The sequence below is a fragment of the Oncorhynchus kisutch genome, linkage group LG16, assembly GCF_002021735.2.
Source record: "Oncorhynchus kisutch isolate 150728-3 linkage group LG16, Okis_V2, whole genome shotgun sequence".
NCBI classification, from domain to species: Eukaryota; Metazoa; Chordata; class Actinopteri; order Salmoniformes; family Salmonidae; genus Oncorhynchus; species Oncorhynchus kisutch.
The window spans coordinates 15,589,636-15,733,814 of NC_034189.2; the positions used below are offsets into that span (position 1 = coordinate 15,589,636).

The 144,179-nt window shown below is 42.5% G+C and overlaps 3 protein-coding genes and 3 long non-coding RNA genes across 8 annotated transcripts; 4 read left to right on the forward strand and 2 right to left on the reverse strand.

Annotated features, from left to right (window-relative positions):
• The first annotated feature begins 19,198 nt into the window (after nucleotides 1-19,198).
• On the forward strand, nucleotides 19,199-20,667 carry LOC116354042 (uncharacterized). The gene is made up of 3 exons (XR_004203485.1): nucleotides 19,199-19,287; nucleotides 19,892-20,025; nucleotides 20,596-20,667. It is a non-coding gene; the product is annotated as an uncharacterized LOC116354042 (long non-coding RNA).
• A 7,472-nt stretch (nucleotides 20,668-28,139) lies between these two features.
• On the reverse strand, nucleotides 28,140-32,624 carry LOC109906354 (putative ferric-chelate reductase 1). The gene is made up of 7 exons (XM_020504028.2): nucleotides 32,462-32,624; nucleotides 31,028-31,296; nucleotides 30,574-30,765; nucleotides 30,334-30,429; nucleotides 29,843-29,984; nucleotides 29,499-29,663; nucleotides 28,140-29,191 (listed from the first exon to the last, which is right to left on the reverse strand). The coding sequence occupies exons 2-7, from the start codon at nucleotides 31,292-31,294 to the stop codon at nucleotides 29,148-29,150; spliced, it is 906 nt and encodes a 301-aa protein (XP_020359617.1). The 5' UTR covers nucleotides 31,295-31,296; nucleotides 32,462-32,624; the 3' UTR covers nucleotides 28,140-29,147.
• A 19,120-nt stretch (nucleotides 32,625-51,744) lies between these two features.
• LOC116354046 (uncharacterized) lies at nucleotides 51,745-52,057 on the forward strand. Its single transcript, XR_004203490.1, has 2 exons — nucleotides 51,745-51,786; nucleotides 51,892-52,057. It is a non-coding gene; the product is annotated as an uncharacterized LOC116354046 (long non-coding RNA).
• A 2,430-nt stretch (nucleotides 52,058-54,487) lies between these two features.
• LOC109906356 (uncharacterized) lies at nucleotides 54,488-65,245 on the forward strand. 3 transcript variants are annotated; one of them, XM_020504030.2, is made up of 5 exons: nucleotides 54,488-54,591; nucleotides 55,648-55,733; nucleotides 58,809-58,934; nucleotides 63,018-63,134; nucleotides 63,988-65,245. In XM_020504030.2, the coding sequence occupies exons 3-5, from the start codon at nucleotides 58,889-58,891 to the stop codon at nucleotides 64,716-64,718; spliced, it is 894 nt and encodes a 297-aa protein (XP_020359619.1). In that variant the 5' UTR covers nucleotides 54,488-54,591; nucleotides 55,648-55,733; nucleotides 58,809-58,888; the 3' UTR covers nucleotides 64,719-65,245. The 3 variants fall into 3 exon arrangements, with proteins under 3 accessions (XP_020359619.1, XP_020359620.1, XP_031648888.1); XM_020504031.2 differs by having other exon boundaries at nucleotides 54,501-54,591; nucleotides 55,648-55,795; XM_031793028.1 differs by having other exon boundaries at nucleotides 54,504-54,591; nucleotides 55,648-55,780; nucleotides 58,807-58,934.
• Nucleotides 65,246-77,062: 11,817 nt separating this feature from the next.
• LOC116354044 (uncharacterized) lies at nucleotides 77,063-80,598 on the forward strand. The gene is made up of 2 exons (XR_004203488.1): nucleotides 77,063-78,160; nucleotides 78,410-80,598. It is a non-coding gene; the product is annotated as an uncharacterized LOC116354044 (long non-coding RNA).
• A 17,498-nt stretch (nucleotides 80,599-98,096) lies between these two features.
• ndrg2 (NDRG family member 2) lies at nucleotides 98,097-133,415 on the reverse strand. Its single transcript, XM_020504014.2, has 16 exons — nucleotides 132,907-133,415; nucleotides 112,781-112,874; nucleotides 110,468-110,509; nucleotides 110,142-110,247; nucleotides 109,777-109,897; nucleotides 109,619-109,681; nucleotides 109,306-109,366; nucleotides 107,341-107,427; nucleotides 106,206-106,262; nucleotides 104,505-104,608; nucleotides 103,961-103,999; nucleotides 102,679-102,730; nucleotides 102,525-102,572; nucleotides 101,911-101,946; nucleotides 101,749-101,800; nucleotides 98,097-101,382 (listed from the first exon to the last, which is right to left on the reverse strand). Exons 2-16 carry the CDS (start codon nucleotides 112,853-112,855, stop codon nucleotides 101,219-101,221), a joined length of 1,107 nt encoding a protein of 368 aa, XP_020359603.2. The 5' UTR covers nucleotides 112,856-112,874; nucleotides 132,907-133,415; the 3' UTR covers nucleotides 98,097-101,218.
• Between the last annotated feature and the right edge of the window lie 10,764 nt (nucleotides 133,416-144,179).

Below are 144,179 nucleotides of genomic sequence, written 5' to 3' on the forward strand. Positions count from 1 at the left end.
CTCTGATCTGGCGGACTCACTAAACAGAGAACATCCCTGGTCATCCCTACTGCCTCTGATCTGGCGGACTCACTAAACAGAGAACATCCCTGGTCATCCCTACTGCCTCTGATCTGGAGGACCACTTAAACAGAGAACATCCCTGGTCATCCCTACTGCCTCTGATCTGGAGGACCACTTAAACAGAGAACATCCCTGGTCATCCCTACTGCCTCTGATCTGGAGGACTCACTAAACAGAGAACATCCCTGGTCATCTACTGCCTCTGATCTGGAGGACTCACTAAACAGAGAACATCCCTGGTCATCCCTACTGCCTCTGATCTGGAGGACTCACTAAACAGAGAACATCCCTGGTCATCCCTACTGCCTCTGATCTGGAGGACTCACTAAACAGAGAACATCCCTGGTCATCCCTACTGCCTCTGATCTGGAGGACCACTTAAACAGAGAACATCCCTGGTCATCCCTACTGCCTCTGATCTGGAGGACCACTTAAACAGAGAACATTCCTGGTCATCCCTACTGCCTCTGATCTGGAGGACCACTTAAACAGCGAACATTCCTGGTCCTCCCTACTGCCTCTGATCTGGCGGACTCACTAAACAGAGAACATTCCTGGTCATCCCCACTGCCTCTGATCTGGAGGACTCACTAAACAGAGAACATCCCTGGTCATCCCTACTGCCTCTGATCTGGAGGACTCACTAAACAGAGAACATTCCTGGTCATCCCTACTGCCTCTGATCTGGAGGACTCACTAAACAGAGAACATTCCTGGTCATCCCTACTGCCTCTGATCTGGAGGACTCACTAAACAGAGAACATTCCTGGTCATCCCTACTGCCTCTGATCTGGTGGACTCACTAAACAGAGAACATCCCTGGTCATCCCTACTGCCTCTGATCTGGAGGACTCACTAAACAGAGAACATTCCTGGTCCTCCCTACTGCCTCTGATCTGGCGGACTCACTAAACAGAGAACATTCCTGGTCATCCCTACTGCCTCTGATCTGGAGGACTCACTAAACAGAGAACATCCCTGGTCATCCCTACTGCCTCTGATCTGGAGGACTCACTAAACAGAGAACATCCCTGGTCATCCCTACTGCCTCTGATCTGGCGGACTCACTAAACAGAGAACATTCCTGGTCATCCCTACTGCCTCTGATCTGGAGGACCACTTAAACAGAGAACATTCCTGGTCCTCCCCACTGCCTCTGATCTGGCGGACTCACTAAACAGAGAACATTCCTGGTCATCCCCACTGCCTCTGATCTGGAGGACTCACTAAACAGAGAACATCCCTGGTCATCCCTACTGCCTCTGATCTGGAGGACTCACTAAACAGAGAACATTCCTGGTCATCCCTACTGCCTCTGATCTGGAGGACTCACTAAACAGAGAACATTCCTGGTCATCCCTACTGCCTCTGATCTGGAGGACTCACTAAACAGAGAACATCCCTGGTCATCCCTACTGCATCTGATCTGGCAGACTCACTAAACAGAGAACATTCCTGGTCATCCCTACTGCCTCTGATCTGGCGGACCACTTAAACAGAGAACATTCCTGGTCCTCCCTACTGCCTCTGATCTGGAGGACCACTTAAACAGAGAACATTCCTGGTCCTCCCTACTGCCTCTGATCTGGAGGACTCACTAAACAGAGAACATCCCTGGTCATCCCTACTGCCTCTGATCTGGAGGACCACTTAAACAGAGAACATCCCTGGTCATCCCTACTGCCTCTGATCTGGAGGACCACTTAAACAGAGAACATTCCTGGTCCTCCCTACTGCCTCTGATCTGGAGGACCACTTAAACAGAGAACATTCCTGGTCCTCCCTACTGCCTCTGATCTGGAGGACTCACTAAACAGAGAACATCCCTGGTCATCCCTACTGCCTCTGATCTGGAGGACCACTTAAACAGAGAACATCCCTGGTCATCCCTACTGCCTCTGATCTGGAGGACCACTTAAACAGAGAACATCCCTGGTCCTCCCTACTGCCTCTGATCTGGCGGACTCACTAAACAGAGAACATCCCTGGTCATCCCTACTGCCTCTGATCTGGCGGACTCACTAAACAGAGAACATCCCTGGTCATCCCTACTGCCTCTGATCTGGAGGACCACTTAAACAGAGAACATCCCTGGTCATCCCTACTGCCTCTGATCTGGAGGACCACTTAAACAGAGAACATCCCTGGTCATCCCTACTGCCTCTGATCTGGAGGACTCACTAAACAGAGAACATCCCTGGTCATCTACTGCCTCTGATCTGGAGGACTCACTAAACAGAGAACATCCCTGGTCATCCCTACTGCCTCTGATCTGGAGGACTCACTAAACAGAGAACATCCCTGGTCATCCCTACTGCCTCTGATCTGGAGGACTCACTAAACAGAGAACATCCCTGGTCATCCCTACTGCCTCTGATCTGGAGGACCACTTAAACAGAGAACATCCCTGGTCATCCCTACTGCCTCTGATCTGGAGGACCACTTAAACAGAGAACATTCCTGGTCATCCCTACTGCCTCTGATCTGGAGGACCACTTAAACAGCGAACATTCCTGGTCCTCCCTACTGCCTCTGATCTGGCGGACTCACTAAACAGAGAACATTCCTGGTCATCCCCACTGCCTCTGATCTGGAGGACTCACTAAACAGAGAACATCCCTGGTCATCCCTACTGCCTCTGATCTGGAGGACTCACTAAACAGAGAACATTCCTGGTCATCCCTACTGCCTCTGATCTGGAGGACTCACTAAACAGAGAACATTCCTGGTCATCCCTACTGCCTCTGATCTGGAGGACTCACTAAACAGAGAACATTCCTGGTCATCCCTACTGCCTCTGATCTGGTGGACTCACTAAACAGAGAACATCCCTGGTCATCCCTACTGCCTCTGATCTGGAGGACTCACTAAACAGAGAACATTCCTGGTCCTCCCTACTGCCTCTGATCTGGCGGACTCACTAAACAGAGAACATTCCTGGTCATCCCTACTGCCTCTGATCTGGAGGACTCACTAAACAGAGAACATCCCTGGTCATCCCTACTGCCTCTGATCTGGAGGACTCACTAAACAGAGAACATCCCTGGTCATCCCTACTGCCTCTGATCTGGCGGACTCACTAAACAGAGAACATTCCTGGTCATCCCTACTGCCTCTGATCTGGAGGACCACTTAAACAGAGAACATTCCTGGTCCTCCCCACTGCCTCTGATCTGGCGGACTCACTAAACAGAGAACATTCCTGGTCATCCCCACTGCCTCTGATCTGGAGGACTCACTAAACAGAGAACATCCCTGGTCATCCCTACTGCCTCTGATCTGGAGGACTCACTAAACAGAGAACATTCCTGGTCATCCCTACTGCCTCTGATCTGGAGGACTCACTAAACAGAGAACATTCCTGGTCATCCCTACTGCCTCTGATCTGGAGGACTCACTAAACAGAGAACATCCCTGGTCATCCCTACTGCCTCTGATCTGGCAGACTCACTAAACAGAGAACATCCCTAGTCATCCCTACTGCCTCTGATCTGGCAGACTCACTAAACAGAGAACATTCCTGGTCATCCCTACTGCCTCTGATCTGGCGGACTCACTAAACAGAGAACATCCCTGGTCCTCCCTACTGCCTCTGATCTGGAGGACTCACTAAACAGAGAACATCCCTGGTCATCCCTACTGCCTCTGATCTGGAGGACCACTTAAACAGAGAACATCCCTGGTCCTCCCTACTGCCTCTGATCTGGAGGACTCACTAAACAGAGAACATCCCTGGTCATCCCTACTGCCTCTGATCTGGAGGACCACTTAAACAGAGAACATCCCTGGTCATCCCTACTGCCTCTGATCTGGAGGACCACTTAAACAGAGAACATCCCTGGTCATCCCTACTGCCTCTGATCTGGAGGACTCACTAAACAGAGACAATCCCTGGTCCTCCCTACTGCCTCTGATCTGGAGGACCACTTAAACAGAGAACATCCCTGGTCCTCCCTACTGCCTCTGATCTGGAGGACTCACTAAACAGAGAACATTCCTGGTCATCCCTACTGCCTCTGATCTGGAGGACTCACTAAACAGAGACAATCCCTGGTCCTCCCTACTGCCTCTGATCTGGAGGACTCACTAAACAGAGAACATCCCTGGTCATCCCTACTGCCTCTGATCTGGAGGACCACTTAAACAGAGAACATCCCTGGTCATCCCTACTGCCTCTGATCTGGAGGACCACTTAAACAGAGAACATCCCTGGTCATCCCTACTGCCTCTGATCTGGAGGACTCACTAAACAGAGAACATCCCTGGTCCTCCCTACTGCCTCTGATCTGGCGGACTCACTAAAACAGAGAACATCCCTGGTCATCCCTACTGCCTCTGATCTGGAGGACCACTTAAACAGAGAACATCCCTGGTCATCCCTACTGCCTCTGATCTGGAGGACCACTTAAACAGAGAACATCCCTGGTCATCCCTACTGCCTCTGATCTGGAGGACCACTTAAACAGAGAACATCCCTGGTCCTCCCTACTGCCTCTGATCTGGAGGACCACTTAAACAGAGAACATCCCTGGTCATCCCTACTGCCTCTGATCTGGAGGACCACTTAAACAGAGAACATCCCTGGTCATCCCTACTGCCTCTGATCTGGAGGACCACTTAAACAGAGAACATCCCTGGTCATCCCTACTGCCTCTGATCTGGAGGACCACTTAAACAGAGAACATTCCTGGTCATCCCTACTGCCTCTGATCTGGAGGACTCACTAAACAGAGTACATCCCTGGTCATCCCTACTGCCTCTGATCTGGAGGACTCACTAAACAGAGAACATCCCTGGTCATCCCTACTGCCTCTGATCTGGAGGACCACTTAAACAGAGAACATCCCTGGTCATCCCTACTGCCTCTGATCTGGAGGACCACTTAAACAGAGAACATCCCTGGTCATCCCTACTGCCTCTGATCTGGAGGACCACTTAAACAGAGAACATCCCTGGTCATCCCTACTGCCTCTGATCTGGAGGACCACTTAAACAGAGAACATCCCTGGTCATCCCTACTGCCTCTGATCTGGAGGACCACTTAAACAGAGAACATCCCTGGTCATCCCTACTGCCTCTGATCTGGAGGACCACTTAAACAGAGAACATCCCTGGTCATCCCTACTGCCTCTGATCTGGAGGACCACTTAAACAGAGAACATCCCTGGTCATCCCTACTGCCTCTGATCTGGAGGACTCACTAAACAGAGAACATCCCTGGTCATCTACTGCCTCTGATCTGGAGGACTCACTAAACAGAGAACATCCCTGGTCATCCCTACTGCCTCTGATCTGGAGGACTCACTAAACAGAGAACATCCCTGGTCATCCCTACTGCCTCTGATCTGGAGGACTCACTAAACAGAGAACATCCCTGGTCATCCCTACTGCCTCTGATCTGGAGGACTCACTAAACAGAGAACATCCCTGGTCATCCCTACTGCCTCTGATCTGGAGGACTCACTAAACAGAGAACATCCCTGGTCATCCCTACTGCCTCTGATCTGGAGGACTCACTAAACAGAGAACATTCCTGGTCATCCCTACTGCCTCTGATCTGGAGGACTCACTAAACAGAGAACATCCCTGGTCATCCCTACTGCCTCTGATCTGGAGGACTCACTAAACAGAGAACATCCCTGGTCATCCCTACTGCCTCTGATCTGGAGGACTCACTAAACAGAGAACATCCCTGGTCATCCCTACTGCCTCTGATCTGGAGGACTCACTAAACAGAGAACATCCCTGGTCATCCCTACTGCCTCTGATCTGGAGGACCACTTAAACAGAGAACATCCCTGGTCATCCCTACTGCCTCTGATCTGGCGGACCACTTAAACAGAGAACATTCCTGGTCCTCCCTACTGCCTCTGATCTGGAGGACCACTTAAACAGAGAACATTCCTGGTCCTCCCTACTGCCTCTGATCTGGAGGACTCACTAAACAGAGAACATCCCTGGTCATCCCTACTGCCTCTGATCTGGAGGACCACTTAAACAGAGAACATCCCTGGTCATCCCTACTGCCTCTGATCTGGAGGACCACTTAAACAGAGAACATTCCTGGTCCTCCCTACTGCCTCTGATCTGGAGGACCACTTAAACAGAGAACATTCCTGGTCCTCCCTACTGCCTCTGATCTGGAGGACTCACTAAACAGAGAACATCCCTGGTCATCCCTACTGCCTCTGATCTGGAGGACCACTTAAACAGAGAACATCCCTGGTCATCCCTACTGCCTCTGATCTGGAGGACCACTTAAACAGAGAACATCCCTGGTCCTCCCTACTGCCTCTGATCTGGCGGACTCACTAAACAGAGAACATCCCTGGTCATCCCTACTGCCTCTGATCTGGCGGACTCACTAAACAGAGAACATCCCTGGTCATCCCTACTGCCTCTGATCTGGAGGACCACTTAAACAGAGAACATCCCTGGTCATCCCTACTGCCTCTGATCTGGAGGACCACTTAAACAGAGAACATCCCTGGTCATCCCTACTGCCTCTGATCTGGAGGACTCACTAAACAGAGAACATCCCTGGTCATCTACTGCCTCTGATCTGGAGGACTCACTAAACAGAGAACATCCCTGGTCATCCCTACTGCCTCTGATCTGGAGGACTCACTAAACAGAGAACATCCCTGGTCATCCCTACTGCCTCTGATCTGGAGGACTCACTAAACAGAGAACATCCCTGGTCATCCCTACTGCCTCTGATCTGGAGGACTCACTAAACAGAGAACATCCCTGGTCATCCCTACTGCCTCTGATCTGGAGGACTCACTAAACAGAGAACATCCCTGGTCATCCCTACTGCCTCTGATCTGGAGGACTCACTAAACAGAGAACATCCCTGGTCATCCCTACTGCCTCTGATCTGGAGGACTCACTAAACAGAGAACATCCCTGGTCATCCCTACTGCCTCTGATCTGGAGGAGTCACTAAACAGAGAACATCCCTGGTCATCCCTAATGCCTCTGATCTGGAGGACTCACTAAACAGAGAACATCCCTGGTCATCCCTACTGCCTCTGATCTGGAGGACTCACTAAACAGAGAACATCCCTGGTCATCCCTACTGCCTCTGATCTGGAGGACTCCCTAAACAGAGAACATCCCTGGTCATCCCTACTGCCTCTGATCTGGAGGACTCACTAAACAGAGAACATCCCTGGTCATCCCTACTGCCTCTGATCTGGAGGACTCACTAAACAGAGAACATCCCTGGTCATCCCTACTGCCTCTGATCTGGAGGACCACTTAAACAGAGAACATCCCTGGTCATCCCTACTGCCTCTGATCTGGCGGACCACTTAAACAGAGAACATTCCTGGTCCTCCCTACTGCCTCTGATCTGGAGGACCACTTAAACAGAGAACATTCCTGGTCCTCCCTACTGCCTCTGATCTGGAGGACTCACTAAACAGAGAACATCCCTGGTCATCCCTACTGCCTCTGATCTGGAGGACCACTTAAACAGAGAACATCCCTGGTCATCCCTACTGCCTCTGATCTGGAGGACCACTTAAACAGAGAACATCCCTGGTCCTCCCTACTGCCTCTGATCTGGCGGACTCACTAAACAGAGAACATCCCTGGTCATCCCTACTGCCTCTGATCTGGAGGACCACTTAAACAGAGAACATCCCTGGTCATCCCTACTGCATCTGATCTGGAGGACCACTTAAACAGAGAACATCCCTGGTCATCCCTACTGCATCTGATCTGGAGGACTCACTAAACAGAGAACATCCCTGGTCATCCCTACTGCCTCTGATCTGGCAGACTCACTAAACAGAGAACATCCCTGGTCATCCCTACTGCCTCTGATCTGGAGGACCACTTAAACAGAGAACATTCCTGGTCATCCCTACTGCCTCTGATCTGGAGGACCACTTAAACAGAGAACATTCCTGGTCATCCCTACTGCCTCTGATCTGGAGGACCACTTAAACAGAGAACATCCCTGGTCATCCCTACTGCCTCTGATCTGGAGGACCACTTAAACAGAGAACATTCCTGGTCATCCCTACTGCCTCTGATCTGGCGGACTCACTAAACAGAGAACATCCCTGGTCGTCCCTACTGCCTCTGATCTGGAGGACCACTTAAACAGAGAACATCCCTGGTCGTCCCTACTGCCTCTGATCTGGAGGACCACTTAAACAGAGAACATTCCTGGTCGTCCCTACTGCCTCTGATCTGGAGGACTCACTAAACAGAGAACATCCCTGGTCGTCCCTACTGCCTCTGATCTGGAGGACCACTTAAACAGAGAACATTCCTGGTCATCCCTACTGCCTCTGATCTGGAGGACCACTTAAACAGAGAACATCCCTGGTCATCCCTACTGCCTCTGATCTGGAGGACCACTTAAACAGAGAACATTCCTGGTCATCCCTACTGCCTCTGATCTGGCGGACTCACTAAACAGAGAACATCCCTGGTCGTCCCTACTGCCTCTGATCTGGAGGACCACTTAAACAGAGAACATCCCTGGTCGTCCCTACTGCCTCTGATCTGGAGGACCACTTAAACAGAGAACATTCCTGGTCGTCCCTACTGCCTCTGATCTGGAGGACTCACTAAACAGAGAACATCCCTGGTCATCCCTACTGCCTCTGATCTGGAGGACTCACTAAACAGAGAACATCCCTGGTCATCCCTACTGCCTCTGATCTGGAGGACTCCCTAAACAGAGAACATCCCTGGTCATCCCTACTGCCTCTGATCTGGAGGACTCACTAAACAGAGAACATCCCTGGTCATCCCTACTGCCTCTGATCTGGAGGACTCACTAAACAGAGAACATCCCTGGTCATCCCTACTGCCTCTGATCTGGAGGACCACTTAAACAGAGAACATCCCTGGTCATCCCTACTGCCTCTGATCTGGCGGACCACTTAAACAGAGAACATTCCTGGTCCTCCCTACTGCCTCTGATCTGGAGGACCACTTAAACAGAGAACATTCCTGGTCCTCCCTACTGCCTCTGATCTGGAGGACTCACTAAACAGAGAACATCCCTGGTCATCCCTACTGCCTCTGATCTGGAGGACCACTTAAACAGAGAACATCCCTGGTCATCCCTACTGCCTCTGATCTGGAGGACCACTTAAACAGAGAACATCCCTGGTCCTCCCTACTGCCTCTGATCTGGCGGACTCACTAAACAGAGAACATCCCTGGTCATCCCTACTGCCTCTGATCTGGAGGACCACTTAAACAGAGAACATCCCTGGTCATCCCTACTGCATCTGATCTGGAGGACCACTTAAACAGAGAACATCCCTGGTCATCCCTACTGCATCTGATCTGGAGGACTCACTAAACAGAGAACATCCCTGGTCATCCCTACTGCCTCTGATCTGGCAGACTCACTAAACAGAGAACATCCCTGGTCATCCCTACTGCCTCTGATCTGGAGGACCACTTAAACAGAGAACATTCCTGGTCATCCCTACTGCCTCTGATCTGGAGGACCACTTAAACAGAGAACATTCCTGGTCATCCCTACTGCCTCTGATCTGGAGGACCACTTAAACAGAGAACATCCCTGGTCATCCCTACTGCCTCTGATCTGGAGGACCACTTAAACAGAGAACATTCCTGGTCATCCCTACTGCCTCTGATCTGGCGGACTCACTAAACAGAGAACATCCCTGGTCGTCCCTACTGCCTCTGATCTGGAGGACCACTTAAACAGAGAACATCCCTGGTCGTCCCTACTGCCTCTGATCTGGAGGACCACTTAAACAGAGAACATTCCTGGTCGTCCCTACTGCCTCTGATCTGGAGGACTCACTAAACAGAGAACATCCCTGGTCGTCCCTACTGCCTCTGATCTGGAGGACCACTTAAACAGAGAACATTCCTGGTCATCCCTACTGCCTCTGATCTGGAGGACCACTTAAACAGAGAACATCCCTGGTCATCCCTACTGCCTCTGATCTGGAGGACCACTTAAACAGAGAACATTCCTGGTCATCCCTACTGCCTCTGATCTGGCGGACTCACTAAACAGAGAACATCCCTGGTCGTCCCTACTGCCTCTGATCTGGAGGACCACTTAAACAGAGAACATCCCTGGTCGTCCCTACTGCCTCTGATCTGGAGGACCACTTAAACAGAGAACATTCCTGGTCGTCCCTACTGCCTCTGATCTGGAGGACTCACTAAACAGAGAACATCCCTGGTCGTCCCTACTGCCTCTGATCTGGAGGACCACTTAAACAGAGAACATCCCTGGTCATCCCTACTGCCTCTGATCTGGAGGACCACTTAAACAGAGAACATCCCTGGTCATCCCTACTGCCTCTGATCTGGAGGACCACTTAAACAGAGAACATCCCTGGTCATCCCTACTGCCTCTGATCTGGAGGACCACTTAAACAGAGAACATCCCTGGTCATCCCTACTGCCTCTGATCTGGCGGACTCACTAAACAGAGAACATTCCTGGTCATCCCCACTGCCTCTGATCTGGAGGACTCACTAAACAGAGAACATCCCTGGTCATCCCTACTGCCTCTGATCTGGAGGACTCACTAAACAGAGAACATTCCTGGTCATCCCTACTGCCTCTGATCTGGAGGACTCACTAAACAGAGAACATTCCTGGTCATCCCTACTGCCTCTGATCTGGAGGACTCACTAAACAGAGAACATTCCTGGTCATCCCTACTGCCTCTGATCTGGTGGACTCACTAAACAGAGAACATCCCTGGTCATCCCTACTGCCTCTGATCTGGCGGACCACTTAAACAGAGAACATCCCTGGTCATCCCTACTGCCACTGATCTGGCAGACTCACTAAACAGAGAACATCCCTGGTCATCCCTACTGCCTCTGATCTGGAGGACTCACTAAACAGAGAACATCCCTGGTCATCCCTACTGCCTCTGATCTGGAGGACTCACTAAACAGAGAACATCCCTGGTCATCCCTACTGCCTCTGATCTGGAGGACTCACTAAACAGAGAACATCCCTGGTCATCCCTACTGCCTCTGATCTGGCGGACTCACTAAACAGAGAACATTCCTGGTCATCCCTACTGCCTCTGATCTGGCGGACTCACTAAACAGAGAACATCCCTGGTCATCCCTACTGCCTCTGATCTGGCGGACTCACTAAACAGAGAACATCCCTAGTCATCCCTACTGCCTCTGATCTGGCAGACTCACTAAACAGAGAACATTCCTGGTCATCCCTACTGCCTCTGATCTGGTGGACTCACTAAACAGAGAACATCCCTGGTCATCCCTACTGCCTCTGATCTGGCGGACCACTTAAACAGAGAACATCCCTGGTCATCCCTACTGCCTCTGATCTGGCGGACTCACTAAACAGAGAACATCCCTGGTCATCCCTACTGCCTCTGATCTGGCGGACTCACTAAACAGAGAACATCCCTGGTCATCCCTACTGCCTCTGATCTGGAGGACTCACTAAACAGAGAACATTCCTGGTCATCCCTACTGCCTCTGATCTGGCGGACTCACTAAACAGAGAACATTCCTGGTCATCCCTACTGCCTCTGATCTGGCGGACTCACTAAACAGAGAACATTCCTGGTCATCCCTACTGCCTCTGATCTGGCAGACCACTTAAACACAAATGTTTAGTTCGTACATAACGTCTGAGTGTTGGAGTGTGCGCGTGTCTATCCATAAAGAAAAAAAAAATGTGCCATCTGGTTTAATATAAGGAATTTTAAATGATTTATAGTTTTATTTTTGATACCTAAGTATATTTTAGCAAATATATTCATTTTTGATAGTTATGTATATTTCAAAACAAATACTTTTAGACTTTTACTCAATTTGTATTTTACTGGGTGACTTTCTATTAACTTCTTAGTGATCCCTTGGCACGCCAATCTCGTTAACGGGATTGATTTGACAACACCCAGTGAAATAGGAGCGGGCCAAATTCAAAACCACAAATACTCATAATAATAATTAATAAATCATGCAAGTGTTATACATCGGATTAAAGATGAACTTCTTGTTAATCCAACCACAGTGTCAAATTTCAAAAAGGCTTTACGGCAAAAGCAAACCATGCTATTATCTGAGGACAGCACCCCATCAAACAAACACATGAAAATCACATTTCAACCCGCCAGGCGCGACACAAAAGTCAGAAATAACGATATAATTCATGCCTTTCCTTTGAAGATCTTCTGTTGGCACTGCAATATGTCCATTAAACATCACAAATGGTCCTTTTGTTTGATAAATTCTGTCATTATATCCCCAAAATGTCCATTTATTTGGCGCATTTCATTGAGAAAATACACCGGTTCCAACTCGCGCAACATGACTACAAAGTATCTAATAAGTTACATGTAAACTTGATCCAAACATTTCAAACAACTCTCCTAATCCAACTTTAGCTGTTTTAAACGTAAATAATCAATCAAATTTAAGAGGGAATAAACTGTGTTCAATACCGGACTAAAATAATGTGGAGCAAGCTTTCAGGTCGCACGCCCCATCCACAACAGTACACTAAACTCGACCCTCGTTCTGAACAGCCCTAATTCTTCATTACTCAAAAGAAAAACATCAACCAATTTCAAAAGACTGTTGACATCTAATGGAAGCGATAGGAAGTGCAAGCAAGTGCCTTAGAAATCTAGATCTACATTGAAAAATTCATTGAAAAGAGAGTGACCTCAAAAAAAATATCCTGGTTGGTTTGTTCTCAGGGCTTTGCCTGCCAAATAAGTTCTGTTATACTCACAGACATAATTTTAACAGATTTAGAAACTTTAGAGTGTTTCCTTTCCAAATCTATCCATATTCTAGCTTCTGGGCCTGAGTAGCAGGCAGTTTACTTTGGGCACACTTTTCATTCGGACATGAAAATAGTGCCCCATAGCCTTAAGAATTAAGGTATTTGATATTTGGTATTTAATTAGGATCCTCATTAGCTGTTGCAAAAGCACCAGCTGCTCATCCTGGGGTCCACACAAAACATGAAACATGACATATTACAAAACATTAATACACAAGAACAGCTCAAGGACAGAACTACAACAATCAACCTCTCTAGGGGGTGTGGGAAATTGCACAGCGCCAAATTCAAAAACGGAAATACTCAAAGTAAAAATTCAAAAAGCATACAAGTGTTATACATCGGCTTAAATATTAACTTGTTAATCCAACCGTTGTGTCAGATTTCAAAAAGTCTTTACAGTGAAAGCATACCATGCGATTATCTGAGAGCAGCGCCCAGCACACAAAACATTACAAGCAGTTACCAGCCAAGCAGTTACCAGTAGAGCAGTTACCAGTAGAGGAGTAACAAAAGCAATAGCGATAGCGATAAAATGAATCACTTACCTTTGATGATCTTCATATGGTTGCACTCACAAGACTCCCAGTTACCCAATAAATGTTTGTTTTGTTCGATAAAGTCCCTCTTTATATCCAAAAACCTAAGTTTTGTGGGCACGTTTTGTTCAGTAATCCAATGGCTCCATGGCGGTCACAAAAGTCATAATAAACAATAATATTTCAACCGGACAATAGCTTATTCAATAGAAAAGAAAAACAAGGAAGGTGCGCTCTCAGTCATGCGCAGTAAACAGCTCTGGGACACTTCAGGGTCCACTCATTCAGAGTGGTCTTACTCTCTCATTTTTCATTATACAAGGCTGAAACAATTTCTAAAGACTGTTGACTGTCACGCCCTGGTCAAAGTATTTTGTGTTTATCTTCATTTATTTGGTCAGGCCAGGGTGTGGCATGGGTTTTTGTATGTGGTGTGTATGTATTGGGATTGTAGCTTAGTGGGGTGTTCTAGTTAAGTCTATGTCTGAAGTGGTTCTCAATCAGAGGCAGGTGTTTATCGTTGTCTCTGATTGGGAACCATAATTAGGCAGCCATATTCTTTGAGTGTTTCGTGGGTGATTGTCCTTAGTGTCCTTGTTCCTGTCTCTGTGTTAGTTTACACAAGTATAGGCTGTTTCGGTTTTGGTTACGTTCATTACGTTCTTTGTTTTTTTAGTGTTTATAATTGATTCGTGTTTAAAGTTTGTTTATTAAACATGGATCAAAATCTACACGCTGCATTTTGGTCCGACTCTCCATCACCACAAGAGAACCGTTACAGAATCACCCACCACAACTGGACCAAGCAGCGTGTCAACAGGCAGGAGCAGCCCAAAGAGGAGATGCGTAATAAGGATTTCTGGACATGGGAGGTAATCCTCGACGGGAGAGGACCCTGGGCTAAACCAGGGGAGTGCAGCCGCCCCAAGGTGCAGCAGGAGAAGAGGAAACAGGAGCAGCCCAAAGAGGAGTACAGTATGGACTATACTTCTTGGGAGGAGATAGACAGGTGGGCGGTCGACCCAGGGAGAGTGCCGGTGCCCGCCTGGGATTCGATGGAGCAGTGCGCGGAAGGTTATCGGAGAATGGAGTTGGCGAAGCAAGCACGGCGGCGCGGACGGAAGCCCGAGAGTCATCCCCAAAAATGTCTTGGGGGGGGGGGGGGGCTCACAGGGAGTATGGCTACGCCAGGTAGGAGACCTGCGCAAACTCCCTGTGCTTACCGGGGGGCTAGAGAGACCGGGCAGGCACCGTGTTATGCAGTGGTGCGCACGGTGTCCCCAGTGCGGGTGCATAGCCCGGTGCGGTATATTCTAGCTCCGCGTATCGGCCGGGCTAGAGTGGGCATCGAGCCAGGTAAGGTTGGGCAGGCTCGGTGCTCAAGAGCTCCAGTGCGCCTGCACGGTCCGGTCTATCCAGTACCACCTCCACACACCAGCCCTCCGGTGGCAGCTCCCCGCACCAGGCTTCCTGTGCGTGTCCTCGGTCCGGAGCCTTTCTCCTCTCCTGCACTGCCGGAGTCTCCCGCATGTTCAGCGCAGCCAGAGCCTTCCTCCTCTACAGCGCTGCTGGAGTCTCCTGCCTGTTCAGCGCAGCCAGAGCTACCAGCCTGCATGGAGCAGCCAGAGCTGCCAGCCTGCATGGAGCAGCCAGAGCTGCCAGCCTGCATGAAGCAGCCAGAGCTGCCAGCCTGCATGGAGCAGCCAGAGATGCCAGTCTGCATGAAGCAGCCAGAGATGTCAGTCTGCATGAAGCAGCCAGAGCTGCCAGCCTATATGGAGCAGCCAGAGCTGTCAGTCTGCATGGAGCAGCCAGAGCTGTCAGTCTGCATGGAGCAGCCAGAGCTGTCAGTCTGCATGGAGCAGCCAGAGCTGTCAGTCTGCAAGGAGCGGCCAGTCTGCAAGGAGCTGCCAGTCTGCAAGGAGCTTCCAGTCTGCATGAAGCTGCCAGTCTGTAAGGAGCTGCCAGTCTGTAAGGAGCTGCCAGTCTGCACGGAGCTGCCAGTCTGTAAGGAGCTGCCAGTCTGTAAGGAGCTGCCAGTCTGCAAGGAGCTGCCAGTCTGCACGGAACCGCCAGAGCTGCTAGTCTGTAAGAAGCCGCCAGAGCTGTCAGCCTATATGGAGCAGCCAGAGCCGCCAGTCAGTGTGGAGCAGCCAGAGCTGCCAGTCAGCATGGAGCAGCCAGATCCGTCAGTCTGCCAGGATCCGCCAGTCAGCCAGACTCTTCCAGATCTGCCAGTCAGCCAGACTCTTCCAGATCCGCCAGTCAACCAGACTCTTCCAGATCCGCCAGTCAACCAGACTCTTCCAGATCCGCCAGTCAACCAGACTCTTCCAGATCTGCCAGTCAACCAGACTCTTCCAGATCCGCCAGTCAACCAGACTCTTCCAGATCCGCCAGTCAACCAGACTCTTCCAGATCCGCCAGTCAACCAGACTCTTCCAGATCCGCCAGTCAACCAGACTCTTCCAGATCCGCCAGAACTGCCAGTCAGCCAGGATCTGCCAGTCAGCCAGGATCCGCCAGTCAGCCAGGATCCGCCAGTCAGCCAGGATCCACCAGTCAGCCAGGATCTGCCAGCCAGCCAGGATCTGGTAGATCCATCAACCTGCCTGAGCTTCCTCTCACTCCTGAGCTTCCCCTCAGTCCCGAGCTGCCTCAGTCCAGAGCTGCCCCTCAGTCCCGATCTGCTCCTCAGTCCAGTGGGGTTCTGGGTGAGGACTACTAGGCCATGGTCGGCGGTGAGGGTGGACTATCCAAGGACGCGAGGAGAGGGGACTAAGACATTGATTGAGTGGGGTCCACGTCCCGCGCCGGAGCCGCCACCATGGACAGAAGCCCACCCGGACCCTCCCTATTGTTTTGAAGTGCGTTCGGGAGTCCGCATCTTAGGGGGTCGGGGTTCTGTCACGCTCTGGTCTTAGTATTTTGTGTTTATATATTTATTTGGTCAGGCCAGGGTGTGACATGGGTTTATTTTGTGTTGTGTTTATTTATGGGGGGTTTTGGGATGTGGCTTAGTGGGGTTGTCTAGGAGAGTCTATGGCTGCCTGAGGCGGTTCTCAATCAGAGTCAGGTGATTCTCGTTGTCTCTGATTGGGAACCATATTTAGGTAGCCCGGGTTTCACTGTGTGTTTGTGGGTGATTGTTCCTGTCTCTGTGTTTGTTGTCACAAGATAGGCTGTATAGGTTTTCACGTTCCGTTTGTTGTTTTGTATATTTTAGTAATTTCATGTTTGTTCATTTTCATTAAAGAACATGAGTAACCACCACGCTGCATTTTGGTCCGCTTCTCTTTCAACGGAAGAAAGCCGTTACATTGACATCTAGCGGAAGCCATGGGTAGTGCAATCTGAGTCCTAAATCATTGGATAATGTAAAGGCAGTTAATGGAAAACTACAAACATAAAAAAATCCCACTTCTTGGATGGATTTTTCTCATGTTTTCAGCCTGCCATATCAGTTATGTTATACTCACAGACATTATTTTAACAGTTTGATCAACTTTTAGAGTGTTTTCTATCTATTATATACATATCCTAGCTTCTGGGCCTGAGTAACAGGCAGTTTACTTTGGGCACGCTTTTCATCCGGAGGTGACAATAGTGCCCCCTACCCTAGTGAGGTTAAAATAAATATATTAAAATTAGAAAGGCACACGTAGCCTACATACTAATATATACACACAAACTATTTAGGTCAAATAGGGGAGAGGAGTTTTTTGAAACCAGGTTTGCTGTTCAATCAATCAATCAATCAATCAAACATATTTTTAAAGCCCTTTTATATCAGCAGATGTCACAAGGTGCTATAGAGAAACCCAGCCTAAAAACCCAAACAGCATAAATCATGATGAGGAAACATTTCATTAGAGCTTTCTTGTTGTGGGTTTTACAAATGTGTTACATGATTTGTCACTGCCGTGTCAACAGAGACTTGACGTCAAAGGGAATCTATGTGTCAGCGTCCTATCATTTAGTTGCTTACTTGGTTCTTCTATTAGATAAAAATGTAAAACCAACCAGACTTGACTCAGAGTCAGACTGGAATTCTTCCTGTGTAAGGCATGTCAAAAGTAAATAAAACTATATTTGGAAACAATGCAGCTTTTATTGCTTCATAGTGCAGGACCTACATTAAGATCCATATATAATACCTTCCTGTAGGACCTCCTTTGTTAATTATATGTCTTCAACAGCTACATGAAACATTTTGCAAGATAAACAACAATCTACTGTGATATTTTAACATGAACATTTATTGTCATGTCACAGCTATGGAACCTTGCCAAAGAGCACTCAAAAACATGTCAAAGTGTGTGTGTGTGTGTGTGTGTGTGTGTGTGTGTGTGTGTGTGTGTGTGTGTGTTATTCGGTCACAAGGAAGTAGATGAAGACAGGTATTTATTTTTGTTACCATGACGTGGGACCTGATATATATGGTGTCTGTTTGCCAAGCTCTGATTCACACTCGGTTGTATATCACGTCCTCGAAACAGTTCAATTCAACACTCGTCTAGCTGAAGTTAAATCAACCCGATAAGCCATATTTGAATTAACTACTTTCACTACTAACGATTTAACAGGCCTATGTTAATAACACTAACAAATAATTGTCAGTAACTAGTGAATGGAGGGAAGTGTTGCAGGAGAAAATGTTAGGATGATGATTTACTGGGAAAGATGGGTTGATCTGTGACTGTCTGAAGGTTGGAATTAATGTGTTGGAATAAATACATAGACACATGAACAGTATAAATGTTTGAGCTCCTCCAATCAGGGGTGAGTGTGAGGATGGGATTACTGTGTGTTTTGTGTTTAGTTATTAATGTTTTGTGTTTTGGTTTCACGTTGTGAGAGGTGTGTGCTGGTCGTGGTGGTTATGGTATCAGGAATCAAGGTAAGACCCAAGTGCAGATGGTGTTAAGTAACAATGCTTATCATAACACTGGGACAGGCAAACGACAGGTCAAGGAAGGCAGGGGTCGATAATCCAGAGCAGGAGCAAGGTACAGGACGGCAGGCAGGCTCAGGGTCAGGGACAGGCAGAGAGGTCAGGCGGGCAGGTACAGGGTCAGGACAGGCAAAGGTCAAAAACCAGGAGGACGCAAAAAAAGAGAGGCTGGGAAAAGACAGGAGCTGACAGGACAAACGCTGGTAAACTTGAACAAAAAGACGAACTGGAAAAGACAGACAGAAAACACAGGTATAAATACACAGTGGATAATGGGGAAGACGAGCAACACCTAGAGGGGGTGGAGACAAGCACAAGACAGGTGAAACTGATCAGGGCGTGACATCTGGGTGCGCTCGCTTCCATACCAGCCTGGGCATCAGGCAGGGCTTGGTCCTTCCCGCCCTGGAAAATCCCTTTAGGCAGGGGGCTTCGCCATGCTGGCATCCCACTGACCAGAGCACCCACTGACCAGAGCACCCACTTTGTAATGTATGTTTGTTGTTTTAATAGCAATAATAATAATTGTCCTCAGTAACGATAGAAATGAGGGTTTAAGACGTCATCCTAGAGATAGATAATAAATAGACTAATACATTATTTGGCACCAAACTATTCACCTGAATACTTGTGTTTTTTTGGATTAAGTTCTATTGAACAAGACTGGATATTTGTTTCAATATCTTCTAACATGGAGGCTCATGTATGCTCTTCTATACAGAGAAATGGTGGGGTTTCTCTGCGTTCTCCTCTCTCTGATTGCTTTACAAGTGGAGGGTTTCAGTGGGGGAGGATCTTCCATTGCTTCTCAGTGTTGCTCAATGCTATCTGGTAATAGTTTTCATGGCAGCACAGGGCAGAGCTCTTCCTCACCATACACTGTCACTGTCAACCAAACCACCTACCAGCCAGGAGACACCATCCAAGGTGAGTCACCGAGATGGTTGAAACACACTATTGGGCTTACCCAATACATACCGTATTGGCTCAGATGAAGGAACGGAGTGGGAACAGTAATCTGTCTGGACATTTCTAATACACAACCCATTTTATCCCTTGAGGCCCCAGCAATTTTTTACACATTTTGTGAGAAAATTTAAATAAACATTTTAACAGGGCTTATTGTGTTACTTTTTGTTGTTACTTATTTTTAGTCTACCTGGTAAATATTTTCTTCTTCTTGAACTGCACTGTTGGTTAAGGGCTTGTAAGTAAGCGTGTCACAGTAAAGTCTACACTTGTATTCGGCGCATGTTACAAATAAAGTTGGATTTGATTTGAGATAGACCATTTACCAGAATTGCCCTTTGGCAATCCGTCCCTACTCATGCATGAACTTTTCACATAGCATATTTCAGCACAGTTAACGTGACAATATAAGATTGATAAGAGGCAGGGAATCATGACTTAGTCCAAGGACATGTCGTCCAGCGTTTTTAGCACTCAATTTCTCTTTCTTTCTCCTTCTCTCTCCCTTTTTCAATTTATCTCCATTTCACTCACTCCCTTTCTACCTCTCTTTCTTTCTCAGTGACTCTGTCAGGAACCTTCACCTATAAAGGGTTTCTTCTGGAGGCCCATGAGGAAGGACAGAACAAGGCTGTGGGAACGTTCTCTCTCGGCAGTGGAACTGGGATCGTTCTTGTGCCTTGCAATGGGATCGCAGTGAGTTACAGTTAGGGTTGTAAAATTCCTGAAACTTTCCCAGTTGGAGGATTCCTGCCCTGATCCTACCCTCCTGAATCTGGAGATCCTCCAACTGAGATTTCTGGAAAACATGGGACATTTTGGCAGAGTTTCTGGAATTTTGTAACCCTAGTTGCAATACAGCACAGGACATTCTGTCCATATTCTTCACTGTTACCAATTTACCCACTGATTTATTGGATTATATTGACTCATCAATATGTCAAATGAAACTGATTTGAGCCCAATAATAGGAGAGATTTTACTGGTCCGGCTACACAGTGCTGAAAAGTAGGGTTGCAAAAATTCCAGTAACTCCCCAAAATTCCAAGGTTTTCCAGAAATCTAGTTGGTGGATTCCAGATTTACTGCTTAAAACCTGGGCATTTTGGGCAAGTTACAGTTTTTTTCCAACCTTAAACAAGAGTTTGTTACCTTTACGTACTATAGCTAGAACCACCAATAAGCATTGATCAGTGTCTTACCTGCCATCAATGTACCAAGATCATTATCCTCTATTGATTGACTTACCGGTTGTTTTATTGTTAGGCCTCTGGGGTGAGTCAAAGCAACAATCAACCTAGATCATCAGTAACAGTCACCTGGACAGCACCATCATTGAGTAACATCGTAGTCAAGTGAGTCTCTACTAGAGTTGAACAATTACAGTAACTTTCCCCAAATTCCCAGGTTCTCCAGAAATCCTGGTTGGAAGTTACTGGCATTTGGCAACCAAAGTCTCTGCTAAAACCATCACAAACACGACACAGTTCTTTTATACATGATTTTTCTGTAGGACATGTATATCTACTGTATATCTATTTGTAGTATAAAAACATTTTGGTGCATGATCCAACGGCACAGACAACTAGTTTTAAACTAGTTTTACCCAGTGATAAGCCTCTAAATGTTTGCTCTGGGTTGCAAAATTCCAGAAACTTTCCCAAAACTCCCAGGTTTTCCAGAAATGGATGATCTGCAGAATCAGGACGAATGAGCACTGGGAATCCTACAACCATGGGATTTTACAACTACTACTACAACAACTACGGATCCTAATACAACAACTACTGCTCCTATAACAACTACTGCTCCGACTACCACAACTACTGCTCCTACTACAACAACTACAGTTCCTACTACAACAACTACAGCTCCTACTACAACAACTACAGCTCCTACTACAACAACTACAGCTCCTACTACAACAACTACAGCTCCTACTACAACAACTACAGCTCCTACTACAACAACTACAGCTCCTACTACAACAACTACAGCTCCTACTACAACAACTACAGCTCCTACTACAACAACTACAGTTCCTACTACAACTACAGCTCCTACTACAACAACTACAGCTCCTACTACAACAACTACAGCTCCTACTACAACAACTACAGTTCCTACTACAACAACTACAGCTCTTAATACAACAACTACTGTTCCTATTACAACAACTCCTGCTCCTACAACAACTACTGCTGATACTACGTCAACTCCTGCTCCTACAACAACTACTGCTGATACTACGTCAACTCCTGCTCCTACAACAACTACTGCTCCTACAACAACTACTGCTGATACTACGTCAACTCCTGCTCCTACAACAACTACTGCTCCTACAACAACTCCTGCTCCTACAACAACTACTGCTCCTACAACAACTACTGCTGATACTACGTCAACTCCTGCTCCTACAACAACTACTGCTCCTACAACAACTACTGCTGATACTATGACAACTACTGCTCCTACAACAACTACCGCAACAACAACTACTCCTGATACTACGTCAACTCCTGCTCCTACAACAACTACCGCTCCCACAACAACTACTGCTGATACTACAACAACTACAGCTCCTAATACAACAACTACTGCTCCTACTACATCAACTGCTCCTACTAAAGCAACCACAGCTCCAAATACAACAACCACAGCTTCAAAACAACTACAGCTCCTAATACAACAACTACTGCTCCTACTACAACAACTGCTCCTACTACAACAACTGCTCCTACTACAGCAACCACAGCTCCGAATACAACAACCACAGTTTCAAAACAACTACAGCTCCTAATACAACAACTACAGTTACTAATACAACAACTACAGCTTCTACTACAACAACCACATCTCCTAATACAGCAACACTTGCTGTTACTACAACAACTACAGCTCCTAATACAACAACCACATCTCCTAATACAACAACAATTGCTATTACTACAACAACTACAGCTCCTAATACAACAACCACAGATCCTACTACAACTACAGCTCCTACTACAACAACCACAGCTCCTAATACAATAACCACAGCTCTAACTACAACAACTACAGCTCCTACTATGACAACTACAGCTCCTACTACAACAACTACAGCTCCTACTAAGGAAACCACAGCTTCTACTACAACAAATTCTGCTCCTACTACAACAACTACAGATTCTAATTCAACAACTACAGCACCTAATATAACAACTACAGCTCCTAATACAACAACTACTGCTCCTACAACTCCAACTCCTTCTACAACAACTTCTGCTCTTCCTTCAACAACTACAGCTCCTAATACAACTACCTCTCCTACTACAACAACTACTGCTTCTACTACAGCAACTGTTCCTACTACAACAACAACTGCTCCTACTATAACATCTACAGCTCCTTCTACAACAACTACTGCTCCTACTATAACAGCAGCTGTCTCAAATACAACTGCTACTCCTCTACAACATCAAATTGTGAACCTATCCCAAACAGCTCTGAACAGCACTACTATGCCTCCAACTGCTACATCTGCTACTCCTAGTCCTACTACTATGATTCCTAATACGTCCACACCTGAATCTACTACTACAATTCCTCTTGGACTCAAAGTAATGTCCTCAGACACAAGTATAAATACATAATACTTGTACTATTTTAACTTAATTCAGCATGCAGTGTTGAGTGTAGTGCTAATTCCAGATTGACTGGTGTGGTCTCTTGTAATTCAACAGTCAATTTTCACAGCGGTTTTTAAACCTGATCATCATGATCCATTAAAGCAAATATAACAAAGTACTTAATACAAATATAGACATCATATTCTCTTTCTACAGACATGCATACAACATTGTGTAAGGTAACATTAAGTCTAAAACTTTTAATTACCCACAATCCTCTAACGTCACGTGACAAGTTATTGAGACAAACTTTCTGAAAATGAAATAGCTTTAAAAACCTATCCGATGTCAAGTCCCCTAAATAGGGGACTAGTAGCAGTTGTGGACCTGTTCCGAAAGCCACTTTTGTGAGCACAGTGCTCTGAACAATGACATGTCATGCTAACTTTGTTCTGCTCACTGATTGGACACTGTATGGTGAGCTGTATGAAAGAAGATTGACTCAATCTCTTATGATGCAACTAAGTTGCAAGCAATTTTTGGGGTACGTGACACACAGAGAAACACCGATGTAACATTGGTGCAAGCAACATACATTTAGTCCAGGTTGCTTCATGTGACATCGGCTTTATGCTCAGTGAAACAGCTGAGTCTCACTATTCAGTTGCTGCTGCCTGCGAGAAGGTGAGATGGAGAGTTTGCAATCGGAAACCTTAGAGGCGAACTGTCACATTTTCTGGCCTATCCAGAAAAAGGATCGATTTCCTCTGGCTACGAGCATCGGAGCCCCACTTGCGATCAGGCATATAAAAGGGTGGAGACTAGAGAATACAGCAATATCGATCTCAGATTTACTGTTCTCAACACGAAATAGTTTCATTTCGTAGAAATTAAACAAGACCACTTTGTCATTGGCACACAGGGACGAAAATGTTGTGCTTAAAGGCAAGGTTGTAACAAGCTGGCATGCATTTGTATCGGGACTCTGTGTCACTGAGGACGCAGGACAGAATATTCTGTCATCAGTAGTATAAAATGGTGCCAATGTTGCACTGTCACTAAGTAATATTTTTTTGTTGACAGTTATAAGCAAGGTGAAATGAATTAATAAGTTGTTTAGAATTTGATTGCTACTATATTTAGAGAACATTTACATTATTTCAAGCCCGATTCACCCACTTTTGTTGAATAGGAAAATGATTGAATATGATATTTATTATTTTTGTCACGTTCTGACCCTAGTTCCTTTGTTTTGTCTTTGTTTTAGTATGGTCAGGGCGTGAGTTTGGGTAGGCAGACTATGTTCTTTTTTCTATGATTTGGGATTTCTGTGTTTGTCCTGGAATGGTTCTCAATCAGAGGCAGCTGTCAATCGTTGTCCCTGATTGAGAACCATACTTAGGTAGCCTGTTTTCACCTTTGAGTTGTGGTGATTCATTTCTGTTCAGTGTTTTTTGTATTCACCGGTCAGGACTGTTTCGTTTCGTTCTCGTTATTTTGTTTTGTGTTCATGATAATAAATCATCAATATGGACACTTACCACGCTGGGCATTGGTCCTCCCCTTCTTCCACCAACAATGGCCGTTACAATTTTCATATTACTTGTACTATGTAATTGTATGAACAATTACAATTAAAAGTATAAACACCATGGGACCACGCAGTCTTCATACCGCTTAGGATCAAGACGCGTTCTGTCTCCTAGAGATGAACCTACTTTGGTGCAAAAAGTGCAAATCAATCCCAGAACAACAGCAAAGGACCATGTGAAGATGCTGGAGGAAATGGGTACAAAAGTATCTATATCCACAGTAAATCGAGTCCTACATCAACATAACCTGAAAGGCCGCTCAGCAAGGAAGAAGCCACTGCTCTAAAACCGCCGTAAAAAAGCCTGCACATGGGGACAAAGATGACATAATGACCATCGTTATTTTTGGAGGAATAAGGGGACGGCTTGCAAGCCGAAGAAAACCATCCCAACCCGTGAAGCACAGGGGTGGCAGCATCATGTTGTGGGGGTGCTTTGATGCAGGAGGGCCTGGTGCACTTCACAAAATAGATGGAATCATGAGGAAAGGAAAATGATGTGGATATATTGAAACATCTCAAGACATTAGTCAGGAAGTTAAAGCTTGGTCACAAATGAGTCTTCCAAATGGACAGTGAGCCCAAGCATACATCCAAAGTTGTGGCAAAATGGCTTAATTAAGGACAACAAAGTCAAGGTATTGGAGTGGCCATCTGAAAGCCCTGACCTCAATCCTATAGAAAATGTGTGGGCAGAACTGAAAAAGCTTGTGCAAGCAAGGAGGCCTACAAACCTGACTCAGTTACACCAGCTCTGTCAGGAGGAATGGGCCAAAATTCACCCAACTTATTGTGAGAAGCTTGTGGAAGGCTACCCGAAACGTTTGACCCAAGTTAAACAATTTAAAGTCAATGCTACCAAATACTAATTGAGTGTAGGTAAACTTCTGACCCACTGGGAATGTGATGAAATAAATAAAAGCTATTATAAATCACTCGATTTTTCTGACATTTCACATTCTTAAAATAAAGTGGTGATCCTAACTGACTGAAGACAGGGAATTTTTACTAGGATTAAATGTCAGGAATTGTGAAAAACTGAGTTTAATGTATTTGGCTAAGGTGTATGTAATCTTCCAACTTCATCTGTATATTTGTTGAAGTGCCTGTTTTCCACACAGTGTTTGAGACAAAGAAAGCACCTATCTGAACCTAAGGGCTGCGATGTTAGAGATAACTCCATGAACTGCACCTACATCTCTGTCACAACCAGCCCACCTTACATAGTGGAGATTAGTGCACCTGCAGAGACACTTAAGGGGTACCTGGGGAAATACTAACTCAACACAACACATCCAGTTTTACTTATTTAATTTTATTCGAAGGACAGCAATGAAGTGGTAAAGTTTAAGCAAGTATGTTTAGGGATTGGTTAAATAAAGGCAAGTAATTACAATTTGTTAAGGTGAGGATGGGATTCAAACCAGTGACCTTGTGTATGGCAACCCATATCAACCTTTTATAATCAGATACTTAGACATTACAGGAACCTCTCCATTCATCACCAAAACATACTTCATTAATTACGACAACAAAATCTGATGAACCTGCTGATGTTAAACATTGTTGATATTTTTTCAGTCCAATGAGTCAATGATTGTGTATGAAAATGGAACATTTACAGTTCAATACGCCTTGTACAATGGATCTGCATTTATCAACAAAACACAAGAAAGTTTAAGTCTCTAGTGATATTACCAATTACCGATACAATGGATTCATTCTCCTCCGGAGCAACAGACAGTCCTGTTTCAACTTCCATTATTTAATAGTTTGATTATTTCATACTTTTCTTTCAGCTGGAGGTAACGGACAAAGAACTTGCTTATGATCCTTATATAAAAATACTCCAATTGAACTTCATCATCCCTGATCAGTGCGTCTTCTTAAATAAATGCTTTTAGTTCTACGATAAAATTCTATTTAAAATGTACATTTGCTGACTATGATAACACAACTGTTTTTGCATAATGCAAGAGTGCTCGTACACAAGCGTGCACATACGCACGCACGCACGCACACACACACACACACACACACACTCGGGTGAATTGTCAGGACATTTTAGTCCTTCCATTGTAGTCTTGGCAAGGTAGGAAAAGATGAATGCCCACACACTCACACACATAAACACGCACACACATACACACGCACACACACACAGAGACACCTAAGAAAGAGGAAGTGTACTGTGACTGAAAGATTGTGGATTTTTCCAAAACGTGTTTCCTTGTTCTTCTCCTGCAGGTGATCTTGGCTCTCCCTCCATCACACTTTTGACAGGCCTCTCCAGTCAGGTTTCCTCAAGCTGTAGGAAACCCCTTTTTCACGGTGAGTGAAGTCGACTTTTGTTCATTTTTCACTTACTGTGGTCATTGTACACTGTGGTCATTGTACACTGTGGTCATTGTGCAGTGTGGTCATTGTGGACTGTGGTCATTGTGGACTGTGGTCATCGTGGACTGTGGTCATTGTGGACTGTGGTCATTGTGGACTGTGGTCATTGTGGACTGTGGTCATCGTGGACTGTGGTCATTGTGGACTGTGGTCATTGTGGACTGTGGTCATTGTGGACTATGGTCATTGTGCAGTGTGGTCATTATACACTGGTCACTGTACACTGTGGTCCTTGTGCAGTGTGGTCATTATACACTGTGGTCATTGTGCAGTGTGGTCATTGTGGACTGTGGTCATTGTGGACTGTGGTCATTGTGGACTGTGGTCATTGTACACTGTGATCATTGTGGACTGTGGTCATTGTACGGTGTGGTAATTGTACACTGGTCATTGTGGACTGTGGTCATTGTAGACTGTGGCCATTGTACACTGTGTATATTGTGGACTGTGGTCATTGTACATGATGGGTATTGAACACGGGTCTTTGTACACAGTGGTCATTGTGCTCTGTGGTCATTGTGGACTGTGGTCAATGTGGACTGTGGTTATTGTACACTGTAGTCATTGTGGATTGTGGTCATTGTGGACTGTGGTCATTGTGCTCTGTGGTTATTGTACACTATAGTCATTGTGGACTGTGGTTATTGTACACTGTAGTCATTGTGGACTGTGGTCATTGTGCTCTGTGGTTATTGTACACTATGGTCATTGTAAACTGTGGTCATTGTGGACTTGGGGTTGGACAGGTCCACTGCTTTATTACTGAGCAGGACAAAATTTGGATGACCCAGTATTCCTGAGGGAGGAGAACAATGAGAGAGAAAGAGTTGAAGACGGACCCCTATATGCTGTTTCCGAGGTCAGTTTAGCATTTCCTCCAGTAATTGTTAAGGTGAGGATTGGGGTAGGGGGAGCTGATCCTAGATCTGTACCTAAAGGGTTACATTAAATGATAGCCATTTAGCAGACTTTGTTATACGGAACTCGATTTAAGTGCCTTGCCTAATCGAGGACACATCAGATTCTTCATCTTGTCGGATCAGGGATTCAAACCAGCAACCTTTTTAGTTACTGGCACAACGCTCTTTACCGCTTGGCTACCTGCGGCCCTAGTTGAGCCGTGTCAGATTTTGCATGTATGTTAAAAGTTTTCGGTTTTTAGTGTCAATAGATTCAATAAAAATATGCCCATGAAAGATAATAAAACATGATTGTATTGCAAATATTTAATTTAAAAGGGTAGTCAGGTAGAACAGTTCACCATCTAGTGGCTTCATAGTGTACACACACACACACACAAATTGGTCTTCTGATCAGCTATGAAAAATAACTGATGTTATTGTTCATAAGACCAAATATTGGAAAAAGTATAAACTTGTCTGCCTGTCTAAATGCAGCCTTTATGACTTAATCTACGGCCCACTGGGCAGTTCTCTGGTTGAACCAACGTTTCCATGTTATTTCAATTAAATGCCTTTGAACCGATGTGGAACGCAGTAGATGTTGAATTGACGTCTGTCCCAAGCGTGGGTATGTGTGTGGACTCTCATCACTAGACAAATTTTACACAAAGTCACTCTCACTCACACACATCCACTAAGAAACACAGACAAACGTAAGTCTTCCTTCATAACAGGACATCAGCAAATACAGAATTATAAAATGACTTCCTCTGTCACAAATAAATTAGTTACATGTAGGGGATGACATGGGGGTATACAGTACAGATATGGGGGATCTGTTTCTACACCCAGTTATTTCTTAAAGGGACAGTTCATCTTCATCTCCAGCAATACTCCAACATCAACATATATTAAAATGGCGGCTTCTATGTTTTGTAGTCAACAAGATAGAAGTTAAGTGTTGATGTTGGGAACGTTGCTGGAGATGATGAATGAATTTGAATGAACGGTATTGTCTATCAACACAAAATGTTAGTACTTGGCCTTTAATCACTGGGTTCATTCTGTTGGTTAATGTCTTACTACCCACAACTAGGTGTTTTATTGAGTATGTGGAAAAACATGATTGCATATAACTTCAGATGGTCCTTTGTTCTGTTACCAGATTGAGTCCAGAATTGCACCCTATTCCCTACATAGTGAAGGTACAGTAGTATTTAGGGAATAGGGTGCCATTTAGGGATGCACCCTGGCCAAGGTGAGAAAGGGAAGGAGACAGGATTCCTGATTGCATGGTGCTTCACCTTCAGACCTGCATTACAGCATCATCATACCTAGTACACCTAGCAGGATCAGAAGAGCTATGGAGGCGAGAGAGAAGTAGTAGAGAAACAGAGAGAGAGAGAGAGGGGAAATTATATAGCCTTTCATATTGGTTGTCTACTCTAGGTAATACGGGATTATATTAGTTACTACGGTAACACTTTATAATAACTTCCATGAATTACGTTATGAATAGTCATATACATGCGTAATAAATAATTATTCATTTATTCATCATTTGCTTTCAATGCTTAAGTGAATAATGAAACATTCTTTATAAATAGTTGAATACCTAATCATGTTACTATTACAAAGTGTTAGTGGCGCTTCTTATGTGGTTATTACCTTGAGACAGGGTGTGCTGCAGGCCAAAGGCGTGGCTGGAGGTGGTGGAGGGAGCAGCAGTAGTGGTGGTGATGATGTTCAAAGAGTTGGTCACAGCATTTTGGGGGTTGGACAGGTCCACTGCTTTACTACTGAGCAGGACAACATTTGGACGACCCAGTATTCCTGAGGGAGGAGAACAACGAGAGAGAAAGAGTTGAAGACGGACCCCTATATGCTGTTCCGAGGTCAGTTTAGCATTTCCTCCAGTAGTTGTTAAGGTGAGGATTGGGGTAGGGGGAGCTGATCCTAGATCTGTACCTAAGGGAAACTTCACCAGGAGCGTGTATGGATGAGTGCCTCACCGTTAATAAAGGATCCATTGAAGATGGAGAGGTAGAAGCTGGTGTCGATGCTCCGGGTGGCCGTAGCGTTGGGGACAGTAGCAGAGAAGGTGCACTGGATGGTCTGACCGTTGACTGAGCCCTTCACAGAGTTCACAGGCAGCTACCCAACACAACGGTTTTACCACAATTACCATTAGTCAAATGTCAGTAGGCCTACAGTGTAGTATTAGTCAGGTACCCTGTTACTCTCCCAGACACTGTCCAAAATGGCACCCAAGTGTATATGCAGGGAATAAGAGTCAGAATTGAGGTCATATCCAACATCTATGACCACCAAGAATATATGGAATTCATATGGAATACTCATACTTTTGTTCTCTATCTTGTCTACCTCAACTCACTGATTGAATATAGTGAACTTCCTGAATTTGCCTGGAATCAAACCACACCCTGAAAATTATTCCAGAAAGTCACAAATGAAACACTGTGTTCTGATTGGTCCAACTCACTGTGTTGGTGGTCAGATTTCCTTTGTCGAGGAGAGCGGTGAAGAAATTCACGTTGCCGTTGTTGTTGGCGCACACATAGATGGTGGCGTTACCATCCTGTAGAGGAGAGAGAGGATGAATTCAAATAAATAATCCTTTAAAAAGTATTCATTTTAGCCATTTCTTCCCAATGTCAATAACCCAACACCAACTCCCTTGTTTTGTAAAAAGTATAGTAATTCTGAAGGCAGTTTTCCATACCAGTGTGGAGTTTGTGGACAAGCCTACAGCGATGTAGCCACTGGACACTCCTCGTAGCTGGAAGGAGAAAGTCTGTCCCGAGGACTGCTGGGTGGAGACGAAGAAACAGGACCCAGCCACGGCCGGATCACAGTTTTCCGGCTGAGCAGCACAGAGCTGAGTCTTTCCACATTCTGTCATTGAGATGTTTACCTGTGTATGAAGAGTTCATCATTAGTTGCTGTCATTTCTTTGGAAATAGTGTAGCATATGAGTGCAAATGAAACTCCCAAACCGGCACTTTTGCTAAATCTGCTTACAGTTTCCATGGCAGTGTGTGAAGTTTATCAGAGAGAGAGAGAGAGAGAGAGAGATAATTCGTTGAAAGGAAAAACTGAGAGATTGAGAAGAAATGTGTGCTTCCTTTTTCTAGACTCTGGGAGACCGAGTGAGACATATAGTTTAGGCAACTCACCGTGAGAGCTGTGATGATAGTGTTGACAACAGGTACCACAGCCGTCGGAGACATTGTTGTGTTGGGTGCCATGGTACCATTGATTGTGATGTTGACGCCCGGGGAATGTGTTGTGCTAAGGTTCGTTGTTATGTTGGGTCCTGTAGTAGTAACATTAGCTGCCATAGTGACGTTCGGGGCCACTGTGGAGTTCTGGGTCTGGGCTCCCATCACCATGTACGCCATTACCATGACGACTGCGAACATCAGTCTGCTGCTATTGTCCATTCCTGATAGAGTAATGGAGATCCAGATGGTTAGGATGTACTCCTACTACTACTAATAATGTATTTGTTAAAGATCAATACAATTCAATATTTACAAATGTAATCATCAACAGTCAGATGCATTGCACTATCATGCTTATACTTCATATACATGCTCGCACATGTTGTCGATGATACAAGCTTATTTCAAAAGCTTTGAGTTGTATCAATGGGAATAGGAAACTATCGTACCAGCGTGAATAAATAGATTTAAAATACCTGTGAATAAACATAGGCCTAATATTATTGTGGTAATTGGTCATTCATTCATGGTGGTGTACTAGACAGCAAAACATTGCATAGTGAATGGGTAACACTGTTGAATTAAAATAGACCAGAATTGTTTTATTTACAATATTAATTGGCAGTGGTGTAAAGTACTTAAATACTACAACTAGTTTAAAGTACTAATTAAGTAATTTTGCGGGGAATCTGTACTTTACTATTTATATTTTTCACAACTTTTACTTCACTAGCCTAAATTACTAAATAAAATGTTATTTTTACTCCATACATTTTCCCTGACACCCAAAAATAAATGTTGAATGCTTAGCAGGACATGAAAATGATCCAATTCACGCACTTATCAAGAGAACATTCTTTGTCGTCCCTACTGCCTCTGATCTGGCCGACTCACAAAACACAAATGCTTCGTATGTAAATTATGTCTGAGTGTACCCCTGGCTATCCACAAATAAATGTAAAAAACAAGACAATTTTACCATCTGGTTTGCTTAAAATAATGAATTTGAAATGATTTGTTTTACTTTTGACATCTAAGTATATTTTTGTAAATACATACTTAAGTATATTTAAAACCAAATACTTTTAGACTTTTACTGTGACTTTTCTATTAAGGTATCTTTACTTTTAGTCAAATATGTCAATTGGGTACTTTTTCCACCACTGTTAATTAGTAGATCCCTTAATTAAATTAGACAAAAACCAACGTCCGTATTCCAAATAGTGTTGGCTAACCATTAATCAAGCCAATAGCTGAAAATAATAGCCATTATGTCATTGTTGAAAATGCCATCATGCAGTGAAACGTAAAAAAAAAAACGTTAAAAACAAATACATCGAGTTTTTTTATATGGTCATCATCAGATAAAAGAGATGGAAACGTTACCTGTAATTTCGTGACTTGAAGGTTTCTTGAAGGAAAATAGCGTCGTGGTTCTCCTTGAACAAGTTGTCCTTAGCGTGACTGCAAGGTGAGCCGGAGGAGATGCTCTCAACAAGTGTCTTTGTGTCGATGTCACAGCTGAGCTCTCTCTCGCTATTTAAAACAGCACTCGCGAGGGGAGGGACAACATATGGAGAAACCTGCTTTTTTGGGGGGGGGGGGGGGTTCATAATAGCATGCAGGTACGTGTGACACGTACCTAGGCTCCCGGGGGAGGGGTGAACTGGCGGCGACACTCAATGGAAAGAATGATGTTTTTAAGCTTACTCCTGACCTCCGACAATAGATTGTGTCCAGTCATTGCTGCCTTTTCCCAAAGACCCATCTTCCTGGCTCCAATTGCTTCCATTCACTTATATCTGTATTAAATATGCTGGCGACTACAGGCAATACTATTTGCAAAATATAATTTAGGACTAAATATAATCCACATTTAAAGTCAAACGACATTTAATCATTTTCTCTTGACTTATTCTGTGATTCTTCCCGGGGTCATAACATGGCGTCATTCACACCTGTCCAACTCAAGTAACACGTGATTCTTTCTCTGTTTGTTTGATCTAGCTGAGTTGAGCCTCACACAGTGGATGAGGGCAGGCAGTGTTTTGAATTCAATCTTGATCTTAGATACGAGTTTTGATGAATAAAAAAAATGACATACTAGCTATAGTTAAAATTGAAAAATGTTTCTGGAGATGACAGAAGTTTAAGATATGGATGTCCTATTTTCATTAACAAGCCAGATATAGAAAGTGCAATATTATGAACCAAGTAGTGTGTGTATTATGAAATGCTAAATATTTGTAAAATGGATATTATATAATTATTCTATACTGTCATGGATTATATTGCCCCACCCTGGTGTTGTAAGGGAATGGGAGTGTTGATTCACTCATTTGAGAATCAGATGGGAGTGAAAGTGAGTGGCTGTTGTAATGGAGAGAAGGTGAAGTTGTCAGGACATAGCCATTAACAACGACAGGTCACTGTTACAGACAATGGAGCCGATAACTGCAATGGGATTGATTGTCAGTAACACACACACGCACAGAACTAGTTTTTAAAGGGACAGTGCACATTAATAGTAATTTCTATAAAAGTGCTTGTTTTAGTCAGATGGCTAATTTTCAACTGCAGTCCATGGGCAGATTAGTAAACACATTTAAATGACAATACAGACAATGAGCACATGCATACATACATGCTTACAAACAAACTAATGTTCACACAGATATGTTATGACTTTTAATCTGCTGTTGTGACATTAGTTGTGTTACGTGTACAGGCTCCCAAAAATACTGATGCGTATATAGACATACCATAGTGTAAACGAACTCACCACAGACCATGCACATCAACACAGACAAACAACACACACACACATGACTACTTCCTGATTAAGTAGTGTGTTATTGGACGTGATAGATAAAGCGTAATGGTATGATGTGTGTAATAGTATGACTGATAATGCGTGACGGTTCTCTCATACCATCACACTTTATCAGTCATACCGTCACGCATTATCAGTCATACCATCACACTTTATCAGTCATACTATCATACACCGTCAGACCATCACAGTTTATCAATCATTGACACTGATAAAGTGTGATGGTATGACTGATAAAGTGTGATGGTAAGTCTGATAAAGTGTGATGGTATGACTGATAAAGTGTGATGGTATGACTGATAAAGTGTGATGGTAAGTCTGATAAAGTGTGATGGTATGATGGTGTGTAATAGTATGACTGATAATGCGTGACGGTATGACTGATAAAGTGTGATAGTATGACTGATAAAGTGTAATGGAATGAGTGTTTGATAGTATAACTCATAAAGTGTGATGGTTTGAGTGATAAAGTGTGATGGTATGAGTGATAAAGTGTGATGGTATAACTCATAAAGTGTGATGGTTTGACGTTGTGTGATAGTATGACTGATAAAGTGTGATGGTAAGTCTGATAAAGTGTGATGGTATGATGGTGTGTAATAGTATGACTGATAATGCGTGACGGTATAACTCATAAAGTGTGATGGAATGAGTGATAAAGTGTGATGGTATAACTCATAAAGTGTGATAGTATGACTGATAAAGTGTAATGGAATGAGTGTTTGATAGTATAACTCATAAAGTGTAATGGAATGAGTGATAAAGTGTGATGGTATAACTCATAAAGTGTGATAGTATGACTGATAAAGTGTAATGGAATGAGTGTTTGATAGTATAACTCATAAAGTGTGATGGTTTGAGTGATAAAGTGTGATGGTATGAGTGATAAAGTGTGATGGTATAACTCATAAAGTGTGATGGTTTGACGTTGTGTGATAGTATGACTGATAAAGTGTGATGGTATGAGAGAGCTGTGAGGTAATGGTTATGAATTAAGCAGATAGGAATAGGGAGAGGAAATAAGGTTAGATCAGAAGTCAAATAGGGAGTGAAGTACTGCGTAATAACAGTCCATACAACAAGAACCCAAGGCCTAGTTCAGATACATTCCTGAGAGGGTTGGGTTTGTTCAATCAATGTGGTGGAACACACATTCCCCTCTCCTCTCTTCTTCCCCTTCTCTCCCCTCCCCTCCTCCTCTTCTCACTTACACAATTACATACAGATTGACGATGGAAGACGTGAAGGAATAAATCATTCAGGGCTGCAATAAACTTGGACACTGTGGAACGTTGGCAGATTTATATGACTCACACACACACCTGAAGTCTCATGATCTTGAAATGTATTGGCGAACGTGCACGCACAAACGTGCACGCACACAGAAACACACACGCCTTGGTTTTAAGTCACAGGTATGAGACTGCTGACGGTTAAAGATGCCACACCTGATTTTCTCTGCCAGTATCTGGATCCTGTCTGGCTGGTTCAGGTACTCTGGCACTACTTTACTACTTAATAGGAAGACGACACCAAACTCACCTGCTGTTCTTACCTGACAGACCACACCCACTGTTACATTTCCCAAGGCCCTAACTTTCTATTGACACTGAAGACCTAAACTTTGACGAGACATGGCTAAAACACTGCTGCCTCTGCTTTTGCCTCTGTCTCAGAAAACAACTTCTCCATCCTTGTAGAAGGAAAGCTTTCAACTAAAGAGGTTTCTGGTGACATTTTACAAAAAGACGAGATACTGTCAGCATAGCAGCATATTATGTCAACAACCATTTACATGTTTGTATATAAGGGGAAAGCCCTCATGCTCATCATATTGAGAAACTATCACGGATCGCCTATAGATTGTGTCCCAAATGGCACCGTATCCCATTACAGTGAGAGAAATGATGATGATAAAAAGATTGTGGGGGCTGTTTTATTAAACTTCAGTGCGGCAAGTCGGTTAGGGCGTCTTCTTTGTGCACGACACAAGTAATTTCCAGACAGATTATTTCACTTATAACTCACTGTATCACTATTCCAGTGGGTCAGAAGTTTACATACACTAAGTTGACTGTGACTTTAAACAGCTTGGAAAATTCAAGAAAATTATGTCATGGCTTTAGAAGCTTCTGATAGGCCAGTTGACATCATTTGAGTCAATTGGAGGTGTACCTGTGGATGTATTTAAAGGCCTAACTTCAAACTCAGTGCCTCTTTGCTTGACATCATTGGAAAATCAAATGAAATCAGTCAAGACCTCAGAAAAAAAATCGTAGACATCCACAAGTCTGGTTCATCCTTGGGAGCAGTTTCCAAATGCCTGAAGTTACCACGTTCATCTGTACAAACAATAGTACGCAAGTATAAACACCATGTAACGATTCTCGTTGGTGAAGGGAGAGGAGGACCAAAATACAGCGTCGTAAGTGTTCGTCATATTTTAATTGAAAAAACTGGACACTACACAAAATAACAACGAAGACAAAGCGAAACAGTTCTGCCAGGTGAACAGACACTAAACAGAAATTAAACACCCACAACCAAAATGGGGAAAACAGACTACCTAAGTATGATTCTCAATCAGAGACAACGAACGACACCTGCCTCTGATTGAGAACCATACTAGGCCAAACACATAGAAATATAACAACATAGAAAAAAGAAACTAGACTACCCACCCCATCTCACGCCCTGACCAACCTAACACAAAGACATAAAAAAGGAGGTCAGAATGTGACACACCATGGAACCAGGCAGCTGTCATACCGCTCAGGAAGGACACGCGTTGTTCTGTCTCCTAGAGATGAACGCAATTTGGTGTGAAAAGTGCAAATCAATCCCAGAACAACAGCAAAGGACCTTGTGAAGATGCTGGAGGAAACGGGTACAAAAGTATCTATATCCACAGTAAAACGAGTCCTACATCAACATAACCTGAAAGGCCGCTCAGCAAGGAAGAATCCACTGCTCTAAAACCGCCGTAAAAAAGCCAGACTACGGTTTGCAACTGCACATGGGGACAATGATCGTAGTTTTTGGAGAAGTGTCCTCTGGTCTGATGAAACAAAAATAGAACTGTTTGGACATAATGACCATTGTAATATTTGGAGGAAAAAGGGGGAGACTTGCAAGCTGAAGAACACCATCCCAACCGTGAAGCACGGGGGTGGCAGCATCATGTTTTGGGGGTGCTTTGCTGCAGGAGGGACTGGTGCACTTCACGAAATAGATGGCATCATGAGGAAAGGAAAATTATGTGGATATATGGAGGCAACGTCTCAAGACATCAGTCAGGAAGTTAAAGCTTGTTCGCAAATGGGTCTTCCAAATGGACAATGACCCCACGCATACTTCCAATGTATTTGAGTGGCCATCACAAAGCCCTGAACTCAATCCTATAGAAAATTTGTGGGCAAAACTTTTTTTTCTTCTATTGTGTTAATGACTGTATGTTTGTTTATTCCATGTGTAACTCTGTGTTGTTGTTTGTGTCACACTGCTTTGCTTTATCTTGGCCAAGTCGCAGTTGTAAATGAGAACTTGTTCTCAACTGGCCTACCTGGTTAAATAAAGGTGAAATAAATAAACAGGTATGCTGACAGGCAGGATAGAGCTTTGGCATTTCTTGGTGTGTTCATATAGTTTCTGTACAGGTCTGAATTAATTCATGTAATTCTTGGCCATCCAGCTTGGGTGGACCCAAAACTATTACAAGATTATTGTAAAAAAAAAAACGATGTAATAAACCAGTGTGTGTATGCCATAAGTTGGATATACTTTAGCCTGGTTCTTAACCGACTGCTGGATCACAAGTATTTCGTAAGAGTTGTTCAAAGCACAAACAGATCCGGCCACCAGGCTAAGGTGGATAGTAGTTGAGACAGAGGTGCTGGGTGTTTAGATCTTCTGATGCCCCACACAAATACTGTCCCACCGGTTCAGCAACATGACAGGGTCCTTAACAATGAATCAAGTTTCACCACAACAATTAAAGGTGACCTAGTCCTCTCTCTCTCTCTCTCTCGCTCCCTCTCTCTCCCCTTCTCTTTCTCTCTCTCTCGCTCCCTCTCTCTCCCCTTCTCTCTCTCTCTCTCTCTCGCTCCCTCTCTCTCTCCCTCTCTCCCCTTCTCTCTCTCTCTCTCTCTCTCTCTCTCTCTCTCTCTCGCTCCCTCTCTCTCCGCTTCTCTCTCTCTCTCTCTCGCTCCCTCTCTCCGCTTCTCTCTCTCTCTCTCTCGCTCCCTCTCTCCGCTTCTCTCTCTCTCTCTCTCTCTCTCTCTCTCTCTCTCTCTCTCTCTCTCTCTCTCGCTCCCTCTCTCTCTCCCCTTCTCTCTTAATTTCAATGTTAATTTTCTGACGAAAGTCCCACAGGCCCAAGTACACAGACACACACACACAACGTCAGCTTGTACATGTAAATGTCAAACTAAAATAATACATATTGACTCTCTCTCTTCAAGGAAGAGGAGTGTGCATTCCATTTGTTTAAACAGAATGGCAGCCTGAGGTGGTTTAACTCTGTCTAGCTGTTTGGAATGGGTGTAATTTTGATCCGAAACACCGTTTATTTTTCTCCAATCTCTTTGGTGCTATTTTCACAAGTATGTGGTGAATGTTCAAAACTCTAAGTACAAAACTCTAAACTGATAACTCTAGTAATGCTCTTATGTTCATAATCTTTGACTGTGCATTCATTGGGGTTTCACACATCTTTCACCCCTGGGTCATTCATGCAAAATCAACGTTTTCTGTGAAACACCATTCGAACGTTTCATTTAGTCACCAATACATCAGGCAATTATAGGCTCACCAGTTGTCATTTTAACTAACCATTAAATCCAATAGCAAAGGATACAAGATGCAATTGCCTAAACAGTTCGTGTTGAAGTGCTGAATAGAACGAATAGTAGATGGTAAATAATAATTTACCCTCTGAATGGCACAGATATACAACCCATGCCTCACTTGTCTCAAGGCTTAAAAATCCTTCTTTAACCCGTCTCCTTCATTTACAATGATTGAAGTGGATTTAACAAGTGACATCAATAAGGGATCATAGCTTTCACCTGGATTCACCTGGTCAGGCTATGTCTTGGAAAGAGCAGGTGTTCTTAAGGTTTTGTACCCTCAGCGTATATTCCAGAATGTAAATCTATGTGGATGTCATCGTCAATTTGCAACATTTCATTCTAATGTTTTCAAGCATCACTCTCAATAAGGAAGCAGCACCACCAGTTAGTTACAGTATCAACCTTATTCACCAAGACCTGTCCCCATCTCACCTGAACAGTACTCCATCTCACATATTTGCTCATCTATCACTCCAGAGTAAATTCCTCTCACTGCTCTATGATAACTATTACAAAGGCATACAGTGCCTTGCGAAAGTATTCGGCCCCCTTGAACTTTGCGACCTTTTGCCACATTTCAGGCTTCAAACATAAAAATATAAAGCTGTATTTTTTTGTGAAGAATCAACAAGTGGAACACAATCATGAAGTGGAACGACATTTATTGGATATTTCAAACTTTTTTAACAAATCAAAAACTGAAAAATTGGGCGTGCAAAATTATTCAGCCCCCTTAAGTTAATACTTTGTAGCGCCACCTTTTGCTGCGATTACAGCTGTAAGTCGCTTGGGGTATGTCTCTATCAGTTTTGCACATCGAGAGACTGACATTTTTCCCCATTCCTCCTTGCAAAACAGCTCGAGCTCAGTGAGGTTGGATGGAGAGCATTTGTGAACAGCAGTTTTCAGTTCTTTCCACAGATTCTCGATTGGATTCAGGTCTGGACTTTGACTTGGCCATTCTAACACCTGGACATGTTTATTTTTGAACCATTCCATTGTAGATTTTGCTTTATGTTTTGGATCATTGTCTTGTTGGAAGACAAATCTCCGTCCCAGTCTCAGGTCTTTTGCAGACTCCATCAGGTTTTCTTCCAGAATGGTCCTGTATTTGGCTCCATCCATCTTCCCATCAATTTTAACCATCTTCCCTGTCCCTGCTGAAGAAAAGCAGGCCCAAATCATGATGCTGCCACCACCATGTTTGACAGTGGGGATGGTGTGGTCAGGGTGATGAGCTGTGTTGCTTTTACGCCAAACATAACGTTTTGCATTGTTGCCAAAAAGTTCAATTTTGGTTTCATCTGACCAGAGCACCTTCTTCCACATGTTTGGTGTGTCTCCCAGGTGGCTTGTGGCAAACTTTAAACGACACTTTTTATGGATATCTTTAAGAAATGGCTTTCTTCTTGCCACTCTTCCATAAAGGCCAGATTTGTGCAATATACGACTGATTGTTGTCTTATGGACAGAGTCTCCCACCTCAGCTGTAGATCTCTGCAGTTCATCCAGAGTGATCATGGGCCTCTTGGCTGCATCTCTGATCAGTCTTCTCCTTGTATGAGCTGAAAGTTTAGAAGGACGGCCAGGTCTTGGTAGATTTGCAGTGGTCTGATACTCCTTCCATTTCAATATTATCGCTTGCACAGTGCTCCTTGGGATGTTTAAATCTTGGGAAATCTTTTTGTATCCAAATCCAGCTTTAAACTTCTTCACAACAGTATCTCGGACCTGCCTGGTGTGTTCCTTGTTCTTCATGATGCTCTCTGCTCTTTTAACGGACCTCTGAGACTATCACAGTGCAGGTGCATTTATACAGAGACTTGATTACACACAAGTGGATTGTATTTATCATCATTAGTCATTTAGGTCAACATTGGATCATTCAGAGATCCTCACTGAACTTCTGGAGAGAGTTTGCTGCACTGAAAGTAAAGGGGCTGAATAATTTTGCACGCCCAATTTTTCAGTTTTTGATTTGTTAAAAAAAGTTTGAAATATCCAATAAATGTCGTTCCACTTCATGATTGTGTCCCACTTGTTGTTGATTCTTCACAAAAAAATACAGTTTTATATTTTTATGTTTGAAGCCTGAAATGTGGCAAAAGGTCGCAAAGTTCAAGGGGGCCGAATACTTTCGCAAGGCACTGTATTTGTCATTCCATCGTCTCTTCCTCTGTCAGTTAATTTTTTTGTCTGACAGGCCTCTGATAGTTTCTCGTATTATCGATACAACGATTAGCCTCTGACGTGCCAACGACAAATGGTAATTACACCCTAGATTCTGTTGACAGTGAGCTTGTTGACGAGGTGACAGTTTGTGTTTGTTTGCGTCATTCTGATCATTCTGGTACCACCACTTCTTTCCTATATCAGTCTGTCTGCCTGTCTGACTTCTACATGTAATTAACTGTATTCCTGAGATCTACTCGTGGGTTCTTAAGTAAGGCTGTGCACCAGTGGTGTAGTGGAGGGTATACGCCACAGTGTCTCCTGACCCCTCCTGTCTCAGCCTCCAGTATTTATGCTGCAGTAGTTTATGTGTCGGGGGGCTGGGGTCAGTTTGTTATATCTGGAGTACTTCTCCTGTCCTATTCGGTGTCCTGTGTGAATCTAAGTGTGCGTTCTCTAATTCTCTCCTTCTCTCTTTCTTTCTCTCTCTCGGAGGACCTGAGCCCTAGGACCATGCCCCAGGACTACCTGACATGATGACTCCTTGCTGTCCCCAGTCCACCTGGCCATGCTGCTGTTCCAGTTTCAACTGACCTGAGCCCTAGGACCATGCCCCAGGACTACCTGACATGATGACTCCTTGCTGTCCCCAGTCTACCTGGCCATGCTGCTGCTCCAGTTTCAACTTCCACCTGACTGTGCTGCTGCTCTAGTTTCAACTGTTCTGCCTTATTATTATTCGACCATGCTGGTCATTTATGAACATTGAACATCTTGACCATGTTCTGTTATAATCTCCACCCGGCACAGCCAGAAGAGGACTGGCCACCCCACATAGCCTGGTTCCTCTCTAGGTTTCTTCCTAGGTATTGGCCTTTCTAGGGAGTTTTTCCTAGCCACCGTGCTTCTCCACCTGCATTGCTTGCTGTTTGGGGTTTTAGGCTGGGTTTCTGTACAGCACTTTGAGATATCAGCTGATGTACGAAGGGCTATATAAATAAATTTGATTTGATTTGATTTACGCAGGTTTACGCTGGGCAGACCCACTTATTTTTCAGTGGCTCTGCTGTACACCCACTTCTTCATCCCCACGATGCGTATGAAAGTAGTAGAGGTATACGCCATATATATTAATAAGGCTGATGGAACAGATCAGAATGTTTAGCTTAAAATGTTGAAAAGCTATTTCTTTACAAAATATTAACAATATGCCTTCCCCGCCCCAGTTTCAATAAAAAGCTAAAGGATGGGGCTGGAGAAATGTAACCACTCTCAAATTCATTCACAGAGCTTTGGATCTAAGGACTGACCATCGATGACATCAAAATGATAGTACTAACCATGTTTTGAAGCTATATAGTGTTTGTTTGCATTTACTTTGTTTCAAAATCATTGGAGTAAAACAAGCTTATATTTTGTGTTCTGATGTGGTATGGCAGCTGAACTAAGCTCATGAAGCATTTATAAGATCTATTCGTCAAGTATTAAATGGGTAATAATATATTTAAAAGTCAAAAAATGGATGTAGCAACTGCTGATTGCCCCTTTAATGTCAATCCCTGTATTGGTGCCTTTTTTATCCATCTTTGCCATGACATGCGTACTGTGTCTACTGTATGTATAGGCTATGCAAATGTATGCATCAAAATGATTGGAAACACCTTTCAATGTTTAATGAGATTAGAGAACACCCATTGGGAGGAATCTTAGGCCATTCCTCCATACAGAATCTTTCCAGATCCTTGATATCCTTCATATGTGCCTATGGACTGCCCTCTTCAATTCAAAATACAGGTTTTCAATGGGGTTCAAGTCCCGAGACTGAGATGGCCATTGCAAAATGTAGATTTTGTGGTCAATTAACAATTTCTTTGTGGATTTTGATGTATGCTTGGGGTTATAATCCTGATGTAAGATCCACTTGCGGCCAAGTTTCAGCCTCCTGGCAGAGGCAACAGATCCACCACCACATTTTACAGTAGGTATGTGGTACTTTTCTGCTTATGCATCCTTATTTCAACACCAAACCTTCCACTAGTGGGCGTGGCCAAAGTGCTCTATTTTCATGTCATCCAACAAATGTAAACACCTGAAGTTTACTAAACGACATTGGCACTTGGATTGGAACCGGTGCTCTGGTCAGATGACATGAACATAGAGCTCTGGGTGGCAAGTTTATTGTTCACATGCTTTCATTCAACCTCAACAAATAGAAGTGATATGAAAGGGATAGGAGATACAGTATTGTCATTGGCTCTGATGATGTAGGTTACATATTTGTTTCAGAAATGTGTAAGATATATAATGAACCAAAATATAAACACAATATGCAATCATTTTAAAGTTTTTACTGAGATACAGTTTATATAAGGAAATCAGTCAATTGAAATATTTTCATTAGGCACTAATCTATGGATTTCAAATGACTGGGAATACAGATACTCATCTGTTGGTCACAGATACCGTAAAAAGAAGTACGGGCGGGAAGCAGAAAACCAGTCAGTCAGTATCTGGTATGACCGCTATTCGCCTCATGCGGCGCAACACATCTCCTTCCCATAGAGTTGGTCAGGCTATTGACGGTGGTATGTGGAATGCTGTCCCTCTCTTCAATGGCTCTGTGAAGTTGCTGGATATTGGTGAGAACTGGAACATGCTGTGGTACATGTTGATCCAGAGCATTCCGTTTAGGTTTTTGTTCAGTTCTGTAACTTCCTTGACAAGTTACAGTAATGTCTTATTCCTTTATTCATTTTTGTACATTTACATTATCCTGTACCTTTTGTTTCATCTCTCATTTGATCAAAAAAGAGTTTATACTACTGCAAATAAGTAATAACTAATTGAACCTCTGTCTTCTGTCTTCTTCTGTTTGGCTGAGAGTGTCAGGTTATCTTTACATTTACAGGTGATTTACAGTTAACATTTCATTGGTTGTAGCTTCAGTGCTGTTTCTATCTCATGGCACCAGAATCATGTGGTAAACAATCACCGCCCAAGGAAAGTCATGTGATTTCCAACTCTCATGACATCATCATCCCAGAAATGTTTTTGTCAATTAAACCAATTTCTGTCAAACCTGCTCCACCTGTAAGTTAGGTTTACCCTTCAGCTCTGAGTATGAGTTAATCATTGGCACTGACCCAAGATGATGATGTTAAGGTGTGCCCTGCAAAGCAGGAATTGAGGGTTGTTAAAAGTTCTCTTTATTTAGATTTGGAGCAGGGGGCCTATATGTGTTTTATGTGTCCAGGCTGACTATATAGGATATATTAGGACATATTCTGTACACGTTTATCCTCTAGTGCAGTGCTCTCTAACCGTTCCTGGAGAGCTGTCATCCTATAGGTTTTCAATCCAACCCAAGTTGAAACTAAACCAGTTCTGCTTCTCAACCGTCCAATTATTAGAATCGGGTGTGCTAGATTACTGTTGTAGTGAAAAACCTACAGGATGACAGCTTTCCAGGAACAGGGTTGGAGAGCCCTGCCTTAATGTAACATAGTAAACTGGTTGTTAAACAAAATATAATATACACAGAGTATACCAAACACTAGGAACACATCCCCTTTTGCCCTCAGAACAGCCTCAATGTGTCAGGACATGGACACTTCAAGGCTCTTGATACACATGGGAAACTGTTGAGCATGAAGTACCCAGCAGCGTTGCACTTCTTGACACAAACCACTGTGCCTGGCACCTCCTACCATACCCCGTTCAAAAGCACTTCAATCTTTTGTCTTGCCCATTCACCCTCTTTATGGCACACATACACAACCCATGCCTCACTTGTCTCAAGGCTTAAAAATCCTTCTTTAACCCGTCTCCTCCCCTTCATTTACAATGATTGGAGTGGATTTAACAAGTGACATCAATAAGGGATCATAGCTTTCACCTGGTCAGTCTTTGTCTTGGAAAGAGCAGGTGTTCTTAAGGTTTTGTACCCTCAGCGTATATTCCAGAATGTAAATCTATGTGGATGTCATCGTCAATTTGCAACATTTCGTTCTAATGTTTTCAAGCATCACTCTCAATAAGGAAGCAGCACCACCAGTTAGTTACAGTATCAACCTTATTCACCAAGACCTGTCCCCATCTCACCTGAACAGTACTCCATCTCACATATTTGCTCATCTATCACTCCAGAGTAAATTCCTCTCACTGCTCTATGATAACTATTACAAAGGCATATTTGTCATTCCATCGTCTTTTCCTCTGTCAGTTTATTTTTTTGTCTGACAGGCCTCTGATAGTTTCTCGTATTATCGATACAACGATTAGCCTCTGACGTGCCAACGACAAATGGTAATTACACCCTAGATTCTGTTGACAGTGAGCTTGTTGACGAGGTGACAGTTTGTGTTTGTTTGCGTCATTCTGATCATTCTGGTACCAAATCAAATCAAATCAAATCAAATTTATTTATATAGCCCTTCGTACATCAGCTGATATCTCAAAGTGCTGTACAGAAACCCAGCCTAAAACCCCAAACAGCAAGCAATGCAGGTGTAGAAGCACGGTGGCTAGGAAAAACTCCCTAGAAAGGCCAATACCTAGGAAGAAACCTAGAGAGGAACCAGGCTATGTGGGGTGGCCAGTCCTCTTCTGGCAGTGCCGGGTGGAGATTATAACAGAACATGGCCAAGATGTTCAAATGTTCATAAATGACCAGCATGGTCGAATAATAATAAGGCAGAACAGTTGAAACTGGAGCAGCAGCACAGTCAGGTGGAAGTTGAAACTGGAGCAGCAACATGGCCAGGTGGACTGGGGACAGCAAGGAGTCATCATGTCAGGTAGTCCTGGGGCATGGTCCTAGGGCTCAGGTCAGTTGAAACTGGAACAGCAGCATGGCCAGGTGGACTGGGGACAGCAAGGAGTCATCATGTCAGGTAGTCCTGGGGCATGGTCCTAGGGCTCAGGTCCTCCGAGAGAGAGAAAGAAAGAGAGAAGGAGAGAATTAGAGAACGCACACTTAGATTCACACAGGACACCGAATAGGACAGGAGAAGTACTCCAGATATAACAAACTGACCCCAGCCCCCCGACACATAAACTACTGCAGCATAAATACTGGAGGCTGACCACCACTTCTTTCCTATATCAGTCTGTCTGCCTGTCTGACTTCTACATGTAATTAACTGTATTCCTGAGATCTACTCGTGGGTTCTTAAGTAAGGCTGTGCACCAGTGGTGTAGTGGAGGGTATACGCAGGTTTACGCTGGGCAGACCCACTTATTTTTCAGTGGCTCTGCTGTACACCCACTTCTTCATCCCCACGATGCGTATGAAAGTAGTGGAGGTATACGCCATATATATTAATAAGGCTGATGGAACAGATCAGAATGTTTAGCTTAAAATGTTGAAAAGCTATTTCTTTACAAAATATTAACAATATGCCTTCCCCGCCCCAGTTTCAATAAAAAGCTAAAGGATGGGGCTGGAGAAATGTAACCACTCTCAAATTCATTCACAGAGCTTTGGATCTAAGGACTGACCATCGATGACATCAAAATGATAGTACTAACCATGTTTTGAAGCTATATAGTGTTTGTTTGCATTTACTTTGTTTAATATCATTGGAGTAAAACAAGCTTATATTTAGTGTTCTGATGTGGTATGGCAGCTGAACTAAGCTCATGAAGCATTTATAAGATCTATTCGTCAAGTATTAAATGGGTAATAATATATTTAAAAGTCAAAAAATTGATGTAGCAACTGCTGATTGCCCCTTTAATGTCAATCCCTGTATTGGTGCCTTTTTTATCCATCTTTGCCATGACATGCGTACTGTGTCTACTGTATGTATAGGCTATGCAAATGTATGCATCAAAATGATTGGAAACACCTTTCAATGTTTAATGAGATTAGAGAACACCCATTGGGAGGAATCTTAGGCCATTCCTCCATACAGAATCTTTCCAGATCCTTGATATCCTTCATATGTGCCTATGGACTGCCCTCTTCAATTCAAAATACAGGTTTTCAATGGGGTTCAAGTCCCGAGACTGAGATGGCCATTGCAAAATGTAGATTTTGTGGTCAATTAACAATTTCTTTGTGGATTTTGATGTATTCTTGGGGTTATAATCCTGATGTAAGATCCACTTGCGGCCAAGTTTCAGCCTCCTAGCAGAGGGAACAGATCCACCACCACATTTTACAGTAGGTATGGGGTACTTTTCTGCTTATGCATCCTTATTTCAACACCAAACCTTCCACTAGTGGGCGTGGCCAAAGTGCTCTATTTTCATGTCATCCAACAAATGTAAACACCTGAAGTTTACTAAACGACATTGGCACTTGGATTGGAACCGGTGCTCTGGTCAGATGACATGAACATAGAGCTCTGGGTGGCAAGTTTATTGTTCACATGCTTTCATTCAACCTCAACAAATAGAAGTGATATGAAAGGGATAGGAGATACAGTATTGTCATTGGCTCTGATGATGTAGGTTAAATATTTGTTTCAGAAATGTGTAAGATATATAATGTAAACAGTCAAGCGATAGGGGTGGAGAAATGCAGCCACTCACAGACATTCATGGCCACAGACCGACCATCCACTGGACCAAATATAAAAAGTTTACAATGCTTTAAAATAAAAAATGAATTATAATCATTTTATGTAGGTGTGAACAAATGTTTTAAATTTTTATTAAAAAACTGCTCACATTTTAGTCTCTGAACGGAAAAGATGAACAAGGCAGGTCACAATCAGTAAGCACATCAACCTTAATGCCCCCCCCCCCCAGGTTCCCACGTGAATTTAATTGAACATTTTCTAGTTTCAGAGATCACAACACATCTCTCACCCAATATTTATAAAATGGGGGAGCTGCCATCTTCCAGTTCTGTAGTATTAGCCATCTAGCTAAAAGAGTTGTATAAGCAACAGTGTCCAACTGGATTCTTGACAGGGGGGTACCTATGGGCAGTCCTCCAAAAAGGGCTGTAAGGGGAGACAGATCTATAACAGTGTCATATATATCAGAGAAACATTTAAATATTCATTCCCAGAAACCTGACAGTTTATGACAGCCCCAAAACATATGCAACAGTGTGGCTGGTTCCATTGTACATCTGACACAGGTAGGATCAAAATCTGAGAATATTCTTCCAAGTTTGGCCCCAGACCAATGGATACGGTGAACCACCTTGAATTGAATGAGGCTGTGTCTAGTGCTAAAAGAGGACGAGTGCACCCTGTGCAGCACAGATTCCCAGGTGTCTTCCCCAAGTTCCTCCCCCAATTTCTTTTCCCATCGAGTCTTTAAAGGCACCAAAGAAGGGTTCTGTAAGTCATGGATTAATGCATATACATCTGAAATTGCACCCCTAGGAAGCTTGTTCAGCTCCAAGATGTTCTCTATAGCTGTATTTGCAGGCCTATGGGGAAATACAGGTGTGTTAGCTTTGACAAAGTTCCTAGTCTGGAGATAGCAGAAAAAGTGGGATTGGGGGAGGCTGAACTTTTCCTGTAGCTGAGCAAAAGAGGCAAATGTATCAAAGAATAATTGGGCTAGTGAGGAGATGCCTAGCGAGTGCCAGATGCCTAAAGCCCCATCATTCAAAGATGGAGGAAATAAAATGTTCTGATTGATTGGGCCTGATAGAGAAAAGCCTCGGAGGCTAAAGGCTAAACGGAATTGATTCCAAATTTTAAGAGACTGCTTTACAATTGGGTTGACACACCTTTTGCCTAGGGACACTGGGAGAGACGAGCACAACACAGAAGAAAGTGCAGCAGGTTTACACGATTCAGACTCCATCTGGACCCAGAGTGGTCTAGGGCCAGTAGGATCAGTCTGCAGCCAGTACAGAAGGGCTCTGAAATTTGCAGCCCTGTAGTATGTCGGAAAATTTTGTAGAGCTAAACCCCCCAATGACTTAGGCTTCTGTAAATGTTTTCTACCAATCCGTGGTACCTTGCCATCCCAAATAAAATGCATGAATGTTTGATCCAGTGAAATAAAAAAAGATTTTGGAATAGAAATGGGTAAACATTGAAATAAATATAAAAATTTGGGCAACACACTCATTTTAATGACATTAATCCTTCCGATAAGAGAAAGAGATAGCGAATTCCAAAAAGTAAAAGATTGTTTCAAACTGTCTGCTAGAGCAAAAAGGTTTCCTTGTCACTTTAACTCCCAAGTATGTGAATTGATCCCAGACAATCCTAAACTGAGAACTTGTAAAAGAGCACTTTAAAGCAGCCCTGTTTACAGGAAAAAGCTCACTCTTGCCTCAATTCTGTCACGGTTTACCTCTGTTGAAGGAAAGGCGGACCAAAACACGGCGTGGTTTGTGTTCATCTTGATATTTAATTAAAGAAAGTACTGAACACTGAATACAAAAACAATAAACAAATAACAACTGTGAAGCTAAATGAGAACTGTGATGACACAATCAATCAACATAGACAATCACACACAAACAGTGCAACCCAGGCTACCTAAGTATGATTCTCAATCAGAGACAACTAATGACACCTGCCTCTGATTGAGAAACATACAAATCCCCAAATCATAGAAAAACAAACATAGACTGCCCACCCAACTCACGCCCTGACCATACTAAATAAATACAAAACAAAGGAAATAAAGGTCAGAACGTGACAAATTCAGCTTGTACAATGAGATTGATCCAAACTTTTTAAGAACAGATAAGGCACGTGGTAATGAGGTATCAGAGTTAGAGGTAAACAAAAGGAGGTTGTCAGCATATAGCGAGACTTTCTGTTCTAAACCCGTCCTGATTATTCCATGAATGGCATCATTAGAGCGTAGTGCAATGGCGAGAGGCTCAATTGACAAAGCAAACAACAAGGGGGAGAGTGGACAACCCTGTCTAGATCCGCGGTGCTAGGGAAAAAGAGGACAAGTTGTTAGTCCATACAGGAGCCATGTGGGAAAAAGAAATAATTTTTATCCACGCAATGAATTTGGGGCCAAAGCCAAATCTATAAAGGGCAGCTGTAAGGTAATCCCACTCAACGCGGTCAAACGCTTTTTCCTCATCAAGTGAGACCACCACCTCCGGGTCCTCCAACGCTGGGGAGTACAGTATATTCATAAGGCGCCTAACATTGAAAAACAAATGCCTATTTCTCACAAAGCCAGTCTGGTCAGAGTGTATTACTTGGTGCAGCGAGCCTTCCATACGGATGGCTAAAAGTTTTGCTAGGATTTTGTAATCACAGTTTAAAAGCAAGATTGGGCGATAGGATCCACATTCCAGGGGGTCTTTGTTTTTCTTTAATAGAAAACGTCCTGTAAAATTCGGTTGGAAAACCACCCGGAATCTGTGATTTACCACTTTTCATTGCTGTTGCAATCTCCTCAGGTGTAAATTCTTGTAGACAGTCATGGGAGTCTGTATCAATTGAAGGCATATTCAAGCCATTAAAGAAGGAATCAATCAGCAAAGGGTCTTGAGGGGATTCAGAGGTTTATAGCGCAGAGTAAAATTGTTTGAATTGATAATTGATCTCTTTATGTATAACTGTGGTGGCACCAGACGGGGTCCTTATTTGTGGGATTAAACGTGAGGCCTCAGATTTATGGATCTGATGTGCAAGGAGTTTACTGGCCTTGTCGCCTTGTTCATACACTCTGTACCGAGCTCGCAAGAGTAACTGTTCAGCTTGCCTGGTAGAAAGCTCATCAAATTCAGATTGGAGTAGTTGGCGCTCTTTATGCAGATCAGAGGAAGGATCCGTAGCATACTTCTCATCCAATGTGGCTATGGACTCGCTCAGGTACCGAAGTCGCTGAGAGCGAACTCTGTTTTGGTTGGCTGTATAAGAAATAATTTGGCCACGTAGGTATGCTTTGAGAGACTCCCATATGGTAGAGTAGGACATACCTGGTGTTGAATTAGTTTCTAGGAATAAGGTGATTTCAGAAGAAAAGAAATTGACAAACTCCTTATCTGAGAGTAAAATGGGGTTAAGACGCCATTGATAACACATAGGAGGTCGCTGGGGAAACTCTAGTTCAAGCACTAATAGTGAATGGTCAGAAATAACAATACTCTCGTAAGTTCACCGCTGAAGGTTAGGAAGAAGTTTTTTGTCCAAAAATAAGTAATCAATCCGGGAGTACAGTGCCTTGCGAAAGTATTCGGCCCCCTTGAACTTTGCGACCTTTTGCCACATTTCAGGCTTCAAACATAAAAATATAAAACTGTATTTTTTTGTGAAGAATCAACAACAAGTGGGACACAATCATGAAGTGGAACGACATTTATTGGATATTTCAAACTTTTTTAACAAATCAAAAACTGAAAAATTGGGCGTGCAAAATTATTCAGCCCCCTTAAGTTAATACTTTGTAGCGCCACCTTTTGCTGCGATTACAGCTGTAAGTCGCTTGGGGTATGTCTCTATCAGTTTTGCACATCGAGAGACTGACATTTTTAAAGTAATTTTCTAGATTTTCTGGATTTTTGTTTTAGATTACGTCTCTCACAGTTGAAGTATACCTATGATAAACAATTACAGACCTCTACATGCTTTGTAAGTAGGAAAACCTGCAAAATCGGCAGTGTATCAAATGCTTGTTCTCCCCACTGTATGTATGTGTATATACGCTGTGGGAATGTATATATGTATGTGTCACGAATCCCGCTTCCTGAGTCTGTGTTTGCCTGTGTTTCTGTCCTGGAGTGTGTTTCCGGTGTCCTGGAACGCACCCTGTCTGGTTGCCGGGCGAATTAGCTTGTTGGGAGATCGATGTTCACCCGCACCTGTATCCCATCAGTAATCTGCACACCTGTCCTGATCATCACCTCTCCCCTTCAAAAGCTCTGACCTGACATCCATTCCCTGCTGGATCGTTAGCCATGAACAGTATGTTGTGCCCACGAACCAGCCTCCAGTTTATAGAGTTTGTTTGGTTTATTGTTTTGTACGTCTTGCTTGCCTTTAACTTACCGCCGTTTGTTTTGTCTACAGCCATTCACCCGGAACCCATACCCCATCCCTGTCTGCTCGTCGCCAGTGTGTTATCCATTGGATCTGCATCTCCACTCCCATCAACCCACCTCCGCTGCCCGCTCCTCCACCCGGAACTATCTACCTCCACGTTCTCATTGATTAATAAATACTCACCATCTTTATACTCACCTTGTCCTGGTCTGCTTCTGGGTCCAATTCTGGTAATCCATGACATGAATGTATATTATTTTACTGCTCTAGGGATGTAATTATTGTTTGGATAACCTTATTTCAGTCAAATCAAAATGTATTTGTTTATATTTTACTTTATGTATTGATTTTTATCTTTTAATCTTTCATTTTTTCACTCTTTATGTGATGTGCAATGCAGAGAACGCCGGAAGAAGCGTTCTCATTTAATTACCATAGTAAATGATTGTAATGTTTGTTTGTCAATTAATCCCATAAGGGATGAGTTGCCAATTGGGGATTTGACACAAATCTCTCTTCATTCAAAGGCTCAATCATGGACACTCTTACTGACAGTTGTGGCTGCTTTGCACAATGTATTGTTGTCTCTACCTTGTCCTTTGTGCTGTTTGTGACCAATAATATTTGTACCCTGTTTTGTGCTGGTACCATGTTGTGCTGCTGCCATGTTGCGTTGCTGCCATGCTATGTTGTCTTAGGTCTCTCTTTATGTTGTGTTGTCTCTCTTGTCATGTGTGTTTTGTCCTATATTTTTTATCTCAGCCCCCGTCCCCGCAGGAGGCCTTTTGCCTTTTGGTAGGCCATCATTGTAAATAAGAATGCGTTCTTAACTGACTTGCCTAGTTAAATAAAGGTTCAATAAAATAACAAAAATCTCCTCCGTATCCTGACAGAGAAAGAAATGCAACTCTAAACACAAGTCAAGGAAGTTTGATCTTCTTGTAATAAAAGTTGACGTTCTTCTCGTATTCAACTGAAATCATGTTTTCAAGAGATTTAGAATTATTCAACAGTTTAACGATTTGTTATTTGACACAAAATGTCTTTAACAATTAAATGTCATCACCTGGCATGCAAACAGTGAAATTAGTTTTGATGTTAATATGGTTGTCTTGATATCCAGTAAGGTATTTTATGCACTAAAATAAATTAGGTATTCTTCTGAACATGCTTGTTACTAAATTACACTGAACAAAAATATAAACATAACATGTAAAGTGTTTGTCCCATGTTTCATGATCGCAGAAATGTTCCATACACACAATTGTATTTCTCTCAGATTTGGTGCACACATTTGTTTAAATCCCTGTTGAGCATTTAGTGCCATTAGTGAGTATTTCTCCTTTGCTAATATAATCCATCCACCTGACAGGTGTGGCATATCAAGAAGATGGTTTAACATGAACATTACACAGGTGCACCTTGCGCTGGGGATAATTAAAGGCCACTAAAATGTGCAGTTTCATCACACAACACAATGCCACAGATGTCTTAAGTTTTGAGGGAGCGTGTAATTGGCATGCTGACTGCAGGAATCTCCACCAGAGCGGTTGCCAGAGAATGTAATGTTAATTCCATCATCTCTAGCACCAAACCAGTGTGAAAACAACACATTTATATGATCAGTGGATAAAAAGATGAGAAGAAAGGTCATAAAAAAATGTTTCTCTGTGATATCACAGGGTAGGATTAAAAGTTAAAAACAGTGGTTTTCAAAACCGGTCATGATTCTAGCCCAGTGGAGGGTATTTTCTTGATCCCCACGTCACTGTGAATCTCATAGTGTTTGAACATCAATGCTTTTGAAATGCTTGGACTTTTGAACTAAGAACTGCGACAAAAAAAAGTAGAAATGCACCTTTTTCAAAACTGTTGACACTGGTATTGTGCTGGAGATAATGGAAATGCGGTTGTCCTTTAAAGAGGACGGCCTTTAAAAAGCAATGAATCCCTTTGAAAACAGCCTATGTGGCATCGATATGATTCTGAAAAAGTTATTTGAGTTTCATAAAATTGACTACAAAGTGTAAATAGAATAATTTTGTATATAAAGTCAGTCTGGTCTAAAACAGTGTTTGGAACATCCATGCGTCACAACGGCTAAATGAAGTTTGGGTTTTGATTACTGCAGTGATCACTATCCAACAGTATTGACAGTGTGACAGACCTGCTCAGCAGCTCTGACTGTTGACATAAGACAACACGTCACACATGTTTTACTTTAGAAACACTGCACCAAACACCTTAATTAGATTTCAAATTGCACAACTAAAACATTCTTGAGTTATCTTAGATTCCTTCTGGGGATTTTGAGGATTTTAACTAAGATAGGTAGAGAGTTAGCTAGTTAGTTCAATTAGGTATTAAATTACAGGTGATCACAAGTCCACAATGTACTGTGGTTTGTTCAAATAGCACCACAGGTTCCACACCAGAATATATATATATTTATAGATAGATAGAGAGAGAGAGAGAGAGAGAGAGAGACGGACGGACGGAGGTAAGTACACACTCACACAAAAATTTTAAACCAGGAGAAAACATTTGAGATATTGACATAGTGCTGCCACTCTGTGGTGTTATGTGGTACTGCAGTTTTGGGGAGAAGGAAGGGGAGGAGAGTGAAAGTGAAAGATAAATTACAATTGAGCAGAAAACAAACACCAACTGAGTGGAAAACGTGGTTACAATTTCAAATCCATTTATCATCACTTTTCAACAACTAAGGTGAGAAAATGTTTACATTAAAGTAAGAAAATTTTTAATGAAGTTTAGAAAATTATCATGGAATTTGTGAAATCTGTGGAATTTGGAATTTGTGAAATTTAGCAGATGCTCCTATCCAGAGAGACAGTTATTACCTCCATTTTAAGATGACTTTTGGTGAAACAACCACATATCACAGACAAAGTGAGAACATGTCCCCCCATCAGGGTAACAGATTGTAACTATAACTGTAATCTGTTGCTTTACTAACAAAAATACTGCAATCAGATAACAGATACTTTTGAAAAAATATATATAATTATAATTTTTTCGCAAACATCAGTTTTAGAAATTATGTTTGCGAAAAAATTCTTTAACACCTTTCTTTTTTCTCAGTGTTATTCAAAATAGCAATGAAAAGAGTCACAATTTTAAGTTTGTTCTGTCTGAGCGAGTCTGAGTGCAAGTCAGACATCATTACTATTTGATGACAAACCAAATGTGTTTGCTGGATCGAGGGGAAAGGGCAGGAAAAGGCTTTTGTAGGCTACAGTACAAGCTTTGTCTTCCTATGGTTATTTGGCTATTTCCAAGTCCCATTCTTGAAGATCAATGAGAATTCAATGAATTGCAATGAATGGAAATCTGACACACTTTGGTTTTTCATGTAGAGATATAGCCTCATTTTATTACTGTCTGTAGTAGAAAGCAATGGTTTAGAAGGAGCCTACATAACCAACCCATGAAGTCAAATACAACATCCACTTATGGCCAGCTTTGTAAACTCTAAAATAGATTTTTCCTGCAAAACATTTCATTAAATTGGAAATATACATTTTTGTACTATTTTAATGCATCTTAAAGGGAAAGTAATCTAAAAGTACATTACTTATTTGGGTAATCCAAAAGTTACAAGACTGATTACAATTTTGGACAGGTAACTAGTAACTGTAATGGATTACATTTAGAAAGTAACCCACCCCTGCCTCCAATAAAGTAGTTATCAGCAAAGTCAGTGCTAGCAGGAAAAGACAAGTGCCAGTGTTATTCTGTTAATTATTTTATTATTCATCTTAGGTCCCTTGAAGCTGTCCTCAGACAACCATCAACCATCATCACCTCTGGATGTTCTACCACCACCAGACCTGCAGTAATTCAACTGAGTGATTTGACAGGAGTTTATCATTGATGCTGTTGTGGGAAATGACATGGGGAAATGACTTAGGTAATATCATTCAATAGTGTGTTTATGTGAGACTTTAACTATTTGCAATCGAGTCAGTTTTAGCTATCTTTGTGAACAGTGTTTATTTATGCATGTGTGTGTCTGTGATGGGTTAACACATTTGTAGTAGGCTAATGAGATTATTTATTGAAATTACCTTTGACCAGCAGTAAATATGTAACAAACTTCTTCTTCGCCTGATGATGAGTAGGAAGGATCAAACCAAAATGCAGCGTTGTAAGTGTCCATGATAATTTATTATATAAGAACACGAGAAAATACAAAATAACAACGTGCAGGAAAGAAATGACAATCAAAACAGTTTTGTATGGTGAAAACACAGACACAGAAAACAACTACCCACAAACACCAGGTGGGAACAGGCTACCTAAGTATGGTTCTCAATCAGAGACATCGATTGACAGCTGCCACTGATTGGGAACCATACCAGGCCAAACACATAGAACTATAACTCACTGAACAAACATAGAATGCCCACCCCAACTCACGCCCTGACCAAACTATAATAGAGACATAAAAAAGGAACTAAGGTCAGGACATGACAAAATAGCTGCAGTTGGTGAGTTCAATATAAACAAACATGGAGTGACGGCGGACTTCTTCTGACGGCGGACGGAACACTGGAGCCTCACGTGGGCATCGTTCCAGAACTCTTCTGCTCGCTTCCATATTTTGTGAGGAAGTATTCTGTAAAGTAGACACAGGCAGTCAGGAAACAAGTGCAGTGTGACTTTAAGGATAACTAATACAAAACAAGAGAAGCTTCTAACAAAGAAACAAACAATACTACCTGATGCCTGACAGAACAAAGTGCTAGATGCAGTACCTTGCAAAAGTATTCACCCCCCTTGGCATTTGTCTATTTTTATAAAAAATTCAACATTTTGTTTCTGGGGGGGTGGGGTTGTATCATTTGAGTGACACAACATGCCTATCACTACGAAGATGTAAAATCTTTTTCATTGTTAAACAAGAAATAGGACAAAAAACAGAACTTGAGCGTGCATAACTATTCACCCCCCCAAAGTCAATACTTTGTAGAGCCACCTTTTGCAGAAATTACAGCTGCAAGTCTCTTGGGTTATGTCTCTATAACCTTGGCACATCTAGCCCCTGGGATTTTTGCCCAATCAAGGCAAAACTGCTCCAGCTCCTTGTAATTGAATGGGTTCCGCTGGTGTACAGCAATCTTTAAGTCATACCACAGATTCTGAACTGGATTGAGGTCTGGGATTTGACTAGGCCATTCCAAGACATTTAAATGTTTCCCCTTAAACCACTTGAGTGTTGCTTTAGCAGTACGCTTAGGCTCATTGTCCTGCTGGAAGGTGATTCTTTGTCATAGTCTCAAATCTCTGGAAGACTGAAACAGGTTTCCCTCAAGGATTTCCCTGTATTTAGCATCATCCATCATTCCTTCAATTCTGAATAGTTTCCCAGTCCCTGCTGATGAAAAGCATCCCCACAGCATGATGCTGCCACCAACATAAATCACTGTGGGGATGATGTTCCCGGGGTGATGAGAGGTGTTGGGTTTGCGCCAGACATAGCGTTTTCCTTGATGGCCAAAAAGCTCAATTTTAGTTTGACCAGCGTACCTTCTTCCATATGTTTGAGGCGTCTCCCACATGCCTTTTTGAGAACACCATATGTGTTTGCAATTTTTTTTCTAAGCAATGGCTTTTTTCTGCCCACTCTTCCGTAAAGCCCAGCTCTGTGGAGTATATGACTTAAAGTGGTCCTATGGACAGATACTCTAATCTCCTCTGTGTAGCTTTGCAGCTTCTTCAGGGTTCTATTTGATCTCTTTGTTGCCTCTCTGATTAATGCCCTCCTTGCCTGGTCCATGAGTTTGTGGGCAGCCCTCCCTTGGCAGGTTTGTTGTAGTATCATATTCTTTCCATTTTTGAATAATGGATTTAATGGTGCTCCGTGGGATGTTCAAAGTTTCTGATATTTTTTTAGAACTCAACCCTGATCTGTACTTCTCCACAACTTTGTCCTTGACCTGTTTGGAGAGCTCCTTGGTCTTTCTGGTGCCGATTGCTTGGTGGTACCCCTTTCTTAGTGGTGTTGCAGACTCTCTGGCCTTTCAGAACAGGTGTATATATCCTGAGATCATGTGACAGATCATGTGACACTTAGATTGCACACAGGTGAACTTTATTTATTTAATTATGTGACTTCTGAAGGTAATTCATTGCACCAGTTCTTATTTAGGGGCTTCGTAGCAAAGGGAGTGAATACATATGCACGCACCACTTTTCTGTTTTTATTTATTTTTATTTCACTTCACCAATTTGGACAGTTTTGTGAATGTCCATTGCATGAAATAAAAATAAAAATGACAGGTTGTAATGCAACAAAATAGAAAAAAAGCCAAGGGGGATGAATAGTTTTACCAGGCACTGTAAATGGTAAGTAATCAAGGTAGTAATGAAGGAGGTCCTGGGCTGGCGTGGATACACATGGTTTGCTGTTGTGAGGCTGGTTGGACGTACTGCCAAATTCTCTAAAACAACGTTTGAAGCGGCTTATGGTAAAGAAATTAACATTTAATTATCTGGCAACAGCTCTGGTGGACATTCCTGCAGTCAGAATTCAAATTGCATACTCCCTCACAACTTGAGACATCTGTGGCATTGTGTTGTGTGACAAAACTGCACATTTTAGAGTGGCTTTTTACTATCACCAGCGCAAGGTGCATCTGTGTAATGATCATGCTGTTTAATCAGCTTCTTGATATGCCACACCTGTCAGGTGGATGGATTATCTTGGCAAAGGAGAAATGCTCACCAACAGGGATGTAACAATGTGCACAACATTGAAACTTGGGACCAACACTTTACATGTTGCGTTTATATTTTGTTCAGTATAAATACGCAGCACATATAGTCCTACAAATACACTATAAATAGCTACACATTGATAACACTTAGTTTCACTAACATCTTCCTGTCTAATGATTAATCATTGTGTTCTGTTTCTACAGCCTCTCCCTCTCCAGCACACAACTAAGATCTGCAGCTTCTGGTGAACCGTCTAAGAGGAAGACAATTAACAAAGTCAGATATGGCAACTGCTGGAAACAGACGTAGCAAGGACATTGGCCATGATAGTAAGTAATATTTATTAACTTTGTGAAGCGGTTTCACCCAGAGCAACCTACATAAAAAATGTAACTTACTATAGAATTCTATAGTATTTTGTAGCAAACTGTGGTAAACTATACTACACTCTGTACTATCCTGCTATCATGTAGTGCTTACTATATATATTTTTTGTATACTGTAGAATACTATACTACACATGGTATTCATATGCTAATACAACATTTGCATATGTCCATTCCCCTCCCCATATCCCAAATTGTGCGGCCCGTCAGTTACCTACCGGTTACAGAAAAGAGCAGTGGTGTAGATCCTCGCTGATCATACCCCAGTCCTGCCTACATACAGGTTATAGAAAAGAGCAGTGGTGTAGATCCTATCTGATCATACCCCAGTCCTGCCTACATACAGGTTATAGAAAAGAGCAGTGGTGTAGATCCTCGCTGATCATACCCCAGTCCTGCCTACATACAGGTTATAGAAAAGAGCAGTGGTGTAGATCCTAGCTGATCATACCCCAGTCCTTCCTACATACAGCTTACAGAAAAGAGCAGTGGTGTAGATCCTATCTGATCATACCCCAGTCCTGCCTACATACAGGTTATAGAAAAGAGCAGTGGTGTAGATCCTATCTGATCATACCCCAGTCCTTCCTACATACAGGTTATAGACAATCTGCTGACATTCCATTTCTCAAATGTCTCAAGGCTTGAAAATCCTTCTTTAACTGATCTCCACCCCTTCATCTACACTGACAGAAGTGGATTTAACAAGTGGCATCAATAGGGGATCATATCTTTCACCTGGTCAGTCTGTGTCATGGAAAGCAGGTGTTGAAAATCAATCAAAATGTATTTTCAGTAAAGCCCTTCGTATATCAGCTGATATCTCAAAGTGCTGTACAGAAACCCAGCCTAAAACCCCAAACAGCAAGCAATGCAGGTGTAGAAGCACGGTGGCTAGGAAAAACTCCCTAGAAAGGCCAAAACATAGGAAGAAACCTAGAGAGGAACCAGGCTATGAGGGGTGGCCAGTCCTCTTCTGGCTGTGCTGGGTGGAGATTATAACAGAACATGGCCAAGATGTTCAAATGTTCATAGATGACCAGCATGGTCAAATAATAATAAACTGGAGCAGCAGCATGGCCAGAAAGGACTCATCAGAAATGTCCTAGATAGATATATGGAGATAGAGAGAGAAAAATATACTTAAATTCACTCAGGACACTGGATAAGAAAGGAGAAATACTCCAGATATAACAAACTGACTCTAGCCCCCCAACACATAAACTACTGCAGCATAAATACTGGAGGCTGAGACAGGAGGGGTCAGGAGACACTGTGGCCCCATCCGATGACACACAGACAGGATATAACCCCACCCACTTTGCCAAAGCACAGCCCCCACACCACTAGAGGGATATGCCTAACCAATGTTTTGTACACTCTGTGTATGAGTGAATTTGACCAAATGCGTATGACACCTTCAAAAGGGGGACTAGATAAATAAAGTGCATTAATTTCTAATCTGTAAAAAATATGTGGTGACATTCTGTGCTGATCTTAAATATAGTACCAAATTAACAAACATTTTAGCTTCACTGTCCAAATAAATATGAAGGGGAGTGTATGTGAACGCATAACTGAAACTTGGTTAAATTAAGATGTTTTTCGACACTAGATCACTTAACTAACAGCTAATTAGTTAAGTGACCGGTAAATGAGATATTAAATGAGAAACGTGAAATGGTGGGTGGGTTATGGGTTTGTGTTTTTCCTCTGGATAACATTGTCTGACTATTATATTTCTTCCAGTGTCAAATGAACTAGGAAACCTCAAGCATGACATCAAGTCATTCAAGGAACTCTTTGAAGGAAAGAGAACATCTTTACAAGAAAGAGCAAGTTACTTTAAACAGAAAGCTGCTGATATTAAGAGGATACAGGACAATGCTGCCACAAGCAGGAATGTTGGGGCTGGATTTAGTGTAGCTGGGGTAGCGGGAATAGTTCTAACTATAATTACTGGGGGCACCCCCCTGCTCGTTGCAGGGGCAGTCACGGGTGCAGTTAGTGGAGCTGCTATCACTGCTTCTAACATCGTCAAGATGTTGTTAGAGAACAAAGGCCAAGAGAAAATTTAAGAACAATGCAGAAGAATTCAATAAAAGTATTCAACCAATTGTTGAATGCCTGGAAAAAATCCAAAGAAATGTTCAAACATTAGAGGAACTGTCCTTCTCCACATCCATGGTAACTACAGGTCTGAGTACAGCAGCAGAGGTAACCAGACTGCTGAAGAAAGTGGCTGAGCTATGCAAAAGAATTGGGCTTGGTGCATTACGATTGGAAGTGGTTTTACTTTACATCGTCCGTCTTCTTAACATGATCGTGGCCATCATCAATGTCCGTAGGGACGAGGCTCTTGAAAAGGAGTTCTTTGATAAGATCATAGAATCAGCTGAACTGTGTCAGAAGACTATAAATGACTTTGAAACATTGACAGGAGAATTCAATAAAAAGTGTCAGATTTCTTACAACATTTCTGAAAACAGTCAGGTGGTACACTGTGCCATGACATTTTAGTCATTTAGCAGATGCTCTTATCCAGAGGGACTTACAGCAGTGAGAGCATACATCTGCATACTTTTTTCATACTTGACATCAAATATGTACGATGATGCATACATACATACATATGATATAATATGTACTACGTGACTACTTGACTGTGTGTGTGTGTGTGTGTGTGTGTGTGTGTGTGTGTGTGTGTGTGTGTGTGTGTGTGTGTGTGTGTGGGTGTTTACACCAACAAATCAGTCTAATTTACCCATTCAAATTATTTAATTTAGTAGTAAAATTGTCTGACATTGGATCCTGATACAGATAGAAAAAGTAAAATAATGACTACAAAACCCATCTCTATCTATCTGGCTTTGGGAGTCAGTCATCACACCTTCTGAGCAAATATATTGGTTTTTTTCTACTGTGTTTGAAATAATTATTGTAATTACTTTGTGAACACTTAAAGATGTCCTCCTGCTATTTTGGAATGTTTACTGTTGAAAAGTGACACAGTAAAGTACACACACTAAAGAGTAAAACAACTACAAACTTCATTAGAGGAGTTGATCTGATGGGAATCTGTGATGTCATTGGCCTCCCCCTTGCTTGAGGAACAATAGAGGAGCAATACACTCTTAGAAAAAAAGGTTCTAGAACCAAAAAGGGTTCCTTGGCTCTCCCCATAGGAGAAGGCTTTGAATAACCCCTTTTGGTTCCAGGTGGAACCCTTTTGGGTCTAGGTAGAACCCTTTTGGGTCTAGGTAGAACCCTTTTGGGTTCCATATAAAAGCCTTTCCACAGAGGGTTCTACATGGAACCCAAAAGAGTTCTACATGGAACCAAAAAGGGTGATCCAGAATTCTTTTGGAACCCTTTTTTCTAAGAGCGTAGACAACAAAAGAGGAAAGTCCCCCACTTGTGCCATGTCATGACTTACCCGGACCACCTATTGGGCCTTTTGTTAAGTAAATCAGGTGATAAATGAGGTGAAAGGAGACTGACTGTCACTTAAAGGGGCCATCTGCAGTTGCTACATACATTTTTGGACATATAAATTAATGATATGTACCCATTGATTTTTGAAGAATATAACTCATAAATGCATAATGAGATTATGACTGCTGCTGATTGGTACTTTAACAATATGTATGACATTGTGTTCAGACATTTATAAACTTGTTACAATTGAAAAAGCATATACAAAATGGATAATAAAACCAGAAGTAAAGGTTTGAATTAATCCCTTAAGTAATAATGTAACAAGTATTTCCATTTAATTAATCAGAATGTTCTCCCATAGTCTCATCATTTTGGCTTATATGAAGGTAAGACCAATCGAAGATACTGTGATTATATGAAAATTATGAACATTGATTAAATGTATTTAATGTGTTAATTGTACAAGTGAACTGTAGGTGTCTGTCATATTTCCTCAACTATCTACATATTCTAAAACACTTCAAATGAGACTGAGAGAATAGATTATTACTAAAACAATGTTTCTATTATCTTTTTGTTGTCTTCCAGTGGGACTAAAGTCTTCCTCTGCTCTGAAAAGCCCAACTCCAAGCACGGAAACGAGTACTCAGTCAGACATTCATGATACGGATTCAAGTGATGACAGTATGGATTCACCACCTTCTAGTGAGTAAGATTGTATGGAATATAAAATAGTTTCAAGAACCCTTAAACCCACAACAATACAATTTTATATTTTCACAATTCTGTGGACATCTCTTTAAAATATTATTGGACTATGCTTAAACTGAATTAAAAGAACACTAAAATAAAAGAATGGGAAATGATTAGGTGTGATCCAGTATTATGTGCATGCAATACTAAAACCTTTACAATGGCAGGGCCAATGGCCAGGTTTAATTTATGATTAACACATTGTTCAACTCCTCTTTACCTAAAATCCACATTAAAGTCACAACGATTAGACACAGGTGAAGTGTAGGCCTATGCTTACGCCAATAATGAATTTCACTTTTAATCCAAATATATAATCGTTTTGTTTTAGTGGAAATTATAAGAAATATTCCTTTATAATGCTTCAGCCTCATAAAAAAATATTAAAATATAGGTGTGATCCAGTTTTAAAGCTTGTTTTGCCAGAGCAGGGATTAACACATATTTTAACACTATCTACTGTAATCTTTACAGTGGTGTAATTTATTAAGTTAGGCTGTGGTTAATTAGATTGGACAGATTAGTTCAAGAAATCTGACTATTACTGTGGTGGGTTTTCTTTGTCTACATATCAGTGTAACACTGGGCTACCATCGCATGTCTGGTATATTTAATCAGGTTTGACAGAAGTTACTCTTTTATATTGTTTGTTGATCTGGGTCAGTGTGTTCTTCCTATGGATGACTGTATGACTATGGCTGGGATTTAATACAAGGTTTTAGAGAAGCGCACTGCCCTTGACGTATGTCATTTGTGCTAAAGCCAACAGTCACAGTGAATGAATGTATGTCTTTTTGTTTTTCAGTGTCTTCATCTGATGCTCGAATCAACCTCAGGTCACTCCATCAGAACATCAGCTCATACAACAGACTCCTTGATGAGACTAAAAATGATCTGAAAACATTGGCAGATGAATTTACAATGACAGCTGAAAAGATCGAATCGGAGAAAAATAAAAGAGGGTCTCCTTACAAGAGCAAGGAGGCTGTTGGAGCATATGTGGCTGGGGGAGTGTGCGCCACAGTGGGTTTACTTTTAGTCCCCTTGACAGGGATTGCCTCTATTGCCGGTGCAGGGGCGGGCATCACGTTGACTATTTTGACTGCTGTTATTCTTTACTTTAGAATAATTATTAATGACGTCACAAACCAAGAGACCTTGGCGGATTATGAGAAAAAGTTTTTGGTCAAGAGTGGACCAATTGTGGATCGTCTGCATCGTATCGATGCAGAAATCAAAGAATTTGTTACAGTGTCTTCCATGTCCCGAGCTGGAGATGAGCCACATCAGCTTAAGAGAGCATCTGAACTGAGTGCTAGAATTCTTAGTGACGCAGTAGACTTGAAAAGGGAGTTATCTGTCTTCTCAGGTATTGTTAGTGATATCTTTGGGGATGTCAGAAAGATCGGCAGTGGCCGTGATATTGGTTCAGAGTTTATGACAAGTATCAAGAAATCATCTGAATTGTGTCAGGAGACTATAAGCAAATTTGAAAAGATGAGAGAAGAACTTGAAAAAATGTCTGATTTAAATTAGGAACAAAATACAAATGAATAATTTGTTGAAATAAACCAATTAGTTGCAATAAATCATTATCATTACCTGGCATGATCTTGGGCATCATCCAGATCGGTGAGAACAGCAATAATGAGAGAGTAGGGATTCAGCTAGGCTCAGTCAGAAAACTATAGATGACTAGAACAACTACAAGAGAAAAAACAATGTCAGAAATTGAAGCAAATTCTGAAATTGAGTTAGATTTTGTTTACTCAGCTTATCAGCCCTCCATCATGCAGTGTATTATGTTACCCTAAGGATAGTGTAAATAATTCAGCATATTAATGTTTTAAAAAATCTATTTTGTAAAATGTACTGTACGTGATGTTATATGAGTGACACATTTCAAGGTAACTTTTAATTTGACATTTTTGTTAAATGTATTGAAGTGTATCAAAATGTACAGTCAGCTTGAACTAACTTTTGTAAAATATACATGACGCTTGAGTGACAAGTGAACTTTTAAATGAATTTATTTTGACAAAATACAGTGCCTTGCGAAAGTATTCGGCCCCCTTGAACTTTGTGACCTTTTGCCACATTTCAGGCTTCAAACATAAAGATATAAAACTGTATTTTTTGTGTGAAGAATCAACAACAAGTGGGACACAATCATGAAGTGGAACGACATTTATTGGATATTTCAAACTTTTTTAAATCAAAAACTGAAAAATTGGGCGTGCAACATTATTCAGCCCCTTTACTTTCAGTGCAGCAAACTCTCTCCAGAAGTTCAGTGAGGATCTCTGAATGATCCAATGTTGACCTAAATGACTAATGATGATAAATACAATCCACCTGTGTGTAATCAAGTCTCCGTATAAATGCACCTGCACTGTGATAGTCTCAGAGGTCCGTTAAAAGCGCAGAGAGCATCATGAAGAACAAGAAACACACCAGGCAGGTCCGAGATACTGTTGTGAAGAAGTTTAAAGCCGGATTTGGATACAAAAATATTTCCCAAGCTTTAAACATCCCAAGGAGCACTGTGCAAGCGATAATATTGAAATGGAAGGAGTATCAGACAACTGCAAATCTACCAAGACCTGGCCGTCCCTCTAAACTTTCAGCTCATACAAGGAGAAGACTGATCAGAGATGCAGCCAAGAGGCCCATGATCACTCTGGATGAACTGCAAAGATCTACAGCTGAGGTGGGAGACTCTGTCCATAGGACAACAATCAGTCGTATATTGCACAAATCTGGCCTTTATGGAAGTGGCAAGAAGAAAGCCATTTCTTAAAGATATCCATAAAAAGTGTCGTTTAAAGTTTGCCACAAGCCACCTGGGAGACACACCAAACATGTGGAAGAAGGTGCTCTGCTCAGATGAAACCAAAATTGAACTTTTTGGCAACATTGCAAAACGTTATGTTTGGTGTAAAAGCAACACAGCTCATCACCCTGAACACACCATCCCCACTGTCAAACATGGTGGTGGCAGCATCATGGTTTGGGCCTGCTTTTCTTCAGCAGGGACAGGGAAGATGGTTAAAACCCCTTGGGGATAGGGCTGATTGCTGCCCCCTTTGGGGTGATTGCGTGTCCATAGTAAACAGAAAAGAAATCTATCAAAAATTGCTAATATATGCAATTAAAAATTATTATTGAATAGAAAAAACTCTAAAGCTTCTAAAACCGTTTAAATTATGTCTGTAAGTAAAGCAGAACTCTCAGGGCACTCATTCTCCCAAACTCTCTCTTGTCATCATAAAAGTTGGCCCAACTTTGACGTCATCGCCCCCACCCTTCCCAAGCACCTACAGTCCTGGGAACAGTTTCTATGCCTTCAGCGCAATGTCCGCTTTCAATGGGGCTTCTCATTGTGTGAATCGCGCGCTCACGAGAGTTTTGGCGGGCCGAAACCTTTCGGTCACGCGAGAAAACAGGTTACTCTCATGCGCGTTCTGCTCCGGTGATGTCTTTCTTCCAAGATTGATTTAACGATGCGTGTGTTTCTGTTCGTCCTGAGAATTGCTGTGAAGCTATATAACATGCTAACGCTGTGTTCTGAACATAGTTTGACAAGTTTAGTCGACATATAATATGTAATTTCGACGTTTTGGTGCGCACACACTTTACTTTTTGGCTGCATTTCAACCGAAATATGTCGTGTTTGATAACCGAAAGACACAGACTTCAAAACTAAAGCTGTTTTTGGTAAGTATAAACCCTTCCAGGTCTTCTGATGGAAGAACAGCAAAGGTAAGGGAATATTTATGTGTTAAATTTGGGTTTCTGTGGACTCCGAGATAGAGGAGCCAAAATGCTAATTCCTGAGCGCCGACTCATATTATAGCTTAGTGAACGAAATCTGTAACGTTAAAAATAAATGTAACACAGCGATTGCATTTAGAAGAAGTGTATCTTTCTATATATATGTAGAACATGCATATTTAGTCAAAGTTTATGTTGTGTATTCCATGTTAGCTGACGGCATCTGCCGAAGCCATCGTCATTTCTCCGGACATTTGAGTACAATTTTTTTAACATGGCGTCATTGTAAACAGAGATTTATGGATATTTATAGCATATTATTGAAAAAAACATAAATGTACTGTGTAACATGTTATATTACTGTCATCTGATGAAGATTTCAAAAGGTTAGTGAAATTATTTTTCTTTTAATCCTGCGTTTGGTGATTGCATATTTTGTTCAATTTGGCTATGGAAATTAGCTGTGTCTTCGGTGTGTCTTCGGTGGTGGTTTGACATATGTGCTATGTTTTCGCCGTAAAACATTTTAGAAATCTGACTTGCTGGCTAGATAAACAAGTTGTTTATCTTTCATTTGAGCTATTGGACTTGTTAATGTGTGGAGGTTAAATATTTCTAAGAATATTTTTGCATTCCGTGCGCCACCGTTCCAGCTGACGGTGGGAGGGCTGATCCCCAATTGGGAACCAACATCTTTGTCAGGTTAAAATTGATGGGAAGATGGATGGAGCCAAATACAGGACCATTCTGGAAGAAAACCTGATGGAGTCTGCAAAAGACCTGAGACTGGGATGGAGATTTGTCTTCCAACAAGACAATGATCCAAAACATAAAGCAAAATCTACAATGGAATGGTTCAAAAATAAACATATCCAGGTGTTAGAATGGCCAAGTCAAAGTCCAGACCTGAATCCAATCGAGAATCTGCTGTTCACAAATGCTCTCCATCCAACCTCACTGAGCTCGAGCTGTTTTGCAAGGAGGAATGGGAAAACATTTCAGTCTCTCGATGTGCAAAACTGATAGAGACATAACACAAGCGACTTACAGCTGTAATCGCAGCAAAAGGTGGCGCTACAAAGTATTAACTTAAGGGGTCTGAATAATTTTGAATGCCCAATTTTTCAGTTTTTGATTTGTTAAAAAAGTTTTAAATATCAAATAAATATCGTTCCACTTCATGATTGTGTCCCAATTTTTGTTGATTCTTCACAAAAAAATACAGTTTTATATCTTTATGTTTGAAGCCTGAAATGTGACAAAAGGTCGCAAAGTTCAAGGGGGCCGAATACTTTCGCAAGGCACTGTATATGTACAGTTAACTTGAACTAAAGAAAAATTAAATAAATTCATATTTGTTTAACAAATACTTGCTTTCAATTTTACATTTCCATCACTCTTTGAAGTATGTGTAACATTGTAGCCTTGTTAGGGTAAGGTTTTGGGATATTAGGGTATAGCTGTAGCATTCTTTTGCTGGAATGTACTATGACTTGTTCCAATAGCACCACAGGGCCTAGATCAAGACTAGCCTGGCTGAAGTGCGTCACACATGACTACACAGAAAGGCTGGTGTTACATCAAGACACCTGTAACGACTAAAAATGCACAAAAAGTACAAAACTGGTTGATTCGATTTAACACTCCACACGTAAATGTACACTATGTACAGTCGTGGCCAAAAGTTGAGAATGGCACAAATATTAATTTCCACAAAGTTTGCTGCTTCAGTTTGTTTAGATATTTTTGTCAGATGTTACTATGGAATACTGAAGTATAATTACAAGCATTTCATAAGTGTCAAAGGCTTTTATTGACAATTACATTTAGTTGATGCAAAGAGTCAATATTTGCAGTGTTGTCCCTTCGTTTTCAAGACCTCTGTAATCCACCCTGGCATGCTGTCAATTCACTTCTGGGCCACATTCACATTCACTGACTGATGGTAGCCCATTCTTGCATAATCAATGCTTGGAGTTTGTCAGAATTTGAGGGGTTTTGTTTGTCCACCCGCCTCTTGAGGATTGAGTTCTTAATGGGATTAAGGTCTGGGAGTTTCCTGGCCATGGACCCAAAATATCGATGTTTTGTTCCCCGAAACACTTAGTTATCACTTTTACCTCATTTTTTTATTTTTTATTTTTTTTATTTTACCTTTATTTAACCAGGTAGGCAAGTTGAGAACAAGTTCTCATTTACAATTGCGACCTGGCCAAGATAAAGCAAAGCAGTTCGACAGATAAAACGACAGAGTTACACATGGAGTAAAAACAAAACATACAGTCAATAATGCAGTATAAACAAGTCTATATACAATGTGAGCAAATGAGGTGAGAAGGGAGGTAAAGGCAAAAAAGGCCAAGATGGCAAAGTAAATACAATATAGCAAGTAAAATACTGGAATGGTAGTTTTGCAATGGAAGAATGTGCAAAGTAGAAATAAAAAAATAATGGGGTGCAAAGGAGCTAAATAAATAAATAAATTAAAATTAAATACAGTTGGGAAAGAGGTAGTTGTTTGGGCTAAATTATAGGTGGGCTATGTACAGGTGCAGTAATCTGTGAGCTGCTCTGACAGTTGGTGCTTAAAGCTAGTGAGGGAGATAAGTGTTTCCAGTTTCAGAGATTTTTGTAGTTCGTTCCAGTCATTGGCAGCAGAGAACTGGAAGGAGAGGCGGCCAAAGAAAGAATTGGTTTTGGGGGTGACTAGAGAGATATACCTGCTGGAGCGTGTGCTACAGGTGGGAGATGCTATGGTGACCAGCGAGCTGAGATAAGGGGGGACTTTACCTAGCAGTGTCTTGTAGATGACATGGAGCCAGTGGGTTTGGCGACGAGTATGAAGCGAGGGCCAGCCAACGAGAGCGTACAGGTCGCAATGGTGGGTAGTATATGGGGCTTTGGTGATAAAACGGATTGCACTGTGATAGACTGCATCCAATTTGTTGAGTAGGGTATTGGAGGCTATTTTGTAAATGACATCGCCAAAGTCGAGGATTGGTAGGATGGTCAGTTTTACAAGGGTATGTTTGGCAGCATGAGTGAAGGATGCTTTGTTGCGAAATAGGAAGCCAATTCTAGATTTAACTTTGGATTGGAGATGTTTGATATGGGTCTGGAAGGAGAGTTTACAATCTAACCAGACACCTAAGTATTTGTAGTTGTCCACGTATTCTAAGTCAGAGCCGTCCAGAGTAGTGATGTTGGACAGGCGGGTAGGTGCAGGCAGCGATCGGTTGAAGAGCATGCATTTAGTTTTACTTGCATTCAAGAGCAATTGGAGGCCACGGAAGGAGAGTTGTATGGCATTGAAGCTTGCCTGGAGGGTTGTTAACACAGTGTCCAGAGAAGGGCCGGAAGTATACAGAATGGTGTCGTCTGCGTAGAGGTGGATCAGGGACTCACCAGCAGCAAGAGCGACCTCATTGATGTATACAGAGAAGAGAGTCGGTCCAAGAATTGAACCCTGTGGCACCCCCATAGAGACTGCCAGAGGTCCGGACAGCAGACCCTCCGATTTGACACACTGAACTCTATCAGAGAAGTAGTTGGTGAACCAGGCGAGGCAATCATTTGAGAAACCAAGGCTGTCGAGTCTGCCGATGAGGATATGGTGATTGACAGAGTCGAAAGCCTTGGCCAGATCAATGAATACGGCTGCACAGTAATGTTTCTTATCGATGGCGGTTAAGATATCGTTTAGGACCTTGAGCGTGGCTGAGGTGCACCCATGACCAGCTCTGAAACCAGATTGCATAGCAGAGAAGGTATGGTGAGATTCGAAATGGTCGGTAATCTGTTTGTTGACTTGGCTTTCGAAGACCTTAGAAAGGCACGGTAGGATAGATATAGGTCTGTAGCAGTTTGGGTCAAGAGTGTCCCCCCCTTTGAAGAGGGGGATGACCGCAGCTGCTTTCCAATCTTTGGGAATCTCAGACGACACGAGAGGTTGAACAGGCTAGTAATAGGGGTGGCAACAATTTCGGCAGATAATTTTAGAAAGAAAGGGTCCAGATTGTCTAGCCCGGCTGATTTGTAGGGGTCCAGATTTTGCAGCTCTTTCAGAACATCAGCTGAATGGATTTGGGAGAAGGAGAAATGGGGAAGGCTTGGGCGAGTTGCTGTTGGGGGTGCAGTGCTGTTGTCCGGGGTAGGAGTAGCCAGGTGGAAAGCATGGCCAGCCGTAGAAAAATGCTTATTGAAATTCTCAATTATGGTGGATTTATCAGTGGTGACAGAGTTTCCTATCTTCAGTGCAGTGGGCAGCTGGGAGGAGGTGTTCTTATTCTCCATGGACTTTACAGTGTCCCAGAACTTTTTTGAGTTAGTGTTGCAGGAAGCAAATTTCTGCTTGAAAAAGCTAGCCTTGGCTTTTCTAACTGCCTGTGTATAATGATTTCTAGCTTCCCTGAACAGCTGCATATCACGGGGGCTGTTCGATGCTAATGCAGAACGCCATAGGATGTTTTTGTGTTGGTTAAGGGCAGTCAGGTCTGGGGAGAACCAAGGGCTATATCTGTTCCTGGTTCTAAATTTCTTGAATGGGGCATGTTTATTTAGGATGGTTAGGAAGGCATTTAAAAAAAATATCCAGGCATCCTCTACTGACGGGATGAGATCAATATCCTTCCAGGATACCCCGGCCAGGTCGATTAGAAAGGCCTGCTCGCAGAAGTGTTTCAGGGAGCGTTTTACAGTGATGAGTGGCGGTCGTTTGACCGCTGACCCATTACGGATGCAGGCAATGAGGCAAGGTGCTCCATCATGCTGGAAAAGGTATTGTTCGTCACCAAACTGTTCCTGGATGGTTGGGAGAAGTTGCTCTCGGAGGATGTGTTGGTACCATTCTTTTTTCATTGCTGTGTTCTTAGGCATTATTGTGAGTGAGCCCACTCCCTTGGCTGAGAAGCAACCCCACACATGAATGGTCTCAGGATGCTTTACTGTTGGCATGAATTTGCATTTGTTTAAGCTGTTTTCTAGTGACATTTTAATTGGATATAACAATGAGCTAATGATGCGCAATTTCACCTGGCATAGAAAATGTGCTCTCTCGTCAGGACACTGTTGTTCAGAGGAGCTAGCCAACAACACAGATAAAACAATCACTTCAAACTGAAACTGGAAAGTCTGCTAACTAGCTGCACTTCGTTTAGTTTCACCTGTTTTTTATTGATAGTTCTTTACTATTCATGATTTTGACTGGCTGAGAAAAGCTGCCTACGTGTCTATCTCATCCCGACTCCTGACATGTTCATTACTATGGGACAGCTGGAGATCGAATTTGAAAATGTAAACAATGTTGCAGATGTCGGAGAGACAGACAGCAAGGTTATTGCAAATCTCCGCTGTTGAAAACTAAATGTTAGTCTAAAAAAAATGTGAGATAATGTCTAGATGCTTTTTATAGTGGAAATCAAAGTCATAAATTGCCTTGCTGGGCTGATGAGACAGTGCAGTTAGATGGAACAGAGTTAATAGACAATTTAACATCATAGATTTAGCCGGTGGTAACTTGTGGAATGCGGTTTTAACCAATCAGTATTCAGGATTAGACCCACCGGTTGTATAATAGTGAACACACCACCCTATTGGACACACTTTTTACACACAATTATTCAGATTAGGCTATTAGGTTAATTCTTTCCCACACAGTAGAGTTCAGTTTCTCTCCGACAACCCTCAACCATCATCACCTCTGGATGTTCTACTACCACCAGACCTGCAGTAATTCAGCTGAGTATGTTTAGACAGGAGTTTATCATTGGTGCTGTTGTGGGAAGGTCTCCCACTCAGAAGTACGAGATGGGGAGGGGGGCGGGGGTAGGTTGTCCTCAGGTCTCCAAACTGGATCCCGAGGTAGGGGGAGCGGGGGAATCTATCAAATAGCAACACCTCTAACTTTGTACAGTACTAATGCAATTAGTAAAATCATTCACACTACGAAATGCTACCAAATAAACCACAATTCATTCATAATACTGTGAACATATAGTTTCACAGACATATTGTTGCATTTTTTTCTGGTTTGGGTGAAATCGTTAAGAATATAAAACCAGTCTGCACACCACCAAGGTGAATTGGTTTGGTATTGACTCTTGGTTGACAGTGTTGGGAGATGGGTAATGTATTGATGCTATTAACCTATGTTGCTATGTTGCTTGCTATGCTATTACTCATAGGAAGACAATATTCTGGTTTCTTTCCAACAAGATTACATAACATTGGATATCATTTCACACACTTTCATCATGATAATCTTTTGTAATATATTTAGTCTTTTGGGGTGAATAAAAATTACAGTTAGTACAGAATGTGTACAGAATGTGTACTCACGGGGATGGGGGTGTATCTCTTGTGAAAAACGACTCATGGTGTAACAACATACAGGAACTCAAGTCCTTTTGTTCACCTGACCTAGAATAACTTACAATCAAATGCCAACTGCATTATCTACGAAAAGATATCTCTTCGATTATAATCACAGCCGTGTATATCCCTAGCCAGACGGCATCCTTAGCCGTATCCCTAGCCAGCAGATCAGCTGGCTGGTGTGTTTACGGACATATTCAATCAATCCCTATCCCAGTCTGCTGTGCCCACATGCTTCAAGAGGGCCACCATTGTTCCTGTCCGCAAGAAAGCTAAGGTAACTGAGCTAAACGACTATATCCCCGTAGCACTCACTTCTGTCATCAGGAAGTGCTTTGAGAGACTAGTCATGGATCATATCACCTCCACCCTACCTGACACCCTAGACCCACTCCGATATGCTTACAGCCCCAACAGGTCCACAGACGACACAATAATAATCACACTGCACACTGCCTTATCCCATCTGGACAAGAGGAATACCTATGTAAGAATGCTGTTCATTGACTACACCTCCGCATTTAACACCATCGTACCCTCCAAACTCATCATTAAGATCAAGACCCTGGGTCTCGACCCCACCCTGTGCAACTGGGTCCTGAACTTTCTGACGGACCGCCCCCAGGCAGTGAAGGTAGGAAACAACATCTCCACCCCGCTGATCCTCAACACTGGGCCCCACAAGGGTGCGTTCTCAGCCCTCTCCTGTACTCCCTGTTCACCCATGACTGCGTGGCTATGCACGCCTCCAACTAATTCATCAAGTTTGCAGATGACACTACAGTGGTAGGCTTGAATATCAACAACGACAAGACGGTGAGGGCCCTCGGAATGTGGTGTCAGGAAACCTCACACTCAATGTCAATAAAACAAAGGAGATGATCGTAGACTTCAGGAAACAGCAGAGGGAGCACCCCCTATCCACATCGACAGAACATGAATGGAGAAGGTGGAAAGTTTTAAAGTTCCTCGGCGTACACATCACAGACAAACTGAAATGGTCCACCCACACAGACAGTGTGGTGAAGAAGGCGCAACAGCGCCTCTTCAATCTCAGGAGGCTGAAGAAATTTGGCTTGTCACCAAAACACTCACAAACTTTTACAGATGCACAATCGAGAGCATCCTGTCAGGCTGTATCACCGCCTGGTACGGCAACTGCTCACCCGATGTCACAGAAGGCCAAAAAGATCATCAAGGACAACATCCACCCGAGCCACTGCCTGTTCACCCCGCTATCATCCAGAAGGCGAGGTCAGTACAGGTGCATCAAAGCTGGGACCGAGAGACTGAAAAACAGCTTCTATCTCAAAGCCATTAGACAGCCATCACTAACATTGAGTGGCTCCTGCCAACATACTGACTCAAATCGCCACTTCAATAAGTAATAATTGGATTAAATACATGTTTCACTAGTCACTTTAAACAATGTCACTTTATATTATGATTACATACCCTAGAGCTCAATTTTTATGGAATGGTCTGCCTACCCATGTGAGAGACGCAGACTCGGTCTCAACTTTTAAGTCTTTACTGAAGACTCATCTCTTCAGTAGGTTATATGATTGTGTGTAGTCTGGCCCAGGAGTGTGAAGGTGAACTGAAAGGCTCTGGAGCAACGAACCGCCCTTGCTGTCTCTGCCTGGCCGGTTCCCCTCTCTCCACTGGGATTCTCTGCCTCCAACCCTCTGCCTCTAACCCCCCCCCCCCCTTGGGTTGTGCCGTGGCGGAGATCTTTGTGGGCTATACTCGGCCTTGTCTCAGGATGGTAGGTTGGTGGTTGAAGATATCCCTCTAGTGGTGTGGGGGCTGTGCGTTGGCAAAGTGGGTGGGGTTATATCCTGCCTGTTTGACCCTGTCCGGGGGTATTATCGGATGGGGCCACAGTGTCTCCTGACCCCTCCTGTCTCAGCCTCCAGTATTTATGCTGCAGTAGTTTGTGTCGGGGGGCTAAGGTCAGTTTGTTATATCTGGAGTATTTCTCCTGTCTTATCTGGTGTCCTGTGTGAATTTAAGCCTGCTCTCTCTAATTCTCTCTTTCTTTCTTTCTCTCTCTAGGACCATGCCTAGGACCATGCCCTAGGACCATGCCTCAGGACTACCTGGCATGATTACTCCTTGCTGTCCCCAGTCCACCTGGGCGTGCTGCTGCTCCAGTTTCAACTGTTCTGCCTGCGGCTATGGAACCCTGACCTGTTCACCGGACGTGCTACCTGTCCGAGACCTGTTGTTTTCAACTCTCTAGACACAGCAGGAGCAGTAGAGATACTCTCAATACTGACAATTGCTCTTGAGGTGCTGACTTGTTGCACCCTCGACAACTACTGTGATTATATTATTATTTGACCATGCTTGAACATTTGAACATCTTGGCCATGTTCTGTTATAATCTCCACCCGGCACAGCCAGAAGAGGACTGGCCACCCCTCATAGCCTGGTTCCTGTCCAGGTTTCTTCCTAGGTTTTGGCCTTTCTAGGGAGTTTTTCCTAGCCACCGTGCTTCTACACCTGCATTGCTTGCTTTTTGGGGTTTTAGGCTGGGTTTCTGTACAGCACTTTGAGATATCAGCTGATGTACGAAGGGCTATACAAATACATTTGATTTGAAGATTTCTTCTTATCTTTCATTGCTACTCATACAATTTTTAAGTTATTCATTTTATTAAAGACAAATTAGCCACAAGTTTTTACTTTTTATGTTAATCATTTAAATTATTCTCCCATTTGTTTAGTTCTGTTGCTAAAAAAGTTACACAATTACGAACATACTCTTGTCTAACTTGTGAGCACACTGAGGCGGTAAACTAACACTTCACTTAATAAAACTAAATGGTCAACAACAAAATAGGAAAATAAAAGAGTATGATTGAAGAAAAAATTTGGGTAAAAATAAAAAGAAGAAATGGACAAGCATACATTCACACAGCCCAGCCCACTCAACTCAAACAGTAAGCCCCCCCTTTCCCTTTATTGGTAAACTATTAGGCTCCACCCATTTCCCCTTTGTTAGTCGAGGCTCCCATTCCAGATTGGTTGATTCTCAATGCAAGACTAGGAGGAGCCTATATATCATTAACATAATGTTCCAATTATTATCTAGGAACATCATCGTCATCACATTTCAGTTGAATGCATTCAGTTGTACAACTGACTAGTATCCCACTTTCACTTTCCCTTCCCTGGGCCAAACCGTGCGGACTCTACAGCCTCCCTGTTGTGCAGTCTGTCTCTGCATCTTCTCTGTGCTTCTCCTTGTTCTCCTCTGTTGGGTGGCAGCTAGCCTAGCGGTTAAGAGTGTTGAGCCATTAACCGAAAGATTGCTGGTTTGAATCCCTGAGCCGACTAGGTGGAAAATCTGTCTGTGCAAGGCACTTAATTAACCCTAGGTGGCACTTAATTAACTCTAATTAACCCAGGTGTGGCATATAAAGAGGCTGATTAAATAACATGATCATTATACAGGTGCACCTTCTGCTGGGGCAAATAAAAGGTCACTCTAAAATGTGCAATTCCACAGTTGTCTCAGGTTTTGAGGGAGCGTGCAATTGGTAGGCTGACTGCAGGAATGCCCACCAGATCTGTTGCCAGAGAATTGAATGTTCATTTCTCTACCATAACCCGCCTCCAACATCATTTTAAAGAATTTGGAAGTCCGTCCAACCGGCCTCACAACAGCAGACCACGTGTAACCAAGCCAGCCCAGGACCTCCACATCCGGCTTCTTCACCTGCGGGATCGTATGAGACCCACCACCTGGACAGCTGATGAAACGGTGGGTTTGCCCAACCAAATAATTTCTGCAGTTCAGTGTTGTAACTGACTTCAATGGGCAAATGCTCACCTTCGATGGCCACTGGCATGCTGGAGATGTGCTCTTTACAAATGAATCTCGGTTTCAACTGTACCGGGCAGGTAGTATGTATGGCGTCGTGTGGGCGAGTGGTTTGCTGATGTCAACATTGTGAATAGAGTGCCCCATGGTGGGGTTATGGTATGGACCGGCATAAGCTACTGACAACTAACACAATGGCATTTTATTGATTCCAATTTGAATGCAGAGATACCGTGACAAGATCCTGAGGCCCATTGTCGTGCCATTCATTTGCCACCATCACATGTTTCAGCATAATGCACGGCTCCATGCATGATGCAATGTCTCAGTTCCTCCATGGCCTGTATACTCACCTGAAATGTCACTCATTGAGCATGTTTGGGATGTTCTGGATGGATGTGTACAACATTGTGTTCCAGTTCTTGCCACTTTCGCACAGCCATTGAAGAGGATTGGGACAACATTCCACAGGCCACAATCAACAGTCTAATGAACTCTCTGCAAAGGAGAGTTGTCACTTTGCATGTGGCAAATGGTGGTCACACCAGATACTGACTAGTGTTCTGATCCATGACCCTACCTTTTTTTTAAGGTATGCATATCTGTATTCCAAGTCAAGTGAAATCCATTGAGGGCCTAATGAAATCATTTGAATTGACTGATTTCCTTATATGAACTGTAACTCAGTAAAATCTTAGAAATGTCAAATATAACATCCATTTATGCCCAGCTATGTAAACGCTAACGTGGATTTATCTTGCAATACATTTAGTTCAATTGGTAATATTCATGTTTGTCTTTTAATGCCTCTTTATAGGAAAGTAATCAGGGGCTCCCGAGTGGTGCAGAGGTGTAAGGCACTGCATTTCACTGCTAGAGCCGTCACAACAGACCCTGGTTTGACCCCGGGCTGTATCTCAACTGGCCGTGATCGGGAGTCCCCATAGGGCGCCGCATAATTGGTCCAGCATCGTCCGGTTTAGGGGAGGGTTTGGCCGGGGTAGGCAGTCATTGTAACTAAGAATTTGTTCTTTACTGAATAGCCTAGTTAAATAAAAGATTACAATATTGATTTTGGGTAATCCAAAAGTTACATTACTGATTACAATTTTGGAAAGGTAACTAATGGATTACATTTAGAAAGTAACCCAACCCTACCTCCAAAAAAGTAGTTATCAGCAAAGTCAGTGCTAGTAGGAAAAGACAAATGCCAGTGTTATTCTGTTAATTATTTTATTATTCATCTTAGATCCCTTGAAGCTGTCCTCAGACAACCATCAACCATCATCACCTCTGGATGTTCTACCACCACCAGACCTGCAGTAATTCAGCTGAGTGATTTGACAGGAGTTTATCATTGGTGCTGTTGTGGGAAATGACATGGGGAAATTACATGGGGTATATCATTCAATAGCGTTTGTGAGACTGAATATTTGCAATCAAGTCAGTGTTAGGGATCAGTACGTTTGGTGCATTCGGGAAGCATTCTGTCCCCTTTTTCTTTTTACACATTTTGTTAAATTACATTTTGTTACTCATCAATCTACACACAATACCCCATAATGACAAAGTGAAAACAGGTTTTTAGAATAAAATAAAAAACCAGAAATACCTTATTTACATAAGTATTCAGACCCTTTGCTATGACACTCAAAATTGACCTCAGGTGCATCGTGTTTCCATTAATGATCCTTGATGTTTCCCCAAGTTGCTTGGAGTTCACCTGTGGTAAATTCAACTGATTGGACATGATTTGGAAAGGCACATACCTGTCGATATAAGGTCCCACAGTTGACAGTGCATGCCAGAGCAAAAGCCAAGCCATGAAGTCAAAGGAATTGTCCTTAGAGCTCCGAGACAGGATTGTGTTGAGGCACAGAACTGGGGAATGGTACCAAAAAATGTCTGCAGCATTGAAGGTCCCCTAGAACACAGTGGCCTCCGTCATTCTTAAATTGAAGAAGTTTGGAACCACTAAGACTCTTCCTAGAGCTGTACCAGTGACCAGTAAAACATAGCGTCAGAATTGATATCAGCCCGGCCAAACCAAGTTATCGGGTACTACAGTATTGCTGTCCCTCTGGTGTTATGGTATACTACAATATTTGGTGATATTGTCCCGCTGTGGTGTTATGGGGTACTACAGTATTTGGTGGTACTGTCCTTCTGTGGTGTTATGGGGTACTACAGTATTTGGTGGTACTGTCTCTCTGGTGTTATGGGGTACTACAGTATTTGGTAGAGTGTGGACCTCATTATCAAGTCATGTGAACCATAATGTGACAGGTGAATTAAGTAGATTGTTGCTTTTTTTCCCCCATGCATCCCTATTCTGGTAAATGTAAAAAATATGATACTCACAATAACATGCATTTGGGTCAACATGACTGAAAACATGCAATGGATATTGTTTGACCTTACACCGTGATCAAGCTACTTTGACTCCTAAAGTCACAGTCATGGGGCAGACCTGTTAATGTTTAACTACTGTAGTAAAATCCTCAGTGTAGCAGTAAACACGCGTGTTTCCTGATATATGCATTGACAAAGTCTTAAGTGAACAAATAATACACTCACTCATCATTAGGTCATAAAATAACTCCTTATCAATGATGAACCTTGATTTGTGATTGGACACAACTGTTGGTTGTTTTTCAGCATCACCTTGTCTCCAACACAGTCAAGTTGCTACTCCTCTGGATATCCCATTGTTCCTCCACTGGACCTAATTAAACACTGTGAGTATGAAATTACTTTCACGGGTGTAGTTGTAGGAAATGTAAACTGTTCTGTTCTAATGTTGCATTAATCTAGAACTATTCATGAAAATACTGTATGTAAAAGTGTGTCTGTCATACATTGTTTCAAGCCACTCCTTGCAACAAATCTGATGTGAGATTCATGTGAGATGTATTATATTTTTTTTGGTTAGTATAAGGAGTCAGGTGTTATTCCTCAAGAATCAATAGGGTATATCATTAATTGAAAAGACATTTGAACAGCAGTAAATATAGAAGATGGCCTCCAGTTCTCCTTACTGTACCTCCCTAAAGCTGAAGTGTGCAGTAGTTGCTGAAGAATTCCCCATGGAATACACAATTAATGATTGATGATCGAATACTGAGGAAGTTAAGTTGTACTGATAACAATTAGAAGTAGAATTTCTCAATGAAACCCTGTTTTGAATCCAGTGTCTCTTATGGGCTGCATGTACTGTATTTGTGCCTGTCTGGACAATTGTTCCTAGATGCAGTTTGTTGAAATTTGAGGCTGTCTTGACTGCTGGCAATATGGCTGTAATCAGCTTTTTAGAATGCTTTACATTGTACAGCCTAACAGGCCTTTGAACCCTGTTACACCTGAACCAATTATGGTGCGCCCACTTAATAGTGTAATAAACTGTACTGCAGTTTGAGGGGTAAGTGTGGGTTGTAGGAGGACGGGTTTACTTACTTGGACTTACAGTCAGTGAACCATCATTTAATTCTTGAGATTGAGTACAGATTTTTTTTTATGCACCTTTCCCACAATTGTTTTAATATCATTTTTTTGTCATTTCTTTTAAAATGTAACCTTTTATTTAACTAGGAAAGTCAGTTAAGAACATTCTTATTGACAATGACAGACTACTTGTAAAGTAGTGTGTATTTTGGTTTAATTAGCTTCCCTATATGTAGTAGTTTGTCCCGCCCTTGTTTTGTGCGGGATTGTTTTTTGTTACTCTGTAGTTTTCATGTTTGTATTCTCCGGACTGTTTGGCCCTGTGTTTGGGCTGGTCTGTTTTATGCGCCCTGTATGTTGGCGTGACCGTTTTTTGGCCGGAGAATAAATCACGATTTACCGAACCCTGCTCTCTGCGCCTGAATCCAACCCACCACTCCTAGTATCCCGTGACACTGCCTTTCACTTCCCATACATATAGAAACATTATAAATATCTATAAATGAAATGCACAAATACACTATAAATGCAGTGCCTTCAGAAAGTATTCACACCCCTTGACTTTTTCCACATTTTGTTTTACAGCCTGAATTTAAAATGGATTCAATTGAGATTTTGTCTCGCTGATCTACGTACAATACCCCATTTTCAAAGTGGATTTTTGTATTTTATTTTTTTAAGCATTTATAAAAATAAAGCTGAAATGTCTTGAGTCAATAAGTATTCAACCCCTTTGTTATTTCAAGCCTAAATAAGTTCAGGAGTAAACATTTGCTGGAAAAGTCACATCAGTTGCATGGACTTATTCTGTGTTCAATAAAAGTGGTGAACATGATTTTTGAATAACTACCCCATCGCTGTACCCCACACATACAATTATCTGTAAGGTCCCTCAATCAGTGACTTAAGCACATTCAACCACAAAGACCAAGGAGGTTTTTCAATGCCTTGCAAAGAATTGTTAGAACAAAAAAAATCAGATTATCCCTTTGAGCATGGTGAAGTTATTAATTAGGCTTTGAATGGTTTATCAATACACCCAATCACTACAAAGATACAGGCAGAGAGGAAGGAAACTGCTCAGGGACTTCACCATGAGGCCAATGGTAATTTTAAAACATTGAAAAAGCTAGAGTATAATGGATGTTATATGAGAACTGATGGATTAACAATATTGTAGTTACTGCAAAATACTAACGTGTATATGACAGAGTGAAAAGCAGGAAGCCTGTTCAGAATGAAAATATTCCAATACATGCATCCTGTTTGCAACAAGTCACTTAAGTAATCCTGCAAAAAAGACATGGCAAAGAAATTCACTTTTGTCATAAATACAAAGCATATTTGTGGGTATCTGAGTACCACTCTTAGTTTCAAGCATGGTGGTGGATGCTTCATGTTATGGGTATGCTTGTCATTGGCAAGGACTAGGGAGCTTTGTAGGATAAACATAAATGGAATACAGCTGAGCACAGGAAAAATCCTAGAGGGGGAAACCTGGTTCCGTCTTCTTTCCAACAGACACTGGGAGACATTTACCTTTCAGCAGGACAATAGCCTAAAACACAAGGCCAAATCTACACTGGTGGTGTTTACCAAGATGACATTGAATGTTCCTGAGAGGCCTAGTTAGTGTTGACTTAAATCATCTTGAAAATCTATGGCAAGAATTGAAGATTTATTTCTATCAATGATCAACAACCAACTTGATTGTTCTTGACATTTGTTTAAAATCTCTAGCCTACTCCTAGTTCTTGACATAATGTTTATTGTCAAGGACCTCAAGGAACTTGATGCAATGGAAAATGGAAACCAAATTCAGTCAGACACACTGAGGTTTATTCAGACAATCAGGGACATGGCTAAACAGTATGAGCAGGCTCTTGACATGTTTAAACAGGCAAAGGAAGAACTTGAAAAAGAATGAACTGAAAAAAACATTGTTTTCATATTATTTTTTTCTTAATCAGATTATACTGCTTGAAAGGGGTCTGATTTTATCATTATGTTCAGATTAGATAATGTATTCGACAAGGTAACTGTATCCTGGGTTTAGAATTGTAGTGTATGAACTATGTATATGGACATAAAGATACATGGTGGTATTATCCATGACATATGGTCTATCTTGATTTTATATTTGTACAGAAACATATTGTGTTTGATCTTTCTTACCTTTTATAATGTTATTTGTTAAATACTTTGAACTGAATTTGTTGAAAGAAATGTGCTAATGTGTGTTTGACTGGTTTTATCTACTTGAATTGAAAGAATATATGACTAATGTATACATTGAAATGTAAATGGCTAGAAATTGCTTGTAATCTAGCTAAAGTATGTGTCCTGAGGATGTACAAGTAAAAATGTTACCTAAATGTAAAATATGCATTTCATCCGTAATTAACTGTAAATATCAACATAATATCAGCTAGCTCCCAATGTACCATATATGCCTTGGCAGTACTTTGAGGAAGTCAGCTAAGCAATGTTCATTATTGATTATTTTCTCCTTAAATTTTTTGAAGCACTTTGAAATTCATCATCTGTAAGAAATGTCCCATATAAACAAAGTTTGATTAAACTGAACTTTTATGTCTCTTGTGAAAAGTACATTAACAGCAAATGTAAAGCAAACTATTCATTTGAAATTGTTATTAAAGTATTATTGAACAAATACAAGTGGATAATCAAATTCTATTTGTCACATGCGCCGAATACAACAAGTGTAGACCTTACTGTGAAATGCTTAATTACAAGCCCTTAACCAACAGTGCAGCATAAGAAGAGTTAAGAAAACATTTACCAAATAGACTAAAGCAAAAAATTATAATAAGTAACACAATAAGAATAACAATAACAAGGCTATATACAGGGGATACCGGTACCGAGTCAGTGTGAGGGTGTACAGGTTAGTTAAGGTCATTTGTACATATAGGTTGGGGTAAAGTGACTATGCATAGATAAACAGCGAGTAGCAGCAGTGTACAAAAGGGAGGGGGGGATGTGTCAATGTAAATAGTCAGAATCATAGCACTGAGACTGCACTTGTGAAGGTGGTAAATGACCTTTTAATGGCATCAGACCGAGGCTCTGCATCTGTCCTCGTGCTCCTAGACCTTAGTGCTGCTTTTGATAACATCGATCACCATATTCTTTTGGAGAGATTGGAAACCCAAATTGGTCTACACGGACAAGTTCTGGCCTGGTTTAGATCTTATCTGTCGGAAAGATATCAGTTTGTCTCTGTGAATGGTTTGTCCTCTGACAAATCAACTGTAAATTTCGGTGTTCCTCAAGGTTCCGTTTTAGGACCAGTATTGTTTTCACTATATAATTGACCTCTTGGGGATGTCATTCGAAAACATAATGTTAACTTTCACTGCTATGCGGATGACACACAACTGTACATTTCAATGAAACATGGTGAAGCCCCAAAATTGCCCTCGCTAGAAGCATGTGTTTCAGACATAAGGAAGAGGATGGCTGCAAACGTTCTACTCTTAAACTTGGACAAAACAGATGCTTGTTCTAGGTCCCAAGAAACAAAGAGATCTTCTGTTGACTCTGACAATTAATCTTAATGGTTGTACAGTCGTCTCAAATAAAACTGTTTAAGACCTCTGCATTACTCTGGACCCTGATCTCTCTTTTGAAGAACATATCAAGACTGTTTCAAGGACAGCATTTTTCCATTTACGTAACATTACAAAAATCAGAACTTTATGTCCAAAAATGATGCAGAAAAATGTATCCATGCTTTTGTCACTTCTAGGTTAGACTACTGCAATGCTCTACTTTCCGGCTACCAAGACAAAGCACTAAATAAACTTCAGTTAGTGGTAAATACGCATGCTAGAATCCTGACTAGAACCAAAAAATGTTATCATATTACTCCAGTGCTAGCCTCCCTACACTGGCTTCCTGTCAAGGCAAGGGCTGATTTCAAGGTTTTACTGCTAACCTACAAAGCATTACATGGGCTTGCTCCTACCTATCTCTCTGATTTGGTCCTGCCATACATACCTACACGGACGCTACGGTCACAAGACACAGGCCTCCTAATTGTCCCTAGAATTTCTAAGCAAACAGCTGGAGGCAGGGCTTTCTCCTATAGAGCTCCATTTTTATGGAACGGTCTGCCTACCCATGTCAGAGACGCAAACTCAGTCTCAACCTTTAAGTCTTTACTGAAGACTCATCTCTTCATATGATTGAGTGTAGTCTGGCCCAGGAGTGTGAAGGTGAACGGAAAGGCTCTGGAGCAACGAACCGCCCTTGCTGTCTCTGCCTGGCCGGTTCCCCTCTTTCCACTGGGATTCTCTGCCTCTAACCCTATTACAGGGGCTGAGTCACTGGCTTACTAGGGCTCTTTCATACCGTCGCTAGGAGGGGTGCATCACTTGAGTGGGTTGAGTCACTGATGTGAACTTCCTGTCTGGGTTGGCGTCCCCCCCCCTTGGGTTGTGCCGTGGCGGAGATCTTTGTGGGCTATACTCGGCCTTGTCTCAGGATGGTAAGTTGGTGGTTGAAGATATCCCTCTAGTGGTGTGGGGGCTGTGCTTTGGCAAAGTGGGTGGGGATATATATCCTTCCTGTTTGGCCCTGTCCGGGGGTGTCATCGGATGGGGCCACAGTGTCTCCTGACCCCTGCTGTCTCAGCCTCCAGTATGCTGCAGAGGTTTAAACACCTTGGCCATGTTCTGTTATAATCTCCACGCGGCACAGCCAGAAGAGGACTGGCCACCCCACATAGCCTGGTTCCTCTCTAGGTTTCTTACTATGTTTTGGCCTTTCTAGGGAGTTTTTCCTAGCCACCATGCTTCTACACCTGCATTGCTTGCTGTTTGGGGTTTTAGGCTGGGTTTCTGTACAGCACTTTGAGATATCAGCTGATGTACGAAGGGCTATTTTAATCAATTTGATTTGATTTGATCTAATGGCTTAGGGGTAGAAGCTGTTGAGGAGCCTTTTGGTCCTAGACTCGGCGCTCCGGTACTAAATATTGTATAACAAATGTATTTGCTGATGCTTTTTCACAACATAAAAGCCTATTTTTGTCAAATTATTTTTTCCAAAACCTACTTGAAGGAAACTGTGCTCAATGGTGCCCCTAGTGGCCAGTTTCCACGTCATCACCTAACGTCCTCAGACATGGATGGACTTCGAATACTGACTTGTAACACGAGTGACCTGACAGTTTTATCCTGTGTTGTATTCTCCACTTCCTCATCACCTGCTCCAAAAGGACCGTAGGGCCCACATCCAAACCCCTGTAAGACCACACACACAAAATATGTGAATATTGTACAAGTCACTCTCCAGTCCACGCCCTACATTACAATATACACTGAGGTTACAAAACATTAAGGATGACTGCTCTTTCCATTACATAGACTGACTGACCAGGTGAATCCAGGTGAAAGCTATAATATTTTATAGATGTCACATGTTAAATCCACTTCAATCCGTGTAGATGAAGGGGAGGAGACAGGTTGAATAAGGATTTTTAAGCCTTGAGACAATTGAGACATTAATTATGTATGTGTGCCATTCAGAGGGTGAATATGCATGACAAAATATTTAAGTGTCTTTGAATGGGGTATGGTAGGAGGTGCCAGGCGCACTGGTTTGTGTCAAGAACTGCAACGCTGCTGGGTTTTTCACAAAGAAAAGTGTCCTGTGCGTATCAATAATGATCCATCACCCAAAGGACATCCAGCCAACTTGACACAACTGTGGGAAGCATTGGAGTCAACCTGGGCCAGCATCCCTGTGGAATGCTTGTAGAGTCAATATCCCAAAGAATTGAGGCTGTTCTGAGGGCAAAGTGGGGGGCGGTGTGCAACTCAATAGTAGGAAGGTTTTCCAAAAGGTTGATATGCTCAGTGTACTTTGAAGTAAAACTAACACCTAGTCACACAAAATACACATGGGGGAAAAAAAACACCCACAAAATGTATTTGTCTTGATAAATGCTTTTTAATGAATTGGTGGAAATACAGCAAATGATAGAATAACAGAAGGGATGCTCAAAAACAAAGATATACATCATTCAGAATGTAGTTTCCACTCTGTTTGTTCATACAGTGGGTGCCTGAAATGACTTTCAGTACAGCTGGTGAACACACAATGCTACAGGACACACCTTCTAAACACAATAATTCAGATAAGTTCATTCTTTCCCGTACAGTAGAGTTCAGTTTCTCTCAGACAAACCTCAACCGTCATCACCTCTGGATATTCTACTACCATCAGACCTGCATTTATTCAGCTGAGAAAGTTTAGAAAGGAGTTTATCATTGGTGTTGTTGCGGTGAATGTATGTATAGTGTGTTCTTTTGAGACTTTTACTATTTGCAATCAAGTCAGTTTTAGGGATCTATATGGACAGTATTTATATGCATATTCATATTCAAAATATGAACAAATATACACAGGCAGTTAGAAAAGCTAAGGCAAGCTTTTTCAAACAGAAATTAGCATCTTGTAGAACTAACTCAAAAAGTTCTGGGACACTGTAAAGTCCATGGAGAATAAGAACACCTACTCCCAGCTGCCCACTGCTCTGAGGCTAGGAAACACTGTCACCACCGATAAATACACTATAATTGAGAATTTCAATAAGCATTTCTCTACAGCTGGCCATGCTTTCCACATGGCTACCCCTACCCCGGTCAACTGCCCGGCACCCTCCACAGCAACCCGCCAAAGCCCCCACCATTTCTCCTTCACCCAAATCCAGATAGCTGATGTTCTGAAAGAGCTGCAAAATCTGGACCCCTACAAATCAGCCGGGCTACACAATCTGGACACTCTCTTTCTAAAATGATCTGCCGAAATTGTTGCAACCCCTATTACTAGCCTGTTCAACCTCTCTTTCGTATCGTCTGAGATTCCCAAAGATTGGAAAGCTGCCGCGGTCATCACCCTCTTCAAAGAGGTGACACTCTAGACCCAAACTGCTACAGACCAATATATATCCGACCCTGTCTTTCTAAGGTCTTCAAAAGTCAAGTTAACAAACAGATTACTGACCATTTCGAATCCCACCATACCTTCTCCGCTATGCAATCTGGTTTCAGAGATGGTCATGGGTGCACCTCAGCCACGCTCAAGTTTCTAAACGACATCATAACCGCCATCGATAAGAGACATTACTGTGCAGCCGTATTCATCGACCTGGTCAAGGCCTTCGACTCTGTCAATCACAGCATTCTTATTGGCAGACTCGACAGCCTTGGTTTCTCAAATGATTGCCTCGCCTGGTTTACCAACTACTGTTGTCCAGACCTCTGACAGTCTTTATGGGTGTGCCACAGGGTTCAATTCTCAGGCTGACTCTCTTTTCTGTATACATAAATGATGTTGCTCTTGCTGCTGGTGATTCTCTGATCCACCTCTACGCAGACGACACCATTCTGTATACTTCTGGCCCCTCTTTGGACACTGTGTTAACTAACCTCCAGACGAGCTTCAATGCCATACAACTCTCCTTCCGTGGCCTCCAACTGCTCTTAAACGCAAGCTAAACTAAATGCATGCTATTCAATCGATCACTGCCCGCACCTGCTTGCCCGTCCAGCATCACTACTCTGGACGGCTCTGACTTAGAATACGTGGACAACTACAAATACCTGGGTGTCTGGTTGGACTGTAAACTCTCCTTCCAGACTCACATTAAGCATCTACAATCCAAAATTAAATCTAGAATCGGCTTCCTATTTCGCAACAAAGCATCCTTCACTCATGCTGCCAAACATGCCCTCGTAAAACTGACCATCCTACCGATCCTCGACTTCGGTGATGTCATCTATAAAATAGCCTCTAACACTCTACTCAACAAACTGGATGCAGTCTATCACAGTGCCATCTGTTTTGTCACCAAAGCCCCATACACTACCCACCATTGCGACCAGTACGCTCTCGTTGGTTGGCCCTTGCTTCATACTCATCGCTAAACCCACTGGTTACAGGTTATCTACAAGTCTCTTCTCGGTAAAGCCCCGCCTTATCTCAGCTCACTGGTCACCATAGCAGCACCCACTCGTAGCACGCGCTCCAGCAGGTATATCTCACTGGTCACCCCCAAAGCCAATTCCTCCTTTGGTCATCTTTCCTTCCAGGTCTCTGCTGCCCATGACTGGAACGAATTGCAAAAATCTCTGAAGCTGGAGACTCACATATCCCTCACTAGCTTTAAGCACCAGTTGTCAGAGCAGCTCACAGATCACTGCACCTGTACATAGCCCATCTGTAAACAGCCCATCTATCTACCTACCTCATCCCCATACTGGTATTTATTTATTTATTTTGTTCCTTTGCACCCCAGTATCTCTACTTGCACATTCATCTTCTGCCGATCTACCATTCCAGTGTTTAATGGCTATATTGTAATTACTTCGCCACCATGGCCTATTTATTTCCTTAACTTACCTCATTTGCACTCACTGTATGTAGACTTTTTGTTTTCTTTTGTTCTACTGTATGTTTTGTTTATTCCATGTGTTGTCTGTGTTGTTGTATGTGTCGAATTGCTTTGCTTTATCTTGGCCAGGTAGCAGTTGCAAATGAGAACTTGTTTTCAACTAGCCTACCTGGTTAAATAGGGGTGAAATATATATATTTTTTAATATCCTCCGTGTGTGTGTGTGTGTGTGTGTGTGTGTGTGTGTGTGTGTGTGTGTGTGTGTGTGTGTGTGTGTGTGTGTGTGTGCCAATGTCCTAAAGTTTTTGTGCCAGGCCACACTCTACCCAGTTTTTTTTTACATTATTACATAACTCAAATCTAGATCACTTGACTTTAGAACAATGACAGGATAATAAAAACATACTATCAGGTTAATTACAAGGAAGCAAGAAATACAAGAATACTTTGTTCCCTACTCTTTGGTGCTGCCCCTCTGTGGTGTCAAGTGGTACTACAGTATTGTTGGTAGAGTGGTGGGAGGGGAGAGTCACTCTTAGATGAGTTGACTGTGCTAGTTCGGTACCTTTAGTGAGCCAAAATCTAAGAAATGTATTAAGCAGACTGTAACATATAATTACAATACTCACAGTAAACATGTATTTGACTGTACTTTTGAAAACAAGTACTGATTCTAGGACATTTCACCCTGATCAAGTTACTTTCACTTCCAGGACCACAGGCGACCTAAAAGTTCATATTTAGCTGCTTAATCCTCAGATAAAGGGGTCATTGATATCTAACTGTAATCAATAGACATTAGAACACACACCTTCACAATGTCTCGCTGTATGATTAAAAGGTTTATCACTGAGCAATAGCATCTGTTTCCTCTCTCTCCAGAACTAAGTGCTGCAGCTTCAGTCTGGTGAACCGTCTTACAGGAACACAACTTAGCAAAGTCAGATATGGCAACTGGTGCAAAGAAAGGGAGCATGGAGACCCCCCCCCTCCCCTTAGTAAGTAATATTTATTTACTTAAAACATTTGACTATGAAAAAAAGAAACTATTTTTCTCTTTAAATACATGATTAAGAGTAATTCTGTAATGTGTAGGCAGAAGCCTAGTTAAATAAAAATATTTTTCAACACTACCTGAAATGTTAAAAGTTGATTAAAATTAAAGATATGGTGCATGTTAATGTAGGCTTCAAGTTCAGGAAATCAAACTTATTGTTTGTGGGTTTATGTTTTTCCTCTGGATGATACTGTCTGACTACATCTTCTGTTTTTCACTATCTGACGATCAACGAAAACTCAATGACAGCATAACATCATTCAAGAAACTCAACAACAAAATATTTACAAAAAATAGCAGATGAGTTTAAAACGACAGCCGATGATGTTGAAAACATTCAGGAGAATGCTTCTACAGTCAGGAAGGCTGGGATTGGAATTGGGGGTAAGTGGCTTAGTGGCAGTATGTCTAGCCCCCTTTACTGGAGCAGTGGCCCTGCTTGTTGGAGCTGTGTTGGTTGCAGCTGGTGGAGATCATTTCCGTTCTTAGTCAACATTGACGATGTTAAGAAAGTTGTATAAGAATTCCAAGATAGTATTCAACAAATTGTTGAATGCCTGAAACAAATCTAAATAAATATTACAGCATTAGAGGAACTATCCTCCAGTACATCCATGACGGGAGCTGGAGGTCTGAGTGGGGCAGAAAAAGTAATCTGTCTGCTTGAGAGAGTGGCTGAACTGAGTGGCATAATTGGGCGTCGAGATGAAGAATTGAATGTGGTGTTAGATACTCTCCAACGTATTCCTGATATGCTCTTGGCCATCTTCAGGATACGTAAGGATGATGCTCTTGAAAGAGAGTTTGTTTAGAAGATCAGAACATCAGCTGAGATGTGTCAGAAGAGTATAAATTACTTTAAAGAAATGACAGGAGAATTTGACAAGTTGTCAGATTGCTTAGAAGCTTCTAGAAACTGAAAACAATCAGGTCATGATAGATGTGAGAATATAAAGAAACCAGGGACTAAATGGGACTGAAATCAGATCTGGCATTTCTAACACACCAGACCACTCTCCTTGGGGCCCACACACCGGCCCATTTTTGATTTATTTTTATCTTGAGGCCCCCATTATTTGCCTAATAATGGTCATTCTGCATTAAAAAAAGGAGAAATTATTGCTGGTCCGTTTCCTCTTGAGTGAACAAACTGCTCTCATTTGTCAATGCTGTGGTGCCTAACATCTGTATGATGCACAGGTGATTGAACACCTACTTTAACTGAAATATGTGTAACATTTGTGACTGAGTGTGAATATATAGGCTACGTTTAGTTTCTGCTGGAGAGGTGTGTTTCTCCTTCGATGCCAAATGTTGATCACAGTATAGTTCACAATATACTATGGTTTATTCCAATAGCAGAGAGAGAGATAGTGTGAGAGAGAGACAGAGAAGGAATTTATGAGTGAGTTCTTAAAAGAAATGCACTCAAACTGTCAACAACCACTCACCAGTGAGAGTAGGTTGAGATTCTTGGAGACTGGAGGAGTTGAGTATTGCCTGTAAAGTTGACATCTCATCTCTGCTCCATCATTATAGTACTAGTTAAAGCTGTTTTCTTTGAGACGTTGGGTAGTTGATAAAGTGGTACTCCTACCAGTAGATGTAGTCTTGATCGTAGTATAAACTGACCATGTAAATAAATGACCAGTTTTGAATGTTGTTAGAGGAATAGTGTTTGTTGTTGCCATAGTGACAGCTGTGGTTGTTACACTAGATTCAGTCGTTGCTTTTGTTGTAGCTGTTGATATGGGTGTCACAACATGGGAAGTTGTAACTCTTGAGTTGGCCGTTGCATTTACGTATGCAGCTGTATCCTCTGTGTTGGTAGTCTCATCAGACGTGGTTGAAAATGGAGAGATGGTGTTTGTACTTGTTGCTGTAGTTACAGATATGAATGTAGTAACTGTTTCTATAGATATAGACATACTGTTGTTGTAGTGGTGGTAAACGGTGTGGTTGTTGAAACAATTTAGGTGACATGTTCAAGTTTTGTGTAGAAGTAATTTCATACCCATGGTTGTAATCTCTCTTGTAATTGAAGTGGGAGGTTGTAGTAGGAGAGATGGAGGTTGTAGTAAGAGAGATGTAGGTTGTAGTAGGAGAGATGGATGTTGTAGTAGGAGAGATGGATGTTGTAGTAGGAGAGATGGATGTTGTAGTAGGAGAGATGGATGTTGTAGTAGGAGAGATGGAGGTTGTAGTAGGAGAGATGGAGGTTGTAGTAGAAGAGGTGAAGATGTAGTAGGAAAGATGGAGGTTGTAGTAGGAGAGAGGGAGGTTGTAGTAGGTGAGATGGAGATTCTGGTAGAAGAGATGGAGGTTGTAGTAGGAGAGATGGAGGTTGTAGTAGTGGCTGTTGTAGTGGTGGTTTTCTTTTTACAGGTGTACGCTCACCGGCAGAATAGAACAATTATGAAAACAACAAACGCTCCATCTTGAAAAGTGACCAAAAATACAATAAGTATTTCTATAGTGCCTATAACAATGTTATGAATGTCTTATGAACAAACCGGAGTAAATTATTGTATGTATTCTTGGTCTCTAAAGGTTTCATGTATTGTTAGGGTTGCAAAAATCTGGTAATTTAAAAAAAATCCCAGGTTCTCCAGAATCCTGATTGTAATTCCCAGAATAAGCAGGAATAAGCAGGAAATGTAGACTCTTCCAACCAGGAGTTCTGGAATATCTGGGAATTTGGGGAAAGTTACCCGGTTTTAAAACATTTCTACAGATATGTATTGTTAATTATAGGTCTATATATTCTGCATTGTCAAGTGCCTGGAAATTAAATGATACTATTTACCGTTATTAACAAGGCAAGTCAGTTAATAGGGGGCAGTATTTGGAAGTTACTCAGGCCCAGAAGCTAGATATGCATATGCATGGTTGTATTGGATAGAAAACACTCTAAAGTTTCTAAAACCGTTAAAATAATGTCTGTGAGTATAACAGAACTGATTTTGCAGGCGAAACCCAGGGACAATCCATCCAGTTCTTTTTGAGGTCATTGGATTTTCCAATACTTTTCTATGGGGAAGTGGAATTATTAGGACCCAGATTGCAGTTCCTATATCTTCCACTAGATGTCAACAGTCTTTAGAAATTGTTCAATATATATATATTTTTTAATGAAGAAGTAGTCATATTCTTTCTAACTGTCACTCAGGAGGACTCTAGTCTTTTGGTGCGCGTGAATGAGAGCATGCTCCGTGTTGTTTTTCTCCGGTATTGGAAAGAGTTTATTCCGTCTTAAATTTGATCGATTATTTACATTTTAGGGTACCTGAGTTTGGATTAGAAATGTTGTTTGAAATGTTTGGACCAAGTTTACAGGTAACTTATTAGATCCTTTGTAGGCATGTTGGATCAGGTGTATTTCTGAATCAAACGCGGCAAATAAACTGACATTTTTGGGATATAAAGAAGGACTTTATCGAACAAAATGACCATTCATTGTGTAACTGACCTTTTGGATTGTAAAAACATGAAGATCTTCAAAGGTAAGCGATTTATTTTATCGCTATTTCTGACTTTTGTGATGCATCTGTTTGGTTGGAAAATGTTTTCCATGTTTTTGTATGTGGGGCACTGTCCTCAGATAATCGCATGGTATGCTTTCATCGTAAAGCCTTTTCGAAATCTGACAAAGCGGCTGGATTACCAAGAAGTTCATCTTTAAGCCGACGTATAACACTTGTATTTTTTATGAATTTTTATTGTGACTATTTCTGTATTTTACCTGATGTTGTCGAGGTGGGTCGCTAGCGGAACGCCTGTGCCAGAAAGGTTAAGAACAAATTCTTATTTTCAATGATGGCCTAGGAACTGCATTGTCAGGGGCAGAACAACAGATTTGTACCTTGTCAGCTCGAGGATTCGATCTTGCAACCTTCCGGTTACTACTCCAACACTTTAACCACTAGGCTACCAACCATACTTTTTGCACTTTGTAAATAGTTTACTTTGTGCTGTTGAGTAAAGTGCGTTGTTTCAACTCATCTCTGCTCTCCTGCACCTGACTTTATACACCAGCTACATCCACCAACCTGACATTGGAGGTGTATGCCTTATGATTAACGACTCGTGGTGTGATCATAACAACATACAGGGACTCAAGTCCTTTTGTTCACCTGACCTAGAATTCCTTACAATCAAATGCCGACCGCATTATCTACCAAAAAAAGTTTATTTGATTATAATCACAGCCGTGTATATCCCTAGCCAGACGGAATCCCTAGCCGCGTCCTCAGAGCATGCGCAGGCCAGCTAGGTGGTGTGTTTACGGACATATTCAAACAATCCCTATCCCAGTCTGCTGTGCCCACATGCTTCAAGAGGGAAACCATTGTTCCTGTTCCCAAGAAAGCTAAAGTAACTGAGCTAAACGACTATCGCCACATAGCACTCACTTCTGGAATCATGAAGTGCTTTGAGAGACCAGTCATGGATCATATCACCTCCACCCTACCTGACACCCTAGACCCACTCCAATATGCTTACCGCCCCAACAGGTCCACAGACGACACAATCGCATTCACATTGCACACTGCCCTATCCCATCTGGAGTGCATTCATACTTATGTATGAATGCTGTTCATTGACGACAGCTCAGCATTTAACACCATATACCCTCCAAACTCGTCATTAAGCTTGAGATCCTGGGACTCGACCCCACCCTGTGAAACTGGGTCCTCAACTTTCTGACAAGTCGCCCCCAGGTGGTGAGGGTAGGAAAGAACATCTCCACCGCGCTGATCCTCAACACTGGGGCCCCACAAGGGTGCGTGCTCAGCCACCTCCTGTACTCCCTGTTCACCCATGACTGCGTGGCCATGCACGCTTCCAACTCAATTATCAAGTTTGCAGACGACACTACAGTGGTAGGCTTGATTAGCAACAACGACGAGACGGCCTACAGGGATGAGGTGAGGGCCCTCGGAGTGTGGTGTCATGAAAAAAACCTCACTCTCCACGTCAACAAAACAAAGGAGATGATCATAGACTTCAGGAAACAGCAGATGGAGTACCCCCCCTATCCACATCGACGGGACAGTAGTGGAGAAGGTGGAAAGTTAAGTTCCTCGGCGTACACATCACAGACAAACTGAAATGGTCCACCCACACAGACAGCGTGGTGAAGAAGGCGCAACCTCAGTAGGCTGAAGAAATTTGACTCGTCACCGAAAATACTCTTACAGATACTCTTAATACTTCTACAGATGCACAATCGAGAGCATCCTGTCGGGCTGTATTACTGCCTGGTACAGCAACTGCTCCGCCCACAACCGTAAGGCTCTCCAGAGGGTAGTGTGGTCTGCCCAATGCATCACCGGGGGCAAAGTACCTGCCCTCCAGGACATCTACATTACCCGGTCACAAGAAGACCAAAAAGATCATCAAGGACAACATCCACCCGAGCCACTGCCTGTTCACCCCGTTATCATCCAGAAGGTGACGTCAGTACAGGTGCATCAAAGCTGGGACCGAGAGACAGAAGCTGTTTTTCAATCTCAAGGCCATCAGACTGTTAAACAGCCATCACTAACATTGAGTGGCTGCTGCCAACAAACTGACTCAAATCTCTAGCCATTTTAATAATTGAATGTAATAAATGTATCACTAGTCACTTTAAACAATGCCACTTTATATAATGATTACATACCCTACATTACTCATCTCATATGTATATACTGTTCACTATACTATCTACTGCATATTGCCTATGCCACACGGCCATCACTCATCCACATATGCACATATTCTTATTCATCCCTTTACACGTGTGTGTGAATGTATAAGATTGTTGTTGTTAAATTGTTAGATTACTTGTTAGATATTCCTGCGCTGTCGGAACTAGAAGCACATGCATTTCGCTACGTGTATGTGACCAATAAAATGTGATTTGATTTGACTTGTGCTTTTTTGGCCCAGGGAGCCATACAAGCTAGAACCGCCACTGAACATTGGCACAATCTAAAATCCAATGATAGGTCCGAAAACACATTACCGAGACTTCCCTTAGTCGTATTCTAGTGGGGCAGAAATCTGAGAGACCAATTGGTACACTCTGATTTACCACCCCAAGATATTCCTGAACAACGTCTATTTGCGCCCCTACTGGATGGAAATTACAATTGTAATGGCTGTGCTCAATGCAATGGCACTTACAAATGTAGATCCTTCAAACACCCACAAACAGGGAAATCGATCCCAATCAAAAGGTGTCAGTGGAGCACGTAATAAGGCAGTTATTTATCTTATAACTTGTCCTTGTGGTATAAATGATGTGGGTAAAACAAAGTGTGAATTAAAAGTACGTATCACCATTAGGTGCAGAAACTTGACTTACCCAGTTGCGGCCCACTTTTTGGAAGCAAACCACTCGATTTCGTCTCTGCGTTATATTGGCATCGAACAGGTCACCCTCCCTAGGATAGGGGTTGACCTTGATAATTATTGTTAGAACGAGAGGCTGCCTGGATCTTTAATTTAAAGACCCTTGTTCCCTTCGGTCTCAACGTAGACTTTGATCTGAAGCCATTCTTGTGATTATTGTGACTTTGCCATTGTAATTGTTTGTAAGCTTGTGTAGTCTAAAATGAACCTATGATCGTATGCTATCCATTTGTTTTTTATATGCTGTTCTTTGTATGCTATTTTAATATTTGATTATTAACCAATGATATTAGGCCATACTTGGCCAAGATTACAGACACCTGTGTGTCTTTTGACACTATATAAACGAGTCATCCCGCAGTGTTTGTGATTAGACCCTGATGAAGACAGCACGTCTGTCGAAACATTGGATATTAACGTAAACCCCCATTCCGTACAAATGTGCGTAACCGCGACATTCAAACGAGGCTACAAAGAAAACAAATGGGAATGTAGTGACTTCAAAATCGGGGGGTGTGAACTTCTATTCAAGAGTTGATCGGCATGGTAATGACTCTATAGTATTGGAGAAAAGTTGAAAAAAAACGGACCCTCCGTTTTATCGTGGCGTGTCGTAACGTACAGCACGCATAAAGCAACTATTTCTGCCTTACAATCTCTCTCCACCAGGTGTATCACTTCTCTCATCATTTAAAAACAAGAAATGGACAGTGACGGGGGGATACCTGGTCATTTTTTGCGTCATCATTGCATGCGATCATCATTATCAAAGCCGCTGTTTACTTCTAAGATCACTTTAGCACCGCCCTAAAAACCCGATTCAAATTCGACACAAACCTTCAAATAGGTATGTAATGACACCTTATATAAACTCTTTATAGTGTTTTATTTACATTTTAGAGGCGATAGGTTGGACAGATCGAGTGAAAAAAATAAAAAATCCCACACAACATCACTATCACGCATTAGTTCCGCTTCCCCACCCGCCATTTTTAAAAAGACCCAACAGGGCTCATTGCCTGCTTGAATTATGCAGAAATGGGCAGCGTTTATGTCATGTAGTAGATTCTGTTGGAAAGGGGAGAAACTGTGCTTTACACTGGTATTGACATTACAGTTGATCTGGAAGTATTACGTTTTTGGGGCGCTAAAATAAGGGCAATTGTACGGACCAAGGCGATGTACGAGTTTACGTTACATTTTTGCATCTGAGCTCCTAGAGTGTGCGGCTCTCCTTTTATTTTCATGTTTTCTACTCCGCTGGCCAGCACCTCGCCTAAATAGGTGTGTGTTCCTTTTTCTTCTAGAACCGCCACTGATAACCGGTTTTACAGAGAGAGGAGTTTGGTTTCTCTTGCTATGACAGGAAGTACTACTGTTCTCTGTAGGAAAATGCAGCGTGTGGTGGGTTGAGTCGGTTAGCAACGAGGTGAACCACGGCAACATAACAAGTATATGGATAAGTACAGCAGAAGACGCCTGATTGGTTGAAGCCGTTCTCAAACAAAAACATAGCTTAGACATTCATATACACGTTTGTACAAGCAATTCCCAATCTCTAAACTCACTCCAATGTCATTTTGAATATCACAAATTGGACTAAGAAAAGAACAGTCAAGATTTCTTCTGGTCTTTTATTACTACTCATTAATGTTTTAGGTTGTTTATTTTATTACACAGACAAATTAGCCACACAAGTACATTTGATTGTGTTCTGTTTGTTTTAAAATCATTTATATTATTCTCCCTTTTGTTTAGTGCTGTTGCTAAAAAAAGTTACACAAGAACGAACATACTCTTGTCTAACTTGTGAGCACACTGAGGCGGTAAACTAACACTTCACTTAATAAAACTAAATGGTCAACAACAAAATAGGAAAATAAGAGTATGATTGAAGGAAAAAATGAGGGTAAAAATAAAAAGAAGAAATGGACAAGCGTACATTCACACAGCCCAGCCCACTCAACTCAAACAGTAAACCCCCCCTTTCCCTTTATTGGTAAACTATTAGGCTCCGCCCATTTCCCCTTTGTTAGTCGAGGCTCCCATTCCAGATTGCTTGATTCTCAATGCAAGACTAGGAGGAGCCTATATATCATTAACTTAATGTTCCAATTATTATCTAGGAACATCATCATCATCAGAATACCCTTAACCGACCTATCCTCAGTATCTCCATCAACAACCATCCAGCCAGACTACTATAAAAAGAGGGGAAGGGGGCGGAACTCTGAAGAGAACCGGAAAGAAACGAGCAAACAGGTTTCTCAAATTGAAAGTAATACTTTTAAAACGTTATATAAGCCATATTAATGACTGCACGGAACCACGGAAACCAAACACACACTGGAAAACATACACACACATTCACACACTGGAAAACACACACAGCTCTCCAAGTGTTTTCTGTAATTGGGTCGAATAACAGTGTGTTCAGTCCATTGGTTAGGATCAGGGCAGTGTTAAGCTTCACATGGATGTACCTTTAGTCTATGACCTTTTACTATATGCAGATCACATTGACAATTTAACATTCAGTTTTCACTGAAAGTGTATTACAATCCTATAAAACAATCCTATAAAACTGTTTTTAGCTTTGACTTTGAAGTATATGACAAGTCTACAACACTTCTAACTGTTCTGAGATCCATACAGAGAAGGGTTCCTATAGTATGACTTGATGAGGGTGGACAGTCATCCTCTAGGGTTAGGGTGTAGCGTAAGGGTTAGGGAGTTGGCAGTGTAGGGGCTGGTTCATTGTTGATTTATAAGGTCCAATGGGAGGGGATGGGTTCTGTCCTTTCCTCATCTTGTCTCTTAAATTGTGCTTAGAAGGTATGAGAGCTTTCAAATGCACACACACTTGCACGACACATAAACACAGTCACAAACGCGCACAAACACCCTGGAACACACAAAGAGCCACACAATAATGCCTTATTTCACACTCCCTACTCTATACGGATACCTCTATACTCTAGTCCAGTACTGTCCACTCCACATACCTCCTGACTTCAGAGAGACATGCTATTGGTTCTCTCAGCTGACAGTCAAACAGACAGACATGGTATTGGTTCGCTGTGCTGTCAGTCAAAGTCATAGACTTGGTATTGGTGCTCTGAGCTGTCAGTCTTGATCGGTGAGTGCATCACTATAGGGCTATGCAATGCCTACATCTAGCTATCACACAACATGTACAGTGTGCTTGTTCAACAAGGAATTTGCTATCTTATCTCTTTGATGAAGACTAAAGTATGTTAGTAGTGAGGTATATGCAGGCTGGAATAGGGGGAAGTTGTCCCACAGATGATGATCTTGGGTCAGTTCAGCATTTTCTTCACTAATGGTTAAGGTTAGGATTGGTGGAGGGGAAGCGTATCCTAGATCTGTAGCTAGAGGGAAACTTCACTCCATAGCATGCAGGTACATGTATGTATGTTGTCATAAAGACTATTGGACAAACACAGTGACCCCTGCTGGTCGAGTCTGGGACTGCCAGCAGCATTGGAAGCACTTGTTACTGATTTACTAGTGTAGGAGTTAACTCACTAACAATGTCACTCTTCTTCATCCATCCTCATCATCGTCATCTGCTAATCTTTGCCCAAAAGCTTAATAACAAACACACATGTGCACGCACACACACACACACCAACAAACCCATATTTGCATACAAAAGAAAAGGAAACATTCCGTCTATATTCACATTGGCTGAAATCAGGCATGCAGATGCTTCCACACAGTCAAACAACCACACCCCCCTTACCCGCCCACCCCAATCCCCTCATGGGAACAAAAATGTGTCACTTGAACAGGGCTAATGGAAGACATGATCTACCCGGCAACAGCGAGGCGGAAGTAGACTTTCATTGGCTGTTGCTATGGTTAAGGTTCACATGACCAATGAGAAGCCTCACCCCTTCACTGAGGCAGGTTACAAAAAGCAACGATACAAAAAATCATACCAAATTGATTAGAGGAGTTGACACACACACATTTTCATTATAAGTATTTCTGCTAACGTCTTTTCTTCTATTTCATAATATTTCAAACTTTAAAATTAAAGAGAAAAATTGTTATAACGTTACTATTACATCATTGTCAGTATAATTATTAATAGCATTAATATCATAGTCATATTTCTCATTATCATAATTATTACTATTAGTTAACACTACGGTGAGGTCACTACAGACCCTTCCCACTCCATAGGTTAAAGGGCTCTATTGGCTGACAGACTTTCCGATAGAGGGAGGGAGAGAGGACTGGCCGACACCCCTAAAATGCCCTTTCCTTGCTACCCTTTTTCTATATTCCCTTGTTCCTAAATTCTCCCTTTCTTCCATTCCCTATTTTCATTTATCCATTCCCTCTATCCTTCGCTGTCTAGGTGAAGATCTCTCTCTCTCTTTCTCTCTAAAGAGATGAATAGGTGAGGTTGAGATGAATTGTGGGAGGACAGTTTTAGAATGAGATGAATTGTGGGAGGACAGTGTTTCATTAACGGTCTTACATTTTCCCTCTGTCCCTCTACTTTTACTATATCTACTTTTGCATATCTCTCCCTCTGTCTCTTTGTTAGCTGGTCTGAGGGAATGACAGGTTTAAGAGATGTGGGAGTGGGTTTGTGACAAATGCTATCGTCCCACTCTCACCCACCACCCATACATCTAGCTCTCCATCCCTCTAGCTCTCCATCCATCTCTCTCTCTCCCCCTCTCTCGCTCACTCGCTCTTCAGCAGGACACCTCCATGGTATGGGAGGGGCTGGGGGGCATCTGCCCACCCTGAGAGCTCTGAGACAGGGTACGAGAACGCTGACGCTCCCCATCCATGGAGTAGGAGGAAGACAGTGAGGCGGTGCGCGAACGAGACAGACGCGTCATAATGGACGATGCCACTGTGGGAGAGGGAGGGGGTAAAAGAGAGAGGGAGGGGGTAAAAGAGAGAGGGAGGGTAAAAGAGAGAGGGAGGGGGTAAAAGAGAGAGGGCGGGGGTAAAAGAGAGAGGGAGGGGGTAAAAGAGAGAGGGAGGGGGTAAAAGAGAGAGGGAGGGGGTAAAAGAGAGGGAGAGAGGGTAAAAGAGAGGGAGAGAGGGTAAAAGAGAGGGAATAAGAGAGAGAGGTGGGAGATGACGAAAAAGAGAGAGGGGACACAGAGAGGAGGGGAGAGAGGGAGAGGATTATTAGATTGATATAGAGAGACAGTAGCACTATAGGTCACAGCAGTTCCTCATTGCCACAGATTAGAAACGGAGGAGAACTTACTGTAGCCCATCCCCTGGATGAAGTACTTGAACGCCTCAGTCAGTTTGCTGGGCTGTAAGCAGACAATAAGAAGATACATTATATTGTACTTAATGTATATGTAATGTTTAGATAAATATTGTGTATCTGAATCATAACACAGTTAAGTGTGAAATGTGTTACCTGGGTGAGTTGGGGAAGACCACCAGCATCGGCCATCTGAGGAAGAAGAGGATGACAGAAAAGTTGGGATGTATTGCATTGACAGAGAGGTCTGATACCGACGCCAGAGCTATGTGGCAGCAACTAAAGTCCTAATGTTGTCCTCATTCTGATTGTGCCCAAATTTTCAGACAGGTGTACACGATTAAAGACACATTGTGATCCGATTGTGATCACATCTTCCTGACCACCTCCGGGGGAGTCAGGCATGCATTGTGTCTGGATATCTTACAAGTGTAGACGGATATGGACAGTGAAACTATTTCAATCATAATTATCCTGCCTTCTAAAATCATTGACTGGTGGCACCGTTGACTTATGGCATCAATATGTTTCTTAAAATCAATATTATTTTGACAGAATAGCTGTAAAAAAATATATGCATATAGGGAGGGACCAGGAAATCTAGTGGCAATGTAGACAGTGGCCGGATATGAGACACATTTTAAGACCATACTTCTGAAAACGTAGGCACAATCAGAATGTGGACAAGATCAGAACAAACGATGCATATCAGCAGCAAGTATAAACAAGACTATTATGCCAGACCAAAGGGATGAGTAGAGCTTGAGTACCTTGAGGAATGAGGTTGTTGTTGGGTCCAGTTTGCTGTTGCACTCCACCTGGTGGACAAGAACAGAAAAACATGTTTATTAAATCACACCACGACATTCACATGACCTGTATTCGATGGTTACATTGTAGGTCTAACGTATGTAGAAGACTTACAGCAGCCTCCTCATGAGGTGCCTGATCCCCAACCACCAGCATCACGGGACACCTGAGAGAGAGAGAGAGAGAGAGAGAGAGCGCAAGACAGAGGGAGAGAGAGAGAGAGAGAGAGAGAGAGAGCGCAAGAGAGAGAGAGAGAGAGAGCAAGACAGAGGGAGAGAGAGAGAGAGAGAGAGCAAGACAGAGGGAGAGAGAGAGAGAGAGAGAGCAAGACAGAGGGAGGGAGAGAGAGAGAGAGAGAGAGAGAGAGAGAGAGAGAGCGCAAGAGAGAGAGAGAGAGAGAGAGAGCGCAAGACAGAGGGAGAGAGAGAGAGAGAGAGAGAGAGAGAGAGAGAGAGAGAGAGAGCGCAAGACAGAGGGAGAGAGAGAGCAAGACAGAGGGAGAGAGAGAGAGAGAGAGAGAGAGAGAGAGAGAGAGAGAGAGCGCAAGACAGAGGGAGAGAGAGAGAGAGAGAGAGCAAGACAGAGGGAGGGAGGAGAGAGAGAAGAGAGCAAGACAGAGGAGGGAGAGAGAGAGAGAGAAGATAGAGAGGAAGAGAGAGAGAGAGAGAGAGAGAGAGAGCAAGACAGAGGGAAGAGAGAGAGAGAAGAGGGAGAGGGAATGGGAGGAAGAGGAGAGCGCAAGACAGAGGGAGAGAGAGAGAGAGAGAGAGAGAGAGCAAGAGGGAGGGAGAGAGAGAGAGAAGAAGAGAGGAGAGAGAGAGAGAGAAGCAAGAGATAGAGAGAGAGAGGAGAGAGAGAGAGCAAGACAAGAGGGAGAAGAGAGAGCAAAGAAGAGGGAGGGAGGGAGAGAGAGAGAGCAAGACAGGAGGGAGGGAGAGAGAGAGAGCAAGAGAGAGAGAGATGAAAAAGAGAGAGAGAGCAGACAGAGAGAGAGAAAGAAGAGAGAGAGAAGAAGCGGCAAGGGACAGAGGAAGAGAGAGAGAGAGAGAGAGAGAGAGAGCGCAAGACAGAAGGAAGAGAGAGAAGAGAGAGGAGCAAGACAGAGGGAGGGAGGGAGAGAGAGAGAGAGAGAGCAAGACAGAGGGAGGGAGGAGAGAGAGAGAGAGACAGAGGAGGAGGAGGGAGGGAGAGAGAGAGAGAGAGAGAGAGAGAGAGAGAGAGAGAGAGAGAGAGAGAGAGAGAGAGAGAGAGAGAGAGAGAGCGCAAGACAGAGGGAGAGAGAGAGAGAGAGCGCAAGACAGAGGGAGAAAGAGAGAGAAAAAGAGAGCGATAGAGTGAGAGACATATTCCACACTGTTGTCACAGCTGATTTAAGGGGTAAAAAAAAAATACGTACTTGAAGTTGCTGTTACGGTCAATGATCAGATCCCTGCGGCTGTAAGAGAGGAAAGGAGGAAGGGGAGGTTACACTAGTGTAGGTTTGTGTTTGTGTGTTTATTCTTGTGGGGACTTCTGGTAAATAAAACAACATTTGACCAACTGGGGACATTTAGTTGGTCCCCACACGGTCAAATGCTATTTCTAGGGGGTTTAGGGTTAGAATTAGGTTTAGAAGCCAGGGTAGGTTCTTTATGGAGGGGGGAGGTTGGGGGGATATATAATTAAAATATAAAAATAAAACCTTTATTTAACTAGGCAAGTCAGTTATGAACAAATTCTTATTTTCAATGACGGCCTAGGAACAGTGGGTTAACTGCCTTGTTCGGGAGCACAACGACAGATTTGTACCTTGGGGATTCGAACTTGCAACCTTTCGGTTACTAGTCCAACGCTCTAACCACTAGGCTATGCTGCCGCCCCCACATGTTAAGGTTAGTGAAAGAGCACAGGTTAGGGCTTAGGGGAAAAAGGATTTTGAATGGGACTGTTTATGTGTGTACCTGTTGTAGCTTCTCCAGAACAGCTCAATGTTGATGAGGTTGGGGGCTTTAGAGATGCGATCTCTGTGTGACCTCACCAGGTCTGCATTTGCTGACATCTCCTCCTATAAACCAAGACAGAAATTACACAACAGTATTGTCCTTACTAAACTCAGCAAAAAAAGAAACGTCCTCTCACTGTCAACTGTGTTTATTTTCAGCAAAATTAACATGTAAATATTTGAATGAACATAATAAGATTCAAAAACTGAGACATAAACTGAACAAGTTCTACAGACATGTGACTAACAGAAACAGAATAATTTGTCCCTGGACGAAGGGGGGGGGGGGTAAAAATCTAAAGTAACAGTCAGTATCTGGTGTGGTCACCAGCTGCATTAAGTACTGCTGTGCATCTCTTCCTCATGGACTGCACCAGATTTTCCAGTTCTTGCTGTGAGATGTTACCCCACTCTTCCACCAAGGCATCTGCAAGTTCCCGGACATTTCAGCGGGGAATGGCCCTAGCCCTCACCCTCCGATCCAACAGGTCCCAGACGTGCTCCATGGGATTGAGATCCGGGCTCTTCGCTGGCCATGGCAGAACACTGACATTCCTATCTTGAAGGAAATCACACACAGAATGAGCAGTATGGCTGGTGGCATTGTCCTGCTGGAGGGTCATGTCAGGATGAGTCTGTAGGAAGAGTACCACATGAGGGAGGAGGATGTCTTCCCTGTAACGCACAACGTTGAGATTGCCTGAAATGACAACAAACTCAGTCCGTTGACGATAAATACGAATCCAACCATCATACCTGTTGAGACAAAACCGCGACTCGTCAGTGAAGAGCACTTTTTGCCAGTCCTGTCTGGTCCAGCGACGGTGGGTTTGTGCCCATAGGCGACGTTGTTGCCGGTGATGCCTGGTGAGGACCTGCCTTACAAAAGGCCCTCAGTCCAGCCTCTCTCAGCCTATTGTGGACAGTCTGAGCATTGATGGAGGGATTCCTGGTGTAACTCGGGCAGTTGTTGTTGCCATCATGTACCTGTCCTGCATGTGTGATGTTCGGATGTACCAATCCAGTGCAGGTGTTGTTACATGTGGTCTGCCACTGTGAGGATGATCAGCTGTCCATCCTGTCTCCCTGTAGTGCTGTCTTAGGCATCTCACAGTACAGACAGTGCAATTTATTGCCCTGGCCACATCTGCAGTCCTCATGCCTCCTTGCAGCATACCCAAGGTACGTTCATGCATATGAGCAGGGACCCTAGGCATCTTTATTTTGGTGTTTTCAGTAGAAAGGCCTCTATAGTGTTCTAAGTTTTCATAACTGTGACCTTAATTGCCTACCGTCTGTTAAGCTGTTAGTGTCTTAACGACCGTTCCACAGGTGCATGTTCATTAATTGTTTATGGTTCATTGAACAAGCATTGGAAACAGTGCTTAAACCCTTTACAATGAAGATCTGTGAAGTTATTTGGATTTTTACGAATTATCTTTGAAAGACAGGGTCCTGAAAAATGGATGTTTCTTTTTTTGCTGAGTTTATGTCCTTACTATGTCAAATATTGTGTGTTTTATAGGATAAAGATAGATAGTTCAATAGTAAAAAAAAAACACATCAGGTTACATTCTATAATAACACAGTATTTTTTTACACACACACACACACACACACACACACACACACACACACACACACACACACACACACACACCTGGCTGAAGAGATGACTCAGGATCTGCTCTGTGATGGAGGAGGTCAGGGTAGTGATCTAGAGACAGACAGACAGAGGAGACAGAAAGAGAGAGACATAAGACAAATCAATAACAGCTTAGTTAATATCATACAGCACAGTACAACCACCATGAATACAATTCCACTAGCTGTTATCCTCCTCTAAACGCTCATTTATCAAATTGGCATTTCACAATAACAATATTCATCAAAAACCTCCATTGTCCAAGAACGTAATGGCTGTTTATGAAAGCAATTTTACATTTCTGGTGATAATTGAGTTTCTATTTTAATTTTAAAAGGAACACAACAAGAACACAAAAGAGAAATTATCAAATTGAATAAGATCTTGGACTGATATTTGATCTAATAGTCAAATTGATGGAAATGCTGCTAGTATTCATGAACACACCCCCTGTTCCCCTTATCCTACAGTCATGGAGAAACCAATATTTAGTGTTCAGAGATAAAAACACAGCAGTTCTGACTGGCGTGGAAGTTGGTATGGAGTCTTCAGAGGGGTAAGGATAATTAGGAGTCTGAATCTAGGGGATTTGGTGGTCAATAAAATTACTGAGAAAAATAGCAGACGATTTTGCCACTCCTTTTTGCCATATCTTCAATTGAAGCCTACTAGAAAGTGTGTTCCCTCAGGCCTGGAGGGAAGCAAAAATGATTCCTACCTATGGGAGCGTGCAGTACTACATAGAGCCATGACTACATGAAACTCTATTCCACATCAAGTAACTGATGCAGCAGTAAAATGAGATTTAAAAAACAGATTAAAAAAATACACCTCATGGAACAGTGGGGACTGTGAAGCAACACAAACATAGACACAGACACATGATAACACACGCACTATACACATACATAGATTATGTGTTGTAGATATGTGGTGAGTAGTGGTCTGAAGGCACACACTTAATGTGCTGTGAATTAAATGTCTTTAAAATGGTATATACTGCCTTTATTTTGCTGGACCCCAGGAAGTGTAGTTGCAAATGGGATCCATAATAAATACAAAATTACCTTCTGGGCTTCTGAGTAATGATAATATTTCATACAAAAGACTTTAAAACATATATTTTTAAACATATTAAATGGACAGTAACCTTCTGGGCCGCCCAGTCCATCCACCCTCTGGTCTCAGGATCCATGTTGATGAGAACCAGACCTTCAACTGAGTCTGGATGGGCCATCTGAGAAGGAGAGAGAGAGAGAATAAAAGAGAGAGAGAGAGACAGAGAGAGAGAGAGAGAATAAAAGAGAGAGAGAGAATAAAAGAGAGAGAGAGCGAGAGAGACAGAGAGAGAATAAAAGAGAGAGAGAGAATAAAAGAGAGAGAGAGAATAAAAGAGAGAGAGAGAACAAAAGCGAGAGTAAAACATTTGTCAGTATTAACAGTGTCTTTGGAAAGTATTCAGACCCTTTGACTTCTCCAGTTTGTTACACTACAGCCTTATTCTTAAATAGATTAAATCTTCTTCTCTTTTTTTTTGCAATCTCCACATAATACCCCATAATGACAACACGAAAACAGGTTTTTAGATACACAGAAATACCTTATTTACGAAAGTATTCAGACCATTTGCTATGAGACCCAAAATTGAGATCAGGTGTAGCATTGAAGGTCCCCAAGAACACAGTGGCCTCCATCATTCTTAAATGAAAGAAGTTCGGAACCACCAAGGCTGTCATTGTAAATAAGAATTTGTTCTTAACTGACTTGCCTAGGTATATATATATATATTTTTTTAAATCTAATAATAAAAATGACTGTTTAGACTGCTGAATTGTATGAATTGACAAAAAGAAGCAAGCACTGGGATACACTGAGGAGATAACCACATAGCAAGATTTTGCTGATGCAGGCTCAACCTAAACTATGTTCTCTCTGCTCAGACTGGGTTTACAAACTTGTGTAAATCATATTTGATTCACACAAGCAGTGGGTGAGCTTCAGATCTCACATGTTTTATTCTGAACGTTGCTGTCATCCTCATCTGATAGAAGGCGACCTGCTAAAGATAGTTTTAAACTGATCTTTGAATGTGATTTTGTCAGGTTTGAAATACATGTTGTTGACAGCTCTGTCTCTCGAGACAGAACAGTGATTTAGTCATATACCATTTCATCCATGTTTAAAGCTGCAGTCAAGTCTCTACTTCCTGATTGGGTCTAAACACACTTTAACATGTTTATTTTGCAGACCCTCTGCTCTAATAGAAATCAATTAGAAATTGCAATTGCTCTTATGACCTGTTGTTGGAGAACATGGACATAATATAGCAACCAAACACAATAAAAAAAATGTTTTTTAAAAATATTGTTTGATGCTAATTCTCACTACACATAGACATAGGATCTACATGCCTAGACGAATGCCTCAATGCTTGTTAATGGTTTGTAACTTGAGCTTTATACCTTGTATGTGAATCCATTCATTTTACAAAGTTATTCAAATAATACTTGATTTGATATTCACTTCTCATTACCATTCCTTGATCTTAGCCAGCTAAACCCATAAGAGCTGATTGCACCTGGTTCAACTTTAGGCTCTGGCCTATTGTGATTCATCTTATGGAGACAGATAATTCATTTCATGGGCTAATAGCTTAGTCTTACTACGGATCACATTTGAGGGTTTACTACTAGAATGTTAATAAATGGAGTCAGATATACTTTCTAATAGACTTTGTCCATTATTTGCTTAGTCTTATTATGGGTCTAATATGGGGTATATATAATATGGTTATATGATAAACATTACCCCACTACACTAACCCATGTTATTTCAATGCACAGACTAGTACCAAGAGACTACATAACATAACTAACAGCATGGTATACTTAAGCAATATTACTATTATTGTTATTGCTATTATAAACTGGTTAGCAACTTAATTAGAGCAGTAAAAGGTCATTTTTGGTAATACCTGTGGTATACAGTCTGATATACCACGCCTTTCAGCCAATCAGCATTCAGTGCTGGAACTACCATGTTTATAATGTGATTTATGGCAGGGCAGCTGTATGAACTGATACAGGGGGAAGTAACATGATAAGAACACACTCACTGTGAACCTGGAGAGAATGTAAGAACCAGATCCCACTCCAATTCCGATGACAGTACGGAAACTAGAACAGGGAGTACAGACTTAGTGGCAGAGTTTCTGATAGTGACAACATGGATAGACATGTCTGGACTGTAATATAGATCTGTATTTCAGTACAGAGTACCGACTTAGTGACAGAGTTTCTGATAGTGACCACGTCTCTTGTGAATGCCAGTAGACGTTTGAGAATACTAAGTAATACATTTTTTTTGTGGTGGACAAGACAGTAAACAAGCAAGTATTATGTAATGAAGATGAAATAAGTCTGACTCACTTGAAATATGTCAGGACAGCAGGGATCATCTCTGCAATTTGTTCCATGGATGGATATTGGTATCTAAAACACATGAGCGAGAACATGTTTATATGAACAATTAAACACACATGCGCACACACACACACACACACGCACACACACACACACACACACACCCCATAGGATAGGCGGTAGCCCCCTCCTCTTGGCCTGGAGCATCGATGTGGACCAGGGTAAAGTTCTTCACTATCTCCTGCATCTCCTCAAACTTAAACAGAGGAGAGAAGCAGCTTTTACCTGGGAGAGAGAGAGATTAGGAGAAAGAGAATGGGAACGAGAGAGAAAGAAATAGTGAAAGTAAGAACTTGAAAAGCATAAATCATTCACCATAAAAAATAAAAACTGAAGGGCAGTCGCAGAACTGAAGAGAAACTCCAAATTAAAAAAGGCATATTGCTGTAGGGGATGACTGAGGAAAGGGAAACAAAGCAGAGATGAAAGGTAAAGACAGAGTAATAGAAGGAGAGAGAGAGAGACTCACTGTCCAGGCCCACGTCATGGAAGGTCAGGATGGCAGGACGGCGTGTGTTGGAGGTTCCATGGAGAGTCACGTGGAGGAGACCATGTGGAGTCTCAATACTGTGTTCCTGAGAGGGAGAGAGAGTTACACACATATACTACCGTAACACTAAGCTACACACACACACACACACACACACACAGTGAACATTCTTCCACATATCGAAATAAAACCACACACACACAAACATATGTTGAACAAACATACTTTCACTGACACAAACACACACACACACACACACACAGCCACACACACACACACAGTCATTTATTCAGAAACAGTGTTACCTGGCCCTGGTCCAACAGTATCCGAGCTGCAGCCTCAACATCCTACAAAGATGGAGAAAACCGTTCATGTCTCTATTGGTTTTGGGTACAACAGTAGGCAGAACCAGACATATTTCTGACACACAATATCATTGTGAAATACATCTGGGAACCTCTCTGGGAAGATAATTGTGAAATGAATATGTACAGCTGTTCATTGGAAAATACTTTTCACAGTATCAACCCACTAACATGAGTCGTGTGCCCGTATTCACAAAGTAGAGTCAGTTTCTATATTTTACATCATAATGAATAAGATCAATGTATTATGATTCTGGACACGGCGGACCTGATATCTTAGATTAGCACTCCTACTCTGAGACACTCTTGGAATATGGTCCTGGTTCATGCATTTGAGTCTGTAATTCCCCTAACAGTCCACCGTCAGCAGATGGCAGCAGTGAGACAACACATCTCAACCCTCCTCTTCAGCTCTGTTCTGCACAACAACAGAAGAGCTTCTCATCTTACACACCCTCAGGGCTATGACATCAACCAAGCTCTCATGTCTGAGCCAGCCTAGCCCAGCAACTACACAAGTACACACACGAGAACACATGCAGTCACACACACAAAGACACACCCGGGGCGGCAGGGTAGCCTAGTGGTTAGAGCGTTGGACTAGTAACCGAAAGGTTGCAAGTTAAAATCCCCGAGCTGACAAGGTACAAATCTGTCGTTCTGCCCCTGAACAGGCAGTTAACCCACTGTTCCTAGGCCGTCATTGAAAATAAGAATTTGTTCTTAACTGACTTGCCTAGTAAAATAAAGGTTAAAAAAACACCCCTTGACTTTGTCCACATTTTGTTGCCGATGTTTTTGTCACACGCAATACCCCATGTCAAAGTGGAATTGTGTTTTTAGACTTTTTTTTTTTTTAATTGCTAGCTGAAATGTCTTGAGTCAATAAGTATTCAACCCCTTTGATATGGCAAGGCTAAATATGTTCAGGAGTAAAAATGTGCTTAACAAGTCACATAATAGGTTGCATGGGCTAACAGTGTGCAATAATGGTGTGTAAACATGATTTTTGATCTCTGTACCCCACACATACAATTTTCTGTATGGTCCCTCAGTCGGGCAGTGAATTTCAAACACAAATTCAACCACAAAGACCAGGGAGGTTTTCCAACGCCACTCAAAGAAGGACACCTATTGGTAGATGGCAAAAAAGAAATAAGCAGACATTGAATATCCCTTTGAGCATGGTGAAGTTATTAATAACACTATGGATGGTGTATCAATATCACTACAAAGATATGGGCGTCCTTCCTAACTCAGTTGCCGGAAATGAAGGAGATTTCACCATGACTTTAAAAACAGCTACAGTTTAACGGCGCTGATAGGACAACGGAGGATGGATCAACAACATTGTAGTTACTGCACAATACGAACCTAACTGACAGAGTGAAAAGAAGGAAGCCTGTACAGAATAAAAAGATTCCAAAACATGCATCCTGTTTGAATTAAGGCACTTAAGTTAAAACTGCAAAAGATGTGGCAAAGAAATGTACTTCATGTCCTGAATAGAAAGTGTTATGTTTGGGGCAAATCCAACACATTACTGAGTACCACTTTTCATATTTTCAAGCATGGTAGTGGCTGCATCATGTTATGGGTAATGCTTATCTTCGGCAAGGACTCGTTTTTTTGTGATAAAAATAAACGGAACAGAGATAAGCATAGGAAAAATCCTAGAGGAAAACCTGGTTCAGTCTGCTTTCCAACACCTTTCAGCAGGAAAATAACCTAAAACACAAGGTCAAATATACACTGGAGTTGCTTACCAAGACAGCATTGAATGTTCCTGAGTTGCCTAGTACGGACTTAAATTAGTTTGAAAATATATTGTAAGACTTGAAAATGGCTGTGTAGCAATGATCAAAAACCAACTTGACAGAGCTTGAATTTTTTTTAAATAATGTGCAAATATTGTACAATCCACGTGTGCAAAGTGTTTAGACATGTACCCAGAAAGACTCACAGCTGTAATCACTGCCAAAGGGGATTCTGACATGTATTGACTCAGGGGGATGAATACTTAAAATATAAAATCAAGATATATTAGTATTGTTTATTCTACAAATCTTGTACTTTTACTTACAATTTGACATTACAGAGTATTCTGTGTAGATCGTTGACACACAAAAAAAGACAATTCAATCCATTTTAATCCCACCATGTAACAACAAAATGTGGAAGAAATCAAGTGGTGTAAATACTTTCTGAAGTCTGGATGTGTCAGCCTGCATGTGGCAGTGTGTATGTATGTACCTTTGTAGGATCGGGCTGACCAGGAAGTAAAGGTTTTTCCTCTGTGATGGCGATCTCCTGCATCTCCGTCGTCATGGCGTCACTTGTTCAAGCCCTAGAGAAGATACACACGTTTATGAATGAAAACGCATTACAATTTGAGCGTCTCTCACGTGCACGCACGCACACACGCACACACGCACACACTCTGCCTTAATCCACTGGGACTTTCGCAGTTCCGCACGACTTCATGGAAGTGATTTACTAATTAAAGTTTGCAACATAATTAACTGGGAAGAATAAGGGATGATGGAGGGATAGCGAGAGAGAGAGAGAGAAACAGAACAAGCAGAGAGGGACATACATAGTGCCACTTTAGGCAGAATGCAGTGCCAAGGTGACATTATTCAACTGTAATCCCAGTGTGTGTGTGGCCCCTAAGGTGCCTGTGTCTCTGTGTGTCTCAAACATCCCTCGACACTCTGCCCATCTCTCCCTATCTCCCCCCTACATATCTCTCTCCACAGAGACTTGGAGGTTGAGTACTCCTGAATCGTCTTAATATAATCATCACTGTCACCTGTTTGATAAATACCACATCAACTTGTGAGCCTAATAATATAGCCTGTTTTTGTATTCTTTCCGTATCAAATTGACCATGCCCAAAACAGTAGCCTGTCTGAAATGAGGAAGTGCACATTGAAGGCTGATGAATGATGACATGGCGGGCTGTAGCTTGGCTTGTGGCTAACCATTGGCACATCCCTTCCCTAGATGTGTGTTTTCTATTCCGTCAGGCTGTTGCAATTTAGGGACAGGATATCACTCAGAGAAGAAGAAGGTTACATTTTTAAATATGTTACCCGTTTCAGGAAATTAATCATTCTCATCAATATGTGTTTTTTGGCAAAAGTGTTGCTACTGCTCTCAACAAAACTTTGGATATGAGGTTATTGTCTCTTTTTTGAACAAAATTAAACAGACATATCTTGTAATTGAACAAAATAGTAAGGTGGACAATAACTGGGGTCCGTATGCCGATAATACCGGAATTATTTTTTTCACTGAACCGCTTATCAAATAGTAGTATTTCCACTGAAATGTTAAACATGCTAATTGCTAACACGTTAGCTAACATTTTTACAACACCAATAATCCCAAAACATTGACGGCTTGATCACAAGATAACAGTGTTGAAGGTAATATATGTCTTAAAAGCTGTTGAATATGCCGATAATACGGGGTGCTACGATATGACCATCCATTTGTATTGCTAGTACTGCATTATGGTTCATTGTTTAGCAGCTAATTTACATGTCCAAGCAAGACTCCACTTCACCAGATGAGTACATGGCCTATCAAGTTAGCCAGGTGTGTCTTGGGGTGATTACGGCCATTTATTTTATTTCATGAACATGTGAACAGGTGTAGACAATTGAGACCCATCCATGTAGCTAGAAGTGGCTGGGGGATGGCTATAGCCTCTCTTTCACATGACCCATCAATTTAGGCAAGTGTGTCTGGGTAAGCATCATCTAATAATGATAAATATTTTATCTGGACACTTTCTGTTTTTGATATTGCGACTATGCCAGTAACCATTTCACACATTCAAAAATACACCTTCTGTATCCTGTGCATGTGACAAATAAACATATTTATTTGATATAGTGTGTGTTTACCAAAGACGGTAATGTGAAGAACAACATGACCTGAACCAAAGTCAGATTAGGATACAGAAACACAATTTCAAATGTTGCTACATAAGACTGAAAAGGGGTGCTGGGTCACATATATAGATTTGTATGACATTTTCCATTTTTAGAGAGAGAGGATGACAGTGGGTGAAGATAGAGAGAGGTTGTTTTAAAGGACAGTTGGCTGGATTCCAACCCTTGCTGACAGCATAGATACGTGAGCCGGAGGCGGCGATGCTACCACTTCACAAGCGTCTTTATTCCACTCTATTATTCAGAATGTAGAAGATATTTTATCGCCTTCATAATATTGTTACTTTCAAATACTGAAATTAACATTTTAATAGCGAGCGACCAATGTCCAATCTAATGCCACATGACATGAAAGTAATTTTATGGAATGGTAACTGATAATTATTCCGAGAGACAATCACCCGGTACAATTTGGTTGTACACAAGTAATTCAATTACAATACAAGCCATGGATAACAATATGAATCAGCTCTCTGCAAATCAACAAACAGTGACATCATCCCAAATTCCCTATATAGTGTACTACTTCAGACCGGAGCTCTACACAGGCAGCAGCATTGCATCACACTGTTTCACAAAATGATCAGCCACAATGTGTCATGTGCCAGAGCTGGTTGGTTAGATATTGACTGGAATGTGGCAATCATTCAGTCATGCGACTAGCGGGTAGGTTGATTATGTATTAGCCTCTCTCTCTCTCTCTCTCTCATCACAACCATTAAACTCTTTAACTGTTTTAAAGTTAACATTGGCCTCATGGTGGGTGCCCTACTTTGCGAGGCATTAAAAAACCTTCCTGGTCTTTGTGGTTGAATCTCGATGCTCAACTGAGGGACCTTACAGATAATTTAATGAGTTGGGTACAGAGATGAGGTAGTCATAAAAAAATAATGTTAACAGTATTATTGCACACAGAGTGAGTCCATTCAACGTATGTAAGGTAACTTGTTAAGCTCATTTTTACTCTTGAATTTATTTAGGGGCCATAAAGGGGTTGAATACTTATTGATTCAAGACATTTCAGCTTGTCATTTGTAATTAATTTGTAAAACTATTGAAAAACATCATTCCACTTTTAATTTGGTCTGGGCCAGTGACAAAACAATTGTCATTTCTAAAACAATTCAAGGGATATGAATACTTTAAGGTACTGTATGTATATACAGCCAATTTGTCATTTGCTATCTCTGTTCCTTTCTCTTTTGCTCCCACCCTCCTCTTTCTTTCTGTCCGCCCCTCTTTCTCTCTCTCTCTCGCTCTCTTTTCCTCTCTCTCTCTCAAGCACACTCTCTCCCCCTCTCAATCACACTCTCTCCCCCTCTCAATCACACTCTCTCCCCCTCTCAATCTATCTTTCTCCCTGTGTGTGAGTCAGTGTGTTCTAGAGCGTGTAAAAATGGTTAAACTGCACAGGAGGGACCGTCTGTCACTACATAGAGATGGAGAGAGCGAGGGAGAGAGCTATGGGGGAACTGAACCCCCCCCTCTCTATCTCTGTCTCTAGCTCTCAACAGTTTGCTCTTTGTATTATGGATGTTATTCAACAGCTGCTTAGCTTGCGTTATCGGTCCTGAAGCGCTTGGTAGCCTGACATGCAAAATCAGCTTTTACCGCATCAGAAAATAGCTCTCCCTGGATAATTGTGTTTACACAGGCTTTGGATATAATCTGACCGTTCGGTGGAGTAGTCAGTACAGCTGCCATATGTAACTAAATGTGTTCCGTTTAAAAATCATGAAGCTTATGTAGGCAGCATGGTTGTGTTCAGGAGGACGCAACATTCTGAAAACGTCAGATAGAAATGTTGCACCCTGCACAGCAAATACTCCAGTGTTAAATCAACACAGAGTGTCAAGTATAAAACTGGTCCAGTATCTATACAGGTCCACACTTTTCAGTGTTAAATTAACACATTGCTTTGTGTAAAGCCTTATTTGAATATTTCCCCAGAGTGCCTTGCCTTTCGAGTGAATTGTATCGTTACCACCCATGACTGTATTTATTAGTGAAGAGAGATTTTGTTGTTGCATTCATCCATTTTCAGTACTGTGACCTTCACTAAGTAAGATCCTTATCAAATATTTTATCATTAAGGCTTGCCTGACCTCTACTTGTTCCTGGGCAGCCGTTACACAGTGTTACATCTCACTCTTGCCACCTCCCCGGTCAACAACAAGACCCAGGCCCTCGCGCAGTTCTGGCTGGGATCTTACCTCAGAACCCTGAGGCTGATCCCGGTCGACCTCCGAGCCCCAGTCTCCTTCCTGCTCTCCACACACTACGTCCAGCTCCAAAAGTTCTTAAGAAATTTTCAACTGGAAAAAGAGCCAGTCACGGATTTAACTAAACACCGCTCTCTTCTCTCTCTTGTGCAGGAGCGGGAACCAGTGTCCAGTGCACGGGCTTGCTACAGCCAAGCCCACAACGGTTTGGCGCAACGTGGCCCATCCTGCTCTGCTGAACCGGCACCGGGACCTGTCCTGGATGGTCGCCCATGAGATCCTCCCGGTCAGGGCCGTTATGCACTCCCGGGGGCATGGTGAGGACACCCGCATGCCCCCGACCAGGGACCTGTGGAAGGAAGCAGGCCCCCTGGTCTCCCTGTTTCTGCCAGGAGGGGAGGATCTAACACCCCAGCTCGTGCTGTATGGGGTGGGCCGAAGGCCTATTCCGCCGAAGGCCTTCACCAAGCTCTGGCCTATTCTCACGTGTCTGAACGATGCACTGTGGTCCTCCCGCAACCTGCTGGTAGCGAAACGAGTAGAGACCACCCCCCAGGCAGTGGCCATGGTAGCCACGGAAACCCTGGGGTGGTACAGAAGAAAGGGGGCCTCGACCCCAAGCGAAGGGTTCCCCACAATACCCAAGGCCGCGGCGGCCAAGGCCTGACAGCGCTGCAGCGCCTTGGGGAGGGATCTCCTCTGGGCACCGACAGACAGGGCGGTAATTGATTCGGAGGAGCAGGAGGCAAGTTTGATAAGGACTCACCCTGTTCCTGGCAAAGGACCGAAGCCTTTTAACAAAGTGACTTTTTGACATGTTTTTCATGTCTTAAAAATGTTTTACCTTTGTTAAATCATTTGTACACATTTTAAATGGCTTTTACAGAATTTGATGTTTTTTTTTACAAGAAGTACTTTTATTCACGGTTGTTTCGATTGTTTTTAACAACATGTACTTTTTAACAAATGTAAAATTCAAATACTGTGTTTTATACTTTTATGCCGTTTTTTATGTGTATAAAATCGTGCAAAAATAGGAGCTGTATTAAAGGAAATGCAACAATAAAACTTTTCCAAAAGAAAAAATAGAAAAATCCTTTCATTTTAATGTTTAACACAATACAACACATTTTTCATAAGGACTTCTTTTGAGGGCCTAGTTTTACCCTAATAGAGTGGCCTGAAACTCATGATTTACAGGCAACATCAGACCTCCAAGTCACGGCGGCAGGGTAGCCTAGTGGTTAGAGTGTTGGACTAGTAACCGGAAGGTTGCAAGTTCAAATCCCCGAGCTGACAAGGTACAAATCTGTCATTCTGCCCCTGAACAGGCAGTTAACCCACTGTTCCTAGGCCGTCATTGAAAATAAGAATTTGTTCTTAACTGACTTGCCTAGTTAAATAAAGGTAAAATTTAAAAAATTTAAAACATTATCCTGACTTGCAAAGTGATGTGTAATTCAAGTTTCAATGTCACATGCACAAGTACAGTGAAATGCCTTTCTTGTAAGCTCAAACCCCAACAATGCAGTAATCAATAACAATGTAATACTAAAAATAACAAGGTAGAACAAAAACACAAGTTATAAAATAAGAAGAACACAATGAAGTAAGCTATATACACGGTCAGCTCCAATACCATATTTACAATGGGCAGGGATACTGGATGGATAGATATGTATAGGGGGGGTAAGGTGACTAGACATCAGGATATATGATAAACAGAGTAGCAGAAGCGTGCCTACATGATGATTGTATGTGAGTTGTTGTGCATGTGTGTAGTCAGTACAGAGGTCCTGGATGGCAAGGAGCCCGGTCCTAGTGATGTACCGGGCTGTCCGCACCACCCTCTGTAGCGTTATGCGATCGTGGGCGGTGCTACTTCCATACCAGTGATGCTGCCAGTCAAGATGCTCTCAATGGTACAGCTCTATAACTTTTTGAGGATTTGAGGGCCCATGCCAAACCTTTTCAACCTCCTGAGGGGGAAGAGGCGTTGTCGCGCCTTCTTCACGACTGTAAGCATGTGTGTGGACCATTTTAAGTTCCTAGTGATTTAGACACAAAGGAACTTGAAACTTTCGACTTGCACAACTGTAGTCCTGTCGATGTGGAAGGGGGCGTTCTCGACCCCCGTTTTCTGTAGTCCTGTCGATGTGGAAGGGGGCGTTCTCGACCCCCGTTTTCTGTAGTCCTGTCGATGTGGAAGGGGGCGTTCTCGACCCCCGTTTTCTGTAGTCCTGTCGATGTGGAAGGGGGCGTTCTCGACCCCCGTTTTCTGTAGTCCTGTCGACGTCAATGTGCAGGCTATAACTGCGTGGTTATAGCCTGGTAAGTTCGTTAAATGCCAGCTTGTTATTTTTCTTGTCCTGAGGTGGAATGTATACAAAAGTCATGATAACAGCTGAAAACTCCCTCGGGAGGTAAAAAGAGTCAGCATTTGACCATCAGGTATTCCAAGACGGGTGAATGAGTCAGCAGACCAGCTGTTGTTGATGAACAGGCAAACCCCTCCTCCCCTCAATTTCCCCAACTGCACTGTCCTGTCCACACGGTGAATGGGGAAGCCATCGAGTTTTATCTTGTTCAAGAGGCATGTTTCAGAAAAGCAGAGAATATTGCAGTTTCGAGAGTCCGGTTGGTAGAAAATCCGTGATCGGAGGTCATCCATTTTATTATCAAGTGGCTGTACATTGGCAAGTTGGTTGTAAGAAATGATAGCGGATACCTTTTGTGAAAATAGACAGAATCATAAAATAGCAAAGTTGGCTCTGAGCTTTCAATATGACGGCCAGGGCAAAAACCAAAAGGTGCACGCCTTGGGGTCTAACTGTAATAGAGCATGCTGGAAAATATGGAAAATATGAGAATGACGGTCGTGGTTTTGATTTAACGCTGATTGTCTTAACACCAACACTGGGGTTATTTTACACAAATTAGTGTTCATTTAACACCTGAATCAACACTAGAAATTGTACACTATAAAATCAACACAAGGTAACAATGGCCAATTCCATATGCTCACTCCCATAGAAGCATATCTGTTCTACATAGTATATTTCTATCTGATCTATCTGATATTTCTATTATTATGCTCTCCAGTGAATGCAATGCAGGTATGAGGAATACTGTAAGTGTAGCTTCAGTGAAGTAAACACTTGTTGATTCACCATCAAGGACTACAATATTACTCAGTGATAAAATAGTTCAGCTCTCTCAAGTGAGCTTCAACTGCCACGGTGCCAGGTCTTTGAACTGCTATCAGGCAGCCTTGCGAAATGTCAACAACCTTTCGGACCATTTCTACCTCAGTACTCTGCCAACTGGATAGACTTCTTCCACTACAGAGACTACCAAGTGCTACAACAGTAGTGACACAGATATGGGCCTGTGATCATCAAGCGTCTCAGAGTAGATAAACGGATCTAGGATCAGGTCCTACCTGTCCATAATAATTTGATTCATTATGATCTAAATCGCAAAAATGATCCTAGATAAGCAAAGCATTTCTTCTCTGAGACGCTTGACAAATATGAGCCCTGATCTCTCGATTGGTTCTGCCAATAGAAGAGGATCATGAATCAGATGAGAAGAACACAGAAACACAGCTAAAAGATCAGTAAGTAATCTGAGGAAACACATCTTTCTGGATGCTTTTCCCTACACTGAGTCCCATCTTTCTGGATGCTTTTCCCTACACTGAGTCCCATCTTCCTCAAGTGGATGCAATTCTTTATCACAGAAATCACATCTTTCTGTTGTGGAGTAGATGGTACTACGTGGCTACAGTAAATATTGCTTTGATACAAGGTAATACAGGTCAGTGCCCTTGAGATCTGCTGTGTCCCTTCCCGGTCTCTGTTGGTTCTCTGTTCACCCTTCATTGATCAATCATTGACTGACTGGCTAGAGAGCCAACTCCACACACCTGGCCTTTAGTCAACAGACAGCATTCCCCTGGCCTTTAGACAACAGACAGCATTCCCCTGGCCTTTAGACAACAGACAGCATTCCCCTGGCCTTTAGACAACAGACAGCATTACCATGGCCTTTAGACAACAGACAGCATTACCATGGCCTTTAGACAACAGACAGCATTCCCCTGGCCTTTAGACAACAGACAGCATTCCCCTGGCCTTTAGACAACAGACAGCATTCCCCTGGCCTTTAGACAACAGACAGCATTACCATGGCCTTTAGACAACAGACAGCATTACCATGGCCTTTAGACAACAGACAGCATTCCCCTGGCCTGTAGTCAACAGACGACCTACCTCTGGCCTGTAGTCAACAGACGACCTACCCCTGGCCTGTAGTCAACAGACGACCTACCCCTGGCCTGTAGTCAACAGACGACCTACCCCTGGCCTGTAGTCAACAGACGACCTACCCCTGGCCTGTAGTCAACAGACGACCTACCCCTGGCCTGTAGTCAACAGACGACCTACCCCTGGCCTGTAGTCAACAGACGACCTACCCCTGGCCTGTAGTCAACCCTACCCCTGGCCTGTAGTCAACCTACCCCTGGCCTGTAGTCAACCTACCCCTGGCCTGTAGTCAACCTACCCCTGGCCTGTAGTCAACAGACGACCTACCCCTGGCCTGTAGTCAGACGACCTACCCCTGGTCTGTAGTCAACAGACAGCATTCCCCTGGCCTGTAGTCAACAGACAGCATTCCCCTGGCCTGTAGTCAACAGACAGCATTCCCCTGGCCTGTAGTCAACAGACAGCATTCCCCTGGCCTGTAGTCAACAGACAGCATACCCCTGGCCTGTAGTCAACAGACAGCATTCCCCTGGCCTGTGGTCAACAGACGACATTCCCCTGGCCTGTGGTCAACAGACGACATTCCCCTGGCCTGTGGTCAACAGACGACATTCCCCTTGCCTGTAGTCAACAGACGACATAACCCTGGCCTGTAGTCAACAGACGACATACCCCTGGTCTGTAGTCAACAGACGACATACCCCTGGTCTGTAGTCAACAGACGACATACCCCTGGTCTGTAGTCAACAGACGACATACCCCTGGTCTGTAGTCAACAGACGACATACCCCTGGCCTGTAGTCAACAGACGACAAACATCTGACCTATTATAGGCCATAGTGAACAGAGCCTGATGAAGACCTGTGGACTCTATAGCCCTCAAGGACCAGAGTTATGGCCATCCATTCTAATAGAATTACCCTAACAGAGGTATCTGCCGATCGAAATCAAGAATTATTATTTTTTATTTTATGTATTTTTTTCTATGAAAAAGCACTGTTACAGTAAGTGAATCCCTGTGGGAGAATATCAGAGTTGGAGTCGTACATTACTTTTCCATTATTTTAACTTATTTCTGGGTGGATCCAGGATATTCGGTCTCTACCTTGATCTATACGTCCTGCTGTTCACTGAGGCGTGTCCCTGTACTGCTATGTTTCTGCTGGGTGCTGATAACACGACTGTACAGATGCAGCTCACACACCCAGGTGTGTGTGGAAGTGTGTGTGTGGCTTACTCACCCTGCATTGTTCAACCCCTCTGAGAGGCCAGTCAGTCTCTAAAACACCTGCAGTCAGACATGAGCTGAATAACTATCAGAGCACCTGGATCTCACGCTCTCTTTTCTCAATAATATATATATTTTTTCTCTAGCTCTCTCTCTTGCCCTCTGCATCCATCTTTCTTTTCCCTCTCTCTAATACCTTCATCTATCTGTCTGTTTTCACTCTCTCTCCACCTTTCTGTCACCTTCTCTCTCTGTATTTTATTACTAACCCCCTATTCTTCACCCCTTGCTCCCTTGTTATCCCCCCCCCTATCGCTCCATTTCCCTCCCTCTCCAGCTCCTTTTCATCTATCCCTTTCTCTCCCTCCCTCTCTTCATCCAACAACAAGCTTCCAGTGTAATGGAAAGCAGGGTAAACAATCACGTTGGCAGGGGCTCCCCTTTCTCATCTGGCTTCTCTTTCTCTACTGGCTATGAGTCTGACAAACAACATACACTGAGGCAGTCTAAATTTGGAATTTATGGTGAAAGGTTGAGATGTTAAAGGTTAAACTGTTTGCTGTGTAGTGTGTGTGTGTGTGTGTTTGTTCTCAAGGGTATGCAACAAGAGAGGGGTATTAATAGCTAAATAAGATTTTAGATTTGTAGAGGGAGTGGGGGCGACTCAGAGAATCTCAGACAGTTCTTCCAGTGCTTCAAAGAATACATGGCCGATTATATACAGTTGAAGTCAGAAGTTTACATACACCTTAACCAAAAACATTCCAACTCAGTTGTTCACAATTCCTGACATTTAATCCAAGTAAAGATTCCCTGTTTTAGGTCAGTTAGGATAACCACTTTATTTTAAGAATGTGAAATGTCAGAATAATAGTAGAGAGAATTATTTATTTAATATTTTGTTTCTTTCATCACATTCCCAGTGGGTCAGAAGTCTACACACACTCAATTAGTACTTGGTAGCATTGCCTTTAAATTGTATAATTTGGGTCAAACATTTTGGGTAGCCTTCCACAATCTTCCCACAATAAGTTGGGTGAATTTTGGCCCATTCCTCCTGACAGTGCTGGTGTAACAGAGTCAGGTTTGTAGACCTCCTTGCTCGCATACACTTTTTCAGTTCTGCCCACACATTTTCTATAGGATTGAGGTCAGGGCTTTGTGATGGCCACTCCAATAATTTGACTTTGTTGTCCTTAAGCCAATTTTCAACAACTTTGGAAGTATGCTTGTGGTCATGTCTATTTGGAAGACCCATTTGCAACCAATGCTGATGTCTTGAGATGTTGCTTCAATGTACAGTGGGGCAAAAAAGTATTTAGTCAGCCACCAATTGTGCAAGTTCTCCCACTTAAAAAGATGAGAGAGGCCTGTAACTTTCATAATAGGTACACTTCAACTGTGACAGACAAAATGAGAAGAAAAAAATCCAGAAAATCACATTGTAGGATTTTTTAAATGAATTTATTTGCAAATTATGGTGGAAAATAAGTATTTGGTTGCTAGCTAGCATTAAAATTAATCAATCATAATCACTAGTTATAACTACACATGGTTGATGATATTACTAGTTTATCTAGCGTGTCCTGTGTTGCATATAAATCGATGCAGTGCGCATTCGCAAAAAAGGACTGTCGTTGCGTCAACGTGTACCTAACCATAAACACCAATGCCTTTCTTAAAATCAATACACAGAAGTATATATTTTTAAAGCTGCATATTTAGCTAAAATAAATCCAAGTTAGCAGGCAATATTAACCAGGTGAAATTGTGTCACTTCTCTTGCGTTCATTGCACGCAGAGTCAGGGTATATGCAACAGTTTGGGCCACCTGGCTCATTGCAAACTAATTTTCCAGAAATGTACGGAATTATGACATAACATTGAAGGTTGTGCAATGTAACAGGAATATTTAGACTGATGGATGCCACCCATTAGATAAAATACGGAACGGTTCGGTATTTCACTGAAAGAATAAACATCTTGTTTTCGAGATGATAGTTTACGGATTCGACCATATTAATGACCTAATGCTCGCATTTCTGTGTGTTATTATGTTATAATTAAGTCTATGATTTGATAGAGCAGTCTGACTGAGCGATGGTAGGCACCAGCAGGCTCATAAGCATTAATTCAAACAGCACTTTTGTGCGTTTTGCCAGCAGCTCTGCTGTTTATGACTTCAAGCCTATCAACTCCCGAGATTAGACTGGTGTAACGATGTGATGTGAAATGGCTAGCTAGTTAGCGTTGTGTGCGCTAATAGCGTTTCAAACGTCACCCGTTCTGAGACTTGGAGTGGTTGTTCCCCTTGTTCTGCATGGGTAACGCTGCTTCGAGGGTGGCTGTTGTCGTTGTGTTCCTAATTCGAGCCCAGGTAATCAAGCCTACCACTGTAGTGTTGTCTGCAAACTTGATGATTGAGTTGGAGGCGTGCATGGCCAAGCAGTAGTGGGTGAACAGGGAGTACAGGAGAGGGCTGAGAACGCACCCTTGTGGGGCCCCAGTGTTGAGGATCAGCGGGGTGGAGATGTTGTTACCTACCCTCACCACCTGGTGTCGGCCCATCAGGAAGTTCAGTACCGAGTTGCACGGGGTGGGGTAGAGACCCAGGGTCTCAAGCTTGATGACGAGTTTGGAGGGTACTATGGTGTTAAATACTGAGCTGTAGTCGATGAACAGCATTCTCACATAGGTATTCCTCTTGTCCAGATGGGTTAGGGCAGTGGGCAGTGTGGTTGCAATTGTGTCATCTGTGGACCTGTTGGGGCGGTAAGCAAATTGGAGTGGGTCTAGGGTGTCAGGCAGGGTGGAGATGATATGGTCCTTGACTAGTCTCAAAGCACTTCATGATGACGGAAGTGAGTGCTACGGGGCAGTTGGCGTTTAGCTCAGTTACCTTAGTTTTATTGGGAACAGGAACAATGGTGGCCCTCTTGAAACATGTGGGAACAGCAGACTGGGACAAGGATTGATTGAATATGTCCGTAAACACACCAGCCAGCTGGTCTGCGCATGCTCTGAGGACGAGGCTGGGGATGCCGTTAGGGCCTGCAGCCTTGCGAGGGTTAACACGTTTAAATGTTTTACTCACGTCGGCTGCAGTGAAGCAGAGCCCGCATGTTTTGGTAGCGGGCCATGTCAGTGGCACTGTATTGTCCTCAAAGCGAGCAAAGAAGTTGTTTATTCTGTCTGGGAGCAAGACATCCTGGTCCGCGACGGGGCTGGTTTTCTTTTTTTAATCCGTGATTAACTCTAGATCCTGCCACATACCTTGTGTCTGAGCCGTTGAGTTGCGACTCTACTTTGTCTCTATACTGACGCTTAGCTTGTTTGATTGCCTTGCGGAGGGAATAGCTACACTGTTTGTATTCGCTCATGTTACCGGTCACCTTGCCCTGATTAAAAGCTGTAGTTCGCGCTTTCAGTTTCGCACGAATGCTGCCATCAATCCATGGTTTCTGGTTTGGGAATGTTTTAATAGTTGCTGTGGGTACGACATCACCGATGCACTTGCTAATAAACTCGCTCACCGAATCAGCGTATTCGTCAATGTTGTTGTTTGACGCAATAGGGAACATTTCCCAGTCCACGTGATTGAAGCAATCTTGAAGCGTGGAATCAGATTGGTCGGACCAGCATTGAACAGACCTGAGCATGGGAGCTTCATGTTTTAGTCTCTATCTATAAGCTGGGAACAACAAAATGGAGTCGTGGACAGCTTTTCCGAAAGGAGGGCGGGGGAGGGCCTTATATGCGTTGCGGAAGTTAGAATAACAATGATCCAGGGTTTTACCAGCCCTGGTAGCACAATCGACAGAATTTAGGGAGTCTTGTTTTTAGATTAGCCTGGTTAAAATCCCCAGCTACAATGAATACATCCTCAGGACATGTGGTTTCCAGTTTACATAGTCAAATAAAGTTAGTTAAGGGCCATTGATGTGTCTTCTTTGGGGGGGGGGGATATATGCTGCTGTGATTATAATCGAAGAGAATTCTCTTGGTAGATAATGCGTTCGACATTTGATTGTGAGGAATTCTAAGACAGGTGAACAGAAGGACTTGAGTTCCTGTATGTTGTTATGATCACACCACGTCTCGTTAATCATAAGGCATACCCCCCCGCCCCTCTTCTTACCAGAAAGATGCTGGTTTCTGTCGGCGCGATGCGTGAAGAAACCAGCTGGCTGTACCGACTCCGATAGCGTGTCTCGAGTGAGCCAACAAAATACTGCATAGTTTCCTAGGAACGCGAAACGAGGCGGCCATCTCTGTCGTTGCCGGAAGTTATGGAGATCTGATCCTACATCTTTACTGCCCATAATAAACAGAGCTCTCTCCCAAAATAATTCCTCAGCTGTGCTGATCTTCTAAGAATAGCACAAACATCTAAGCAGAAGTGAAGGGTTAAAACACACACAGTAATTGAGATTACTACATGGATATACTGTATATTGGATCATAATAATGAAGATATTGCTTCAAATCTCAGTCTTCAGTATTCAGGGGGTTGTTGTTTTTCCAACACGTCCGCTATGTGTTTGCAGGTTGTCATTTATTGTCATGTATCTTGCCCTGGAGGCAGCTCTGCAGAGTGGTCTCCAGCTGACACAGATACAGCAACCTGCTCTTTGTCTTCCATACTGTGTGTCTGTATAAGCTTTTCTGTGTCTGCAAGCGTGTGAGAGTAAAGATCTGTTCGGTTCTGAACAAGTATGCCTTTGAGAAGAGGCAAAACAAAGAGAGAGAGAGAGAGAGAGAAAGAAGGACAAAATGTCTAAAGGAATAGAACAAGCGACTCTAGCCACCATGGAGATATTGAGAGGTGCCAAAGCTCGCTCTCTCTCCCGCTCTCTCTCGGAAACAGTTTGCCTATGCTTCTAAAGGAAAAACTGTAGAAAAGGACTGCTATCTCTCTCCCTCCACTCTCTCTCTCAATATCAATCTTTTCTGTGTGTCACTCAAGTCTTCACACGGTTTTCTTTTCATTTCTGTGAGACCGTTATGGTGAACCTGTTCATGAATATCGCTCATTTACAATGATTCAAACCAGGGCTAACCACAGTGCTACAAACACTTCCTTGACAAACACACACCAGTTAGACCCCCCACCCCCCACCCCCTTCCCTCCAAACACACACACACACACCCCTTTCCCTCCAAACACACACACAGGCAGACGCCCCACCCCCTTCCCTCCAAACACACACACACACCCCTTTCCCTCCAAACACACACACACACACACACACACAGGCAGACCCCCCACCCCCTTCCCTCCAAACACACACACACACCCCTTTCCCTCCAAACACACACACACAGGCAGAGCCCCACCCCCTTCCCTCCAAACACACAGGCAGATCTCCCCCTTCTCTCCAAACACACACACACGCAGACCCCCCCTTCCCCCCAAACACACGTGCACATACATACACACACACAAACATATTTGACCTTCACGTTAGGGGATATTGCTATACAGATGTAGGATCTTAATTTGAGACAGTTTGCTACAGCATGAAAATAATCCTGCAACAACAGGAAGTGTGAATGATGTGAATGATTATGTGGATTATAAATAATTAACATTTTTGTAGGGATTGACACATTATTCGTTAGAGCAAATCAAGTCTAAAAATGTAAGTGGAATTACGAACTTCAGAAGCCTTTTTAAAACTCAAATAGAAATGTTTGCATTTCCTGCCATGCAGGAAAATTCTCATCAACAAAAGAGTGATCAAATTAAGGTCTTGCATCTGTAGCCGATCCAGATAGTTAGATATGAACAGTAGCTATAGGAGGCCACCTGGCAGCGTTCAGTGAGGAAGTCAGCAAAGCCAAAATAAATCAAACGCCTAACTTCAGTGTGAATGTCAAATTGAATCTAAATTAGTCTCTACAAATCAAATGCACATTGTGCTTGTATAATGTTATGTTGTTGACAATAGTGAGAAAGTGAATGATACCAACCCAATATACAGTAAACCATACCTATTAGAGGTCGACTGATTATGATTTTTCCACGCCGATACCGATTATTGGAGGACCAAAAAAAGCTGATACCGATAAATCGGCTGATATCTTTTGGCTGAGATATATATATATATATATGTATATAGATTGAATGAACACTTATTTCTATTTAATATAATACATCAATAAAATCTATTTAGTCTCAAATAAATATGGAAACATGTTCAATTTAAATAATGCAAAAACAAAGTGTCGGAGAAGAAAGTAAAAGTGCAATATGTGCCATGTAAAAAAGCTAACGTTTAACTTCATTTGGATCATTGGGGGGCTAGCATCCCACCTCAACAACATACGGTGAAATTGCAGAGCGCGTAATTCAAAATACAAAAGTAGTATTATTAAACATTCATAAAAATATAAGTGTTATACACCATTCTTTAGCTTAGAATCTTGGTAATCGACCTGTCCCAACTCGCCCAACATGCCTAAAAAGTTACCTGTAAACTTCGTCCAAACAATTCAAACAATGTTTCTAATCCAACCTCAGGTACCCTAATATGTAAATAATCTATCAAATTTAAGACGGAATATACGTTGTTCAATCCAGGAGAAAAAGAACGAGGAGCGCGCACTCATTCATGCGTGCCAATAGACAAGAGTCCTTCTGAGGGAAACTTAGAAAGAATACGAATACTTCTTCATTTTTCAAAAAACAAGCATGAAACAATTTCTTAGGACTGTTGACATCTATTGGAAGCCATAGGAACTGCAATTTGGGTCCTAATTATTAGACTTTTCCATAGAAAAGCATTGAAAAGTCCAATGACCTCAAAAAGAAAAGTTCCTGGATGGATTGTCCTCTGGGTTTTGCCTGCCAAATCAATTATTTTATACTCACAGACATTCTTTTAACAGTTATAGAAACTTTAGAGTGTTTTTTATCCAATACTACCATGCATATGCATATCCTAGGTTCTGGGCCTGAGTAACAGGCAGTTTACTTTGGGCACCTCAGTCACCCAAACTTCCAAATACTGCCCCCTAGCCTTAAAAGGTTAAATCACCCGTTTGGCGAAGTAGGGTGTGATTCAATGATAAATTAACAGGCACCGCATCGATTATATGCAACGCAGGACAAGCTGGATAAACTAGTAATATCATCAAGCATGTGTAGTTAACTAGTGATTATGTTAAGATGTAATGTCTTTTATAAGATAAGTTTAATGCTAGCTAGCACCTTACCTTATATATATCGCTTATATATATATATTATATATATATTATATATATATATACATAATACCTACAGTGTAAACAACACCGTGAAGTCCAATCGCTTATATATATATATTATATATATACATATAATATATATATATATATAAGCGATTGGACTTCACGGTGTTGTTTACACTGTAGGTATTAAGTATTAATTTCAAGCTTTCATAACAATTTGTAATCTGCATTTTTGGACACCGATCATGGCCGATTACATTGCACTCCACGAGGAGACTGCGTGGCAGGCTGACTACCTGTTATGCGAGTGCAGCAAGGAGCCAAGGTAAGGTGCTAGCTAGCATTAAACTTATCTTATAAAAAACATTACATCTTAACATAATCACTAGTTAACTACACATGCTTGATGATATTACTATATATCTATATATCTGATCGCAACAGAAACCATTTACCTTTAAACCACAATTTCCATCAGATCTCTACAAATTTTACTGTAGCTTACATCAGAATTGGTTGGTTGGTTATGTAAAATGACACGTAAATGAAAAGGAGATATGATTGTCTGAATAACAGATTGTGTGGCTGGAGTACCAAAACTCATATAACACATCCCATACCTTTGACCAGAGCCCTGTGGGACTGTGTAGGGAACTCTTAGTGTGCTCTTTGGGATGCATCCATACAGGAACTAATGGGTGTTGTTACAGCAGCCTAATGTGGTGCTATATTGTAAAAAACCTTAGTTACTGTGATGGTGTTTTCAAAATGCCATGACATGTTGAGACTGGATTACAAAACATGAGTCAATAGGAGTTGTGAAAGAGATCATTAGATACATTGGGGGTGGGGGGGGGGTCTAAAATGAATCCACACACACCACACACACACCAGCCTCAGTCCCACACAAACACCACGTGTCTCTCTCTCTCTCTCTCTCTCTCACACACACACACACACACTCTCCCCCTAACACACATACACACTCTCACCCTCACACTCTCCCCCTAACACAAACACACTCTCCCCCTCACACACACCTGAGGGCAGCACCAAAACAACACAAGGTCCAACCCTACAACCCATAGCCAAATGGACCCAGCACGGGAAACATGAATGAAGGAGGGAAGCATGGCGGGTTGTGATGGTTATAAATAGGATTGTGTTGAGTGGCTGTAAGAGCAGCGTGTGTGTGTGTGTGTGTGTGTGTGTGTGTGTGTGTGTGTGTGTGTGTGTGTGTGTGTGTGTGTGTGTGTGTGTGTGTGTGTGTGTGTGTGTGTGTGAACAGACAGGGTATTATACTGGTTGGCCTATCAGTGTCTGGCCCTGGGCCACGGGGAACACAGTGTAAATACTGAGATATTCACTACTGCACATGGATACAGACAGAAAACTCACTGACTGTCAACACAGCTAGCAGGGAACACAGTTAAGAGACAGTTAATGTACACTGACACAGTCAACACCACGATCTAGACACCTAGCCTACCCCGATCTAGACACCTAGCCTACCCCGATCTAGACACCTAGCCTACCCCGATCTAGACACATAGCCTACCCCGATCTAGACACATAGCCTACCCCGATCTAGACACATAGCCTACCCCGATCTAGACACATAGCCTACCCCGATCTAGGCACATAGCCTACCCCGATCTAGGCACATAGCCTACCCCGATCTAGGCACATAGCCTACCCCGATCTAGGCACATAGCCTACCCCGATCTAGACACTAGGCCTACCCCGATCTAGACACTAGGCCTACCCCGATCTAGACACATAGCCTTACCCCGATCTAGACACATAGCCTACCCCGATCTAGACACATAGCCTACCCCGATCTAGACACATAGCCTACCCCGATCTAGACACATAGCCTACCCCGATCTAGACACATAGCCTTACCCCGATCTAGACACATAGCCTACCCCGATCTAGACACATAGCCTTACCCCGATCTAGACACATAGCCTACCCCGATCTAGACACATAGCCTACCCCGATCTAGACACATAGCCTACCCCGATCTAGACACATAGCCTTACCCCGATCTAGACACATAGCCTACCCCGATCTAGACACATAGCCTTACCCCGATCTAGACACATAGCCTACCCCAATATAGACAAAAATAAGTCGCTCCAAATGGACCTTAGGTAGCCTACCTACCCCACCCACTACACACTGCTGGGAATGCCAATGTCTCAATATCTCTATGCCAAATATGTTTGCAAGCAAGTGTGTGTGTGGTGTGTGTGAACAACATTGAATATGTCTTCAAATGCTGTATGACTCATTGCGTGTGTGTGCGTGTGTGTGTGTGTGTGCATGCTTGTGGAAGCCTGTGCTGTGGCTGCCGTGAGCAGAGCAAGGAGGCAGCCTATAGGCCTAAATGTGCACGCACAACTGAAGCCTGCCCTATTGCCTGTGTCATTCTTTGAATCAAAACACTTAGATTTTCGTCATGCCAATGCAATGGTTTGTGGCTGCACACATATATATTCATTTGCTGTAATCTAACTATGTCAAATCTCTGAAAGGTCCGAAAATTAACATAAACGCACATGAGTCTTCATGCTGGGCGAGCAGAGCGCGACACACCTCCATTTGACATTGACACACATTTCCCCAGTGGTTCGCGCACACACCGCGCGCATAGAGCCTCGTGCGGGTCTATCCCCATCCCCCAGCCCGAGACACACAAATACACAGACAAAAACAGAAGGTATAACCATATTATATGGGGGGGAGGGGTGGGGGTTATTTCTGTCTGGGGAGTGAAAACACTGAACAAAGACCGTCAATGGCAACGCCACAAGTGCGCGCGCACACACACACACACACCTATCCCTTCTAGCCGTCGTGAAAATATGACATATTTATCCCTATATCCCTTTGTTTGTGAAAATAAACAGAGCGCCATACTAAACCAGGCACTGTTTACAAGTAGCCTATACCAGTGGATGTTTTGACTCAGCGGGGTAAAGACTGGGGTCACAGCTCAAATGATCATAACAAACTGTAACATTATTCTCAGCATGCACACTGTTGCAGAATAGGGAAAAAATGCATTTATATACCCGAATTTGGTGAATAAATGGCATGTTCTCGCTTCGTCCATCAAAACCTTTTGTCCTAAATGGTTGTTTTTTATTTGCATTTGCTGACCTATACCAGTGGATGTTTTGACACAGCGGGGTAAAGACTGGGGTCACAGCTCAAATGATCATAACAAACTAACACTATTCTCATCATGCACACTGTTGCAGAATGTAAAATAATATGCATTTATGTACGAATTTGGTGAATAAATGGCATGTTCTCACTCTGCCCATCAAAACCTTTTGTTCTAAACGTGTTGTTTTTTTACTTGCATTGCTGCACGACTGTTGAGGTTATTTGAAAATTATGACAAAAGACTTGCCTAAAATGACACTAACACTGTGTTATTAACAATTATTTAGTGAAATAACAATAGTGTACTCACCCTAAGTCAACAAACAAATTCTGACAAAATAAGGACGTCTAAAGAAATATGCAAATGACACAACTCTTGTCTCTTTTTCAGTGATTTCTTGTTTTCACACTTGTCCCTCGGAAGCTCCCAACAATCTTTCTTGATATTTCAATTTCTTCCACCTCCGTTATTTTTCGCTGACCGTTCTTCAGTTTCACAGGGCTTTATTTAAAAAAAAATGTTTTTTACCGTTCTTTCAGGAAAATAAATATGGACCCGTCAATCAAGAGACACGGATAACGTTACTTTACTACGATTTAGGGGAGTGACAGCTATGCTTTTATGTAAAGTATCCGTTATGAGGTCAATATTTCGCATATATTTAATAAAAGCGTTCAAATAGCAAAACTATCCTAAACTGACAACTACAATGGTTATCTAACGACTAAATGGCGATGTGATATTGGCGAAAGCTCTTCGTCTAACTCTCGGCTCCCCTCCCTCTCACGGGTGATGGTAGGCGCCCGTTGTTGAAATAGCTTGTGGAACAAAACGCCCACGCATTCCAAGGTTCTGGTTACAGCTTTGAGGTAGATACGATGATTCGAAAAACAGTGCTATTGGGGATGTGCAAATATAACAAATATACACACCTCAAAGTAAAACATTGAAATGGCAAAGGATCTTTTTGTGAAGGATGTCAAAGGGGTAAGCTACCGCGTAGGAAAGCGAGGCAGGGAATGGTGTTTGGGTCCTAGAAAGCTTAGTACAGAATTGTTGTGTCGGAATGGTTTGAGATAAACGGATTTACTGAAGGCTACTAAACTTTTCGATCATTGGAGAGTTAAAACATGACGCTATTTTTGGAGGACTTTTTGTTTTGTTCAATTTTATGTGATTGGGGTGTGACAAGTTGGGTATACAATACCCAATAAATCTTTCTCTCTCCCAATCTCAATTCATATGTTTACGTTGCCAAAGCAAGTGAACTGGATAATAAACAAAGGTGAAATAAACGACAAGTAAACATTACACTAAACAACTTTTAAAAGAAGAGACATTTGAAATGGCTGTGTACAGTGTTGTAACAATGTTGAATTACAAAACGGAAAAAATAAACAGATACATTTGGGTTGTATATACAATGGTGTTTGTGCCTCACTGGTTGCCATTTTCTTGTAGCTTGACAAGTCGCACAATTCTTCAGCTGCTCTGTCTTGCTCTACATACTTAAGTCTGAGAATTTCACAATTTTTAAAGGTGCTACACAGGATTTAATTTTGCAATTTCATAATATACACTATATATACAAAGTATGTGGAAACCCCAATAAATTAGTTGATTCAGCTATTTCAGGCACACCTGTTGCTGACCGGTGTATAAAATCGGGTACACTGTCATGCAATCTCCATAGACAAACATTGTCAGTAGAATGGCCTAACTGAAGAGGTCACTGACTTTCAACGTGCCACTGTCATAGGATGCCACCTTTCCAACAAGTCAGTTTGTCAAATTTCTACCCTGCTACAGCTGCCCTGGTCAACTGTAAGTGCTGTGATTGTGAAGTGGAAACGTCTAGGAGCAACATCGGCTCAGCCACGAGGTGGTAAGCTCACAAAACTGGACCGTAGAATGATGAAGCACGTGGAGCGTAAAAATCGTCTATCCTTGGTTGCAACACTCACTACCGACTTCCAAACTGCTTCTGGAAGCAATGTCAGCATAAGAACTGTTCATTGGGAGCTTTGTGAAATGGGTTTCCATGGCCAAGCAGCTGCACACAAGCCTAAGATTACCATGTGCAATGCCAAGTGTCAGCTGGAGTGGTGTAAAGCTCACCACCATTGGACTCTGGATCAGTGGAAAAGCGTTCTCTGGAGTGATTAATCACGCTTCACCATCTGGCAATCCAATGGACGAATCTGGGTTTGGCAGATGCCAGGAGAACTCAACCTGCCCCAAAGCATAGTACCAACTGTAAAGTTTGGTGGATGAGGAATAATGATCTGGGGATGTTTGTCATGGTTCTAGCCATGCCCCTTAGTTCCAGTGAAGGCAAATCTTAAAACCTCTTAGGGATAGCCCCCTTTTTTAAAATTTTCGCCGAAAATGACATACCCAAATCTGACTGCCTGTAGCTCCGGCCCTGTTGCAAGGATATGCATGTTCTTGGTACCATTTGAAAGGAAACATTTTGAAGTGTGTGGAAATGTGAATTGAATGTAAGAGTATATAAGACAGTAGATCTGGTAGAAGAAAAAAACAACTTAAAAAAAAACCACCATCTTTGAAATGCAACAAAAAAGTCCCAAATCTAGCTACCACTCTGGTTGTAATTCCGATGGTGTCCACAAAGTGGATGTGCAAAGTTTCAGACTGATAACTTGAAGTATGAGCAAGCTACATGACATTTAGTGTGAAGTCACCCAGGTACATTTGGGCAAATCGTGAAGGAGACATTTACATGACATTTTTCTACAAGAATATCGTCAAATCTGTATACTTGGACTTTGATTGAGCTTTTCCAGTATTAGTAGCCATATTGTAAGTTCAACATTTGCAAAACACCCAGTTTTCATAACTTCATACGTCTCCTTATTCTTGTCATTTTTATCCAAAACAAAAAGGCTTACTGTCGCACAAGGTTAGCGAATGTTTACTCCCGTAAAGCCCAGCTCATTGGCTATCTAGCTAGCTTTGTTTGACCCCGATTGGTGCTTATTTGACAAAGTTAATCAAGTGAAGACAGCCCGCGTCATCGGCACTCCATGAAGGCGTCACTCTCTGACCAAATTTGGTGTCCTATAGGATATACACTACAATCCTAATGATATAGTGAAGTCTTGTTACGTTTTAGGATCTCTGAGGATTAAATACGAACGTGATTTGACTGGTTGAAACAACGTTTAGGGTTAGATTTTCACATATTCCTTTCTTTGCAAATTGAACGAGTGGAAATACAAAATCGATCTTGCATGCTATATGGACCTTTTTATGATATGAAAAATGATTTTATCTAACAAAATGACACTTCATGTTTTTTCTGGGACCCTTTGGATAATAAATCAGAGAAAGATTTCAGAATGTAAGTACACGTTTCACCTTCAGAGGTAAATTTATCAAACCTATTGCTAAGAAAAAACGTATATGTACCGACATTGTTGTTTCTGTAAAATTTGCGATCACGACACAGCGCTGCATGATTTACAACTGTCCTGTTTTTACCTTCACTCAACTAGGAAAGTCAGTTAAGAACAAGTTCTTATTTACAATGACAGCCTAGGAACAGTGTGTTAACTGCTTTGTTCAGGGGCAGAACGACAGATTTTTACCTTGTCAGCTTAGGGATTCAATCTTGCAACCTTCCGGTTACTAGTCCAACTCTCTAACCACTAGGCTACCTGCCATCCTGTTGACGGGATACCTAATCCCTAAGAAGGTTTATAGCATACAATGACATTCTAGACGATTCTGTGCTTCCAACTTTGAGACAAGAGTTTGGGGAAGGCCCTTTCCTCTTTTAGCATGACAATGCCCCCGTGCACAATGCAAGGTCCATATGTGCGGGGGCACCAGTACAGGTACAATGTGCGGGAGCACCAGTTAGTTGAGGTAGTATGTACATGTAGGTAAAGTTAAAGTGACTATGCAATGATGACAACAGAGAGTGGCAGTGGTGGGAGGGGAGGGGGGATGCGAATAGTCTGGGTAGCCATTTGATTAGATGTTCAGTCTTATGGCTTGGGGGTAGAAGCTGTTTAGAAGCCTCTTGGACCTAGACTTGGCGCTCCGGTACCGCTTCAAATCAAATCAAATTTATTTATATAGCCCTTCGTACATCAGCTGATATCTCAAAGTGCTGTACAGAAACCCAGCCTAAAACCCCAAACAGCAAGCAATGCAGGTGTAGAAGCACCTTGTGGTAGCAGAGAGAACAGTCAATGATTAGGGTGGCTGGAGTATTTTACCATTTTTAGGGCCTTCCTCTGACACTGCCTGGTATAGAGTTCCTGGATGACAGGAAGCTTGGCCTCAGTGATGTACTGGGCTGTTCGCACTACCCTCTGTAGTGCCTTGCGGTCGGAGGCCGAGCAGTTGCCAAACCAGGCAGTGATGCAACCAGTCAGGATGGTGTAGCTGTAGAATCTTTTGAGGATCTGAGGACCCATGCCAAATCTTTTCAGTCTCCTGAGGGGGAATAGGTTTTGTCGTGTCCGCTTCACGACTGTCATGGTATGCTTGGACCATGTTAGTTTGTTGGTGATGTGGACACCAAGGAACTTGAAGCTCTCAACCTGCTCCATGTCGATGAGAATGGGGGCGTGCTCGGTCCTCTTTTTCCTGTAGTCCACAATCATCTTCTTTGTCTTAATCACGTTGAGGGAGAGGTTGTTGTCCTGGCACCACACGGCCAGGTCTCTGACCTCCTCCCTATAGGCTGTCTCGTTGTTGTCGGTGATCAGGCCTACCACTGTTGTGTCATCAGCAAATGTAATGATGGTGTTGGAGTCGTGTCTGGCCGTGCAGTCATGAGTGAACAGGGAGTACAGGAGGGGGCTGAGCACGCACCCCTGAGAGGCCACCATGTTGAGGATCAGCGTGGCGGATGTGTTGTTACCTAACCTTACCACCTGGGGGCGGCCCGTCAGGAAGTCCAGGATCCAGTTGCAGAGGGAGGTGTTTAGTCCCAGGGTCCTTAGTTTAGTGATGAGCTTTGAGGGCTCTATGGTGTTGAACGCTGAGCTGTTGTCAATGAATAGCATTCTCACATAGGTGTTCCTTTTGTCCAGGTGGGAAAGGGCAGTGTGGAGTGCAATAGAGACTGCATCATCTGTGGATCGGTTGGGGCGGTATGCAAATTGGTGTGGGTCTAGGGTTTCTGGGATGATGGTGTTGATATGAGCCATGACCAGCCTTTCAAAGCACTTCATGGCTACAGACGTGAGTGCTATGGGTCGGTAGTCATTTAGGCAGGTTACCTTAGTGTTCTTGGGCACAGGCACTATGGTGGTCTGCTTAAAACATGTAGCTACTACAGACTCGGACAGGGAGAGGTTGAAAATGTCAGTGAAGACACTTGCCAGTTGGTCACCGTCCTTGTAATCCGTCTGGTCCTGCGGCCTTGTGAATGTTGACCTGTCTAAAGGTCTTACTCACATCGGCTGCGGAGAGCGTGATCACACAGTCTTCCGATACAGCTGGTACTCTCAGTGTTATTTGCCTCGAGGCGAGCATAGAAGTAGTTAAGCTCTTCGGGTAGGCTCATGTCACTGGGCAGCTCTCGGCTGTGCTTCCCTTTGTAGTCTGTAATGGTTTGCAGGCCCTGCTACATCCGACGAGCGGCGGAGCCAGTGTAGTACGACTCGATCTTTGTCCTGTATTGATGCTTTGCCTGTTCGATGGTTTGTCAGAGGGCATAGCGGGATTTCTTTTAAGCTTCTCGAAAGCAGCAGTTCTAGCCTTTAGCTCAGTGTGGATGCTTCCTGTAATCCATGGCTTCTGGTTGGGGTATGTACGTACGGTCACTGTGGGGACGATGTCATCGATGTGGTGTGCTCCTCAATGCCATTGGAGGAATCCCGGTACATATTCCAGTCCGTGCTAGCAAAACAGTCCTGTAGCTTAGCATCTGCTTCATCTGACCACTTTTCTATTGATCTAGTCACTGATGCTTCCACGTGTGGTCTGGCTCTGGCCCAACCCAATGGTTTCTGGACCAATCAGATGGCCCCGAATGTGTTCAAATTCGGTGAAGGGTCAGGGAGGGAATCAGATCCAGACTCATTGCGGAGAAGAAACTAGTGTCTGTGGGCGTGGCCGGAGCAAGGAGTCTGGGTAGCCAGGCAACTTTTCTTAAGGTGGAAAGTCACACATCTTGCTGCTATAATGGCACACTGTGATATTTCACCCAATAGATATGGGAGTTTATCAAAATTGGATTTGTTTTCAATTTCTTTGTGGGTCTGTGTAATCTGAGGGAAATATGTGTATCTTATATGGTCATACATTTGGCAGGAGGTTAGGAAGTACAGCTCAGTTTCTACCTCATTTTGTGGGCAGTGAGCATGTAGCCTGTCTTCTCTTGAGAGCCAGGTCTGCCTACGGCGGCCTCTCAATAGCAAGGCCATGCTCACTGAGTCGGCACATAGTCAAAGCTTTTTTTCATTTTGGGTCAGTGACGGTGGTCAGGTATTCTGCCACTGTGTACTCTGTTTAGGTCGAAATAGCATTCCAGTTTTTTGGTTAATTCTTGCCAATTTGTCAAGTAATGATCTTTTTGCTTTCTCTTGATTTGGTTGGGTCTAATTGTGTTGCCCTCTCTCTCTCTCGGTCTCTCTCTCTCCCTCTCTCTCGGTCTCTCTCTCACACACACACAGATCCCCATTAAGTTACAGTGACACACCACAGACTCATTTCTGTTGCCATGACGCACCACAAACACCTCTCCCAGTCTCCTTCCAGTTACCTCCAACTCCAGTCAACAGCAGCATCTGATGAGACATAATTTCAGTTCTCAAAAAAAAATAAAAAGCTACAAAAAAACATCTAACACACAGTCATTTACAGTTGTAAACTCACAAGAACCATTCAACTGGTCTTATCAGCCTCAAGCAGCCACGATTCGGTTGAAAGGGCTTAGGGGTCGATTAAGATTGGGAAATAGACTGCCTTATCCATCCTTCATTTTAACAGTGACATCCATGAGACATATCAATGCATTAGAATTTGCAGGCAGTTAACGTGATCGACCTTGAAGCATAGGACACACAGATAGTGGAAACCTAAATCCTTTCGAACCGTTCAACATCCCATCAAAATGAATGCAGTGACCTTGACCGTGTGTCAGAAGGTGGTTTTTAGAGTCCCATCCCACAGAGGTCACTATGACATGGACAGGTCATATATCATTCACAGGAAACGGTTTGAAAGTCAACCATGGAAACTCCCAATGGAAAACATGCCAGTTCAGTTTAGAGCGCAGTTTGCCAAGTCAGTGTATAACTCTTCATGTCAACAAATGAGCCGTGTTAGTTACAGTCAAGAAAAGAATACATTATCATCAACAGTCCAATTTGACGAGGTACCATAGCTTACTTAATCACACAATGAAAAACAGGAACAGCCGTTGGCTTTAGAGCAGGGAAATAAAAGGTGTTTCATTTATTTTGTTGATAAGGATGTCGCAGACCAACTGTTGAGCCGGGAACAAAGCAACCTGAAGTGAAAATGGAACAATGTAGGAATTGTTTTGGCACTGAGAAGCAAAGCACTGTGTGCTTCAAATCCATTTGGATTGGTCACATACACATGGTTAGCAGATGTTATTGCGAGTGTAGCGAAATGCTTGTGCTTCTAGTTCCGACAGTACAGCAATATATAACGAGTAAAGTGTGTGTGTGTGTGCATGCGTGCTCGACTTTAAAAATCATGTGCAGGACTTTAAAAAACATCAAACCGTTGATCAATTATTCAACTGTTAGCTTTTTGAGCAGTCCATCCATATGTCCATGTAGTTCATTACCCCAACCACCAACCACCCCACTTCATTATCTGAATGTGTGCTGATCAAATAACAGTCCTCACACAGTATTGATCCACCAGACATTAGTTCAAACAATATTAGAAATCGTACAAATCCTCCGCTGTGCTTGATAAAGCTTTGCCTGGCACAGTGGAACCAATGTAACATTCCCAAAAGTGAAAATCATCCACCCGCACGTCTGTCATTCCAGATTAATCCAACACTCAAAGAATTTTGAAATATTATGAATACTATTTGAACCCAGGTTTGCCAGCTGGACAGGGCTGTAGTCAATTATAGTGTAGTGATGATGAGATTGGAGCTGTTGTTAGACTTCTGTCTAACAAAGAAGAGTCCTGTTTCAGTCTGACTGATGATATATGTTTACATCTAACCCAGCCTCATAACAACATGTCCTTCTTCTTCCAAGTGAATAGTCAGAAATCTCATCCCAGCTGTTCACAATGTCCCTTCATCCCAGTCTTTCAGGCAGATATCCTTCCAGTCTCTCTCTCTCTCTCTCTCTCTCTCTCTCTCTCTCTCTCTCTCTCTCTCTGTCTCTCGCTCTCTCTCTCTCTCTCTCTCTCTCTCTCTCTCAATTACATTTTAATTTAAGGGGCTTTATTGGCATGGGAAACATATGTTTACATTGCCGAGCAAGTGCAATAGATAAAAAGCTAAAGTGAAATAAACAATAACACATGTACAGTAAACATTACACTCACAAAAGTTCCCACTCACCCCTCTCTCTCTCTCTCTCTCTCTCTCACACACCCTCTCTCTCTCTCTCTCTCTCTCTCTCTCTCTCTCTCTCTCTCACACACCCTCTCTCTCTCTCACACACCCTCTCTCTTCTCTCTCTCTCTCTCTCTCTCTCTCTCTCTCACTCTCTCTCTCACACACCCTCTCTCTCTCTCACACCCTCTCTCTCTCACACCCTCTCTCTCACACCCTCTCTCTCTCTCTCTCTCACACCCTCTCTCTCTCTCACACCCTCTCTCTCTCTCTCTCTCTCTCTCCTCTCTCTCACACCCCTCTCTCTCTCTCTCTCTCTCTCTCTTCACACCCTCTCTCTCTCACACACCCTCTCTCTCTCTCTCACACCCTCTCTCTCTCTCTCTCACACCCTCTCTTTCTCTCTCTCTCACACCCTCTCTCTCTCTCACACCCTCTCTCTCTCTCTCTCTCACACACACACCCTCCTCTCTCTCTCTCTCTCTCTCTCTCTCTCCTCTCACACCCTCTCTCTCTCTCTCTCTCTCTCCTCACACCCTCTCTCTCTCTCTCACACACCCTCTCTCTCTCTCTCTCTCTCTCTCTCTCTTTTTCGTCCTTCAGATGATCACAGCAAACTCAAAGTCAGTGAATTCTGATTCTTTGTTCCACATGATGATCACCAGGACTTTGGGCCTAAGCGTGACAATCTCCTTCATCATCATTGTGTTTGAATATTGCCTCTTCTTTTACTCTGAGCTTTGCTCCACTTGATCCCTGATCTTGTTGCAAGGTCCCAGTTTAATCCGTTTAACTGACTCCTAATTTTCCTGTCTTGGTCATTTCTCTCTCTCTCTCCCTCTCCCTCTCTCCTGGTGTTTTTGCCCTGATGGTTTCTTAGATCTTCAGAATATTGCCTCCTCTACCTCAAAGGATTGTTGATGAAGATGTTCTGGATGTGGTGTTTCAGACTGATTGCTTTGCTCCCCTCATTCTCTTGATGCCCCTGATCAACTGCAGGCTCCTGTTAATCTGTTTAGTTTAACCCCGCTACCACCCCTTGCCCACCTCCCTCGGCTCCATCCTACCCCATCGCCATTTAACCTCCCCGTGCTTCACTCTGTTCCTGCTGTCCTTGTTACAGAGAAACGGGGTTAATGTACAGATGTAGGATCTTCATTTGAGCCAGTTTTCTAAAGAAAGAAAATAATCCTGCCAGCAACAGGAAATGTGAATTATTATGTGGATTATAATGAATGGACATTTTTGTAGGGAGTTGATGTATTTTTCATTAGGGCAAATCAAGTCTGGAATTGCAAAGTGGAAATTACGAACTTTAGAGGCATTTTTGTAAACTAAATACACTATACATTTGCTTTTCCTGCCGGGCAGGTAAATTCTCAGCAACATAAGAGTGATCAAATTAAGATCCTGCATCTGTAGTTCCACAGAAAGGGAAAAAACAGGAAACAACTATGGTAATGATCCAGGCCCACTCACCAGTCTACAGCTTTCTCCCTCTCTCAACCCAAATGGCTCATATGATGTTCTGTTTGGACCACAGTACTGACAGAGACTTTAACTGCAGTATGGTTGGTGTATTAACTGAATGTCTTTGGGGTTTGTCTATGGGGTTTCTCAGGAATTTAAAGTTATTTGTATTGAAATGAATTGAATGAAGTTGTTTTATTTAAGATGTGAGCCTTAAAGATGTGTTACGAAAAAACCAGTTAGCATTACTTTGCAGAAATCGCTGATTACCTTCCTGACTTTCTCCTCAACTAAGACGGTTTTTTTATGGACATTGCACCTTCTACATTTGTTAAACTAAATAGATCAAATATAATTTTACAGGAACATTTTAGAAACTCAGCAACTCAGCAAAAAGAAAGAAGAGACACCGCAACAACAACAAAAAGAATGGCAGTTTTCGCAGTTGCATTCCTGAGCTTTCTTACCAAGTGGCGCAGCGGTCTAAGGCACTGCATCTCAATGCAAGAGGCGGTACTACAGTCCCTGGTTCTAAAGGGCTGTGATTGGGAGTCCCCATAGGTCGGCAAAAATTGGGACAAGCGTCGTCCGGGTTTGGCCGGGGTAGACTGTCATTGCAAATAATCATTGTTCTTAATTAACTGACTTGCCTAGTTAAATAAAGGTTAAATAAAAATAAGGTCGAAAGTTATTGACCTTTTGCTGTTAATTTTATTACAGCTCAAGCATCGACGTTGAAGCTGTAGGAGAAACCAGATGAAAGCTGTAGAGAAACCAGATGAAAGCTGTAGAGAACCAAGATGAAAGCTGTAGAGAACCAGATGAAAGCTGTAGAGAACAGATGAAAGCTGTAGAGACCAGAGGAAAGCTGTAGAAAACCAGATGATAGCCTGTAGAGAACCAGATGAAAGCTGTTAGAGAACCAGATGAAAGCTGTAGAGAACCAGATTGATAGCTGTAGAGAATGGTAGAGAACCAGATGAAAGCTTGTAGAGAACCAGATGAAAAGCTGTAGAGAACCAGATGTAAGCTGTAGAGAACCAGATGATAGCTGTAGAGAACCAGATGAAAGCTGTAGAGAACCAGATGAAAGCTGTAGAGAACCAGATGAAAGCTGTAGAGAACCAGATGATAGCTGTAGAGAACCAGATGAAAGCTGTAGAAAACCAGATGATAGCTGTAGAGAACCAGATGATAGCTGTAGAGAAACCAGATGATAGCTTGTAGAGAACCAGATGATAGCTGTAGAGAACCAGATGAAAGCTGTAGAGAACCAGATGAAAGCTGTAGAGAACCAGATGAAAGCTGTAGAGAACCAGATGAAAGCTGTAGAAAACCAGATGATAGCTGTAGAGAACCAGATGAAAGCTGTAGAGAACCAGATGAAAGCTGTAGAGAACCAGATGAAAGCTGTAGAGAACCAGATGATAGCTGTAGAGAACCAGATGAAAGCTGTAGAGAACCAGATGAAAGCTGTAGAGAACCAGATGAAAGCTGTAGAGAACCAAGATGATAGCTGTAAGAGAACCAGATTGAAAGCTGTAGAGAACCAGATGAAAAGCTGTAGAGACTCAGA

Bases quoted from the DNA above. Each gene is read 5' to 3' on its own strand.
- ndrg2 (XM_020504014.2), bottom strand. From the start codon at position 112,855: ATGACGACGGAGATGCAGGAGATCGCCATCACAGAGGAAAAACCTTTA. The intron at 106,263-107,340 runs GTTACTGTCCAT...GTCTGTCTCTAG, and splicing joins TGGACTGGGCGGCCCAGAAG to ATCACTACCCTGACCTCCTC. The intron at 102,573-102,678 runs GTAAGTCTTCTA...CTTGTCCACCAG, and splicing joins CACCTCATGAGGAGGCTGCT to GTGGAGTGCAACAGCAAACT.
- LOC109906354 (XM_020504028.2), bottom strand. From the start codon at position 31,294: ATGGACAATAGCAGCAGACTGATGTTCGCAGTCGTCATGGTAATGGCG. The intron at 30,430-30,573 runs GTATGGAAAACT...TCTCCTCTACAG, and splicing joins TGTCCACAAACTCCACACTG to GATGGTAACGCCACCATCTA. The intron at 29,985-30,333 runs GTGAGTTGGACC...TGTGTTGGGTAG, and splicing joins GAAATCTGACCACCAACACA to CTGCCTGTGAACTCTGTGAA.
- LOC109906356 (XM_020504030.2), top strand. From the start codon at position 58,889: ATGGCAACTGCTGGAAACAGACGTAGCAAGGACATTGGCCATGATA. The intron at 58,935-63,017 runs GTAAGTAATATT...GTTGTCTTCCAG, and splicing joins CAAGGACATTGGCCATGATA to TGGGACTAAAGTCTTCCTCT. The intron at 63,135-63,987 runs GTGAGTAAGATT...TTTGTTTTTCAG, and splicing joins TATGGATTCACCACCTTCTA to TGTCTTCATCTGATGCTCGA.